Source organism: Boleophthalmus pectinirostris, unplaced genomic scaffold, assembly GCF_026225935.1.
Source record: "Boleophthalmus pectinirostris isolate CB_2022bp ecotype Guang Dong unplaced genomic scaffold, ASM2622593v1 HiC_scaffold_5, whole genome shotgun sequence".
NCBI classification, from domain to species: Eukaryota; Metazoa; Chordata; class Actinopteri; order Gobiiformes; family Gobiidae; genus Boleophthalmus; species Boleophthalmus pectinirostris.
This window is the reverse complement of record NW_026571404.1, coordinates 22241493-22368624: the sequence shown is the minus strand read 5'-3', so window position 1 is coordinate 22368624 and position 127132 is coordinate 22241493. Positions and strand designations below refer to the sequence as shown.

At 39.0% G+C, this 127132-nt stretch overlaps 8 protein-coding genes across 15 annotated transcripts; 3 read left to right on the top strand and 5 right to left on the bottom strand.

Annotated features, from left to right (window-relative positions):
• Nucleotides 1-1361: 1361 nt before the first annotated feature.
• On the bottom strand, nt 1362-10158 carry LOC110156804 (actin related protein 2). Its single transcript, XM_020921032.2, has 9 exons — nt 9999-10158; nt 8957-9067; nt 7625-7840; nt 7456-7528; nt 6701-6837; nt 6470-6619; nt 4352-4497; nt 4081-4213; nt 1362-3027 (listed from the first exon to the last, which is right to left on the bottom strand). Exons 1-9 carry the CDS (start codon nt 10044-10046, stop codon nt 2857-2859), a joined length of 1185 nt encoding a protein of 394 aa, XP_020776691.1. The 5' UTR covers nt 10047-10158; the 3' UTR covers nt 1362-2856.
• abch1 (ATP-binding cassette, sub-family H, member 1) lies at nt 10115-35630 on the top strand. 2 transcript variants are annotated; one of them, XM_055162860.1, is made up of 20 exons: nt 10115-10219; nt 22820-22962; nt 24425-24584; nt 25557-25711; nt 26523-26630; nt 26894-26987; nt 28015-28089; nt 28174-28345; nt 28478-28574; nt 28655-28823; nt 29096-29196; nt 30695-30765; nt 30886-30935; nt 31058-31114; nt 31244-31314; nt 31412-31500; nt 31751-31854; nt 32903-33062; nt 33941-34045; nt 34758-35630. In XM_055162860.1, exons 2-20 carry the CDS (start codon nt 22829-22831, stop codon nt 34862-34864), a joined length of 2079 nt encoding a protein of 692 aa, XP_055018835.1. In that variant the 5' UTR covers nt 10115-10219; nt 22820-22828; the 3' UTR covers nt 34865-35630. The 2 variants fall into 2 exon arrangements, with proteins under 2 accessions (XP_055018835.1, XP_020776926.1); XM_020921267.2 differs by lacking the exon at nt 10115-10219 and adding an exon at nt 22167-22302.
• aftphb (aftiphilin b) lies at nt 10774-15329 on the bottom strand. Its single transcript, XM_055162861.1, has 8 exons — nt 15174-15329; nt 14627-15108; nt 12782-14086; nt 12532-12695; nt 12292-12418; nt 12148-12204; nt 11901-12014; nt 10774-11818 (listed from the first exon to the last, which is right to left on the bottom strand). Exons 3-7 carry the CDS (start codon nt 14075-14077, stop codon nt 11925-11927), a joined length of 1734 nt encoding a protein of 577 aa, XP_055018836.1. The 5' UTR covers nt 14078-14086; nt 14627-15108; nt 15174-15329; the 3' UTR covers nt 10774-11818; nt 11901-11924.
• Nucleotides 15668-20530, bottom strand: LOC110157247 (galectin-related protein). 2 transcript variants are annotated; one of them, XM_055162863.1, is made up of 5 exons: nt 20294-20530; nt 19734-19823; nt 19557-19645; nt 18469-18655; nt 15668-17588 (listed from the first exon to the last, which is right to left on the bottom strand). In XM_055162863.1, the coding sequence occupies exons 1-5, from the start codon at nt 20324-20326 to the stop codon at nt 17445-17447; spliced, it is 543 nt and encodes a 180-aa protein (XP_055018838.1). In that variant the 5' UTR covers nt 20327-20530; the 3' UTR covers nt 15668-17444. The 2 variants fall into 2 exon arrangements, with proteins under 2 accessions (XP_055018838.1, XP_020777186.1); XM_020921527.2 differs by having other exon boundaries at nt 19734-19814; nt 20294-20528.
• A 3569-nt stretch (nt 35631-39199) lies between the features above and the next one.
• On the top strand, nt 39200-56934 carry peli1b (pellino E3 ubiquitin protein ligase 1b). 3 transcript variants are annotated; one of them, XM_020921087.2, is made up of 7 exons: nt 39200-39534; nt 49882-50103; nt 52286-52415; nt 52877-52978; nt 53057-53254; nt 53339-53527; nt 54623-56934. In XM_020921087.2, the coding sequence occupies exons 2-7, from the start codon at nt 50024-50026 to the stop codon at nt 55199-55201; spliced, it is 1278 nt and encodes a 425-aa protein (XP_020776746.1). In that variant the 5' UTR covers nt 39200-39534; nt 49882-50023; the 3' UTR covers nt 55202-56934. The 3 variants fall into 3 exon arrangements, with proteins under 3 accessions (XP_020776746.1, XP_055018858.1, XP_020776747.1); XM_055162883.1 differs by lacking the exon at nt 39200-39534 and adding an exon at nt 40083-40110; XM_020921088.2 differs by lacking the exon at nt 39200-39534 and adding an exon at nt 42249-42301.
• A 638-nt stretch (nt 56935-57572) lies between these two features.
• On the bottom strand, nt 57573-70158 carry ugp2b (UDP-glucose pyrophosphorylase 2b). Of its 2 annotated transcripts, none has more exons than XM_020921014.2 (10): nt 69869-70158; nt 68197-68324; nt 67301-67408; nt 64758-64943; nt 62888-63021; nt 61511-61808; nt 60953-61150; nt 59531-59773; nt 59088-59192; nt 57573-58908 (listed from the first exon to the last, which is right to left on the bottom strand). In XM_020921014.2, the coding sequence occupies exons 2-10, from the start codon at nt 68293-68295 to the stop codon at nt 58801-58803; spliced, it is 1479 nt and encodes a 492-aa protein (XP_020776673.1). In that variant the 5' UTR covers nt 68296-68324; nt 69869-70158; the 3' UTR covers nt 57573-58800. The 2 variants fall into 2 exon arrangements, with proteins under 2 accessions (XP_020776673.1, XP_020776672.1); XM_020921013.2 differs by lacking the exon at nt 69869-70158 and adding an exon at nt 69145-69844.
• A 390-nt stretch (nt 70159-70548) lies between these two features.
• mdh1ab (malate dehydrogenase 1Ab, NAD (soluble)) lies at nt 70549-75517 on the bottom strand. Its single transcript, XM_020921253.2, has 9 exons — nt 75403-75517; nt 74895-74993; nt 74428-74524; nt 73941-74116; nt 73689-73811; nt 71467-71643; nt 71249-71362; nt 71071-71160; nt 70549-71000 (listed from the first exon to the last, which is right to left on the bottom strand). The coding sequence occupies exons 1-9, from the start codon at nt 75403-75405 to the stop codon at nt 70878-70880; spliced, it is 1002 nt and encodes a 333-aa protein (XP_020776912.1). The 5' UTR covers nt 75406-75517; the 3' UTR covers nt 70549-70877.
• Nucleotides 75441-124166, top strand: wdpcp (WD repeat containing planar cell polarity effector). 3 transcript variants are annotated; one of them, XM_055162355.1, is made up of 20 exons: nt 75441-75577; nt 75982-76032; nt 78025-78154; nt 88808-88879; nt 91065-91109; nt 92714-92764; nt 93565-93635; nt 94347-94406; nt 94708-94822; nt 97587-97723; nt 99476-99667; nt 104255-104855; nt 106246-106434; nt 106672-106795; nt 107777-107840; nt 113394-113487; nt 119246-119354; nt 121881-121969; nt 123389-123420; nt 123791-124166. In XM_055162355.1, the coding sequence occupies exons 4-20, from the start codon at nt 88819-88821 to the stop codon at nt 123839-123841; spliced, it is 2085 nt and encodes a 694-aa protein (XP_055018330.1). In that variant the 5' UTR covers nt 75441-75577; nt 75982-76032; nt 78025-78154; nt 88808-88818; the 3' UTR covers nt 123842-124166. The 3 variants fall into 3 exon arrangements, with proteins under 3 accessions (XP_055018330.1, XP_055018329.1, XP_055018331.1); XM_055162354.1 differs by lacking the exon at nt 75441-75577 and adding an exon at nt 75650-75896; XM_055162356.1 differs by lacking the exons at nt 75441-75577; nt 75982-76032; nt 78025-78154; ... (4 more) ...; nt 94347-94406; nt 94708-94822 and adding an exon at nt 95215-97518 and having other exon boundaries at nt 97567-97723.
• Nucleotides 124167-127132: the final 2966 nt, after the last annotated feature.

Sequence of the window (127132 nt, the reverse complement as noted above, 5' to 3'; positions counted from 1 at the left end):
GAGTGGCCAGGTCTATGAGAAAAACAGTGAAAATGTGTGTCTTACTTTCCACCTCCAATAAAGAGAGAAAACAGAAATCTTGAGTCCGTGTACATCCATTAGTTTTTATTTATGATTCAAAAAGCTTTCCCTCACTATAGTGGGTCGCAGTATCACCCGTGGCATGTGGGTTTTGTCTAGTAAGCCTGCTTATTAGAATTCTCAGCATAAAAATAATAAAGTCCAATCTGATATTTGTTCTAAAGACAGCAATTAATTTTATTTTAATCATCTCTGGATAAATGTTTCCAAGTTGGTACCCTGTGTAGAATTGTGTGGAGTTTAAGAAACACTGTCCTAGTAAAACTCCAGTCTTAAGTCTGAATCCTGCTTTCCCCTCTGCCTCTCCACAGCAGGAACATGTGATAGCCATCGAAGACGTGGGGCTGTTTCGCTCAGGATGTCTCTGGAAAAGCATGTGGGCGATAATGATGGAGCACAACAGAGGAGGGGGTAGAGAAGAAAAAAGGTCCCCGAGGGCTTTTGGGGGCCTGCAAAGCAGCTCCACAGCTTTAAACAGCATCACAGTCCACATGTGCAAACATTTAAGATATCTGCTCTGGTAATGGGGTCAGTCTGGCCCTCTTTGGGTGCACACAGCTCTGCCACTCAATTCTTTCAGCAGTTTACTAAGCTTGTCTTTACCCTGATCAGTGCTTTTGTCTTCTACTTCAACCATTTAAAAATATTTACACAAAAAACACGATTGTTCAGCAGAATTGAAATCTCTGAACATGAGCAAGCCCATTTGTTTTAAAATGTACTTGTACTTTTCAAATTTGTTGGACACTTGAGATCAGAACTTTACAAAAAAAACTACTCTCACCCAGTGGAAAAAAATATACAGCTGAAGTCTTCTTTGTGGACATGTTAGTGATACAGGTAAAGAAAAAAAATTAATGTCTTGTGTCCATAGAAGAACATCTAGTTATGTTCAATTCAATTCTACACAGGATGCATTTGACTTAGGTGTGTGATGCTGATGCAGAGTACACTTCAAATACTGTCAGAGGCAACAGTTCAGGGTCACGGGAAGTGTCCAGGATTAAAATGGAACAGGTCCGGAAGAGTTTGGGTGCGATCTTTATTTGAGGCTCGGAAACAGAGCCTCTTCCTCTGGTGGCGCCAGGGCTCTGCCACCGTTCCATTTCCACTTCCTCCTTCTGTGTCCCAGTGTTGAATCCTTTTGTGTTTAGTTGAACAAAAGTGCTGCCAAATTTATCAGTTGACAAATCTTTGTTCTTTAGAAAAACACTTGAGGTATTTCTTTTCTTGAAAAAACAAATACTGGAAAAGATAAATAAAAATCATACAACACTGAATTCCTTATAAATCACTTTTCTTTATTTAAATCAGCGTTGTGTTAGGCAGTTATGCTATGAACAACACAAGAAAATAAAAAAATGACAAAATAGAAAGACATATAGACATAGAGTGATCCAGTTAACAATAACTGCACTTGGCACTGGATAGACAATCAATGGAAAGAGGAAAAAATATATATTTGTTTTACTCAAAATAGAAGTGCCTCCAGTCTGCATGATGCGAACTGTTGGTGAATTTAAGACTGGGAAACATACTTAAGAGACAGAATAAAACAGTATTGATACACAAGAATACTGTTTTGTGGCATTACTTGTTCAAATTTAATAGTTTAAACTCTTTAAACAGTTATCTGCCTCCATGCTTTGGTAGATCTGAAGATATTAGATAGGTAACTACAGAGGTGCCATATAGCGTGACATAAGAGGCAAATGCTTGCACCCATTTTCAGTATTCAACCCAGAGGAGGCAGAAGCAAAGCAAAGGAACAAAGTGGAAAAAAAAGCACATCCCTAAACCTGAAGTACCGTCGCACAGCTGTTGTCAAGTTCAGGGCTTTACTTTGTGCATATGTCCCTTATCGAAATTAACAATTCTTCATTAAAAAACCTGGAGGAACTCGTTACATAAATGTACTCCATTTACAATGGTAATAGTGCACAGCAACAAAAAGTCATGGAAAAAAATTCTATTGAAAGATATAAACTCATACACCCAAAAGAAAGCAAATAAGAGGAACCCCTCCCACAAGAAAATTCATGATATCATTTATAAAAACCGACATAAAAATGTGATCAGCACACTTAAACAGACGCTGAGTGCGGCCCGTGGCTGTTTCATGTGGACCCTGATTGTGATCTTATAACATTTCCTTAGAACTCTTCATTAATTAATCCACTCCACAAATTTATTTTTATTTAAAGATTTAAACTTAACTTTCTTATAATGCAGTGGTTGAGGCATCTGCAGTTTACCACCAAAATGTTTTTTTGTTTTTTTTTACTAAACAAATAATGGTTGTCTGCTTGTGTAAGTGGTAAGCAAACAAGCAGAGTGAACATCCAACTTAACTTCCTGGTTTTAACCATCACCACTACAACACACATAAATAATTCCGACTCCAAATTACATCAGCAGGGCAACCTTAGCCCTTCTAAACCTACTAAAAAGAAAGTAAGAGGCTTGTGTGTGATCGGCAAACATGGAGGATACTTTTCAGGGCTTGAGAGGGAAGCGTGAGCCAACCCCTGACCAGGACAGTGGGGGGACAGGAAAGAGGCGAGATGCAGGGAGGTGAAGGCCGTGTTCCCACCAGTTAGGGGGACACTCTGCGCCCAACATGGGGGGGAAGGTAGATATATACTCTCCAATGGTTGTAATGTGAAATGTGGTGTGTGTGTGTGTGTGTGTGTGTGTGTGTGTGTCTGTGTGTGTGCGGGTTTGTGGGTGGGTGTATTGTAGGTGTGTGGCTGTATGGTCTGTCCATCCAATGCTTTATCTGACGGTGACTCCAAGTTTCTCCAGCACACGCACTCCCTTCTCCTGATACTCTTCTCGGGTGAGCCAGAAGTTGTCCTTGTCCTTCATGATGTCAGCCAGCACAGCTCCCCCCAGGAACACCATGTGCTTTCGCCTCGGAGGGTCCTCAATTCGGATCTTGAATTTCTACAAAAAGCAACAGGACACAATCAAAAATCTGACAGTGAGGGGCAACCAATGGTGGCTCAATCATTCGTGTCTGATTTTCTGTTACACATTCACCTTTGAGGATGTTTTCAGTCTTTCATTTATGATAACATGATCGTATAAACACTTGCATCGATAATTGACAAAACTCACAAAGACAAATTACAACACTTAATTCAGATTGCTGCAGAACACATCTAAACATCCCTGTATTGTTTTTAACAGTTGTGCTCCAGTACTAACCAATTTGATTTAACATAGTAAGATTACTATAGTAACTTAATAAGTACAATTATAAAAGAAGACAAATATAATAAGATAAAAGAAAAAGAGCTGGCTTCTAACTCCACCTGGTGGTGGTTAGTGGACACTGCTTCATCAGGAACACTAGTGACAACAATAGCTTAAAGCAAGGGATTCTCAACCATTTCAGTGCAATGTAACCTGGGCCCACTTACACAATGTACTGTATAACATTATTTATGCAGCCCTGTTTTAGGCCTACACTTAAAATCACGGATTTAAATAAACCATTGGCAAGACTTTACTGCTCATTCCAATGTTACAACTTGATTGCTGATAGTTTTCAGTTTGTCAGCCAAAACCCTGATACAAGTTTTGGTTAGATATCACTCACAGTAAAGCTCCCCCGAATCGGTAACTCCACTTAAGCCACTTTAAAAGGTACTTAAACATTACCTATTTGCGATACAAGGCAAATGCAACAATTCTAATGCTGACCTAAACTAAATTAGAAAAACAATGCACATGATGGCTCAATTTTTATATGTCGTCAGAGAATTATCCAATCAAAAAGCAGAATGAGCCTCATACGAGTATCTCAATTGGTTTGCTAATTCCCATGACGACAGCCAAATGGAAATGCAACTTTCAGGTCTCACTACTAAAACCCTTGCACCTATAGCCAGTCATTAATCAGGGAATAACAAGGATACTGTCGCTCCTTAACCATAACTGAATTCAATTTTACTAAAGCTCTTAATTCCACAAAGTTAGAGACTAGTTTCTTACTGAAAGCTTGTCTACATCTCCTTTGAGCACACGCTCCAGGTAAAGCTGCTTGAGCTCCCTCTCGAGTCGTGAGGGCAGGCCAGGGTACATGGTGGATCCTCCCGACAACACAATATGTTTATAAAACTCAGACCTAAAACAAAAAAACAAAAAAACACTTAGAATAGGCAAAGTTTACACACAGAATGCAATGTCCTAAAAACTGTACACTTTTATTTTGACCTACATAAATATATATTCTAGTTTTTTTTTTGTTTAAAGTAATGCTGACCTAGTGTCTATGTCGGCAGCTTGGATGGTGTTAAAGAGGAGCTCGGCCACACCGACACCCTCCACATTGATGAGGTGAGGCTGGAACAGTGCCTCAGGAGCCTCGAAGCGCTCTCCTCCCACTTTGATCACACGGCCATCTGGCAGCTGGAGATGAGTGGGAAGAATACATGAAAAGGAGAGGGAGAAAAGTATTAGCACAGATTTAGTTGAGACCATATAAACACAAAGACCCTAAGGGTATAAATACAGAAAGAAGATACTGCTCATGTGCTATGAACAAGACACCCTATTCTTCTCATCAGCTTAAAGGTCATACTTAAATCTATGTCCGTTTGGTACACTAATAAATTTAATTTGGTGAAATAAAACTCATGCAATCAGACTTAAATTCAAAAGTGCATGCTAATATATGTGTGAGTTTTTCTATGAAGGGCTTCATTGAGAGGGCAGAGGGAGGAAGCAAGGCCCAGCCACCGCCGCAAAGTGGCTACACAGGAAATGATGTCACACAGTTCAGCACCACTCTGACATTGGCCTCCTTGTTTAAACGCACACACGTGTTCACATATCTACACACACAAAAGTTGGGTTTCCAAGCTGCTTTGTGGGGACATTACATTGCATTGCATTAATTTCCTAAAGACAAATCTAACCTTAACCATAATTATTACTAGCCTAACCATAAACGTAAACCTTAACTTTAAACCACATAGTTGATCAGATATTGAACGATCTATCTCATGGGGATCTGATTTTTGGGCTCCACAAAGCGACAGTGTATACCTATAACTTCACTCCCCACAATGTGATGAATACCTGCCCATCTAAACACACTCGTCACAGTCCGTACAGAGACACAACATGTGCCCACTGAGGCGTGTACAACACAGACTCCAGCCTCTGCATTTAGACTTGTGGTTCTTGCAGCATGGAAAACGTCTTTGGAAAGACACCCAAGTCTGGTGGAGCAGCACTATCCACCATATGTTTGAGTCCTTTCAAAACATTAGTCAGCAGCACTGCCCTGTCCTCAAGGAGTAGCTACCAGTGGCCATGTGGTCGTCAACATGAAACCAAAATAATATTATGCTTCAGTATGTGGACTCAAATTAATACATCCGAAAGTTCCTATAGCTATAGTTCGAAAAGAACAACTTTTTGCCAGTTTTGAAAGAAGAAATACTAAAACTACATTTGCAACTAAACATTTTCTTAAACTGTAGGCCAAAATCTACATATTTATATCCTACTGTACAAAGTAGAGACAAAACAAAATGTGAATATGCATCCTCATCAGTCACAAAAGTAAGTTGTGAATAAAATATGTATGTACCAAACACTATCAACTCTGCTCTATGGACTCAATTTCTAATTGACTTTACATTGGAAAATTGTCACCCCTCTCTCTGTAACTGTGGCAGTAAGCCTTGTCATTTTGGTCCTGAAATGTTCATTTTAACCCGCTCTACATGAACCTGGTGTTTTTATTTTACTATTTTGTAAATAAATAAATTCCTATTCGTAAGATGGACCTGGCTCCAAATTTTCTCCTATGACTGCTAGCCCTGTGAGCTTCATTTGACTGGAGCCAAACTCTACAGGTGACGTCACCCTTAAGGCCGAATTATAGTTCTGCGTCGACTTGATGCACACTGCTGCTGTCGCCTTGTTGCCGTCGTTTTTGATTTATGGTTCTGCGTCAAGATCTATACGCCGCAAAGATAGGAGGCTGGGATTGCGTTCATATATACAAAACAAAGCGGTGAAGCAGAGTACCAGAAATGTATGGATGTAGAGTGGACCAATCACAGGCCTTATTGTCTGTATCGCTTTCCCTTGCCGTCTGTGGCATTTTGATACATAATTAGAAAATTTTGGAGTTGCACATTTGTCGCAGACACGCAGACGCTCTGTGGAAGGGGTCACGGCAACACAGACAATTTTACGCACAACCATAAATTGGACTTTAGACCACTTCTTTATACAGTCTATGGTATGTACTGTAATGGAATAAATTGTAGACCACATATTTACACCTATTAAAATGACAAGTTTATAAGAGCACACTATAATTGACCACTCATGAAACTTAAAAGATAAACTGAAGTATAATTACCGTGTATGACTCTACTAGGACAGTGGTCTCCAGCGCAAGCTTCTGCTCCTGTTCGATGTTGTAACCAACATAGCACAGCCTTTCCTTCATCATTCGCACTGTCTCAAAGTCTGCAGAGTGGTTAAAGGCATACCCTCTCAGCAACAACAACTGGAAACCCAAGGTAAAACAGATTTAGGTGTGCAGAGAAGATTCGTAAATAAATTATGAGTTAAATGGCTGTGTAGGAACCTTGATGAGGTAGCGAGTAATGTCTCTGCCTGCAATGTCCAAACGTCTTGTTAAGTGTGGCAGACTGAAGCCCTCATACACTGGACAGATATGTGTCACTCCATCCCCTGAGTCCACAACCACTCCAGTGAGTAGCCCTGGAACAAAAGATGGGATAGCTTTAGGCCTGTAATTACTATATTGATGGGGGGGTTGAATAAATAATTTCAGATGCAAACTAAATACTAAAGTGTTTCATTCTGCGCTTTATTGCAGCTCATGTTTATGTTTTCTGTAACACATTGGCAATTTAGGATACCTTTTGTGGTTTAAATCTGCTCTTGGTTATTGTGCCAGTGGAATGAGTTAGCTACAATATTATTGTTTATCAGCTATATTTACATCAGATAGCATATCAAAATGGGATCAGTAACATAAGTCACCACAAGGGGTCATTGCACTTGGTGAAATACATCAGCTTGATCAAACATTGTAGTGGGAGTAGCAGCCATTTGTTCAGGTCTGTTTTTGTTTATCTTATTAACAATCATATTTGTCAGTTTTTACCCAGGGTCAGAAAATACATAAATGTTGAAGTATGATGAGATATGATTATTGTTGTGGCCATGTTTATTATTCATTATTGTGGTAACACCATATCAACTTGTTTGTAGGCATTCCCTAATGTGCACTTATCCAGTGCCCACACATAAACATAACATTTATTTATTATTTTTTATTATTTAACTTTTCTTTTATCAAACAAGATCTCATACCTTGAGCATACAATGTCAACACAGCTTGAATAGCAATGTAGACTCCCGCAAACTGGTAGGTCTCAAACATTACCTAAAAATAAAAGGTTGAATGGATCAAGATTTAGTATGCTAGTTAACAAAGGATAAACCTAAATCTAGTCTAGTACTAGTGTGGAATGAATCATACCTCAATGATCTTCTCCCTGTTCTTGGTAGGATTCATAGGAGGCTCAGTGAGAAGGATTTTGCAGTTGCGTGAGTCAATGTTGAGCTTCTCTGGGCCAAATGTGTAGTCCCACAAGTGTTTCATGTCATCCCAGTTTCTAACAATACCATTTTCCATGGGGTAGTTGACTTCCAGCATGGAACGAAGTTCGCTAGCTTCATCTCCAACCATAAGGTCCTAAATAAAAGTTCAGGAAAAGCAGTTAAAATGTATCTTTGCATTAGCAGCTTAGCAGCAAAACGATCAAGTCTAACTACACACACATAGAGGATGTTAGATATATTGGTTGTAAAAAATAAGTTTCGGATTCTCACATTATACCCATATTATACCTTCACTAAGAAACCATTTTCCTGCATGCACATTAAGGCTCGTTTCCATGCATACTCCTTAAGGCACACCAAATTTCCTCTAGCTTTGGTAACCACTCGTTTTAGTACCATTCAAACTGGCTGCATGCAAGCAGCATGAAAATATAAACAACTCTGGGTTAGCGTTTTGTGTTAGCCACACAGTCAAGCATCTCATGTTCCATTTGGAAACATCAAAAGCCCACCAAAGACAGCCATTTTATGAGCTCATCCTGTGTGCTTTGGCATTAACAAAGTACCAGCTCTATGTACTGCCTCCATATGGTCTCAATAAAAAGTTAAAAGAAAAGCACATGTGCTTCCGTCTCTCAACTGTCTGTCAAGCATCCACAGAATGGGTCAAACTGTTACAAAAGCTTTTTATTCCAAGTATTACAATGTAAAGTAATAAAAGCTCATAGAAAATGGCATCTATTAAAATAATCAAATTTTTTCAGCAGCTTTCAGTTAGAGCGCTGAAGCTGCTAGGCTATTACTGTGTTCTTTGTTACCTTCAACTACTAGAAATAACTGTAGGTCCAATAATAAAAAATAAAAACCACAATCCCAAAATATAAAATAAAAATTAAATACAGCATTTTTAAGATAAACTTAAAGTCATGACAGCTTCCTGCAGCAGGCAAGGACAGGAGGCACACACCAACCTGAACTTACCATCTTCTGAGAATTCTACTTCAGCAGGGGGAGTAACAAAAACATAAAAGGAAAAGGGAAGCAGACATTGAAAAAATATATAAACATAAGGGAAACTAGACAGGAAAGGTGCTGAAAGGGTATATGCTAAAACAATTAATGAGCAAGTTATATATTTTAGTTTTTGTACATTTGTAATAGACACCATTTTAAACTGCAGTTTCTCTATCAGAGATGACCATTTTTTGTGTTCCAAAAGACAATGTTCTTATTCAGGACAGGGTCATACCTTAATCTCAATATTTCCAACTTTGGCGGTGGAGCGGATGATGGGCCTTCCAACAAGCGCAGGGAAGATGTGCTCAGGGAAGTTTGAGCCTGCATAGCCACACTTAACAAACTGGAAAAAAGAGTGAAGATGATGATGTACAGGTGGTCTTGAAACAGGACTCTGAGGTGATATCTTGAGCTGCGGTGCACCCTGTCACTTCCTTTCAACTGCTTATTCACACAGAGGCTGCTTTCACCTCAAATCTCTACTTAGCTCCGTGCTGAGCTAACATCCTCCTTAACTGCTGAGCAAGACAGGTTTCGTCTAAGAAAATGAATTATTCATTAAAAATACAGCCAATATGATTAAATAATACAAAGGTAACGCACAGGCTACTTCATCAGCAGCAGCAGGCGCTTAATACCAACAGCGAAGGCTGGGCCCTAAATTTGTTGAGCAATAAGAAGTCATATAAATTATCTTTGATCATAAGTAAAAGCAATCAATTCACTGCTACGGTATTTAAAAAACTGAAGCAAAACATTGCGTAATTGGGTTTGCAGGCCTGGTGGCATCATTAGCCATTAGCGCAAACTCTATCCAGAGACTTATCAAACCTAATTACGAGGACTGCAAAAAAGCACAAGAATAAAAAGTGACCAGTATGTCAGCTGGCCTCAAGCTGCCCATCCCGGTAACAGCCAGCTGATAAACCCGAGTAAAAAAAAGGGCCAACCAGCTGCTAACTATTTTAGCATGACAACCAGGGCTTTAGTAAGATTGACCGATTTTCGAGTCTAAAATTAAAACATGCGGAATAATAAAACAAATACGTATAGTTAATTGTATTTTAGATAAAAACGCGCTTACAAAGCTGTTGTTTGCAGTTTGACGGCACGGTTGGATGAATGAAAATGTAGCTAACCTGCTAACCAGCTACACACCCAGTTGACGCTAGCACAGAAGCCCTACTTCCTGTTTCAGCAAATCGTTCATAAAAACGGTCCCGGATAAACAGCAATCACAAAGACGAAGGTTATAAGAAAATCGGCAGACGTACCCCGGTTCCATTGTCACAAACCACCACTTTCCTTCCCTGGCTGTCCATTGTGTAAAAGCCCAGTTACCGCTGAACCTCCCTCAACTTTCTTCAACAAGCCGGAAGGAAGACACGGCAGCCCGGCTGAGAGGAAGGGAAGGGTGCGCATCCGGTACTCGGCAGTCCGCCGCTCTCTGCCCACCATCATAAGCGAAATAAAAAGACAGATACATAGAGATTTGGTAGGTTTACCATTTTAAATGTTATACCCTTTTAGTTGTATTATAATTTTTGGTTAATATGTATGTTTTCCTTACGCTTGTAGGCCCATAACACGAAAATGTATAGGCATAATATGAACTGAGGAAAAAGGCAAAATGAAGAACTTCATTAATTTAGTTAGGATATTCTACAGCTGAAATATGATTCGGATATGTTGGTTCGTAAAAAGAAGCTCAAATGCCTCATCTGGTTAAGAGCATTATAAATAATAATAATAATAATAATAATAATAATAATTATTATTATTATTATTATTATTATTATTATTATTATTATTATTAAAAATAAATACATACATGCAAAAAGAGGTGGTGGACAGCTCTGGTGACATTTACCATAATTATTATGTATTAATAATGTTTAATAATTGTATTAATGTATGAATGATAACTAATCATTTCTACCCACATCATTATTAATACATAATAATGATGGGGGTAGAAATTATTATCACTATTATTTAGAAAGCACAAAACAGAAGTGTAATAATCAAGAACCAACAGAAACAAATAGCTATAATAGAAATCATCAAATTTATTTTATATTCACAAGTATTTTACAGCAGTACATTAGACAGTCTTAACAAAATAATAGGTCCGAAGATAGAAATAGGAAAAACTCTTACAGCAATGAAGGCACAACTAAAATAAAAAATATGTTGTCATATTTACTATCTTTATCTCAACTGAGTTATTCTTTGTATTTTTCCCCATAAATAAGTATTAATGGGCTAATTATTTTCATTTTATTTCAATGCACTTTATTGGTTGTTCAATGGTTGAGTACAGGTGTATGTGTAAATGGGTGTTCTTCTGCTGCTGCCCTCTGCAGTATACTATTGCCCATTACAATTTTTGCATCTTGAGTAAAGACTACATATTCAGGGCCTCAGTTATTTTTAATAACATATTCTCTATTGTACATGTTTACATGCTACAAATGAATACACATTTATAAATGTTGGCATGCCAAACAGTGCTACCATTAATGCTGTACTCAGATGGTCTTACTCTTAACATTAATCTAATTTCAAATCAAACCAAATCTCTACATGGAATCATTAAAAACGTGCACAATAGTTTTTGGTTGGTTGGTTAGATTGCAATAAATCATTATGAAAATAAATATATGTAAAGGCCATTTAAAACTATTGTTGCTGATTTGTCCATTAAGTAAAAGTGACGTTTCAGGGCACAGTTGTATATAAATTTGTGAAATTAGCTGTATTATTAGCAGCAAACTCACATGAATGTAACAGACAGTTAGTATGGCATAGTGACATAAAGCACCTGTACCTATTTTTTATTGAAAATGAGGTAGCTCTTTTTTTCTTTACAATTAAGAGCTAGTGAATTCACAGCGTATTATATGAGCCATATGATTTGCTGTAGCAACCTCAGAAGGGAAAAACCGTAAAACAGGATGACCAAGATTAATATAAGCTGCCAAACAACAGACTCTTTGAGTATCCAAAAGAGTGGGGCATAGAAATGGGACGTACCATCCTGAGAACTGCTAAGGCTTTGACTGCTCCAGTTCAGCACAGGGCACAGGTAATCCTGGAAAAAGAGATATTGTATTGTTTTTTTTGTAGTAGTTAGTGACTAATTTGCCTGTAGCTTTTTATTTGTTTAGTAGTACCTTTAATAAACCCAGTGAGCTGTCTTAGGTACTCATAGGTTTATGTGTTGTCACTTTAGTTTGTCCTGAAAAATGTACAGGTGACAATGAGTCCTTGATAGGCTCCAGTTGTCCCTATTGAAGAAAAATTTAGTTAAAATTAAATCAAATAACTTCAGTCAAAACAATGTACACATGTGTTTGTTTTGTTTTTCTTTTCGAAGTATATATTTGCCTACACACTAAACTTGATCATGTCATTGTATACCCGGTGGGATGCTAATGCAGGTACAGCCACTGGCTGCTTCTTTAAGCCAATGACCACCTAAAAGAGAGATTTGCTAAGAAGTTGTAAAATGTACAGTAATCAACTTGGTAAAAGGTGCACTTCTTGATGAACATTAAAACTTACAATATTCCTTGAGTCCACACCAAGGCATTGTAGTAAACCCATACTGGTATGGGAACCACCCCACTGAAACTGCAGGCCAGCAGCTGAGTGAATGTCCTGAGATGACCATCTTAAGCCAGGAGGGATGCTATGAGGGTCAGACAATATTATGTCACTCAACATAGTGTAGTAACTCTTTTGAAATAAATAACTCTGATAAAAATATAAACAAACTAAACATGAATCAATCTACAGTTTTACCAGAGTGAGTCAAACTGTTTTGATTCCTGTTCTTCATGGTCACTTTCATCTTTGAAGAAAAGCAGTGTTTCTAGTCCATAAACTGGATCCTCCACTTCTTCAGCTGAGACCAACTGTGGGAAACTGGCCAGCAACAGCTGTTGAACTTGACAATGGAGCACAACCTGCCCCCAAACAAACAATCAGCAAATAGCATGTTTGAATCTAGCACATAACTACATTTGTAGTGAGAAGATTTTTTTTAAGGTACCTCACAGCTAGTTATATCATACTGCTGTCCAAAGGCCTCCTGTCGGTCTTGAAATAGCTCACACTGTCTGTCCTCTTGTGAGGGTGCTGAGCAAAAGTCAGCAAAGCTGTCACTGGGCGGAAGACCTTGTAGATTTTGTACATCTCCGTCAGCTAATTGGACAGGTTCTTGGCTCGTGTGGGACTCTAAACTGACACCTCTGGACACTTGTTCTTCTTCAGAATGTTCTTCATATTCTGAGAGTGCAGAGGTAGCAGAGGATTCCTGAGCTGCAAAGTGATCGTCATAAAAAAGACCGGTATCAACATCAGAATTGGATGTGTTGTACCAAATGAAATCATTGTTGCAAAAGGATCGAGAAAGCCTATAGTTCCTCAGTTCCTCTTCATCATCAGTTGGATATTCATCAGGGTCTGTGTCATCTGGTGAAGCAAGAGAAGATACATTTGGCTCAAAATCCTCAGATGGTTCATCCTGTGATGAGCCTTCATCAAATGATACATTGTCCACAAAGTCATACAAGCCTGCTGTCTGAGAAAGTGTTGAAACACTCTTTTCTTTCTTTCCTCTTTCCTCTACTTCTTTTGAAGTTCGTAAAAAATTTAGATTGAAACTATGCTTTCTCTCTTTGTGACTTTCACAAGACTTGTCAGCAGATTTATCTCCAAAATGGCCCCATTCCACCTGAAGATGTGGTTTACTGTTATTGTCCTGAGATGATTTATTTCTTTTCTCACAGTGGTTGACAATGGTGCAAATGTTGCCTGTTGATGTGAAAGCACAAGATTTGGGTTCAGAATCTAAAATTACATTCTCGTCCGGGGTGACATAGTTGTGTCTCAGCGCAGACATCCCCTCTCTTCCATCCCAAAACTCTGCACCAGCCAGACCACAACACCAGGCTTGTGCTGCTTGTTCGCCAAATACAGAAAAGTCTGCAAAGTCTGTTTCATTTGTGAGAAAGCAAGCTTTCAGAACTGAGCTCTTGTCCCCATCATAAGGGTACTTTTCAGATAGTTCATCTACACATGCTGCCTGGTCATCAATGGATTTAAGACTCATAGTAGATGTGGGTTGAGACTGCTCAACTGGCTGATTTAACCTGGAAATAGATTGGCAGGGATCTGAGTGTAAAGATAGAGAGTTGGATGCAGATTCCCATGGGGAGCAATTAAAGCCATCAGCACCACCAGGAAAGTTACTAAACTCCCCAAATTCTTCCTCTTCTGCCGGCGCTTCTTCATCCTGGTTGCACACTTGCGGCAGGGATGAAGACAGCTGTGGCATGGCGTCCATTGGCTTCCCCTTGCCAAAAATAACAAAAATGAATGGTTTATTACATATGAATAGAAGAACTACTGATCAGAATTCTATTAGTAGGCAAGTGCCTATACCGACATTGTAGGTCCTCACAGCTTAGAACTACTTGATTAAGATTAGGCCATTGGGTAATCCTCTTATCGCAAATGCATACGCAGTTAATAAAACAGTACTGAAACAGATCTGACCAAGCACTATACAGACCTATTTGTTTTAGTCAGCTGTCAGTCACATCATGGATGCAGCCAATGAGAATAAAATAGAGATTTTGAAACTATACTCACTCCATTCAAATATATTCTTAATACTAATGTTATTACAATTAGAACACTTTAATTAAGCCCACGATTTTATCGATAAAACAATATTATAGCTAATTTACAGTGGGCTAGCAAGGGTGTGTATACCGTTCAAAATGCAGCAGATTACCTAGCACCTACCAAAGAAAGACTATGGCACGTTGGTGTATAAGATTACCTAATAGCTATTACACGTTTATTATTGCATTTAATCAACAATATTCACCCTGATTGTCGTTACAGCTCTTCAGCAGTAGCGTTCCCCATCATTATTCCGAGTGGTGCTGCTCACGGTGCTGCCATAGTCTATGTGCTGCTGGTGCCGAGCGAACGATAGGATTCAAACACAGAGCTCCCACTTCGTCTCAAATATTCTGACCGGAAATCAGTCAAAGCTAATGGAGCGTCCAGTGAAACCGCGTGGTGCTTCCTCCAAATATAAACGATCTTTAATGTTGTCGGTCATCTTTTTGGGTCAGGCCCGGTCTATGATCAGGTCCGGTCCATGGTCAGGTCATGGATCTATTAGAGTCTTCTGGGTCAGTCACCATGATCAGGCAGAGCAACACCACCATCTACTGGGAGCAAAGGAGAATCTGTATGTACATAATTACGTCTACGTATCTTACATATCTTAGTAACTTTTGTGATGCGGATTGTGCTGAAGGTTCATCACCTGTTCTTCTCATGGAAATGTTCTTCCTTTGCCTGAAATGTTCCACAATATGGCATTAATGTATCTAGCCGTCGCATTGGGAGTTTTTATTACTCACCAATATTTTAGAAAAACATGCCTCTTGCCTCTCCTCTGTCAGGTCTTGTGGCGTCAGCTGCTTCATCAGAACAATTTTAAAGCCATATGATGGTAAAGCAATAACATCCCCATGGAGATGAGTAGGTGGCGGACCATGTACCATAAAAGTCATATTGTGCACCTTTAAATATATTAAAAAAAAAAAAAAAAGTTATTAGTTATTTTTTCAGATGTTGTTTTAACATTTTAATTAATTTCATTCATGCATCCATTCATTTAATCTAGAATGTTATAGCCAATAACAAGACAAAGAGCAAGATCAAGATGAAAAGATTTGCTTGTGTGGATACTTCCATTTTTAATTTTTTCGTTTTTACAAAAGCAGAATGAAAATGTTTTTGGTGATATGTTAAACTGGAAAGTGTGAATCTACATCTTACTTGTTCATGTCTTTACAAATTATATGATCAGAATCTGAAAATGTAACATTAAGCAGGCCTGTCATTATGCTGCTTATAATAGGCTGAATGAAATTTAATTTAAAAATAATTAAGCCTAATTGTTAGTATGAATAAATAAAACAAAATACAATATACAACACTTGTAACACCTTTGAGACTGGACTCACCAGATCATAGCACATTGTAGAATATGACATGACAAAGAGTATGTTACCTTCCTTACAAAACAAAATACACAGAATTTTGTAGGGTCAAAAACAACCACAGCAAATTAACTCATTAGTTCATTTAAAAAGTGTAATTAAGTTTCAATTATCAGAGTGCAAAATGGTTTAACTTCTTTAACTGATCAAAAACAGACTCTACTGTTCACCGTAGGCAACATCCATTTACAAAGGAGCAACATTCATTTAAGAATAAAAAACAAAACTAGGATAACATTAGAACATTTCAGTTTGTGCTATATAACAGAAATTGAGAGTCACTGGTAAATTAATCACACAGACCATAAAAGTTTCACATGCAGTTTTGTTAATACTGGAGTTATGATGACCACTTGTAATTCCATACCCATTTAAACCATTACTGTTGTAAAATCAAGTACGCATTTTGCAAAATAAAAAATATATCTGTCATAAAACACATATTTTCAAAGAAAATAATGTACTAGCTATATATTGTGTAATACATGAGATTTCCACCCGTACCTTTGATGCTACCTTACACTACTAGAGACCAAGAGGAAAACAGAAATAAATCAAATTTGTTCAATATTAGTCTATCCTAATAAAAGGTAGGATGGAATGATAATGAAGCACCTTAAGAAGTCTATATTTAATTTTGCATACTTGGCCTCGGTCACAGACATGTATTCAAGAATGCTCCCTTATAGCGTCTATGAAGGAATGTCTTGTACAAGCCTTAATGCAGACAGGATGCTGCAATGGAAATGATCCAAAATACAAAGACCTACTGTGCAGGGTCCTACAAGTGAGAACAGTCACTAATCCAAATAAGTGACACTATGTAACCTCACCACAAATGATTTCCCCTATTGTTACAAACATGAACAATGTACATTCAGATTCCTGCTCCCAACACAGTTAAAGTCACTTCTTACTGAAAAAGGTAGTTATAGCTTGATTAGATGAAGTTTACATGACCACTAAAGAGACTCACCCACTACTAGTGTAAACAATGACATGTGAGCTAGAATCAGCAAAAGGGACTCAAGAGCTACATGTTTTAAAAAGACATGGAGTGTGGAATGCCAGTTATAATCCTCATTTTGGGAAAATTAGGTCGAGCCAGGACTGCAGCATGTTGCCATGACAACTGGAACAAACCCAAAAGACGGCATAGCCTTTAGGAGAACACTGCTGTACGTCGTCAGAAATAAAGAACAAACGGTGCTTAAAAACTGTATTAGGGAATACTGTCAAAATAAAATTCAACTACTAGTCAAACCCTGTTCAGACTGCAAATATCGTCTTTATAAATACAACTAAGTTTCAGGGGAAATGTGTCAAACTAAAAGTCATCCCTCAAGTTCATTCTTTAGGATCCCTATGTAGTTTTACCACAAACTTTTTTAATTATGAAGAAGACCAAGATATCTGTCATCTAACAAAAAATGGCAACATAAAGAAAGACCCCGAATGTCACGATTACTTCCAAAGCCTTATATAGAACATTTCTTAATTAATAATCCCTAAAGTTGGTTCTTTGCTGCAGTGTTAACAGTTGCCATTGGTGATGGTGATACTGATGACTGGCTTATATGTGTTTACAGGTGATAAAGTCTTTGCGTTGCACAGATCTAAGCGAGGTTAGCCGAGCTTGGTGATCTGTAGATCTCCATCTATCCGTACTGTATCAATAGAAGACAAAGACTTTACTTTGTGATAAAAGTCAAATAGCTGGTGTCCATCCACAAATATCCGGAACCGCTGGTGCTCACAGTGGATCTCAATCTAGAAAAACAGATAAAGTTAAATGTAATGAGCCAAAGAGTGCATTTTAATCCTTAAAGGATATTATTCACTTGCTCTAATTCTAATACAAACATCTAAAAACAGTAAAACGCAATTCTAAATAATGTCCCTAAAAAAAAAGAAATAACTATAGCAGTAAAGTATTGATGATGATCAAAGCATGAGGCTCAGCACTTGCACAGTTGCACTAATATAGTATAATTAGAATAAGTTAACATACTGCCAACATGTTCTCTACTTATCTAAATGAATCACTTGTGATGAAAATTGCACAACAAATTTCCACCAGATTCCATTATGTATATTTTTAGAAACAATGTGTAAATATGCACAAATTACTGGAGCAGAAACTTGTGCTAGACTTGTCCTGCGGTCCTATGACCATTACTCATCGTGCATATGTGCAGCTGCCATTCTCATCCCCCAAACCTACACCACAGTTACACTGATTACAGCTGATACCATCTTTCATGTAGCACAAAAGTATCATAAATAATGAAGGTAGTGTAGATGGACATGTGCTTTTATTCAGTTATCATATTGTGTATGTACAGTTTGTTAACTCTGATTCAGTATAGCACCAAACCATGAGGCTAAATAATAGCAGATCTTAAATTAAGATAAAGGATTATACTTAAGTCAAAACCTTTAACAAATATCAGAAGCAAATAATATAATTTAGAGCTAATTTAGGGATGAGACACAATAAATGAAGATTTTAGTATTGTATAAATAGGACAAAGGCATATTTATGTCACATTGAGCTTCCAAAAAGAAGGAGATGATAATATAAAGTTAGATGAAATGGGTAGATGAAAGAGCAACATCCAGACATTACAGAAATGCATATATACATTACCCTAAAAGGTTGGTCTGGTATGAATGGAAAATAATCAGTAGAGGCTTCCTCCTCAGTCCATTTGCCAGACACTCGGGCATTGCGTAGGAACCTGCGCTCACTAAATCGGGCGGTGAGTTTTAGGGCGACGTCACATGGAGGGTCCTCTTTCTCAGAGTCACGTCCACAGGTTAGGCTCACATCGAAACTTTAGATGAAGGCAACATAAGGGATGTCAGCTATACAAAGCTATGAGCCAGAGCTAATCCAAAATAAATCTGTACAACAACTCAACCTTACGTAATAGATAACCCTATGTCATGTCAATCACTATTTCATATTTGCACTGTTTCACCTTACCCATCTCTTGTATTTAGCCAAGATATATTTTGTACTACTATATTTCTATTTTTCCTGTTTTGTACATTTGTATAATTATGCCAAATGTGGCACCAGTCTCTTTTGCTACTTTTAAAAATTGTCAACCCATCCATTTTCTTATTATTACCATTTAGATTTGTGTGCTTTTTTATTATATGCTACTGTTTCAAAAAAATTTCCTTTGGCCTTTTTTCCTATGTCAAACTCATAATTCTGGTTCTGCTGTGTAAGAGCAAATAACAGCATGGCAATGGCTCATAATCCCTTAACAATAGTCCTGGCCCTAATCCCAGGAGCACGGCATCTTGAGAGAACCAAACTGTTATAAATCATTATCAACCTACAACATCTAAAACTTTTAACAAAAGATGATTGTGTATTTTTGAACTGTGCTATATTTCTCATCATGATCAAGACATTCACATGACCACATGACCTGCTCTGAGCACGCTGATGTCACTCCGAAGTTTTGCCAAGTATGACACAAGTTTCCATGTAGGGTAAAGACACACCCAAAACAACTATACACAAATGAGTCCTTGCTCCCTCTTTCTTCCCCAGTCTCTACCAAGGGGCCAGGAAACGCCCAGCCTATGCATACTTAAGAAGTCACCATTTTCCACAGCTGCTCCTGCGCTGTGTCTTAAAGATATCTCTAAAATCATGCATTAATGTGCTGGACAGATCACGTTTAAATATCTGATAACGTTAAGGTTAGATCATCTCACCTGTTTGGCTCCAAGTCCACAATTCCCATCACTATGATCTTCTTCCCTGGGCGCATTCCACCTCGTATGCGTCCACTGAATGGTACAGACTAACAGGCACACAAAACAACACGTTACTTTCCTTGTAGGTCTACTTTAGTTGGCCGACAAGGAATAAAATATTATTGTGTTGCTTACAAGACGCGCTATATCCTCCTTGTCGGGAGAGATGATACCAGGGTTCTCCAGAGAGTCATTGAGGTGGTCATTCTCCACATTCTGCAAAACCAGTAGCAAAAGTATATATGTATAGTGCAATAAATTACAAATAAGCATAGGCAGAAGACATAGTTGTTTGGGATTAGAGGAGCAATAGTTAGGCCTAAGGCTAATACAAACACATAGAAACCCGTCAGCAACAACGGGGCGGCTGTACATTTACACATGTTGAAAATATAGACGTTTAGTGGTACCAACATTGCATGAATGTGGTGCAACATCAATGCGCAACATCAAAGGTGGGCCTGGATGAACAGGTAGGCTACATCATTGTGCAGACAAAATTACACACAAACGTATTGGGTTTCCTGCTTCCTTCAATGATGAAAGAGGAGTAGCCTTGCCCTGACCGCACGCATCGTTCACAATCGCGCTGGATAACGGTGCGTTTGGATCAAATTTGTGGGCAACTGCTCAGTTTGAAAAACCGACATAAGGAGTGTCCATCCAGTTTGGTATGAAGAACCAAATATACTTACTATCCCGTCGTTCTCCGCTGCCTGCACCGCCATCTTGAACAGAATCTCATAGGATGCTTAATATGCGAGCCTGAACAGAGTGGTGTGTCAGCGTCGTGGCACTCGCTCCGGAGAAAGCTGCACTACCGGCCTTTTCCTGCTCTAGGCTCTGCTCGCGTAGCGGATATTCACGTCTGACCGGTGCAGACAGGCCTCACGGCTGCTCCATGTGCTACAGAGAAAATGGGTGGATATCTGCTGACGTACATGCGTTATCATAATTACAGCTAAAAGCCTAATCCCCTTCTGTTAAAATGGCTAATCAGACAGGTTTTCTTAAACCCTCTACCCAAGACGCGCATCTGACTGAATAAATATATGTATTAGCAATGGATGTGCCTACATTTAGACCCTAGTTCAATTCCCAAGTAATTTACTCATGAATATTCCCAATAATTGTAACAATGATGTGCCCGCTATACTATGATGATTTTTTTAATTATTTTTTTCCCCAGAAAGATATGATGTTGACTCCACTGACTCAACACGCTTTGGTGTAGGCTTACATTTTAAGTACTACTCTATTCTATTCCCCTCTCATAGAAAATGGGATAGCAGTTAGGCATATGTTATTGTGCCACCGTGTGGGCATTTGTCAGTACCACACAGCTCCTGCACCATTTTTATTGACCAAAAGGGAGCAGTATTTAACCGCCTACTGAACTATACGAACCACCACTTTGCAGTGCTGTAAAATGATTCTGCCAGTCTCTTACTGGTTGGCACCCTCATGGTAAATTTTACCTCATCACTGTATTACGGTAGCCTAGCAGATATTAAACAAAAACCTAATTTTGGTAGGAAGATGGACATGGACCAATTCAGATGAGAGCTAACAAAATGTTGCGCTCTCCGATTGCACTAAGAGCGTTAATGACTTTACAGTCGACTTTCTGAAGTGAATTGCCCCTCTCCCCCTCCCATCCTGAACGCACGCACACTGCGCGTCGCCGCTCCATCCTCTGTGCGCTGCTGCTGCCATGGCCGCAGAGAGAGCCGCTCGAGAGGATGTAACGAGGCGAGTTGCAGACTCTACCGAGATGGAGGAACGCGTAAGAGCATTTTGCATTCTTTCTTTTTGCAATAGGCTATCTCAGTCATAAGCAACTGTTCAATCGTGTGTTTATTTGACATCAGCCGTTTCCTGCATCCCCACGTAGTTGCCACAAGATGGACATAAACTCTGCGGAAAACAGTGCTTCCGCAGATACCTGCCGGTTCATTTACATAGAGGGCAGGACGGGAATATGGCAGTGATTTATAGCAGTTTAGTCCTCCGCAGCTCTTATCGGAGTAAGGGGAGTCAAAGTGTGGCAGTACACAGCCAATGACAGCAGCTGATCTCAGTGGTGGATTGGTTTTCAGCCACTGCATGCACTGTAAATTTGTCACAGGGAATGCATATTGGTTTGTGACACTCTTATTGACCCGGCCCTGAGCACGGTAGTTTTCTTTTGCACCTACTTGTGAAAGTGTATCCTAGTTATTACAGTAAAATGTAGGCTTTTTTCTTATTTGCCAAGTTGATAGGGCTATGGATGGAGAGTGCAACACTGTAAGAATTTAAGTAATTACTGAGTACAAGTTGCTATGCTGGTCTGCTGTGGCATAATGGGTTTGCCTGTAGCAATATTGCCTTCCAAGTATTTCTACAAATATGTTCATCACAGGTTGACAAATTCTTGCCTAATTTGTTTTCTAAAATACTTTCACATCAGATTTGTCGGTTACTGTTATTCATAATTCAGCAAAAAGTCTAGTACATATGGTACTCACCCCCTTGATCTAAGATACCAAGGAATCCTATGAGAAACACAAATTGTCTCCGCCCACTTTTTCTCTGATGCCCAACCTGTTTTACCACTTTGCATTCATGTGGTTCAGTTGTTTTAGTCAGCTGATGCACTTCAGTAGTTGTCTTCGGTGGATGGACACACTGATCTACTTGTTGGACTAACACTTTTAGATAGGTGAGATTGATTTTCTGTTTATGATTGCTCAAAACACTTCTTTTCTTACCATTTATTTAACATTGCTTCACATTAGCTATACCATGTCTTGGATATAGAGGTTAAAGTGGCAAAGGTAAAACCAAGCAAATGCAAGAGATTACACTTGGCAATCTCTCTAATCTGTCCAGTGGAAAATGAGACTCTGGATTATAAGAGCTGGTCAGAGAACTGTGAAAGAGTGCTGTTATTACAGATTACAGCCTAAGGATTGTTTTAACATCAGATTCTTTAAACAAGAAAGCAGGATTGAGTGCGTATAGAGCAGTAAAAACAATATCAATATGCATGGTAGGTTTGATTGAAAATCTTAAAACCATTATCTATGACTCATGTAGACAATTATTATCATTAATTACACTGGTCAGTATCATGTCACCTTCTTTATCTTATTTCTGAAACATGTATTGTGTTGTTTTTTTCCAACATTGTTTTCAATAAATGAATTATGATTTGATCTTCTAAACTCCATCTGAAGGGGGAGGCCATGACGGTTGATGTGGAGGCTCCATTGCCTGTTGGTCATGAAGAAGCTGCAATCCGTTGCAGAGATGTGTGCCGATCCTATGGCAAACTCAAGGTCCTCAGCAATCTCAACCTGACTGTGCCACAAGGACAGATGTAAGTACAGTTTTATAAGAGGAGCATAGCTTAGCAGGCAAAGAATAACAGACTCTTTATCTTATCTGGCATCACCTCACGGTGATCCTAGTGAAAGGCCTATTTATTATTGGTCTTCCCTCTTTTAATCACTGGGCCTTGAGAAATTTCATTTTGTTGTGTGTTTCTCTCGCATGGTTGAATGACAAATAAAGAATCTTGAACTTTTCTCATATCACAAATGACTTTATTTATCTTAGTCGCATCAGATTCACACAGGTTTTGCCAAGCACCATTATGTCTTGCTTTTATTTCACGTATGTACCCTGTGACCGACCGGCCAAATCTCCTCACCAGGATTTTTCTTCAAATCAGATTTACATTCTTGACCTCGCCTAGAGACACAAAGAAGTTACTACTACTTAGGACTTTGTTATAACTGACTTTCATCAACTGTGTATTAATATGCATTATTATAATGGCTTAAATTTGTATTTATGGCATAACTACATTAAAAACTAAGGCTAGCTGACAATGACAAAAAAAATTACATTATTTTCCTCAAATTGAGGTTTAACAAATTTTTATTTGACTGTATTCTAGTGTTGTTAAAATCAAAGCAATTTTTGTTTCCTCAGCATAAACAAAATAATTAATATTTTTCTAAAGTCTGAACTAAAATTAGATTAATTACACAGACCTGTTGGAATCACACATAACACAATCAGCCTGTGTAGGACTTGTTCCAAAAGGTTAATTTCAGGTTACAGCTCAAAAACATTAGCAGTCATCTGTGACTCTAATTCATGTGAGCTCGCTTAAAATATATAATATATACACATTTATGTGTATATATTCATGTATATATGTATATATATGTGTGTGTGTGTGTGTGTGTGTATATATATATATATATATATATATATATATATATATATATATATATATATATTATTTATTTATTTATTTAGTATTATTATTATTATTATTATCTTTGTCATCATGATGGGCACCTGAGAAATAGAAGAGAAAACTCTGAGAAAAAACGAGTTAGAAATGGGATAATCTAAAACATGAAAACAATAACAAACTGTCTTCATGGCATTCACAATACTGTATGTCTGCAATGTCATTGATTTAAGCTCTAGTAGTGCTCATCAAAATGCAGTCTATTGTACCCTGCATCCCTCTATAGCACAATAACTCACACAGTTCATATAGTAATAATAGACTGAACATAGTGACATTATTCCTCTCAGTACGTACCGACACTTCTAATTGGGCATTTATTAACTCATTATTGTTGCTTTGTGCATTCTTTGTTCCAGAGATAACAAACTGCATTCACATACACATACCATGTTTTCAAAAGGCATATAGTTTTGTTACGGTTCTTTGGTTTCCTCGGTTACAGTCTGTACTCATGAGTCTCTCATTTGTTTCAGAGCAACACATTTTAATATTATGGCTCCATCTTTTGCAGATATGGTTTGTTAGGCCCCAGTGGATGTGGAAAGACTACACTGCTGAAATGCATTGTGGGTACTCTAAAAATATCACGAGGTCAAATCATTGTGTTGGGGAAGCCACCTGCGTTTCCTGGTCATGAAGTACCGGGTAGAATGGTTGGATACATGCCACAGGTAAATCAATAAAAGAAGAACACCACATAAAACTATTTGCATACAAATATTGGCCTAATTATCCCTAGGCGTGTAAAGTTAATTTGCAAATTTTCAGAAGCACAGCTATGGTAGCCCAAGTCGCCTTTTCATTAATGATTTATATCCTGAAGGATATTTTTCTAATATTTGTGCGTTAACAGATGATAAATATAGTTGTAAAAGACCACTATAAATTGAAACGCATATCTCCAGTATAAACGCATCAAGAGTACTGTTCTGACTGATGAGAGTCTCAAATTAATAAATCAGATTCATATACATTTTTTGTCAGGTTGCTATATAGATTATACAGTAAGATACAATGTAGAATAAGTATGGCCTGACTGAAAACCACTGAACAGAAGCTGTACCGTAGCATTCATATAACTGAATAAAAATACAATCTTAATTACATTGCACACAAAGCCATTTTAGCTGTGTCTGTTCCTGTACAGTGTATTTACATGTGAAATGTTTGTTCTTGCCTGGTCTATTTGAAGCCTCTACAGTACAGGCAGTGACCTGTGTCTTGTCTGAGTGTTTCTCATTACTGTCAGTGAATATCAAATGGAGCTGCTCAGATTCAGTTGAGGTCGTGTGGTGTGTAACTCTGACCGTCTCTGTAGGAAGTGATCTGTAACACTTCTTGAGTTCGCAGGCCTCATGTACCTGTTGTTGCAAAGCTTTTAAAGCAGACAACCTTTTGACTTTTGGAGCACATGCACGAAAGGCATGTCCCAGTTATTTGCCTGAAACTGTGTGAACTGAAACTTCAAACTACAGTTTTGCCAAATACCTAGAATACACTAACCTTCCCGCATCACAACATACTGTTTTGTTCTCGTGAGTGTTTTGTTCTTAATGATATCAGCCAAGATATTAGCATGTCTATTGCTGTCCCAAGAATTCTAGGAAAACTTCAAGCTTCTCACAGTATGCTTTGTCTTATAGGACCTGGCATTGTACAATGAGTTCACCATCAGTGACACTTTGACATTTTTTGGTCGCCTACACGGTCTGACCCGAAAAGAAACACAGGCCCGCATGAACTTTCTTATTGACTTTCTCGATCTACCTCAGAAGAACTGCCTTGTTCGAAATCTCAGGTAAAGTATGCTGACGTTATCTGCAACATTATCATGGGCAATTTGAGAGAGAGCTGCTTTAGATAAAAGTCAAGTTGGGCAGACAGAAGGCTTTAAATATCCATGATGGCCTACATGATTACCATCTCTAATCTGATGCCTTACAGTGTACCAGTGTCCCTTGATGACAGTAACAGGGCCTTAAACTGCAGATGATACAGGCTTGCACTGTGTTCAGAGGTCTGATTTTTGGACTTTGATACAAATTCTAATACCTTCCTCATAAAGCATATACAATAAAATAATATATCTATTAATCTGGTTCTGACTTCATTTGGATCAGTGTTTCTGTAATTATTTAGTATTATCTTCCACAAAGTACTTTTAAAGTGATAGTAATTTCATAAGTGCATTTAGTATGGAGAGACACGATTTAATTTAGCATTAAATGAATCATTAAAATTATTAACAAAATTACTTAAAATTGCTTAAAATAAAATTACTTAAAATATGACAAATATTTCTGGAATGGTTAAACAGCCAGTGACACCAGCTTTGACGCAGTGTTGTACTTTAAATTAACATATTGATTATTATCAAATAATAGTAATTATAGTACATGACTATACTGTATAGTATAAGTACCTATTAGCAGTTCTTATATGTTGTTTGTTGTGGAGTTGTTTGTTGTTGTCAGGCAGGTTTATCTCGTCTCCTAAGTTATGAAACTCAGAGAAACGTGGGAGATTCACCTTTGTGACCATTGGTTTTCAGTTATTTACTATTTCATTCTTGTGTGTTTTGTTTTGTTCTTGTTTGTCTGTTGTTGCAGTGGAGGTCAGAGACGCAGAGTTTCTCTGGGAGCTGCTTTGCTTCAAAACCCTGAGCTGCTCATACTGGATGAACCCACAGTTGGAGTGGACCCAGTGCTAAGGACCAAGTACATGTCACTATTATAGTAACAAGCACTGTGTTTTTTGTGGACGCCCTATAAATCAACTTAATGTTAATCTTGAAGCTCTTAAAATAACTCTGCAGAGCACTTGTATCAAACAAGGCAAATATGGCAGTATTACCCCTCCCATGTGGTTTCCCAGACGGCTGGCAGAGAGCAGCCGTGGAAAAGCTTTTTCAGAGATTTTCAGGAAATTAGTGCCACTAATTCAGTTTTATGTAATCTGGTTTCTTTTACAACCTTTTTAGGATTTGGCAGCATCTGGTGGAAATCGTGAAGACAGCGAAGGTCTCTGTCATTATCACCACTCACTACATCGAGGAGGCCAGACAAGCCAATGTGGTGAGAGAATGCATGGTGACACAGTTAAACAAACACAGGGTCATAAAGACGGTGTAATCAGTGCAATCATGTACTGCATCTCTAGGTCTTTTATGTCCTGCCTACAAAAACAAAGACTCCATTGAGGTTTGCTGTGGGTATAAACAAAACTGTCTCAAATACAGCATATTGTCAGTCAGATTCCTCTTTTCTAAAAAGTAGATTTAAAAGCAATACTAGCAACAATATATGAAAATACTATGCTGTGGTGACTTTAATACTTTGTATTTAATTCTGTTATTACCAACAATGTATTTGTCTGTATAACAGATTTAGCATTTTTCTTCCATTAGTACTACTGGTGTTTGCCTCAATAAAATCCTGTGGGGATTTACCATTAATCTTGTTCAAGATTTTCAGTAGTAAGCTTACACACTGGGTAAAATCAGCAGGACAGATGTAGCTTTTTTCTGCCCTAAAAATAATAGCCCAATCCTCAGTTTTGGTAGTATTTGTGATTTAACATCTGCTTTAAAACAATATAACATATTGGACTATTATCTTCATATAAAGTAAACACTGTGCGTTTGAAATCATATATTTTGTTTTCAGTATTTTTGAGTCTAGTGGTCATATAGGAGTCTTGTTTAAACTTGTTGAAACATGTTCATATGTAAACTTGTTTATGAGGCCAACGGTGTATGTCTTACATGTTGCTCTGACAGTTCTTTAGGAAGAACAAAAATAGTCCTATTCTAGAACAAAAATAGTCCTACTCTAGTCTGTGGTTGCATCACACTCCTTAAACCTGTCTGGTTGCTCACAAGTGCACTGAAACTAGCTCTCACAAAGAATAAAGGGCATCTGTTGGTTTATTGCTGTCTTCGTGATTGTTAGAGATTGACATAACTATGTCAAGAAAAAAGCCACTAAAGGTGCACTTGTGAGAGGCCTCAGTTTACTGCTAATTTACTGCTTAGGAAACTGGACCACTTCTGTTTGTGGCCTATTTTTGCACAATGGATGTAACTAGCCATTTGTTTTGTAGGTTGGTCTGATGAGAAATGGCCATCTGCTGGCTGAAGGTCCTCCAGATCAAGTCATGAAACTACATGGTACAGCAGTAAGTATACAACCTCATCCATGTGGCGTACGTCCAGCATATTCACACTAAACATTGGAATACACATTTTTATTTTGTTCACAGACTTTGGAGTGTACTTTTTTGAAGCTTTGTCAGTCATCAGACCAGACAGCCACTAAGGAAAGCCCCAGCCCACTGGACAGAATGCTGGAGAAGAGCCAGTCATTTGAGAGCAATGAGAGTCGGCCTATTCTTGGTATGAACCCACCTACAGAGGACATTCCCAAGTTTACAGGTAATTCTTTATCACATATGTGACATGTTATCAAACTGAATTCAACCTGGGTTTTTTTTTGTTTGTTTTTTGTTTGTTTTTTTTAAATAATTTCTGCTTTTTTCAACCTACTGGATGATTTGGATGCCACAGCGGACTGGAAGGTGCGAGCCAGACATGTGTTACCGAAATGTAGAAACATTGCAGCCCTGACTATCAAGACATTGGTGCGATTTAAGAGGACCCCAGGGTAGGCCACATTAAGAGATTAAATTAAATCAAATTAAATGAATTTTAATGTGCATACTCTAACCAGTGTTTTGTTTTTAGGTCCCTATGTTTCCAGTTCCTGCTGCCTGTCATTCAGATCACTCTGATTTGTCTTTGTATTGGAGGAGATCCTCAGGGCATCCAGGTTGCAGTGGTCAATAACGAAACATCTCCCTCCTCATATAGCCACTCTCTGCTCTCTGCCATAGACAACTACAGTATCCATCAGGTAAGATTGTTTTGATGGGTGTAGTCATCTTTTTTTTTTCTTTTAATTGATAAACAGTTCTGCTACCTGTTAGATTTTTTTTATTATTCCATTAATACAACAATTGCCCTGCTTTTTCTCCTTGTGCTTTCCTGCAAACTGCTAAAAGGATGTCCCAAATTGCTATTATAAATATGTTTGCTGTAAGATAGTTGTTACAGTGTTACAAACATAGAGATCATCTAATGCCTCTAATAGTTGGGATTGTTTTAACCTCTTGAAACTCTTCACAGGTGCACCTATCACATTCAGAAGCTTTTGAAGGAATTTATAATGGAGAATACTGGGGAGTCATTGGATTTGGCAAGAATTTCACCAGCTATCTGACAAAAAGGTGAGTTTCTTTTTACTAAATTTTATTTAGGGGCTATATAGTGTCATCAGTTTAACTTTTAAAGCCAGTAAATTTATACTTTTCTATGGACAATGAAGTTCCCTAAAATTATTCATCCTTTTGTTTTCGTAATCTCACAAATATTCATATACCAGTGTACACTGACACTGGAAGCAAGGTTAGTGTTTGGTGTTTTCTCCAAGGAAACAACAGCAAATGTATTCATCATGACAAATACAGAGCTTCTGTTTGCCAACACTTATATGCTGTTTCTTTGTTGACAGCCTGCTATTTCTGTTGCCGTATTTTATGACAAACTAACAATAACTGTATGCATCATGTATGTGTCAAAAATATAGTTTGTCATTATTTAATGTGGACATCAAAGCAGCTAGCTTTTTCCAGACAATACACTGACACACTAAACAGATTCCACAACATGATGGAACACATTAAAATTCTTTGAGCAGAAAAGATCATTTATCCTAAAGATATTTTACATTACTAACTCTAGACTCTTTAAACTTTATTGCGTAAATGATTTGTAGCCTATTTTTTTTATACTTTTACTTTTAATACTGAACTGTAAAATACATGTATATGCATTAGTACCAATACATTGATATAGCATTTAGCACTGAAACAGATATGTATGTAATAATGTATTGTATGGCTTTTCACACGTTTCAATTGAACCCTTACTCTGTCTACACTCTGTTTTTTGGTGCTGCACAAGCTAAATAAAATTTTCACCACAGTATTCAATAATAGCTAATTATAGATTACTCAGAAATTAACTCCAATTACTTTCGTATTCAACTGAACTCCACCAAGTTGAAAAAGAAATCACGGGACTGTTAGTCAGCTGTTATATAGGGTAAGAGTCATTGTGTTGTTGTAGGTGTGATGTGCACTCTGAGACTTCTGGATAGACAGGCTGGTCCTTCCTGTCCTGAACTTACCTTGACAACAGTAGGATTCGTGTGAGCCAATCAAATGCTGATATTGTCATGTGCTTCTCATGTGACAAGTGAACAAACTGGAGGTGTCTGCTTTGTCAAAAATGCCTGAATGCTAATGAACTGCTATCATGACACCTGATGGAAGCAGAAAGAATTGGTGGGCTTAAAATGTTGTCAAAAGAAAATTTGATGTTGACGAGGTATTTTTAATGGGTAATGGGTGGTGTTTGCTCCTGAAGGTTTTTTCTCCTTGTCTGTTCTTTAAAAGTGGTCCAAGAAAAAAATAACCTGCATAACTGTGATCATTTGGGAGTGTCTACAGATGCATTGCACTCTGTCCATCAATGTTTTTGTTATCATTTGTTATTGCATTCCTTTATTCATGCTGACGCAAGTTGGTTAGTTGCTGCGTATGTATTTGTTATTATTGATAGGGGTTATACAACAATTAGTGATATATTTAACTTTCTTTTCTTTTGTATCTAGTCTGCTCTGGGCATATTTTGTAACAGTACTATGTCTTTGTTTTTTTACAGAGCCTTGCAGCGGCATGTGTCCAGAGACGTGGTTGATGGGGGTTCTGTACATGTCTGGCTGGACCACACAAGTAATACATAATCATTTATTTGTCCCATGTTGTAATGTAGTTGTACTTTACTTGTACTATATTGCTTCAGTTGCCTGAAAGCAATTGATAACTTCATTGTTCTTTTTTGTGTTCCATCAGATCGTCAAATAGCCCTTATGCTGCAAAAGAAACTACATGATGCTTTTCAGGTAAATCCAAATAGCTGTTGTCATTATCAAAGCTCAGTAGAAGTTATGTTTCATCACATAACAAATATAATTTGGAATTTACCTTGTTGGATAAATGAACTTGTATCTGTACCTGTTTTCAGACTTTTACTGAAAGCAAGCTAGGAAGTATGTCTTATCAGGTTGCCTTGCCTGTGAAGGTAAGTCAAACAGATAACTTCTGCATTCACCTGTGATTGTCTGGAAATCATTAAAACTACCTGGCTATGTCAAAGATCAATGTATGGTTCCCTTGTGAAAATGAGCTACATATTTGTTTGTTTTTTCAGTTTGAAGAGCCGATCTATGGTAGCCAAAGTACAGATTTCACCACTTATGTGACTCCTGGTGCTGTTCTCAGGTCTGCAATTTATTTCAAAGCACTACAATGATATAAAAATTGATCGCCAGCTTGTTCTGCAGTATAATATTAAATTGCAATGTCTCCTCTTTTAAAGTATCACTTTCTATCTCGCTGTTGGTCTGACTGCTCTGTCCTTTGTCCTGGAGAGAAAGGAAGGCCTATTGGACAGATGCTGGGTAGCAGGTGGGTTTATCCAAGATTATGAACTTTTGCATTTAACACTTGGTTTTGGCATTTTTGGAGAATATTGTTTTTTGTTACTTCATTTATAGTCAATAATACTGATCAATGTGTGTAAGCTCTAGAGTGTACTATCTGAAAGAGCCAGTAGGGGTCACCATTAGGCAGAACATAATCCCATGTGTTTATCATGTCTTTGGTGTTGGTAGTGTATATTTTATGTAAGTTTGTTAATACTTTTCTTGTGAAACAGGTGTGAGTTCTCTGGAGACTATGCTGGCTCACCTTTGCTCTCAACTCTTTGTCATCAGTATCCAAATCTTCATGCTGCTCATCTTCGTGATGCATGTGTTCAAGGTTTGGCTTTCCACACCAATACAATAATATTAATAATACCATTTAAGTCAAAATATGTTGAAAACAATTAAACAGTGTAACATATTTTATCCTCAGAATGCATGTACCCAGAAATAGAAACTAATAAAGATATCAGATTTTAAATGCACAAAAATGTATCATCACACAGGAGTGTTTTGTTTACAGACATATTTAATTCATTCATCATTCTATGTAAGATGTGCCTGTTTTTCCATCATTTGTTTTACATAAATTTCTTTTGTCAAAAAATTACATCAATTTCCAATCAAGTGCCATGTGCATAGGTACTAGATTTATATTTATTCATTTGAACATGCCAAAATTCCATGTTTGTATGTGAAAACCAAGCAAAATGTGAAAATTGTTGTCTTTATTGATTTTTTTATGGATACAATATTCAACCAAAGACAGAACGGGCTCACGTAGCAACAATGAAGGCTTTATAGAGATAGTGCTTCTAAAACCCCAGGACAGGTTCACTGGTTTATAGAGGTGAACCGTCAGTCACTGTGTGTGCTCTTGTATGTGTGTTAATTAAATTCAACGAGACCTCCACTCTATAAATCAGTTCCTGTGTTGTGTTCTCTTATCACTGTAGGATTGCCACGACAACAGCCCCTGATGGCTGTGGTAACGGCTGGTCATGTGACCCTCTGAACAGGTCTATTTCTGCACGTTGTCAGGGGAGACAGATAGTGTCTAAGAAGAGGGTCGTGTGCACTCTGATACAGTCTTGCCCCATAAAAATGGAAAGAGTAGTCAGTTTAATCTCATGTGTTTGTATTATTCTTCCTGTGTTAGTTAAAATCCCTCCTGTTTACATGAATACATTTTTTTATTGTTTTTTCACCCAGAACTTCAGTATAAAAAAATATTAATATGCTGGTACATAACTGTTAAACAATACACTAACAAACTGCACATTTGTGGAAGTGTATTAGATTTTAGTATAATATTATATTTTTATTCTTTATTTACATTTTTTCTGTAATAAACACGACCATTAATTGTATTTGCTTGTTTGTAGATGCCGAATGAAGGCTCTTTGGTGCTCATCATCATATTGATCGTGCTCCAAGGAGTGACTGGGATCTCCTTTGGTCTTGTAATCTCATCTGCCATTGATGATGAGCAGAGTGCTAACCAGGCTGCACTGGGCATCTTCTACCCAAACCTCATGATCAGTGGTAAGCATCAGAGCTTGCATGCATGAATGGGCATGTTCATAGATTCCTTTTTGCTGATAATAGTATTAGTGCATTTTATCTTTGGAATGTGGGTCACACTAAATGCCAACTTTTATTTAGTGTAATTAACATTTCAGTATTTTACTGTTTTAGTCTTATTGATCCACAAGGGAAAATTATTTGGACACAAAAGATCACACATCACAATAAATAATAATAAGTATAAATGGTAATAATAAATTCTAAGTAAGTGGCACAAATAGCAAGAGACTGGCTTCAAATAAGGCATAATTATAGAAATTTATATGTACAAATACAAATAAAATACAGAAATATAGTAATACAAAATATATCTCGGCTATATACAAGTGGCCGTAAGGATAAACAGTGCAAAGATGAAATAATGATTGGTAGAACAGAAGGTTATATATTACATAATGATAACTTGTACAGTTTTATGGAGTATGGTATGAATGTAGTAGTGTGTAATTGATAATCTTTCTTCTCTCACAATTACAAAAGCTGTTTTGTCTTTTAATACATAATATCTACATTATAATTACTGATATTGAATATGTGCTGTATTAGATAAATGTGTTTCCCAGTTGCCAATGTGATTATTACATTATCCACTTCTCCCAGCCATTTCGCTGTTGTAGCCATAGAGTGCATTAGTGTACAAAAATACATGATGCCCCTCCTTCGTCTCTTTCCAGCTTTAGACAGTGAGACATAATCAGTTGCACAATGTTTACCAAGCTTTAGTTAAATTATTTCATTACCTTGACCTAAAACTAAGCTATTGTTTTGTAAGTATACTTGTATTTGTAGCTTAATATGGATATCCTAAATTAGTTCTATACTTTCTGTCCTTGCAGGTGTTATTTGGCCTGTTGAGTGCATTCCTTACCCTCTTCGCTACCTCAGCATGGCCCTGCCTCAAACGTTTGCTGCTGAGTCCCTTCGTTGTATCATGTACAGAGGTAACTTATACTCATAATTTACACAATACAACACAATACAAACACAGTTATCATAATATAATATCCCCACAACTCACTAGTTATTTTGATAGAGGCACATTTCAGTGCCCACATATGCAGCTACTGTCCAGTGTTCGGTTTGTGCCCTAAATGTTTAATCAGCTCTCAATCCTGTGTAATTCATCCACCTGGAGTAGACGGTGTAGTGGTTTCCCTTGCTGTCCCTGCTTTGCCCATATCTGTGTTGACCTCGTCTGTGTGGACAATGCCATGTGACAGCAGCTCGTGCTACCTCCATGTTACATGATATAGGCCCTGAACAGGAAGTGAGAGGAGATGTTCCTCTTACCGAACCTCAAGGAATGCTGATACATTAGACAAACAGAAAGAACTGCTTTGCTCAATAGATTAATGGTTTAATTATAATCGAAACAATATACTGAGGATAAAGCATGCTAAGAGAATAGAATACGACCAAAAAGGGGATTCAAGGTGTGTCTGGGTCAAGATGTTGAGAGTCACCAGGATCTAATAATTATTGCCATACTGACCCATTGTGGCAAACTAACCCGTTTTGACTTAATTTAATAATCATGAATCTTCAAAACATGTTTGGTTCGATTACTATCCATTGGCCACCTATGACTCATCAAGTTGTTTTGCCAGCAAATTGAAAGCTGTAGATTTTCTGATGATATATTTCTATTTCCAGGTTGGGGTCTGAACCAGATGTTGGTGTGGCGTGGGTTCGCAGTCACTCTTGGTTGGAACACTTTCTTTCTCATTCTGGCCACTGTCATTCTGAAGCTAAGGACATGAGTGTCTCCTCTTGGTGAATGTTACTCATTCTGGGGGACAGGTGAGGCCCGTGCTAACAAACTGCTGGGCTATGGGGCTGTGAACAAGCTGATACACAGAGAAGAAGAAACACACTGTTGATAGCTTCATTCTACATGCCTATAGCCAGTGCACTACATGTTTGAAGTCCTGCTCACCTGAATGCAGAAACAGAACAAATACTGTAATGTTGTATTTGGATATAAAAAGGTGTATATTTGCTCTCATACTGTGCACATTACCATCTTACATGTCTAAGAACAGGTCATGCACAAAACTCAGGTTGTAATATTTTTTCTTTTCTTCTAGGCTTTAGTCTTTATGATAACAAAAAATAGAAGTAACCCATATGTTGCTAAAAGTGGGAGGACACGTTGAAGCCCCCTTTTGAATGACTAGCTCACTATTTCATCTGACTCTTGTATCCTGCGTTGTCTGTGCATGACAGGAAGTGGAAGATGTGTCACATCTTCTTAACATTAAAAGGTGCTCAGCTGTGAATTGGTTGACTTTTGAAGTTTAGTGCCTGCATTTACTGTAGAAACCAAATGCTGATACCAAGATGAATGGCTTTATTGCACACACACAAATGTCTGGTTCAAATTTGTAAAAAGGGAAAAAAAAAACATTTATAATTCTGATTAATGAAGATTCGTCTTAGTATTTTGTCAGTTTTAAAATATTTGTACTTGCGTTTTAATTATGCTTTTAATTGTATGTAGTTTATTAATCTCTCATATGTTTGTGCCAACACTATTAGTAAAGAAAGAAAAGTCTACTTCTTGCTACAGTGTATAAACTTTTGCATTCACTGTATGTTTTCATCACAATCACAATGCTGGCCATAAAGGATGAAAATGTACATGAGCACACTATGCTATGTGTTAATCTCAATGTATTTATGCACTGTTAAATAGATTTCTCTCGTCAATGTCTGCTGACCAGGCTCAATGTTTCTGTTTGAAAAGAACCTTAGAAGGACATGGCTGCCAGTGTTCAGTTATCCAAGTGCTTTTGAAAGTGTAAAATATATAGCTACATTAAACCAGCACAATTTATAGAATATTTAAATACACAAATGTTTGCTGTGAATTTTAAATTTTATTAGGAAGCTTATTTAGCAGAAATTTATATTTGTGCTGGGTTAATATGTCTTGAACTGAGAATTTTAAACATGAATTCCTTGTTATGTAGATTTTTCTGCCTACTGAACATCAGTACATTTTGTTTACAAATGCCTTAAAAAATCATATTATGACATGCTTGGGCTAAATATTAGATGTTTCTATCCCCAATGGTTTATTTTAGAAAGAGATATTATTTAAATCATTGCCTTATTCCACTAAAAAGATTATTTGAATTGTTTACAGTGTTTACACAGCCTATTCATTCTTTGTAAAGTTGGATAGTATAAAGTACCATTCTCAGTCATCTACCTCCTGTGTTTCTCCCTAAAGGGCATGTAACCAGTGGACACTTTAATGTTATGACACATTCTTGGATTTTGAAACAATAAAGTTTGTTGAGAAATATGCCCTGTGTCTGTCTGGTGCTGCCTTTCACAGTGAAGTATATAGAGTTATTCCCGTGGTTACCAACAGCCTGAGGGCTCTTTGAAACAGATTTGTTTAATGACTTCCTTGCATCACTGTGTTTTATGTTACCATGACAATGCGGAGGCAGCTGCCTTTGATTCATATCATTCCGTTCTCTACCAGACTTTTTTTCACTTAACCTTAAAACTGCTCTATCCAATCCTACTATCATTAACGAAGTAATTATAAAACTAAACCTACTACCGCAAAATACTTATGTCAGTGTGTCCCAAACTGTGGGTGCATCGGCTTCTATTAGTAGTGTCTGTTGCAAATTAAGGTTGGACTCACATTTGTCCTCGTTTGAATCCATTTTAGAGATAAATGTTGACTTGGTTTGGTCCTGGTCTATTGTACTCTATAATACTGGTTTAAAGTAAGGATACCAGGAAATGTTTTGTCCTGGGTTGGGCATATTGTATTGTCTATTTAGGTGATTATATCATTTTCTTTTATTTTTTAAACCAATATTTCCAAAAAGTAAAGGGTCTAAAAACAAATTTTCAGATCTTGTGCTAGGAACGTGTTAAAGATTATCCAGATCAATGCATTTTCTGATACCAGCCAGCACCCATCCAGACAGCAAGGTCCAACATTCAAAACAGAATAAGACAAGACTACACTCAGTCGTGTGCAGGCAAATAAGTTATGGATTTGCCTTCTGCTTTATATAGGCTATTAATATTTGCACATCCAATAGTTCAAAACATCTGAGACCTAATACACATTATATTAAATATGATCAACCAAATGAATCTGTCTCAGAATAACGCTATATGGCGATAATAAAGTTTGTATTCCTCATTATTTACACAAACTTTATTGATCCTCAAGGGGAATTATTTGGACACAAGAGCTCACACATCACAATAAATATAATAACAAAGAGCAAAAAATATAAATAGTAATAATAAATTCAAAACAAGTAGCAAATATAGCAAGATCACCACTGCTTGTATTACTATGTATTTTGTGTTGCTGGGAGATTCTTTAAAGCAGAGCGAGGGAGTTGGACTTTTCAACAAAGAATCTGGTCATGTGTGGGTCAGCTAATTTTATATAATGAGGACAAACAAGACCAAACAATGGTGAGATTTGATGTGTCAGTTTGAAGAAAACACACCCTCCATGTAATTCATCTGGTCCGGTCGGCCCGTGTGCCTGGTTTGTGATATGCTAAACATTCTGTAAACATTATTCTGCGCATGGTTACTGTCACCATGGCAGCATGACAACACAGCTCGGCTCGGCCCTCACACACGGGACAGTAGAGTTATTTAATATTTGGCTACACATGAGCACAGCATGTTTCTATCACATAATCCTGTCACACACTGCTTCACGCAGCCGTCTTGACTTCTGCACACTCCAGCTGTTGCTATGTTTGGGCCTTATCAGACAACAACAACAACACACAAGAACAGTCTCTCTGAGAACACACTGCCCTTAATACAATGTCATATATTTGACCATTGCGGCTGCAGGACTAGGACTATTGCAGTGATCCAACTCATTTAGCTTTATTTAACTCAACAGTATATCAATTAACTGCAAATATGGTTGACTCTGCACACTATATTTTGAGGATCTTTTTGCAGTTGCAAAAGCACAGTTGAAGTACAATGCAATTTTCAGTGTTTGATTTATACACTTTGATTATAATGCAATAATAAGCATAATATTATGATTATAGACCAAAGTTTATCTGATTAGTTGCATAGAGACATTTATTTGCATGTACAGTTTGTCAAGAGATTTAAAAAGCACATAGTGCCTGGTGGTAAAGTCCAACCACAGGGTCCAAGTGTTCGCCTCACTGCTCAATTTTTCATAATTTCCTGACGCTTCACATGGAACTGCAGCCCATTGGCTCTTGGAAAGAGAAGCACATGTCAAAACATCCATCAAGAAGGAACTGGCCAGAGCAGCATTTCACCCGAAGAATCAAAGGAAGGTGTGTCTGCAACTTCCAGCACTGGAAACGTCCAGGAGTGGGGTTGGTGCTGTAACCATAGCAATGTAAACAGCAGGGTTAAACACAGATTAAAATGAGTGCAGGATTATGTAAGTTATATGCGGTAGTGTGCAAATGGCCCTCAAGATGTCTCAGGATCTTATTGCAAAATGGTCTAGAACATCCATGCATCTGGTGTTGAGTGAGCTTACAGAGACGTAGGCTGCTGAAAAATGCATAAACATATGGATTACATTTTTGGCCTATTTGAGAAGTTTGTGTGACTATGCAAAAACAAAACTGTAGACCTATTCCCTGCCAGACATGGATCCACCAGTACAAATTTGAATAAAAGTAGGATAGCAGAATAAAAATAATTCATGCCAAAACAACGCAAATCACATAAAACTTAAGGTTTCCCAAGTTGCATAGCCTCCGGAGCCATGATTAATGATAACTGAAACCATAGCTCTGCAGATTAATTTGGCCTGCTCTGTAAATAAAATTTTATTACTAAGACAAAAATAGTTCTGTTAATGGTGCGTCTTCTTCAGCTATGATTTGCAACCAGCACTGATTCCATCATCTTATTATAAAAGGCTGTAAAACACTGTAGAGCCTACAGTGCAGAGCTCACTTATTTGGTGAACTACATGTCCCATAATGCTTTTCGAAAGCATCAGCGTGTTCTTTTTTTTTTCAATTTGGCTCCGCCCTCCAGCGTACGCTCAGCGAACTCAGCTCAGTGTTTACGTTGAGATGCTCACAACAAAGGACAGCGCACCACGGACACTGTCATTTTAAATCAAGCACTGGATATTTTCTGAAAGGGGACAATTTACAACTTACAATAACAAGGACACAAAGCCAAATATCTCAACCTTCATCTGGTCTCTCTATTTGCGTGGCACGCCTTTGTTTTCTTTTATGGTCAGACAGCTTGCAGCGGATAAATTCAAGACAAAAATCTGTTTTTGTACCGGTTAATTGTTAGCTAGCTTGCTAGCCTCAGCAAGTTCGGCGAAAGCCATCTGCTGGGGACAACACTAGACAGTGATCACAACAGACACACTGGGAATAAGGATCCCGCCAGTCTGTTCGCGGTAAGTACACGCAAATACACGTTTCTTTAATAAATAATAATGTAATTACCGCGAGGAGAGAATAACGTTTAATGTAGTGACCAGTGCCAGTGGTTTCTGCTCATCACCTGCTTTGTCTTATGGGCAATCGCTTTGTTAACTTGTTATAACGAATACACCACTGGAGCACTGAGCACAGCAGTTATTGTCAGTGTTAATGAACATTGTAGTTTGAACACCCAACTTACTGTGTAACGTTACAATAAAGCACATATTCATAAGTGTAACATATTAGTAGCCTACATGCATTTTTATTTATAAGCCAAACTGTAAGTCCTCTTCAGAACAGAATGTGTGTGACATGATTGTCACTAGTGTAAACTATAAAATATTATCAGGCATGCTGAGTCGTCCCTGGGGGGCTGTGTGAGAAAGTGAAGGGTCATTGTCTTAAAAGGATTAGGACAAATGAATATTATTTGTTAATGGCATCTCTGTGTTCTCCCATTATTCATCTTATCTGTCATCTGATGCTAGCTCGCCGTACACTCACGGCAGACTTCTCTCTCAGGCCGCCTTACTGCTCAGGCAAGTTTGGTAAGTGATGATGTGAAAGGGTCAGAGGCTGATCTAAAATCAAATTTTGATGTTTCATCTTATGTTCCCATAGAATAGTAGTCCTACTCTTTATAAACATGCATTGCTCTTATCTGCTTAAAATGTGTGTGCACAGCCGCACACTTAACATTTTTTGAGTTAATAATGATCATTTAGAAAGCTAATGTTTACCAGTACCAGTAATAGTTACGCATACCATTTTAAAATTCTTTAGGTTTAAAATCAAATGAAGAACATGAATTTTCACCAAAAACACATTTTTAAGCTTTGTGCAGCACATGAGCACAGTGTGTTGCCTGTTGTGGGCCCTGGTCTGGTCTCAGTTTCAGGGGGAAACCGGAGCCGAGGGTGTCAGACAGAGTGCAGAAGCAGCTCTGATGACTTCATGGAGGCCCATAAGTGCTGCTTGTGTCCTTAGCAACCCAGAGACCAAGGAACACATGGCCTGCATGCGTTCTCTGCTCATCAGGGACAATAACTTGTTTACATATTGTTTCGTGGTGTATGCTTTCCTTGCTATCAGTCGGCACACATTTTTAAACTCATATCCTAACAGCTTCAAGCTTGTTTGTAAAGATGGCCTTTTTTTTTTGTCTTGTTGTAATTTTGTATATTATTACTATGGTTAATATTTTAAGCCTCTTGTACTTGGTACACACTTTTAAAAAATCTATATTACTATTTTATTACTGTTATTTTAAGAGAATTTTGTGTACTATTGAGCTACTGACCGAGGAACAAGGAACCTAATTAACTAATTAATTAACCTAACTAATATCACAGTGTTTTTAGTTCTTACGATTATATTGAGACCTGAAGATAAAGATTATTGATTAACGAACCATCGCTAATGCTGTGGGAATGTCTGCTATCAAAATGAATATTGTTCTAAAGGAATTTATAATGGCTATATCTAGGCCTGTCACGATAATTACTATATTGATTTAAATATATGAAAAGCTGGAACAATAATTTTTGTAGCTCAATATATTTCATGTGTAAATTTTCTTTGCAATAGTGGGAAGATTTTAGCTATTTTGTAGAGGGTGGAATAAATAACTTCTATGGCAAATTATTGGTACTTTCTGTTATTTATTTGTTGCAGCAGGGCTTTTAATGATCCTTTATTGAAAAATGTTTTGCTGGGATTATCCTGTTTTGTGTCAGCGGCATAAAGTATTGTCAGTATCAGCGCTTATCATCATATTTCTCTATAGCAATATATCGTGCTTCAAAATTTTTTATCACGACAGGTCTAGCTATATCTATTTAATACATAAGCTGTGTCCACAATACAGACAATATAGACCAAGCCTTCTCTCTGCTTGTGTGTCTAAGTCTGGTTGTTTTAGACCAGTGTAATGTGGGCACAGCTGATCTGCCCTGCACACTGCCTGGTCCTCTGCTCGCTGTACCGCAGCTGAACAGGCTCAAGTTTGAGGAGATTACGTCTGTGATGGAAAGTGGGTCAGACAGTGGGCACGTTTTTACAACACTGTTTCTCTGAGGTATGGAGAGAACAGAGAACAGGCCTATAAAACCTCCAGCTTTTTTCCAACATCGCTCTCAAGGAGGCAACGTTTTGTATAATGTTGTTGGTCTGAAAATATGATCAGATTTTCCGTTTTGCATTTTTGATGGTCTATATCCGTTTGATTACAGTGAGTAAAAATGTTGAAGCCAGGAAAATGAAGATAAAACTCCATTATCTATTTAAATCAATTTCTCATATTGTTTGGCCTAAATTATAACTTTTCATATATTTTTCCTCAGGATCTGCCAATAATAGATCCAAAAGGAAATAAACATAGTGTGGCCATTGAGCTGGGGAAGTTACATCAGTGAATTGGCAAGTTATTACTGTAATGGCTGGCCAGACCAAATCATGAATAGGAGCCTTAGTGCTAGGTCCTGGAAGGAAAACACTTGATAATATTGGCTCTTTTGAGTTTGAGTTACAACATCTTTATTGAAAGAACTTCAGTTTAGATGAATCATCAAAAGCAGACAGAACATCTGAGGCGTCTTGTTTTACATTGATACTATCTCTGTGGTTTCCTGACATTTTATTCACATTCCTTCACACACTTTCTCCTTTTAACAGTCTTGAGTAAATCGTACAGTGGTTGCTCATAGGGTCGTAGATGAAACTGCAATTGAACTTTGAATGGTAAGTTTAGCAATTCATATTCTGTCTTTTCTGTCTGAAATGTTAATGCATTGGATCTGGATGTTTAAAATATACCAAACTTGTCAGAAGAATGGCACATATATATATTTTTAGGAAATTGTTTAGCATTGCTTTCTCAAGGCTCCTTTGATGGTGATTTGTGCCTGATTGTCTTTTCCTCTTTTATTCCCCAACCGTTTGGTGATTCCTCTGTGAAACTGGCCAGCGCACATCCTTACACAAACAGTCTACTGTGTATCTGTGTCTCTATGGTCAGAATGACAAAAACAGGACATAAAAAAAGTCATTTCCACTAAACATTCCTTGCTGTTAGTCTGTTAGCTTCTCTCATGTGGCCTCAGAAGCTAATCATTACAAGATCAGTAACACAGCAAATGGAAACGAAAGACGCCTCTGTTCAACTGCCCCAGGACATGCTGAAGCTTATTTGTTAAAATATTGTGGTGAAATGTTTCTAAATTTGCATACATGTTTTATATTTCCCTAATGTATATCTATGGCCAGTAATAGTAACAGAACTATCATGATAAATACATGAAGAAGACTAATATTTTATATACAGTTTGCACTAACATCAAGATGAACAAATTTGTTGTTTTAATGTTTGTGTTTTAGCTTTAAGGTTATCTTCCACATTAGCAGGGACTTCAATGCATGTGCATTTTGGGTGTGTGAGTCCACTGTAGGTCTGCTGTGGTCTGATGCTCTGGTCTGTGTTGGTGTCTCTGAATCATTGATGAGGATGTAACTGGAGCTGTGTTCGTCCTGTTTCTGGTCTTATCAGTGTCTCTCTGAGTGAGGCCTGTGACACAGCTTTGAATCTGCCTCTTCACTTTTCCATAATCTTATTTATTCCAAAGAACTCAGACTGGACATGCAGAACACTATGGACATGTGACTGAAGCAAAGGAAACAAATATGCTGTATCATAATTATTTTAATTTGCTGTGTTTGTTTGTTTGACTCGCCCTTCTGCCAGGGCCTCTGGGGACCTGGAGCAGCGCACTAATGCAGTGCAGTACCAGATATTAAAGCAGGATCAAGAGTGATGGGGACTAGCATTTTGTTTAGGGTTGATAGGGGAAAATATGGGGTCCAGACCATAGGTAACCCGTCCAGACTCGAGGAGAACATGCAACTCTGCATAAAAGTCCCACATATAGACAGGCATCCCAACCAATGAGCCATCATGACCCATCTGGTAGAGAGGATATTACATTTCTCAAAATCATGTCTTTGTACCTTGTAAATGTGGAATGTCTATAGACACCAGAGCTGCCTTCAAAGGTGTTTGTTTGTAGTGTTGCTGCGCTCTCAGGTGAATCATGAGTGAAGTTGGTGGTGAGAGCGAGGGTCTGTGTGATGGCCTCACATCTGCTGTCAACAGTGCTCTTCAGGTTTACATTCCTCATCGTGTTTCTAATGCCCCGCTCCGCTGGCTGACCTGCTCCACATATTTCAGACCTTACTGTTTATAGCTGACAAGTGTGAGTATTGTTGTGGCAACTCTTCCGCAGGGCAAGTGTCTGGCTGTGGGCCAGATGGATTATTGTAATCACCCTTGTTACCAGCCGCCCCTGTTTCTGCCACAGCCAGGCTTTGGCCAGAGCATACTTACATGTGAGCTTTTATTTCAGCACAGAAGCTTTAGACATGCTAATGCTGCTAGCTTGTGTGGACTGCAGATAGCTCAGTCACCATCACAGTATGGATATCCTCCAACTGTATTTGTCAAAACATAATTCCATTAAAATGGTTCAAATCAATTAACAGGATTACATTTGTGGGTTAAGCCAACATCTGAAGGAACACAAACAAACAGCTCTACTGGACTGGAACTCCAGAATACTTTTCCAAAGAATATGAGAGAACACTTGCAAGCAGACTGTAGATCGTTGTCTCCTCTGTTTGACCACACATGTGTCTGTGTTACATGTTAGCAGAGGCGCGGTGCACACGGCCCGTCCAGAGAGCACAGCGCAGCACAAGCGTACGCCTGTGAGTGGGCAGGGAATTGGGACTTCCTGTGTATCGACATACACTGACACACTGTAAATCTCACTAGAGTCTGCTGCACTGACCAGTCTTTTGTTTATGTGTGAACCTATCCACAGGTCAAAGTCAAAACCTAAGGCAGGAAAAAGTGAATTCATGATTGGACACTAATACAAAAGGTCTGCCCATCCTTGGACTTCGCTTTGTCTTATTGACTTGGATTTTATCATTTCCCCTTTCACTAAACCTCTCGAAAAATGTTGCCAAGAGGTCAGCTTTTGTTTGGTGTCAATTCTTTTCACCCATATCAATGCTCAATTAAAACCTTCAATGTTCCCTTTTGTTTGATAATGATTTCCACTGTAGAAGTGTATTGATTTATGCATAGCATTTGATGTGGGGGCAATAGAAGGATTAAAGATCATCTCTTAGACTCTTTATATCATAAAGAATGATCTGTTGTGTTTTATGAATCTTTTTCTTGGCACACACTGTTACCGTTACTCCAACCCCCAAGTGCATCCATAAATGAGCTCACTCCAGCCTATGTGAATACATTACTAGTCTCCATGTGAATTGGAACAGCCAGATGTGTGCATGCCTCCCACACTCTCCAACGGAAGAACTTGACCATAATTTGCAGGGTTAACACGTGTCTAGCCTTTTTATTGAGTGCAGTTAAGATATAAGCGTGTTTTAAATGAGCTCCACTGGTAAAGCTGAGGTTTAGGGTCAGGCCTGACCTCCTCTGCTTTCCATAAAACTTCCCCATGATCTGAAGCATTATGCCTGTGTTTAGTCATATTTGGAAAAGCACAATAAAGGCACAGCAGCAGCCTGTCGTGTGAATGCTGTGTCTCTGTCCTTGTGGCTGAGGCTAAATGACTGCTTTATGAATAATTTATGTTTTTGTTTTTGTCCTAAATCATCGATAACAAATGGTCTATTAACAGTGACCTATTGTAGTCTACCACATGGTTTACTGAGGAACTTCTGATCCTTATTTTGCCACTGGAATTTTTTTTTTCTTTTGAGTGGTCATGTGGAATTGTGATTTACAACCTTTTTACAGATTGTTTTATCATGATTCAGTGCTTCATGGGATCCATTTTGCCCCACCCATTCCTCCTATCGGTTAACTTCCATCATGTCCTGAGTAAACGGCCAATCACACTGAAGTGTGATCTCTCAGAAGAAGCAGATACTTCTAGTTCTCTAAAGCCATATGTTTACAACAAGTATTACGGCTGTGCAGTATTGGAAAATATTGTAATATGCGAAATCACCATTTAGTACTATGATATCAATGTTATTACGTGATATTTTAATATACTTTCTAACTCAATAATTTGAAGGGTGAAATTTTGCAATATAGATTATTGTCTTGACCAATATTGTGATCTTGATACTTTTGTCCTAATTAGGATCATGAAATAAAAACAAAATAAGTAAATAAAAAATGTGATCTTGCGTTGAAATGTGAATCAGCATAAATGGGCTAGTTTTGGTGTGAGCCGTCTGCATCTCTCTGCAGCAGCTGCTGTTTGTCACTGAGCTAAATGCTTGATGTATTGATGTGCTGGAGTCTGCCCCCACACACAGCTCCTGTTACCACTGAAGATTGATCACTTATTAGCATCACTTTGACAGGTGCATTTGTTAATTTATTGGCCTAAATCACAACCCATTTGAATAGATGGTGTTCTAGATATAAACATAAAGACCATTCCAATAATACAATTAATGTAAATTTGACATCTCTGCAAAGTAACTAGCTTGTCACAGTGAGATATTTTGTAGTTAACAAAGAAAGGTTTGTTGGGGATGTTTTAGCTAAAACCTTTTGCTAGGTCAGCTGAGTGAGCTTGTCTGGCTACTGCTTAACAAGATTTAGATTAATTCTTTTGTTGTGCATTTCAGATTGAGAATTTAGGACCACCATGGTTTCCAAATAGTAGAAGTTACATTTATTTTGTATTATTTTGCAAGTTTAGCAAGTTTAGTTTACTCTTTATTTTAATTGATTCTGTTCATCACTGTTCATAATCATAATGGTGGCTGGCTCTCCAGTGTTCTACTTGAGAATAAAGAAAATTGTATATCTTATTTTGGGCAAAGTTCAAGATATAATAAATACCTAAGAAATTGTGTCTTAAAGGTTTCCTTCCAATGAACATGGCAAACATGAAAGGTTTATTTGTACTAGAAAACACACACTCATGTCCTGTTATCTGCCGCGAGGTGTCTCATGACCTTTGAGATAAAAGACTCTGACTGAGATCACAGCAACCACAAGAAGAACCAGAGCCAAGCCTCATCCTCCATCTCAATCAGTGTCATTACAACTTTACTTTTTATATTCCTGCTCTTAATCTGAATTTTTGTCCTGTTGAAACACCTTTTAAAGCTGCTAATGTAATTCTGCACAGTCTTTCACAATCAAATCAAAATCACAATTTGAGTTGGTGCAATTATTAAATTGCAAAGGCTGCAATTTAGGTAATAAAAGTAATATAGTGACAAAGTTTCCTGTATTGTATTTTTATACATGTTGTAACTATAATTAATAATTAATCTATAATTAATTAATAATAGACTTCTAACATGTTCTGAAATGCATGTGATTCTTCAGTTCATCAGTTCATATTTGAGTCTTCTCTCAAAGGTTTACAATGAGCAGTTTGGACAGAATCCAATTTTTAAACATATATTATGTGCAAATCCAATTGCATTTGCAATACACAATACACAATACAATTTTTTTTTGTTTGAAGCCCAATTTTAGTTCCATATTCTGAAGTAAAACCACTACAATTATTCTTTTATGTTGTAAAAATAATCCATAAAGCTCCTTTTCTAGTCTTTCTGTGTGGGAAATTGGGTTTGAAGTCCCACGGGACAACTTCAGCATGGTAGTACAGAGTCTGGTTTGTGTGGAGTATTGTTAGTGAAGCTATTGTAACTGACACATGAGCCACAGGTTGAAGTCTTCATGCCTGCAGCAGCCACTCTCAGCTGTGCACACCTCTACCTGCATGTTGTTGTTTTTTTACACATATAGGCATATACAGTTTAACATGGGAGTCTTGTGTTGACCGTGGTAGACTTGTTGACGTCTTCTGACCCATTTTGTTCACTAGTGCCTGAAGTAAAACCATTGCTATAGATAGCTATTACTCAGACTTTGACCCCATTGATGAAAAAAACATTCAGGTCATCTTTTGTTGATCATTATAGTAATGTAAACAAGACATATGTTTGAAAAAGAGATGTTGAGCTCTGCAAAACAGTGTATTTTTACATTGGTTTATTGGCATTTAGCTACCATAATATTAGGCCTACAAAACAGTAGGCATGTTTAGCTCAAAAAGTAACAGGATTTACAGGCCTTGCATATGTGCTGAAGGGCCAATATAATGCTATTATATGTTTAATTTTGTTTCATTCACACATGCTTAACACACACAAATCCTGCATATTTAGGCAGAAGCAGAAAACTCTGTTCCACGTTGTGATGTCATGTGGTAATACAGGAAGTGCTCTACTGAGTTTTTAAACAACACTTAGAACTTCACTAGAATCACTTATCTGATTTCAGCCCTGGAATTTCCCATCTCCAGTAAAAGGTAGTTATTAACCACTACAGGACTCCAATTTGTTTGTTAGATTATTTTACAAGAGTAGCATTTAATGTTAGGAGGTAATATGTGCTAAACCCTCTCTGTGACAATATGCTATTTTGTTGATGAAGCCTTCTCTGTTGCAGCTTTAGGCTCAAACATTTGCGCTTTTCCAAATGCACATTCCAAATGGTCAACCTCAACCTTTCTGAATGAGTGACATTCACAGTGATGCGCAAACCGTAAGAGGTTCTTGACATTATTATGCACAGGTTTCAGCTTAGGCTTTAAATTGATAGAAGAATGTCAATTTTTCTGACATATGGTAAAGCTGACCATCCTTTTCTCCCCAGTCTGACAGCCTGATTTGTTCTTGTGATCCGGTGCTTCCTGTGTTTGCATGTATATAATTTCACGCACATTCGCCGCTCGTCTGTTGTTCTACTGTGGTCGGGGAAAACAGCAGGTGTGGTGTTCGGTCCGTGCCTTCTCGCCGTAAACCTTTCTCAGAGCTCCGTCCTCTTTTGAGCGTGGCGTCTATTGTGTTTCAATCTTGTGTATTTCAGGAGCTTAGCAACAGTTGGCACAAGTCCACCTTGAACTGTGTGTCGTAGGCCGAGAGCTTAGTCAGGATCAGTCACACACACCTGCGGGAGTGCTGTACTTGTGGGGCATTTATGAGGCTATCGGGAGTTCAAGTGATTGTCCATGCAACAAGTTGCATTGACTTTATTATAATTATAAGCAATGTTATTTTTACATATAATCTCAGACAAGATAAGAACATGTTGAAAGCTGTGCGTGTGTGTCTGTTAGCAATTAGTTTTATTGAGCTTCTGGCAGCTTGTCCCAAAACAAACATCTATTAATTATACACTACTTCAATGAACTGTGTGAAAAGCAGGGTGGTGTATGTCCGATCACCTTTACTTAGAACGGGCAGTGATATAACCTAGGAATTGAAAATTTAATTTTAATCTGAAGAGCTTATTTGTAAAAACAGTGCTGCTGGAGGCTTGAAATTGACTTTAATTGATCCGAGCTTCAATGTTTGCAGCCAAATATGTTTTACTGCAGAAAGTATTATTAAATCCACCCATTTATCTGTATAAGATAGTAACAAAATGGGAAGAAGAAAAAAACTAAATAAAAACAAAAAGTTATTAACTTGAATTAAAGCTACTTCAGTAAATGTTTATGTGTTTCCTTATGGCTCTATTATTAGCTTCAAAGGGCATTTTATTCATGGCCAAAATATAATTAACCAATAAAACATATCCACATGACTAGAGTACTGGCCTACTGTCTTTTAACCTGTGAGGTGTACTGTGTTCTAACATAAATACATTTATCTAACTATCTCCTCTGTTACACATTAACACTCCTGCCTCACATCACATGAGTGCAGAGTTTACTGCTCACACCACTCCACTGAAGTTGTGGTGCGATGCTAAATATAAACCTATGTGTTAATTAATGCTATAAAACAGAACACAAGATGGTTTATACCTATAAATGTGGAAAGAGCTGTGATGTGTGCACTCACTTTAAATGCAGGATACACTCTGATGTGCCGCCCTGGAAACCCTTAGTATTATTCACTCTCAGTTTTATTCAGATTTAAATTAATGTAAACTTACAGTTAAGTTGTTTAATTATTGAAAATAAAACGGTAGTGTTGCCTCATCAAAATAATTTAAAATGACCTTGCATATTAGCAGTGGAGCATGTTGATTGAAGTTTAATACATTGCAAAAATCTGAATATCTAGCAGACCTTGCCTAACTACTACTACTAAAAAGATATTTTGTGTACTTGTACTTTAAAGTCTATTCTGGTTACATTTCAGTTGGCCGCAACTGTATCTGAAGCCTATAATTTCCACTTAGTGTAACTGTGTGGAGTGACTAATCTGGTGGTAATCCTGTCTTTGTCACTTTACAGGGCAGGACCAGTATGAGGCATGAGCTGAGGCTGAGCTGACCCTCCCCCTCTTCCTCTCCCCCTCTGCCCCCTGTGCCCTTCGTGCCCCCTCCCTGAGGCAGCTCCTGCTCTTCCTGTTCCGTCCCTCTAGAGGCTCGTCCCGATGTACTCCCCAGAGGACACCATCTCCACCACCGCCTCCACCAAAGTGCCAGTCAAGTACGGGGAGCTCCTTGTGCTTGGGTAAGAGGCTCATTTGATGATTAGCTCTGGAAGTTCATTACTGTTGGGCACCATTTGGACAATTACACACAATTAACACACCACAACAAGTAACTGAGTGATTGATTCATTAGATTCTAAGTCAAACCAAGTTAAAACATTTTTTATAGTTGAAACAGAACGCAGACTGATTTTAATGTGTGTTGTCACAGTCTTGGCAGTATATTTAGGGAAGGTGACTTTCTTGATGCAGTAGAACTTTTTTAAAATTTTGGGGTAGGTTGGATTTGGGGTGCTGTAGTTTTATAACACCCCCTCCCCTCATGTCATAAGTGTGTGGAAGTCATAGAAGTCGTACACACCCCCGGCTCTCACATGATGCTCAAGTACTTCCTTTAACTGTCTATCTCCTGTGCAGTCCCCAAAGGCCTATTCCACTCCCTGCCCCGCCCCTCTCCAGCGAGGAATGCACCAGTCGGAAAGACACACACACACACATTCACATGGGTTTTCAAGCTTATTTACATTGACTTACTGGAAACTGATAACATAATCATATTCGCTAGCCTTTACCTAAATCCTAAGCGGAACCTATTTTAAGCCATACCTGAACCTTAAACCATGTTATATACACACACACATTAGATTGACACTTTTCAGTTCCTCTGGTGCTTCAAAATCTGACTCACAGTTTGTTTTGATGTGCTGTTCCACAGCTGCACTGTGGGACATGAGCGTGGAAATTTTGCTCAGTGGAAAAATGCCATGAACAGCTCCATAGTTTTATAGGGGAGACCCCAGCTGCTGTTCTCAGCTTTTACATCAGGATAGTAGCTATTCCTGTGATGCCCAAATCTTGTAAGTCAGAGGAAATATTAAAGTGTGTTAAAGAGTGCATATTGAATATAACTTTTCTAGTGCTTACTGCAGGTATTTCGACATTTGGCCTCTTGTACTTCAGGAAGGAAAGGGCTTTGACTTGTGTTGTGTGAAGCCCTCAATTATTATCAGTTACAGGCAGGACATTTCTGTCAACAAACAGTACTTTGTTTTGTTATCTTCAAATTAGTGCATCATGTGCAAAACTACACTGTTTGTTTCTGATATAACAGTAACTTTTGGACTCAAGCGTTCTCTCGCCCCCCTGATGCTCACATACTACAGTGAGTCATATTGCAGCAATTATCCACACAACCTGTCTTTATACGTTTTATAGTCTTACCATTAGTTGGTCAGCCACTGACGTATGCCCAACATTATTTTACTACTGTTTGCAGGGAGCACACTGCTTGTTGCCTAACTGAGTGCTATTAAAGTTGTGTCTCAGCCTGCCTTGACCAGGTTTTTCCCCACTCGGGTCAGCAACCATTTACACAACACACACTAGATATACTTGGATACATGTATACACTTGCACACACTCATGGGACCCTGACTTTGTGCTGCCAGCAATACTTTGATTTGTTTCCAATGCCTCGCTCTGCCCTCTCTCCGAATAAGGCCTAAACTTCTCTATGGTGACGCTCTTGCCATGGTTACTGGTCCCAAACGTTGACGCAGCCCTGCTTGCTCACCATGGTTACTCGTAAACCCTCCGAGCACTCGTCTGATCCCCACAGATCTGCTCTCTCACCAAGCAAACACAAACATTTAGCTGCCGGCTGGACGGCCTTGCAGCTTACACTGTCTTGCAGTTTGAAAGAGCATATGATGGTACAGATAGAGTTGTATTTCAAAAGACATTTAATACAAGTCTAGTTCAAGTTTTAGCCTGGGTTAGCTCAGTGATAAGGAATTACAAGCTTTGATTCTAAAAGCTTTATTGTTCATCATTTCTGTTCATAGAGACCATTAATCTTAGCTTCCTTGTGTTGGCACTGGGTTATTCAGTGACACCCTCAGAGACAAAGTGTTATAGTGCGACTGTGGTTCACGTCACAGAGCTTCCTTCTGTGTGAGGAAAGGCCTATTTATCCCCACGTCTCCATCGCCCTAAATGCCACTTTGTGCATGTTTATTTTCTCTGGGCTTATGTTTGGGCCCCTGTGTTGTTTATGACGACGTGCTTTTGTAAAACACATTTGAGAAAAGTATCGTGGGAGCATTGTGTGGGTCCCACACATAACGCTCAGGGCCTGTTCCACAGTGACCTTCTTTCTTGTACAGTTGCTTATAACACTAGTGTTTTTGTCTGTCTTTGCAGGTACAATGGGTCACTGCCGAACGGGGACCGCGGCAGACGCAAGAGTCGTTTTGCACTATGTAAAAGACCCAAAGCAAATGGAGTGAAGCCCAGCACAGTCCACGTCGCCTGCTCCCCACAAGCAGCCAAGGTGACCCACACGGCTACCCGCACACTCCAATAGGAACTAGAAAAGAGCTTGTGTTTCTAAGAAGCTTTGCGTAGAATTATTATATTGCAGCCACTGTTTCTAGTTTGTGATACAATAGATATGTCACACTGTCTTTGTTAAGTAAGGAATAGGAAAAAGAAAGTGGCTGTTATTTTTAACAACACTGGTGTTTAATGGATTATCTGGAAATATTCACTTGTACCCATAAATCAAGCTTTAGCTACTTAAATTGAAATAGTCTGGAAGAGTGATTGTCCCTCACTCACTGTCCTGTGGGTGGTCCTAACTGACCTAAAAGATGTTAAAAGTGAAGAACTACAGGAACTAACTCCACCCTTCCTTTGTCTGTTGTTTTTTGTAAGTCATTCAACAGATGTCAAATTTTCCTGAGTTTTTGACTATTTAATCCCCAACAATATTAACCTTTTCTTATTCCGCAGGCCATAAGCAACAAAGACCAGCACAGCATTTCCTACACCCTGTCCCGAGCCCAGACGGTGGTGGTGGAGTACACACATGACAGCAATACAGACATGTTCCAGGTGACAAACACTTCCTTGAGTAGTGCATAGATTATGTGTTTTATGTTTAACTCATTACTTTATGTCATGTTGTTTCAGATTGGACGATCCACAGAGAGCCCCATAGACTTTGTGGTGACGGACACTATCGCGGGCAGTCAGAGTAACGCAGACACTCAGTCAGTCCAAAGCACCATCTCCAGATTTGCCTGTCGTATCATGTGCCAGCGCACACCGCCTTACAACGCCCGCATCTACGCCGCGGGCTTCGACTCCTCCAAGAACATCTTCCTCGGGGTTAGTTATTACTTGATGATTAGTTCAGAAATATTTCAGCATATGTCTCAGATGAAACTGTTATCCCCTACTTCTTGTTTTTAGGAGAAAGCTGCTAAGTGGAAGACACCAGACGGTCAAATGGATGGACTGACCACAAACGGTGTGTTAGTCATGCACCCTCGTAATGGCTTCAGTCAGGACTCTAAGCCTGGCGTCTGGAGAGAGATCTCTGTCTGTGGAAATGTGTTCACACTGAGAGAGACGCGCTCAGCACAGCAGAGAGGAAAGATGGTGAGACTAGTATTTCACTTTTCTCTTTTATTCTTATTTCTATTTGCTTAGGCTGACAGTGGCACAATACAAATACCCAGAGTTTAAACCTCACCTTTTCTTCTGTTCCTGGGCAAGACATCTCCACATTGCTTTATCCCATTGCAGTGTGTGCCAAATTATTTACTTTCATTATTATGCACTTGGTTGTTCCTGATATATCGAGTCTCCAGGAAGCTTATACACCAAAACATAAACCACAACATTAATTCTTGAGATAAAACTCCTCAAGGGTTAATACAATGGTGTATCTGTAGTGTGACCAAGGTCTTTGTCATTCAGGTTGAAACACTGCTCCATCAAAGCCAGCAGAGGGCGCTCACACCTTAAGTACTCTGGACAGCTGGTTCTGTGTCAGAGGACTGAGACTGTTTCTTTCCCACTGAATAAATCCATGCTGTTATCACTAGTCCCACCTGCTCCTCTGTCTCCTCAGCACTGCTCTCAGTCACTGCACATTATGCTATCAAGAGGAGCCATGTGTGGATTATGTGGCACTATTAAAACCTATTCATATTTTACAGTTGATTGACAATTTAGATACTTAGCAGAGGAGGAAAGCCTGGTATAATTATGTATGGTCAATTGAGCTTCATGGGACTATTCAGTTTTATTGACTGCACAGTGGCAGTTGCAGATAATGCAAGGCTTAATAGGCCTTCACTCATGAGATTATTTTGAGTTAGTACCAGTTTTCACAGTAAACACACTTTCTGCTTGAAAATGAATGATGTCTGTAAGCCTGTAATGATTTTAGTGGGTGTTAAGGTCAAGAATTTGCAACCAAATTAAAACAATTCTTGTTGGAAAAACTTTAGTCAAAAAGTTTCTGTAGTTTGTTCTGCTGCATTGTGCTGTGTGTTACAACGTCTGACTGACCTATATAGTAGCCATGTTAAATTTTGGGCTTAATTTTACGATTGCCACAGGGCACTTCCTTATAGTTATGTATGGCAAAAGTTTGGGCCATGTCATGTATAAAATTCTGTGTTACACTGCCACCTAGTGTGGTTTAATTTAAGCTACTACCTAGAACCCTGTATTTGTGTCCTTTAGGTGGAGACTGAGAGCCAGGAGCTGGTGGATGGTTCCCTTATTGACTTGTGTGGTGCAACGCTGTTGTGGAGAACAGCTGAAGGACTGGCACGCACTCCCACACTCAAACACTTGGAGGCGCTACGACAAGAGATCAATGCAGCACGTCCACAATGTCCTGTGGGCTTCAACACTCTTGCCTTTCCCTCCATGCGACGCAAGGACACTCCTGATGAGAAGCAGCCCTGGGTCTATCTGCAGTGCGGCCATGTGCATGGCTATCACAGCTGGGGCGGCCATCTTGAGGAGCGGGACGGGCGAGAGGGCCGCCTCCGAGAGTGCCCCATGTGCCGGGCCAAGGGTCCTTATGTCCCGCTTTGGTTGGGCTGTGAGGCAGGCTTCTACGTGGATGCTGCTCCGCCCACTCACGCCTTTAACCCTTGCGGCCATGTTTGCTCTGAGAAGACAGCGTCCTTCTGGAGCCAGATCCCTCTGCCCCACGGCACGCACACTTTCCATGCAGCCTGCCCGTTCTGTGCGCAGCAGCTGAGCGGGGAACAGGGCTACGTTAGACTCATCTTCCAGGGACCTCTGGACTAATGGCTGTGTGGGAGGAGCATGCGGCAGTGACCGCTTTAACACTAACTGTGTGATTAAAGGCTTTTTCTGCAGTAACAGAAAATGACATTTTGTCTCTCATTTTTAAGTGACCTTTGTATTGCTTTTTCACACATGACAAGAAAAGATGTCTATATTTTCATGAAACCAGACACAGAAACCAAACCAAGAACACTGCTGCGTAAAATGATGTTTCATTTAACAGTATTCATCTGTACATCTGTAGGGCAAACATACAGTGTTTATGTTCCTGTTGCAATATTTCCCTGTGTACCTGTGTCAGAGCTGATGTTTATTTATGATCCAGAGAACAGCCTTTATCCCTCAGACCTTGAGGATTTGAAAGTAGATGGTGTGTGTTTGGTCTGAGGATCATGTTTCTATGTTTGTCTGTCCCGTATCCACTGATCTGAGACCTGTGTCGTATTTATTCCCTGTCCTATCTCGGGTGTGACTTTGTATTGTGTGTAACCTCTTCAGTTTGACTTTCCTCTCATTAGGAAGCAAGCATCATTGGCCTTTTCACATTCAAAGCAATACATTTGGGAATCTCCCCAAAGCATTATGGGAAAATAAGGCATCTGTGTAAGCAGCCAGCCCTTTAAAGAAGAAACTTTGTGTGGATAAGTGAATGTTATAACAGATCAGCCACAACAATGCAGATAAGTAGCAAGACTATTATAAACATCAAGATCACACTGATATGGAGGCAGATCCTTGCTTTTTTCAGTTGAAAATTGTGGCTTGCAAACCTAAATAAACCCTAATCAAGCCAAGCCAGATCTGATAGTGCCCTTCCCCAGTAATAACAGCAGCATTCAGACACTAGCTGTTTTTGATCATATTTGCACTAATACTATATTAGAAGACTCCAATGGCCATAAAATAGTAGACACACTTACTTTGAACATGGAAACATGTTTTCAGTCTATATGCAAATTTGTCTCAAATGAAACAAGCTGCTCATCACAAAATACAAAATGTCAGGACTGCTGCGTTCACAGCCTCAATTCAGTCAGTCTGCCCCAGGGCAGCTGTGGCTACAGATGTAGCCTATCAGTGTGGAGTGAATGTATATGGACCATCAAGTCACACTTTGGGAGTGCAAAACAATTTTAACAATAAAAATTATTTTAGACATAATAGTAATTTGATTATTTGGCAGAAACGAGAACACCAACACCTTTTAAAAGTTGTAGCAGTCTTGATATTTTGCATGCTTGTTAACAAGATCAGGTGCATAGAACTGAGACACGCACTGTAGAAGCCTTCCCTCCAAAACAGCCTTTACCTCCTAGTAGGTCACATGTTCACAGCCAGCTGGAGTGTGCATTTTAGGCTACATACATCAATGAAGATCGTTTGAATGTTTGTCTGTCCACACAGTTTTCACCAAGGTCTTCCTTTTACTCGGACTGCAACACACAGCTCACCTCAGGGAGAAACGTAACGCCCATCTGAATAATCACATACAGATATAACTAAGGTCTAATGAGGATACCTCCACAAAGGTCAGTGCTTTTGTTTGTTTTGTGGAGAAGGCACATGATAAAGGGCTTCTTCACTGTACTGTTCTGTCCATGTCTGTCTCTATCTGTCCTGCCATAGTCCACCTGCTCCTGCACTGTCCCTCCTCTTCTTGTGCTTACAGGCAAAAGAATGTTTGAAGCATACACTTTTGTAACAACTTTAAATAATAAAGTGTAAAAAGTGAATTAATTGGAGTCATGGTTTCATTTATTTTACATTGAATTTACACTGCATTGTTTCTGATTTTAGTAGGTTCAGTATTGCCAACAGCTAAGGTCCAGGCTCTTCTTCAGTCTGAAAGTCAATAATGTGCAATTTTTCAGATCTACCTAAACATTGACAATGGCTTCATGTCAGATCAAATACTGTCTAACAAATAAGAATTAACATAGCAACTGTTAATTAAAAAAACATTTGACACAATGTTGTTGTGGTCATAAAAAAATCTAAATTCAGTTGATCTAAACTTTAAACTTAATCGGACTCTCTCTAAAAACTCTTAAGTACCTAAACCCCAGCACCTACAGCTAATCATGAATCAGTGCTAGTGCAGCCTGTGCAGCTCAGTGAATGAATTAAGTTCTGAGCTTTCACATGAGGCATGACCTGTCCATATACTGAGAATGAGAACATGTATTTAAGGCCTAGCAATCCAGTTTCAGTTGTGATTGTAGCTTTTTTAAAAGAAGCATGTGCAAACCACATATGCCCCATTTAAAGTCCAGAAACTAAAGATTGCTGGTTTAAATCTGGGTTCTTACATTAGCATTAAAATACAATTGCAATACAACATTATATTGACACAGATGACAAAACACAAGTGTTCATATTGCACTTTATTCAACTCAGAGGGTCCAGAGCTGGGCTGAGACATTACACTCAACACTTATTGCTTTCAGACTTTCGCTCCACATATCTCTAGCACACATTGCTTTTACCATGCTCTGCATCAGTACGGTCAAGTGTCTCAAATCAACACTGCATAAAATATTGCACCTTCTTGTGTTGTCCCTAAATGAACTAACGCAGAGTGATACTGACATGGAGGCATTAGACAACATGAAGGTCATGGTGAACTCTGACTATGATAAAACATGAAAGGAATGCACAGCAGGGATTCTCTTAAACTGACACAACCAAATACAGTAAAGAAGGCCTTCACTTTTTGGAGAAATTTTACATTGACCGATAACATATCTTTGATAAGGACACAATACAAGGGGACAGGTGACAGGCCATAGAGGCTAACAGGCATTAAACAAATGGACTTCATTTTTACCATCTATGGCACAAGCAGTAATATTTGAAAATCTTAAAATTTTCCAAAAATCTTCAGTTCAAGTACCAATTTTAGTGAATTGTGATTTTCATTAAGGCGTATTCTTGTTAAATGCCCATTTAGAAGGTGCATTTGTTTCGGTCCTTTATAATAACAAATACAGACATGACAAAACAATGTGAATACAACCTTGGACATTCACAATTCTTCAGATTTGACAAACTTCATTGTCTTGTTGTGACAATACATAGCAAAATATTCAGTTGTACATTACTGAGCCATAGTATATAAACATATGCTGCCATGACTTCTTTGGAATAATACTGTTAAACAAAACAGTACACTGATTTCTGTTGTGGCTCAGGGATGTTGTATGCAATCAGTGTTAACATTAGACAGTTCATTGTTTCATGGAAGGTCACATTAGCGGTACTGTGTAAACAGTCAAATAAAAGTACCTAAAGTGAAAAACAAAACAAAACCATGTTCTACTTTCAAGCATCAACATGTTTATCAGATGAAGTAGGTACAGTTAATTGTAACATTTTTGACAGATGTAATTGCTAAAGGACATTTTGTAATTTATACTATTTCTTACTTTTAACTTGATCCTGCAGGTGGCAGTAAATTTAGCAAAACAAAGCACTGCTTGTGCTGCTACATCCTATTTGCATTCATTTTATGACAAACAGGGATTTCACATGTACAATGAGTAATAAAGCCAGCTTGGTCACATGTTACAGGTGCATTGTGGGATGGGTTCTAAAGGAACTCAGTGATCCAGAATCCGCAGATTTCCAGAAACAATTTTGTTCTCCAGCATAGAACCTGCAGGAATGTCAATTCGATCTCCATGATTGGCTATAATGATGACAGTTCCCTGGAAGGAGGATGAGGGTTTTGGTTAACTTTGACACAAAGACAAAAAAATAAATATAGAAGTGCTATTTCCCATCACAAAGAAGCTGCTAATATAGCCAACAATATTGTACAGCTTTCAACATGTAAAGAAATTTTCTTTTTATATACAAAATATACAAGTCTTGTATTAAGACTTACCTTCAAAGAAACATTTTTACCAAATGTGACATCTCCAGACACTGTGAGGTGGTCGAGTTCCAGCATGTCTGGGATGCTCTCAAAACGCATCAAGTATTCCTGAACCTGAAAACACCAGATAACCAAGACATGAAATCACTGGTTACTGTGTAAATCAAGAAACATTAAAGCCCCGCTGTGTAATATTTCAATAAATAACACTAAAATAAAAAGGATAAAGTCATTACAAGAGTTTTGTATTTCATTAAAAAATCCCGTCAAAACATGTTGGTCTTTATGGAGATGTTATTGGTTTGCCTTGAATGTTTCAAAGCATGACTTTAACTTAATGAAGACAAACAGGTTGATTGCCAACCACTAGAAATGTAACATAATGGGGCTTTAACATAAACACTACATGTTCAAAACAGCATATACTGTATCATTGCCTATGTGGAGCGTACCTTAGTGAAGGAGCTGCCTAGCTTGACGTGTGGTGTAGTGGGGAACTCTCTCTTAGGGCTCATGGTCAGAGAGCCAGCGTCCAGGCTATAGAGGTTGGACATGACCAGCAGCAGATCAGAAGTGGTCTTCACAGGGAGGAAGCGGCTGCGTGGCACGTTAATGCCGAGGGCATTGTCAAAACATTTGATGGCTGCACCCACAGCGGTTTCCAACTGAATCACGTTCTGACCACCATCCAGAGTCTGTCAGAAGAGACGTTTGAGTCACTGTAGTAAAGTGTTTCTTTTGGTTCATGTGCATACATGCAGTATGTAATATTAATTCTGTGAGTATGTTGGAGATTTGAACGTTTGATTGTTTTCTATAAATCTAATTCATTCTATTGTTCATCCACTGAGCTAGGGATTTAGTTGGGTGAAGCAACATGTAATTGTGACCCAATTTTCGAATAAAAGTTACTTTATTTTTACTTTATTACATAAATATAAGTACTGTTTATTGAATGTGTAATCATTAGGCAAAAGTGAAGAACTGTTGAAAATTACAAAAATAGAGAAAATAAATTCTAAAATCAGCCTGAAAAAAAGAAATGTTACAAGTTACAAAGATACAGAGGTGAACCTTATGTAGTAACATATTGCACAATTTATTGTCTGTAATCCTGATGTTCCTGGTTTCAAAGTACAATAAAGGGAAAAACACAAGCTACGTATACAGGCAAAATGTCTTGACATTACTCATTATTAGTATTTTAAATCTCCATCACATACCTTTTAATTTAAAAAAATCTTTTTATTGTAGTGAAAAATTTGGCAAAACGTGTGTACTTAAAGACTTGCATCTCCATAAAACTAATTCTTACTTGGCTAGAGGAGTGTCTTCAGCTTGTTTCTATAGAAATGCTATTCTTGAAAAATATATGAATGTCTGAAGGATCCTTTTAACTTTCTATTTCCATGAAAACATTCAGGTGTCAGGTCATCACCAGAAAGTCATATCAGATAATGAAAATTAGCGCCTAGAGCTTTTTACGCCTGTAAAAATAAATAAATCACAATGAAAGCAATGTGGTAGTGGTTTCATTACAATTTGGCCTGTCACTCCAAGAATATAGCAGACTCACCATAAGGGATTATCTAAGAAATAGGGAGTTTCTTGATTTCTATCCGGATGACATGTTACAGAATATTATTTTATAGTACTATAAACAATATGGGTCAGTGAGTTGAAAGACTCTAGATCTAATTAGTTCTACAAGTAAAACTGGTAGTAGTGGCAATTTATTTTTAACTCAGTGGATGTTGAGCATTATTGTCATAGAGCAAGTCACAAGAATGTTATCGATGCACTTCCTCCATAGAGGTAATTAAGTCTTAAACATGTTGCAATGTTAACGGTTACTGTAGCTCATTAACACTCACCTTAGGGTTCACGATAATCTCCATGTCCATTGCATTTTGCTCCTGCAGCCTCTTGATAGCTGGCAGAGAAATCCACAAATTGTTGGTATTGAAGATTTTAAACTTTGTGACAGATTTAAACTCATCCACATGTGCTTTAGGGACCTGGGCAATCTCTAGCAAGCGCAGTTTACGGTCATATTCAATCAATGTACCACCCTGTATGTATAAAACAAGGAACAATACGAAATCAAGTAAACAACAGTATTTTAATTACTTAACAATGCACTTTTTGTAACTTTTCTGGGATACGCCACCTGCTTGTTTCCATGGAGATATTATTATGTTGCCAGGAATTTTCTACAGTATGCCATTAAACTTATCTAAGAATTTGTGTTTTTCAAGTGAATTTTGGCCATATAAACACTTGTAACTAAATAAATGCAAGAAAGATCAGTTTAATGCCATACTGTTGAAAATTCCATGCAAAGCAATAACAACTCCATGGAGAAAAGCAGGTGCTGAAGCTTACCTACAAAAGTTACACAGTGCACCTTTAAAAAGTAGAGTGTTTTGTACCTTAACATCAGCACGCGTTTTGTCCGTCACCTCCATTACAAACTCACAGCGTTTTCCATTGGGCTGAGTGACTAAGTGGTGAAGGATGTGCAGATCCACGGTGGCTCCCAGGTTGTCTATGTTGGACACAAAGATGTACTCCTTCCCTTCTGCAATGAGTTGGTCGAGAAGACCTGAGTTGTAGAAACTGGCATAGATGTCGCCATGGCCCGGGGGGTACCAGCCCTCTGCACTGGACCCACTCATGCTCATGTTAGTGGCGACAGGAAGGAGTGATTCTTTGTTAATACGAGGATACCTGCAAGGAAAAAACAAAGTTTTTTTTTTTACACATTTATAAACTGTATAGTGAAAAAAAACACAATAGGAAAAAAATTATATAAAAATATAACTTGAAATCAACAGATCAAAAACATATTTATCTTATTGATTTGCAAATTGCAATCAGTTTAGGTTATATAGAATATGATTTATATGGAATTAATCGTTTATGACTTCAAACATCACATATTTTTATACATTTTTTATTGTCTACCCACATATGACAGGTGGATGGTACAGGGAATGGTTGGGTAACAGATGCATAAACCTAAAAATGTTGCAATGTGCAATTTGAGATAAAATCTGTACAAGTGTGTACAGACATTCATTTTTAAATGGCTTATTCCTTAAAATTGAGAACTTCCTTTAGTAATCCTTGAACTGTTGCTTTCAAAATCATGTTACTTACTGCAACTATTTCCTCATCTGTACATTTAGGACAAAGTAAGGATTCTATCAAAATTTTACAAATACCTTGCATAGTGAGCCCTCTCTAACACGTGCATGTTTCATACATACCACAAGTGGCCCACAATACCAAAAAACAAAATACTTCAAAATCATGAAATAAAGTTGAAACTAAATTTTAACTAAGCCCTTATAAACAGTAACAGTATCGGAATTTCCATACACACGTGACATGATACTGTGTGACAGATGCACTAAAGGAAGTGGCTAACAAGGTCAGCTCTGCTGTGGTCCATCGACTGGTGTCTGGCATCGTACCCAAACGTGCATTTTCTGTCAAAAAAGCCTCTTTACTAATCCCTACAGCTTTACTAATAGAGCAGTTGGCTTAGGTCATGTTGACCTTTATATGTCTATTAGACATCATTACAGTTATTTGCAGTTTTTCCCATTCATAATGCTGATGAATATTGCATGCCAACACAAATATCTGACATGCGGGTATTGGTACATTCAGAACCAATCAATTCCTTTTTCAAAGGGTTTTTAACACAGAGTAAAGACAATATTATACTCATGTACCACTATTGTACATATAAATAACTGTCTTACTCCAACATTAGAAGGTTACATATGTGAAGTATTTACCTGCTTTGGTTGAAGGTGTGTATCTTGACCTGGGTGTGAGTGTACTTCTGCAGGATTTTCTTTGTGTCTTCATCAGTATTGAAGGAGTTCATGAGCACCAGTGGCACATCTGTTTTGTAGGTTTTATTTAGGTGCTAAAACACAAGGAATAATTTGTCAGTTTGTCATTTTCACAGTAATTATTCAAATGGTAAACACACTGTTGATGCAGCTTCTGCATGTAATATGTGCTATTGAATATTTTTTCTGTTACGCTCACTCCATGGTGAACACTTCCTGAGCCAAGTCTTATTTAGTTGACGATGTTTGGCATCCATTTTCTAAAAACTCTACCCAAGTCCAAAGGTAATATGATTAGACCTGAGCAGAAAATGGAGAGCAGTGGCTCGGACACAGGGTGCAATGTGGTGCTGCTGCTGGAAAGAGAGAGGCTCCCATGGGGCTGTTATGAAATGCACAGTAATTCACTCATGCTATGCTTCCATGACTTTGCAAGCTCCGTTCAAGGTGGACTTTACAAAGTTCAATAAAAACAGCTTGTACTTCAACCAAAAGGTAACAAATACCCTTTCAAACAACTTCAGAAATAACACTATAATATTTAAAATGTAAAAACATTTTAATGTTTTAAATAATTTATGTTAGCTGATTGTTATAAAGACAGTTAAATAAATAATAATACATTTGTATTCAATAATAAGTTGAATGCATTTATACTTGGCTAGTTGCTGAAGATCCCAAACCTCCACCTAAACACTTTTGCCATTTACAAATATTTTCTGAGTCCACATTTTGTAACCACCGGTTCCTCTTCTGCAACATACTGGCACCACTGTTTTTCATGAGAGCCTACAGAGGTCCACATTGTAACAGATCCTCTATGACTAACACTTTCATTGGAAGACCTTCACCTCCTGTTTAAAAATGCATGGATTTCCAAAGCACTGAAGACACATGCAGTAATGACAGCTCATGTACACAAAAGGATAACTGACTGTTACTTTCAAAAGGTATACATAATACATGACAGCTCAATTAGGTCAATTTTCCACACAGCAACAGGCAGGGGGGTCCTCATTAAATAAGAGCATTGTGAATTGTATTTGTGTAAGTGTGGGGTATGTTTTTTCATTAAAACATTGTCATTGTTTACAGTTAATTAGAGGCAAATTTTGCACTGGTGGATTTTATGTTTTTAAAGGATTGGTAGCTCAACTTTTGCTTTTAGAACATTGCATTTCCTGTGCCCAGGCTATACAGATAAGTAACACAAACCTATTTCAGTTACCAAATATTTAGTGTCTGTTATACACGCCTGCACTTTCATATTGACTGTCGAATGGCTTTACAATAGAAACACAGCTACCAGAGATAAAAAGCCAATGTATATTGTTACAGTCCCATGTTTTACATGTGACCTTGTCCTTATCACCTGTGCTTTTTGCTTGAGATGCAGGGGCAGGAAGTGTCCAGGAGTCAGAAGGGCCCAGTGAGTTCCTTGGAAGTTTAAACCCGGCTTCAGCCTTCACTCTCTGATCCTCCTCCATCCTTGCACTACAATACAGCCACCTTGCTTCCCTCCATATGCACTTCAGCATTGATATTTCATCATAACCATTATCAAACTGATTGTCTTTGGCATTATACATGCACCCACAGCACACAACCTGACCACAGTAATATATTGATTATTATTGATATACTGATAATGCCAAAACGCAAACTAGGGCTTAAACGTTGACTTGTCCCCTTATTTTTTTTATGGTCTATCAAGCTGGACCATAACAGTATAATGGATAGAAGACAATTGTTTTTGCATTTCATGTGACATGTTCTTCAGGATATTCCAAGAGATTAAAAATAATTGTACCTCTATCTGCTGCACGGTGAGATCCAGAAATGTGTTTTCATTGCGGACGCTGATCAGGCTCTTGGGCCCTTTACATCCCATACTGGTACCCAAACCTCCATTCAGCTTGACCACCACCAGTTTGTTCAGACTGTCAGCCACATTGTCAGGAAGTCCACGAGCTGCAATCTTATCATAAGGTTGGATCTGTAAATGAATGAGAATAAGAAATAACACAAATATATAGTGCATATTGACAACAATATATTGACAATATATTGACAACAGGCCAAACAAAGAACATTTCATCATAGTCAGGAAAAAAGTAGTAGTGTCAATAATTAAATGGCAGGATAGCAATAGGTTAACAGTTACACTGGTTAGAGTAGGGCTTGGTTTGTCAAAAGATAAACTTAAGAACATAAGATAAAGAGTAAAGATGCAAGTCAAGTGACCATGTCATCCAAATTCAGATATAAAATAAGTAATCTGAATAAATGGGTAGCCCCATAATGACTCATTCTCTGTTGAATCACTTGACTTCTCTTAAGTGCTGTTGCAATGTGTAAAGTGTTTAGGAGGAGGTGTGTGTTTATGAGGAAATTAAAGATTAATTTGTCTCTCTTCCTGAAGACTGAAACCAGATGGTATTCAGAGCAGAGCAGCAACAACAACCAATGCAAACATATGGTCTACCCTGAAGTCCTCTGTCACCTCCTCTGACCGGAGTGGAGGATGGGTTAGAGTTACACCCATACCACAGCATCACAAAAGAACATCTTATATTACTGACAGGAAATCTATCTACCTCCAACTAAGTAGGACAACAATATATTAGAAAAACTTGTTGAATATTATTTGAGTATTATAGATACTCTTGAGTCAAGCACAAATGTAGTTCAACAATTCTTGCTAAAAAATGCAATACAAGAACACGACAAAACAAACCGGCTTGAACTCAGAAGAAAATGTAGGACTGAATTTGAACATGAATATAATAGCAATGATATGTATCAAATACATTTGATTCGAACACAGTGTGATTATTGGAGATATCTAGAACTGTAGACTGTATGCGTTGTATGCTGTTACACTTCATCCAAATCACACTCCAGTCAGAGAGTGAAGACGGACACTTGAACAAATTTAGGGAGTTTTAATGTCTTTTCTTGTATCTTTTTATCTGATCTATCCTTTCCTCTGTCCTATCCTTTCATTTGGTAATCTATAGGAACATTTAAATAATATTACTAACTGAAATAACCTTCAGAGAGTAGTAATAACTAGCACATAAAACAGCTTACATCAGCAATTACACAAAATATGTCATTGTAATCAAGTTAATTAGCATCAGAGCATTACGTAATAATTAAAGAAACAATTATATAATAAATATTTACAAGCCAACCTCTGTCATAGAAGCAAACTTAAGATAGGTTAAAGGTAATGATTTGAAGCTACAGCAGTTAGGCCAGAAGTAACAGCATTACCATGGTACCCACAAGGACCCCTGAGGTGCCTACAAATGCCTGAACTAAATAAACCGTTACTGAACTAGCAGTTATACTGGGGAATTTACAACAGTGATGCTCTAGATTTAAAGGGAGGCCCATTATTTTGGATAATGATTACTGTATTTCCCAATATTGTAATACCAATAAATAAACGTAAAAGTGTGCAAGCATAATAAAGATGGGACATGAGCCACGTTTACCAATATTATCACTTCACCAATACAGCAAAAGCACCAAAACCATTAAAAAAAGGTATTTGGAGGATAGTGAACTTGTAATCACTGCATGTTACCTTGACTCATAAGGCAAAATATGCAATAGACAACCCAACCAGCAAAACCTGAAGCTCTATAATGATAGTAGTATAATGAAAATACTGAAAACACCACACCCTTACCCTAACTATAAAGAATACCTAAGAAGATAAATTTAAGGTGCCACATTAAATGTGAAATTCATCATAGCCTACTGAAGTCAAGACTGTTATGGCAGCCCTGTGGTGGATGAAAATTATTATTATTAAGATTGAGAGTGTGCAATCACTTATCATAGTCATTTCCAGGTTAAATCAAATTTTAAAAATAACACTGGACTTGAGCTCATTGTATTGTAGAGAGAGACAGCAAACCAGTCAAAGAGCTTTTTGTGGTATCAAAATATATAGCTTTACATAGATAAGAGGAATTTCAGTTTCACACCCAGCTCTACAACAAACCTAAAGGAAATATAAGACTTGTAAATGGAGCAAAGGCATCTAACATTACTGATGAAATACATAGATGAGTTTAACCTTAGTCATTTAGGCACTGCACAAAAATGGAGCTCAACAGTGAACGCCCACCCCTCGGTTCATTCATTTTTCCCATAGATTTAAAAAAAAAAATTAAACATTTGAAAGCTTCCTCATCAGCAAGCTTTGTGTTAACTAATGACTGCAAGACCTATAATTTTATTTAAAATCGGTTTCTGAAACATCTTGCTAAACTCTTAATACTTGAATTTTTCGAACAGTCTACGGGAAATATGAATGATAATAACAAAATATCTTACAGAATCTTCTGGAGGCCTTTGTATTTTGGGCCACTCCACCGACGGTCCCTTGACTTGTAGGAATCGGTGGAAAAGTTTCTCAAATCCTTGAAAGTCCTTTGTAGCTACCTGGAAAGAGATTAAAAAAATATATAAAAATAGTGTGTTTTAGTAACCTGAGAGTCAAATATTTTATACATTTTACATGAAATCTTAATACTAGTAGATACAGTAATCACTTTGACACCGTTTATGTCAAGTTTCATAGTGTGTACTGTTCTCTTATTTTTCTGTAGTACATAAACATTTGATATGTTGAGGGTTGAATAATTTACATCGTTTTATGACTACTGACAAACTACTTAAGGTATTACATGTATTATTGTAACAAACAGACTCCTCTTGACCTCCATTTTACACATCCACTTTTGTAAATAAGATAAAAAAAACAAACAAACAGCATAATAGTTTCAATTTTATAGGTTATAGAGATATTTTGTGTAGCAATATATTGCAACGCAACCTAGTCTGTGATGTACTATATGCAGTATCCTTAAGTAGATAAGTAGCACACAACCACACATGATTACACTATGTGAAAATAGTGTTTACTTAAGGTATGACTTTATTTGTACACTCCTGTAACACTAATTATACAGCAAACCATATTGGCACATAGTTCACAGTAAAACTCTAGGACAAATGGCTGTATAAGTTTACTACAAATTTCCACACATGACACCATTGCAACATACATTTCCGGTAATGACTGATCATGTAGGTGGAACTCAACTGGCAATGTGCTCCAGTATGTGTCATTCCAGTGTTTTCTAAGGCATTTTGTGGGACCACCCTCTTAAACATTACCAGATGCTCCCAAAGACAAACATGAAGAGTCACAGAAAGTTTGTTCGTACTTCTTTCTCCTGCCCTTTGGAAGTGTCCAGCAGTTTTCCCAGCTCGGTGTGCATGGAGCTCTCCAGCTGCTGCCGCATCATTTCCTGGAACTGTGCCATGCCGTTATCAGGTGCCCCCTTACTTAGACCTGGAAACACAAGCAGGTTTAAAATACTGCATAGCAAAACATAATGAACAATTTGCAATAGACGCATCATTTTGCATTGTGTTCGGGGTGGGAGAACCTCTGAAGTTTGTTTTAAATCTATTGATATTTGTGTGCACATTTGGATAAATGATTAATTATCTATGGTCCTTAAGGTCTTATTTTAGACCATAACTAGCCTTTATTTAGCTCTGAAATATAGTTCAGGTTTATATCTGGTGGTTCTCTGACAGTAATATTATCTTGGTAGTACTTGGTGTTAAAAGAACGACTGGCTTTTGTCATATCACCTTCAATACAGCGTGGAGATTATCTATTCCAGAAGCCCAAAGACAATCCACAGTTTTAAAGTAACGTGTATGCGGCTGACAGGGCAAAAACTTGAAAGTCAAGGACGTACTGACTTAAATCATGTCAAAGCCATTAGCTAAAATGTGATTCCATTGTTGTTTGTGATTCCTGTGTGACTGTCTGAGAGCAAAGCATGACAATCAACCTGCGGATCTTTAATCATATGACTGGCATGGCAGTTGCCTGCTATTCAAAGCATTCATAGAAGAAAATATTAAAATTATTAAAATAACAAGTTATTCAAATTCACAAGCAGCGTGTTTGTACCTCAAATCAATGATATAGAAAAGCAAATGTGTCCAGCTATATCATGGTCACAAAAATGCCTATTTGTATCTACAAAACAAACCATAAACGGTAGTCTAATTGAGACAAAGTTTAAAAAGTGAAAGTCTAAAAAATGTAGGCAATTTAGGTTGTAGTCCGTTCAAAAAAATTAGATGACACTTACCTTGAACATAAAGTGCCATTTTTCACCTTATAGAAGTTTATGAAAACATCTGACTCACAAAAAAAACAAAAACACCAACAATAATTAAAGTCCTAAAATGTTTCCTTTGGAGCAGAAAGTACGCCTCTTTCGAAACACACTCATTGATGATACGTCCTGTCTAGGTCCTCGGCTAATAGATTACAGTGGATGTGAAAGTGACAAGTGTAGACTATAAGTGCGGACATAGTAAAACAAGATCTACTAATGCTTCATTCTCATTTGCCAGCCTGGTCACTGTAAACTACGTCACAAAACTAGACACTCAACCTATGAACACTGAGGCCCACCGTTTCAAGGATAGCACTTTATTGCCACGCAGTCGGTGTGTCAAAGCAGTTTCAGTCTGTGGAATGCACTGTGGACATTTATTAACACTGACATCACAAACCTGCGCAGATCAGAAAAATTCCACGCGGAAATGAATGAAACTTAGATGGACGAGAGAGATAGACGGGCAGTGCCATTGAAAAGTGCCAGCATCTTTTACGTACTGCGTATTTTGTATCATCGTGTAGCTATGAAGGTGATCCGAAATGCTTTCCCTAGAATTGGCGTTTAGGGTGAATGTAGCTGATCAAAAAACAAGACGATGCATGCTAACGCAACACAGTGCTCAACCTGAGCGCATTGGGCACAGCACAATCCTAAAACAAAACATAAGCACGTTAAAATCACGACTTACTGCGTTACAGAGGAAAAGAAAAAGTGTAGCTGAGCCGATAGTTGTCCAGCGGGCGTAATGACCACAGCAGCCCCACAGATAAAACAGAGGGACACGCTAAACGAGCTTGATGTTCACATTGAATGGCAAAGGTAAATACTTAATGTATCTAGTATGTATATTTTTGCCACACAAAAACTAACAATCGTAAAAACTGAATAAACTCTGTAATTTTCCAAAAATAAACTAGAGTACAGCTGAAGCCAGTGTTGCTCGAAGCACACCAGCCAATCACCGAAGAGATGTTTGTGACGCAACTCTAACCAACCAATAGAATCTGACTACGTTGATTAGGCGTCCGACATTTCCTGGCTTGCGAATTCCCAAATTACGAAATATGTAGCGCAAATTACCCCATCTATTGTTGAAGTTATTCCCATTGTTGCTATACATATATGTACGTAAGTATCATGGTAAATATCAACCATCAACATTCGTGCTATAAGTGCGAAAGCTTTTCATAAAGCGTAGTCAGTGAGCCATTACCGCCAGATAGTGGTAAAAATCGGAACTGTCCGAATGAAAAGAGAGGAAGGTTGTTCTGGCCAGCCAAAAAGTACCTCATTGTGCTTTTTGAATACATGTAGACATTGTTTATCAGGTTTACCAGTCAAAAGCTTCTCATGAAATTTCAGCATATGTGCAACAGTGCAAACATTTATTTATTTTGTCTCATCTTACGCTTTTTATTCAAAATTTAAATGTAACAGTGTTTGGAAAGGTATTTTTTTTTTTTACAATGGTTATAACAGAAGATAGATTTGGAACTGGTGACCTTTTCATGTTTGGGATTAAATCAAATCTAAACTATAACTAAAATATGTGTATCCAGGTTAATCCTGAATTACCACCAGTAATGCTCACAGTGGTGTACACATAAAATGTTTCAAAGGTATTGGAGTGTATGTCACAGTCGTGCGTCTGGTGCTTTATTGTCTAAGTGATTGTCAGGTGGACTTGCACACTGCAGTCATACGCCCAGAAACTCCACAGCGGTATCCCTTTCTTCTATCAGTTCTTTTGCCGTTGCCTCCATCTTTGCACGAGAAAAGTCATTGATGGCCAGGCCATCAACAATGTTCCAAAGCTTGTCCTATTTTTTGGAACAATATGTTACTTAGTTATTTAAATATAGCATATTCCCAATTGTAATTTAATCTTACCTTAATATGGACAGGGAATGAGTAGACAAGATCATCTGGAACACCATACGGATTTCCAGTAGAGTAAACACCCATTGATGTAAACTCCCCCTGAAATAAGAAAGTGGTATTTATTTCATGAACTAAAACAATGTACAATATTCTGCCACATGCACTTTGAAACTGTTAAAAGAGTTACCTGAGGAGTCCCTGACCACAGCTCCCTCATGTGGTCACAGATGGCCTTTGCTGCAGACATGGCACTGGACAGCTTCCGGGCCTTGATGACAGCAGCACCTCTCTGCTGCACAGTCTGCAATATGGTATAACAAAATTCTATTGTAAATATGCATTATTTAAGAAAGTGTTGTTTTTCTTTAACTTGTTAAATTCAGACTATTAGTTCAATTAACTGACAGCGATAAAATCTCCTTTGAGCCAAGCATCATCCTTCACTGCTTCAAAACATGGCAGCTCTTTCCCAGACACATTGACAACACAGTGGTGCACATCAGGGTATTGGGTAGAAGAATGGTTTCCCCAGATGATCACATTCTTCACCTGAGTGGCTGGAACTCCACACCTCATTGCCACCTATGTACATATAGACAGGATATAATGAAAAACTGATTGTAGCAAAATAGTTGTTTTGCACAGTATACCAGTATTTGTATGATACCTCAAACATGACATTAGCATGCTTTAGTTGCATTTTATAACATTTCATATGATCGTCAGAATATCATCATCTGGATCAGCTGGCAAGGTCTAAATGATAAAACACAATTTAAGGTGGGGCACCAGTGGCAAAAAATGCTATTGTGTCTTGTGACAAGACACTTTACCCACATTGCCTAGTAAGAAAGTGGTCTGTGCGTGTGAGTTGGTGGTAGTCAGAGAGACTGATGGTGTAAATCAGCAGCTTTACTTCTGTTAATTTTCCCCAGGGCAGGTGTATGTGCTTACATTTGTCTCATTAATATTTACAAATATACAGATGGTGATCTACAAATAGTTAGTGATTTGTATATGTGCTTTGATATCCACAAATGCAAATTTAGTATTTGTAACTTGTATTTTGGTATTTACAAATATGTGTATTTGTAAATATATCTTTTTCATTTGCAAAAAAATATTTCATTTGTAAAACTGAAAATTCTGTTTGTAAAATGTGATTCGCATTTTTGAGTCACCAGTTACACGAATCCACCGATTTCCGGTATAACGTAATTTTGAGACGCTCATTGAGAAATCCACAGACTCAGACAGATCCACAAATACAGCCACGTACTTCACCAACGGGGGGCAGCAGCTGGCACACGAAACATTTGACACTGCTGAAATGGAAGCATCTCTTGTTAACGTTTAGGGCTAATGTTTACATTATCAAACGCCTCAACAGCCAAGGACTAAACCAGAACTGAATCAGGACTAAACCAGAACCGAGTGTCTAAATGATCTGGAGTTTTGCCCACGGAGACCGTCGGGTGACCGCGAGCGAAAGGACCGGCTCAGAGCTCCGGGCCCCGCGGAGCTAAACACAGACATCACCCGAACGCGCTTTACGGACACCGTGCTCCGCGGCTCGGGGTCCTCCCTCTCTCTCTCCCTCTCTCAAGTCAAAGATTAGGCTTGGTTTAGACCTGTTTAAGTCCTGGTTCAGTTCTGGTTCAATTCAGACGTTAAGTTAACAAGAGACGCTTCCATTTCAGCAGCGTCAAATGTTTCGTGTGCCAGCTGCTGCCCCCTGTTGGTCAAGTACGTAGTTGTATTTGAGGATCTGTCTGAGTTTGTGGATTTCTCAAAATGAGCGTCTCAAAATTACGTCAAACCGGAAATTGGCGGATTCTGGTGAGCCACAAATGCGAATCACATTTTACAAACAGAATTTTCAGTTTTACAAATGCAATTTTTTTTTGCAAATGAAAAAAGATATATTTGTAAATACCAAAATACAAGTTACAAATATTAAATTTGCATTTGTGGATATCAAAACACATGCACACCATCTGTGTATTTGTAAATATTAATGAGACAAATGTAATCCCATTCAGGTGTGGATAGTTGACCACCACAGAGTCGGGGTTAATGAAAGGCACTAAATAAATCCAATGATTAATTAAATAATAAAAAATAATAATTAAAAGCCTTACTGCATAACATTTCAGCAAAAAAAAAAAAAAGGGCACACCACCTGCTTGTCTCTATGGAGATGTTATTGCTTTATATATGGCATAAAAAATGCCAACCACCATGATGAATGTTCTTAAGTAATTTTCTATCACCATACTAAGTCAGTGTCAGGTCTGTGGAGAGACAAGTCATCTGAAATGCAGCATGTTGGAGCTATAATAATTTGTCTCATCTTGGTTTATTTTTGCACTCCTGTCGATGGCCTTATATACCAACAAGAAGATGCAGTGTTTGTGAAGGTTGCCTGGGTCAAGGCATAATTCCCATGCTCCATAAATCTAAGACTTTACGGCTATTGTTGTCAGTTATCAGTCTTTTATATTTAGGCATAAATTAAGATTTCCAGTATTGTCTAAACATAAATCTGTAGGAAAGACTGAATTAGGTAAGATGTCATCATACAATTTTAAATAAAAAAGTGATGGGTAGATTAAATGCACACATACCTGAGAGCGAGCCCTGTTGTGGTCCAAACGGGTGAGACAGGAGAAGTTCTGTTTAGGGATTGAGGGTGCAGACTTGGCTGCAATGAGACAGTTTGTGTTGGCAGGATTTCCCACAACCAATACCTGCGAATTGAGATCCAATATATATCTTAAAAACACTGAACACATATTGGCTGCAGCTGAATTGTTCTGTTAATTAATTAATATAACTTAATTTCAAACTATTCTAAATTGATTACTATCATTTTTCACCTTTACTGTCTTCTTGGCATACTTATCCAGTGCAGCTCCTTGGCTCTTGAAAATTGCCACATTAGCCTTGAGCAAGTCTTTCCTTTCCATGCCCTCTCTTCTCGGCATGGAGCCCACCAAGATGGCTACATCCAAGTCCTTAAAGGCCACCTCTTCTTTATCAGTTGCAACAATTTCTTTCAGAAAAAAAAACAAACATTACTTTTTTTAAACTTTAAGACAATAGATTTCAAACGACTTGTCATATGCGACACAAACATAAAAAAGCAGGTAGCTGTGTTGCATTGTGGGGCTCACTTTTTGATACTTTTTTTTTTTTTTGAGTCAATACTGGGGCCTCCCACTTTCTGGTTCTAACAAAGCAAAGGATATCCCAACAGTCACAAAGGTATAGGATTATAATGGTTAAACCAAAATACATAGTTTCAATCACTTAGTTTTATCACTGAGTGAATGCACAAATCAGTCAAGATAACAAAACCCTTACCTTTCAGAAGAGGAAGAGCGCAGTCCTGCAACTCCATGACAACTCCTTCAAGAACTGGCATCATGGGTGTTATGTCCAGAAGGAGTAAAGCAATTGGCTGTAAAATGTATCCTTAATAAGTTTTAGTAATCATGACCCTCAATCCAATTATTGATTTTGCAGAAATAAATCATAAATCAGCAAAGACAAGCAGTTTAACAATGGAAAATTTAATAGTGATATCTGAACCAACCAGGCCAACTGCTCTGACTGCCAAGAAGATCAAGTAATTTTAACCTTGGCACAGTTCACAACATGGCATGACTTCAAGGACATACACTGTAAGGCTTGATTTAATTAACCTAAATGCAAACACTGAAAAGTCAAATTTAAGGGTATAGTCCTTGACTTGAAGACAAGCATTTTACGTAGTTGTACAGTGGATATAACTGCACAAAAGTTGTGTAAGACATTAGTCATTCTTTTACCTGATCTTTGCCAAACACATCTCCCTTGGCGATGCTGAACAACAAGGAATATGCAATTTGACCAGCAGCGCCAGTTATCAAGACTCTAATGGGTTCAGCCTGTAACACACAGTGTTAAAATAAATACATAAAGAAAAGAACGACAACTGTGGTTGCCCTTTCAAAGGGTCTATTCTAGTCAATGGGATGTGCTACAGAAGAGGCAGAATAAAAATAGACCCCATGCCAGTGAGTAGCTAACGTTGGATTACATAAGACAATTTAAGTCTTGACAGAAGCAATAATTTAATTTAAACTATAAATCCGAATAAAGGGTTACTGAAATGTGTGAAAGTTTGTCAATTTCAGCTGATTGAACAGTTTCTGGTAGTGACCGTTTTCTGTACAGATATTTAGCACATGTAACAGGTTGTCAGCATATTACTATTGTACTGACATAAAACTACGCTTTAGCTACTCTAACTCACAAAGCAATTTGTAACACCATGCAATATATAGCTTTAATTACCATGTTCAATATGCACCCGTCTTAGCCCTTCAGCCCTTCTGTCATCCGAAACGTCGAAGCAGAACTGCTGCTGCTTTGACTGAACTCGCCCTCCTTGCTTTACTCATGGATCTAGTTTTATGGCTTTACTGTGTTGCGACACTTCTCCGTGATTGACGGCAGTTGGTGGATTTGGGTAATTGTAGTTCCTATATTTTTTCATAAAGCAGAGATAAATGTTTACACGTATTTACTTGATCTTGATTGTACTAAGGGCATCACATAGCATAAACCTAAAAGGCGCGTGTTTACAAGAGCTTTACCTATTGATTTCTATGTACTTTACTAGCCCACGGTGTCAGGAGCATAGAGTAATAAGGCTGTTAGCAATTAGCATTGTAGCATTAGTTGCTAGGCGACAACCAGCAAACTAGCTAACGCTCCATGCTACTTCCATGGGTACTGTCGTTGCCATTGTAGTGTTAAGTTTCATGGGTGTTTGTTCAAATACTATGGTATGGCTATCATATTTTTTATAAGTATTTAAGATATTCTTTTTTAGTAATCCGTTCTCTCCACTTCTATCCATTTATGTTGCAGAAATTGCCTCAGTTTAAACGCCGAATGATGTCTGTCATACTAGAAATGAAGGTAAGCATACCCATTTCACTCTGACAGGAGCACAACAACCCCAAACACTGTTGGCAAATATCTATGCTACACCTGGATTTATTGCGCAAACTATTCTCAGTGCATTGGTTTGAGCCATGTAATGAGCCTTTTATTAGGTAATATATAATTTTTTTTACTATTCTCACTTTACACCAAGCTCTTGCCAAAGCCATGAAGTCATAACCAACTATCAAAAAGTGAAGAGTTACAAAGTGATACAGGTTACCACTATTATAAAAAGTTATGTCAGTACTCTAAAAGTTATCTTAAAATTCTAAAAAAGTTAATAACTTAGTACTTGGGACTGATTAATTTCTTTGATGTTTTGTACTGCATGTTTTTGAGGAAGACAATCCTCAAACAACAAAACTGTTGTGGTGTGGGTGCTCCCGGTGCTGTGTCTCTGATCTCCGCCTTATTATATGTTTTTCAGTATGGCATTGGAGTCTTGATAAAGGCAAAGAATCCAAGTATTTTACCTAGAAAGTATATTACTGTACAATCTCATAATGCATCAAAATATGATGTGGTGTCACCTCCAGAGTTATGTAGTGTGATGTATTGCAGACATTCAAAATAATAACAATAGTTCCAAGAAGAGATCAATGGTATCCATGTTTTTAACAGCAAGCATTCCACCTCATCTATATTGTTTATTGTTTCATACAGTAGTTGTTGTATAATATATACAACAAAATAACCTGCATTGACCTTGACATTGTTTGTCCGTCCCCATCACGGGTGATATGAGGAGATTAGCTGTAGTTAGTTGTTAGAAAGGAAATCCCTTTGAAAACAAAACAAAACAAAAAAAAAACAGCACCAGCACCTGATAATATCTGGAGCCCCTCTGCCATGGTGGCTGGAGTTATTCTATGTGTGCTGTAAAAACAGTTCACTCTGTGACCCTATCCACCCAGAGTTCAACTGACACAGAGCTGGTGTGGCCAGTCAATATACAAATATTATTTTTCATGTAAAGTATTAGAATATACAGACAAACAAACAAACAAAAAATAGAATTCAAGTTGCATATGTCAGTAATATATTTTCCAACATTGTGCTCTCTGAAGAACACTTGTATTATTGGTTCTGGGCAACATCATATCAAATTATTACATTTAACTAAATTAATATCAGATGAAGGAACACTGAATTAACAGAAAATTATTAATAATATTGATAATAAAGAATCAGCATGTTTTGAATAATTTTACAATACTTTCACATTTGTATATTTAAATCTCATACGATACTCAACCATATACCTTTAAAGGTATATGGTTGAGCCTGTGGCCATACCAGCTTGTCAAAGCCTGATCCTGTCAGATCTCAGAAGCTAAGCAAGGGTGGGCCTGGTTAGGACTTCGATGGGAGGCCACTGGGAAAATCAGGTGCCAAAGTGGGGCGCCAGTCACAAAAACTGCTGTTGTGTCTTTTGGCAATTTCTAACATTGTCTAGTATGAAAATGGTGTGTGCGTGAGTGATGGTTGGAGGGACCAATGGCACAGATTGGCAGCCTTATTTCCGTCAGTATGCCTCAGGTCAGCTGTGGCTACTATAATAGCTTACCACCACCGAGTGTAGAGTGAATTAATAATGCTCTGTACAGCATCTGTGAGTGTCCAGAAAAGCACTATATAAAACTGATGCGTTATTATTTTTATTAAAGACAGCATATTTCTATTGGACTGTTAAAATATCTTATGTATTGAGTACTGTTATCAGGATCAGGAAGAGGGGTAAAATATTACCTTTGGCAATATGTCACTTCCTCCTTATTCAAATTTGGTGATGTATGAGTTGAGCTGAGAGGCAGATGTTGAAGTCCAGTTTTATGATTGTGGCACTGACCTTTCTCTTGTCCTCTGTCCGCTCGACCTCTTCCATTTCATGCTCTCATTCTATTCCACCCACTCCTCCTTCCTGTTTCTCTTTTTCGTGGTCTTCTTCTCCACTTGTCCCTGTAGACTGCACCTGAGTGACCCTGTTACACGGACAACAGCAGGAGCGATAGCCCTACGCAGCCGCCAGTATCTCCATCTTATCTCCACCACTAGACTAAATAGTGCTTGCTGTATGCTTGCTGTTCACTACCAGGTAAGATATTAGCCCACAGCCTCAGATCTATACACAGATGCACATGGACACAAATGCACTGCTTCATGACATGGTAAATAATAGAACCTATATAGGGCTGGGCAATGTGATTTTTATATCAAGTTTAATGTGCAGTTTCAAGTACATTTTATTGTTCCCTTAGCAAAATTTGTCCTTCAGATTTTTTAATATGATTCAGATTTTTTTTAAACAAATACAAATGGCTTTCACTATCAATATTCATTTTCTGAATATAAACACTAAAAAAACTGTAATGTAAATGTAAAAGTCTTAGCTTCAAACCATGTTTTTTTTTTTTTTTTTTTTTTTTGGACAGGATTGACTCTAGACCTCTGGATTAAAAATGACCCAAGCCTATTGTTGACAATTTACAAATGACTGAATCTCTATCTCTATTAAATCTGTATTAATTGCACACCCCTAGAGTCTCATGTTCCCTTTTAATCTACCAGCCAGTTTAGTCCCTTTTTGATCTAATGTTTTATTATTTTGTTCTTTTGCTTTTATGGTAATAACAAAGTCATCCACTAGGTGTCAGTATAAGACTTTCATTGCCATAAAACACTCGTATGGAAAGGTATGTGTATATATATATATATATATATATATATATATATATATATATATATATATATATATATATATATATATATATATATATATATATATATATATATATATAATATATATATTATATATCATATATACATCATATATATCATATGTACATATAGCTAAATATGCTGGCAAACAGAGTTCTCAAATCTTAACACCAAATATAACATACTGTTGACTTCCAACAAACAACAGCAATGTAGGTGCACTGGTATGAATATTTGTTTTGTTTTTTTTCATATACTTTGGGTCAGCTAATATTATGCACATTATGGGATTTTTAGTCAAGATGATTACGATTTGCCCGAATTCTAACTAGGAATGTATCGCACCAGCTTTTTCAGTTACAATACGAATATAGATACTTTACTTTACTGTCGATACCGGTATTAACCAATACCAGTGTAGGGGCTGAAAAAATGGCTTAACTTAGAAACTTACAAATAACTTATAAACACAGTTAACTTACTGCACAAGAGATTCAACTGTGTGATGCAACTGTTATTTATTCTTCAAGTAACTACAGAACACCAGTGTATGAATGCAAGTTCAGGCCATATGAGATGTTTTAAGACATAAAGCCTGTTAATAGTCTTATTACATCAAATTAAAGGGCCAACCAGGGTATCTGCTTAACCAATATCACAGAACCAATACCCGATCGAGCTCATTCTTCAGTATTGGCCAGTACCAGTGCCAGTATCGTATAAGTGCATTCCTTATATTAAACAACTCTTCAGTTAAATCTCATATCTCGATTTATTCTATACCCCTTCCTCCAATGTATTTATGTAAGTAATTTGTTTGTGAACAGGAACTGATGAATTCGACTTCATATTAAGACACAATATGTTTGAGTGTTTGATTGGCTGATTGATGAACTATGGAACTGTGTCTCTGTTTCCTCCCCTAACATGTCATCTCTCAGCAAGATCTTTATCTCAAACACTAATATGAGAAGTCATGACTTGTTTCGGAAATGGGAGACTGTGCTAATCTAAACAATTTTTATTTCATATTCTCCGCTTTAGCCTCAAGGTGGCACCAAAATACCACATGTACTACCACATGAACTTCTGTTATGCATTTGTCATACTCAAGAAGCCTGTTCTGTGTTTTCTGTGAACAAACAATCACCAAAATTATCTCAGCACTTACTTTCAGCCTCCAAAACTCTCGTACCGGTTGACAGTAAGGGACCACATGTTTCTATCATTTTGGCTTTTGTTTTTTTTTGTATTTTTGGTCTTTAAAACAGTCCCTTCCTGTCCCACTGCTCCCAACCCGTTTCCACCACCTTTTCATCAACCTGAAAACCCAAATCCCTCCAACTGGACCACTAGTGCTACCTTGCTGTGGATGTTGGCGGTCACAGCCCTCTGCACAGCCATAATGGGCCGTAGCTCAAATGGGGCCACGTCACCGTCAGCATTCCTGGTCCTTCCAAGAGGCCGGTCGCCTGCAGGTTACCAGCCACGCTGCTTGTCCCTGTTTGTCCGCTCTCACTAAAAGGAAAGAATGTTTTCCCCCACAACACGGCTGTGTGGGGATTAAGACCCATTTTGAGTGGCCCCGGGTCGTGCAGCAGATGTTAGCCAGGATAGTGCTTGTTGCCGTGCCGACGGTGAGCCTACGGGATTGGCCTGCCCAGACGACGTTAAGCTTGTGTACATGTATAGAAGGGTATTTGAAAGGGTTATGAGGGTCCGAAACACATTAAAGAGAAAAGTGGTGGGAAATTTGGCACAGTGGTCAAACTGATTGTCTCAGGAGACAGTCAGAATCTGCAAACACAAACCTGTAAGAGCCATGCCTATTGCCCCTGTAGGCTGCTGAGATCTGGTCTGTTCAGACCTAAAGGTGTGATGCAATCTAAAAAACAACATGACATGTTGTATTTGAAAACAATATGGACACAATGTAGAGTGTTATTCTAGTATTACAGGAATTTTTTCCTAATTGGTCCTGAACCTTGCTTTCTTGTGTTATTAAATTTTGCTTAATGGGTGATGACTACACTGAGAAATGACAGATGAGTGAATATTAACTTTGTGTAAACTCATGAGATTTTGTGTGTGTTTCATGTATAAGCTGAGCCTGTCAATCAGACAGGTCTGACTGCAGGCTGAATGTGTTTAACATGGGGCCCAATGCAGGGCAGGACTGTCACATTACGAGCAGAGGACGAGCAGGGCCAGACAAGACATGACCCTGCACTCTACTATTGTAATGGCTGTAGAAGGTTTCTGTTGTCTGTGGGTGCTGTTGAGTTGGTCTTTTTGCATTGCCCAGGATGTGTCATTCGGAGTAAGTGGAAAAGGAAACTTCTTGAGGGCAAAACCCATGTGAAACAGAGAAATAATCAGTGTGTCATTGTGAGTGAGTCCTAGTTCACAGTGCAGGGGTTGTCGTGACATGCAGGACATATTTTTTTAAACCATGCACTTTCACAGACAGAATAATTGGAGACATTATCCAATTATCAGAAAAATGCAGCAGTTCCTGTGTCCAAATGGCTTTATAAATGCCCAGAACCACTACTAGCATTTGTAATATGTGCATGAGTAACACGTATATAAAAACCAGATCACCTTTCCCTGTTTGTTTCAGCAACAAAGTTAGTTTGAAAGTGTGGAGGCAGAGCAGCTTGAGTTGACCATGAAGAGCCTTTGACCCTGGTGATGAACTGTGATAGACATGTGCCAGGCAGGGAACAAGAGCTGAAGGGACATGATAGGAAGGATTCTCCTTTCTTCCTCTGGAGAGGAGGCGACTGCAGCAGGAGCGCCTGGGAGATATGACACCACTGAGGTCAGACTCCAGATTACAATCCCCTTGGTCCGAGTGGCACAGACGTCCAGTGGCTGTGTGCCATGTCAAACTGTCAGAGAGTGGCCCGCCGAGACGTGTCACGGGTGTCACGGCCTGAGCCCAGAGGTGACGGACAGCGCGTGTGTGCGTGTATGACAGCCACAGAAGACCACTGAGGAGACGAGAGGACGCACATCTGACCTCTGCTCTGCCAGCTCCATCTCGCTCTGTGCCTCTGACAACAACTTCACCACAACCTCCTTTTGACAGCTGTGAGTGTGTGTATGTGCTAGTGTGGAAAGTTAGCTCAACTTAGCTGAAGTTAGTGCTATGATAGAGATGCAACTTGATGTTATATTATTATTTACACTTTTAAATCCGCCTGATCTACAACAGTGTGAGGTTTGCTTTTTAATACAAATCTAATGGTTCAGTGTGTTCCTCCTTTATATCATGTTACTGCCTATGCGTTGTGCAGGTCATGTGTGCTGCTGGTCACAAGGTGAGGGACATTCAACATATGAAACGCTTAAGAGACAAAACTGTGAAAATACAAACAAAGCCGCAGTGGGTTTGACACATGTCACAGAGGACAGACACCGGAGAGGCCCACAGTCCCCATGAACCGCTTTGAAGTCTGCCAGCAATTGTGCTGCTAGTTTAGGAGTATTGCCTTTCCTGCCCTTGGGCATAGCTGCAGGGCAGATGCACTTTGCTTTTGGTAAAACACTGTCAAGGATTAGACCTATTAGCTGAACAGGAATACAGCACAGCAGAGGTGGCTTTAGCTCTCTGTTAGGGGGGATTGCTTAGAGTCTCACTGATGGATTGCTGTAACATTTAGTGGGCACAGTTTGGCCTGTGTAAAGCTGTTTTCTGGCTGATTAAGACCTGATGAGCATAATCGTCCAAACCTCTCAAGTGTCCCTTCAGTCGCAGTCATTATGGTGCTGTTTGTGTTTCTGCTCCAGGCACTGGGCAAATACCTTTGCCGCAGCAGCGGCAGCAGGTTTCCCCCTCTTCCCTCTTCTTTCCTCCATTACCTCCTCTAATGACGTTTACACATGTGCTTAGGAGAGCTCTGCACATCTGTCTGTCACTCTGTCCTTCTTTTCACTTACCACAGGAGAAGAATATACAGTTTTATAGCCCAACTTTACCTAATGAAAAGCACAATGCAGTAAAGAACAAACCAACAACCTGGAGTTTAAGATGACTGAATCAACAATAATAAACACAGATGTATTTGTTTATTTGTCCATTCCATTTCATCATTCATTTTTATAATACATCAAATTGCTGGGTTTCAGATGACATCACAACATTCTGTAGGTCAGTAATATTTAATACAGATGGGGGGCAGTTAAAATTAATATGGCTGAAATGCAGTTTTTGTTGTAAAACACTGAATTCTTGGGCTTGTCACTAATAGGAATGATCATCTTAAACATTTGTGAATTTACCTTTTAAATATTTTATGGCAAAATACAATGTAATCAAAAGGGAAAACTCTCCCTTGCCCCCCACCTGGGAGTATGACATCATCACATTTTAGACTATGAAAACCACCAATTATATTACATTTAATCTACATTACATTAAATCTGATGTAATCTGTCCCTTTTCAAGAGGGCTTTTTAAAGACGAAGAAACATGTTTACATATAGTACCACAATTGAATAAAATAAATAATGGACATATTTGTTTATATTATAGAAAGGGGGAGTTCCAGTTTTTCAAAAGCAGCAGTAAAAGAATGTCACAAAATATTCAACAATACAACATTAAATATTCTAATAGGTCTCTTAAAACAAGTGAATTATATAATAAAACACTATAAATAAAATTTGTTCATTTGGTTCAGTTCAGATTTTTTGGAGGCTTCAGTCTGGTACAGATTTGGCACAGAAAAGATGAAAAATATCTTCAGATCACTGTAAAAGACACCAGGTTAATACCAGGCTTGGACAGGACTGCCTTAGCTGGAGGATTTTAGCTATAGTGGATGTTTTGGGTTCACTGGAGGAAACCGGAGTGCCTGTAAGAAACCCACCCAGATACGGAAAGAACATGCAAACTCTGCTCAGAAAGGCCCAGGAATGGACCTGGAACCTTATTGCTGTGAAGTGTGCTGTGCTAGTCACTCAGATGCATAGATTAGCATATTGGCATGGATTTAGCAATGCCAGATACTTGCTTTTTTGAATTGTACTTAAGTATGAGTTATAGGCAGATTATACATTGTGCAAGTGTTGAAAATATCTATTATTTTGGAAGATCCACACTTTGAAACTTGTAACAATTTTGAGTATATATCAGTTTTGTAAAGCCAATAGGGCTTTATTTACACTCCATAGTGGGTCTGACCTGAAGATGACTTTGAGTCAGGCCAAATGATTTCTACCTGGAAGTGCTCTCAGTATATCTTAGGTTTCACCACTTGTATTGATTTTGTGTGCATTCTTTGTATTTTTTTTAACTAGTCTTTTCTGGACACCTAAACTTTTCAACTCCTCACCTCTACATGCCCTTTGGAGTTTGAATAGTACTTTAAGTGATCTCCCTATTTCTTAAACTCACACACACACACACACACACAAACACACACACACGCATCAGTGCACACCACTGAGCACAAATACATATACTCTGACACGCATACGCACATCACTCCTCAATGAGACTTGCCCAGCAGCCATGTCACCCAAGCTTCATTTTACTACTGATTGACATGCCTGTAAAACGCCCGCCCCTCCACACACACACACACACACACACACACACACACACACACAGACGCACATACTGGAGCTGTCACCTCAGTCAGTCGTATTACCTTAACCTTATTTTGTTCTGCCTGTCCATCATTCCTATTCTTCCTCCCCCGACATAAGAATGGCTCCCTTGGTGACTGTGTTTGAGAACATGAATGAAAAGGTTTCCGCATGCTACCTGGCGCCACTTTGCCCACCCTCCACCAAACCCTCTTGTCTGGTAATGGGGCAGGTGAAAATACATACAGTACCTGTCTGTAACTGCATGTGTGTGCGCTTCGGGTTCTCTTCTACTTCCATTCTTCAGGTCAAGTTTATAATGCCTGCGGTCCTACACAAAAAGGTGGGAGACTTACAGATAAACTGACATTAAGCTGGGGAAGGAAGACTCTATAAGTTTACAGGGACAAGCGCATTAGTGTTGAAGTGCTCATTAGCAACGCTTAGAGGCTAAACTTGTGACATTAACAGGATTTTACACTTTACGTAGACTTATTATCACAACAATTACAAATGTTGCTTATCGCTGGCCTCCTAGCATAACTGCCTACAAACAATTTTTTTATTTTTTGAACATATTGAATCTGTCTCATTCTACTCTTCAGACCTTGTATGTGTCATTGAGCGTGTCCATAACCCATCAGAAAGATTTTTACAGCCAAAAAAACTCAAACCGCCTAAGTCATATTTCCTCTGCCATAAACCAAGAAAAAATATTTAAATTATGCTAGGAGATTTTACAGATTAATGAAAAGCAAAACAATTGTGTGTACTGAGAGTCATGAGACACTTTTCCATTCAAAACAACATATGTGATGGTAGTTACATACAAGATGTGTGTTTAACTAAATGCTTGGGTGTAGAGTGTGTGCTAGTTTATACTGGTTTCCCTCTCTCTCCTGATGCCTTATCTGCCGGCTCAGCCGCTTGTTCCCATGATAATTTTTTAGTCCTAGATTAACATCATTTTGCTGTTGTTCAACCTGGATGGATTTCTCTGATTTGTGATTCTTTGTTCTGGGGCATTTTTAATTTCATCTTTTGTCCTCTAATTTTCTTCCCCAGGACACTGTTGCACCGAGGATGATTCCCTCAAGGGCACAGATAAGATGCTGGAAGTGTGAACATGCAGCGTTTCATATGTATGTAAATGCAGATGTGTACATTTCCCCAGGTATCGCAAGGTTAACAGATAGTGTGCAAACTGTACGGCTTTTCCGAGCACAGGATGGTGTAAGGGTGCTGTGGGAGGACATATCAGCAGTTTGTGATTGGTATGTGCACAACGTCGAACTGAGTGCCTGAATATGTTTACTGAATACATGAATGTGTCTGTTCACGCAGCTTTGATTGAGACTTGGCAGCAGTGGAAGTGGAAATGACAATATTGGAAAAAAACATTCAAATACTCTCCTATACAGGTTTATGTTGTTGTAGGCATTGATTAACTCTGCTTGAGATGGGCAATAACTTGCTTACTGTTTGTTTGCCAGGTTAATTTTGCAACCAGCCATGACAAAAAGTAGAAGATGTGAAATAAATGAAAAATGGACTGACACTTGATGTGTGTGTGTGAAAGTTGGTGCGAGTGCATCAGGATGAGGAGGGCAGAAATGGCCTTGTGTCAGTCACCCTTTGGCAGCTCTTTAACCCTGTAATTTATCACATCACTCCTCTTGCTGTGATGGGACCACTGCTCCAGCTGACAGCAGCGCCTCTGGCAGCGTTTGTGTGGGAGAGACAGAGCCAGAGAAAGGAAGATGGCTGAAAACGACATACCTGGAATAAAAAGAGAATTCTTAAGACGTCAAACAAAAGCTTGTGAGGAGGATCCGGTTGCAGTGCAGCCCAGAGTGGAGTGGTTAACTGCTGCAAAGCCCTCATTATGTGTTTATATCAACATTGTTGTTGAGCAACAACATCATTAACAGTTGTGTTGTGACTTAATATTTTGTTTTGTTTTCTATTATTGTTTTGAATTAAGGCCAAAATATAGCTGGGCATGTTAGTTCAAGTTTGGGATGAACTGGTTTATGGAGACAACTAGTTCTTAAATAAGACTCCAGGTCTCAGTGGGACAACAGGTTTTAGTGTGCACTAAAACAGTAACACTAAAGGACTCCAGTAAAGCTGCTCTGTAAATACTGGAAAACACGTGAAAACTCCATTATGCTGTACAACTTTTTTTGTATTTGGCATTTTCAAGAGGTGCATGCACTGTGAGTCAATGTCAAAGATGTAAGCTTTTGTTTCTCTTTATTTTAGGAAACGTATCGTCTACATATATAGCTTGATCTATCTAACCCTGTAATTCGGTTTTATGTGAGAGTAAAATGGCAAGGGGAAATGATGGTGACAGAGAGATTTTAGGGCTCATCTGACCCTGGAGAGGAAATTAGTGGAGGAAATAACATTTCATATATTTTACCAGACTTTCATATACTTCCTTTCAAACTCATTTAATTGAACTTGAATGATCTGTCCTCAGTAAAACATCTTTAAAATGTATTTAAATAAGGGCAAATGATAGTTTATTATCCTTTCTTTAAAAAGATTTCTTTCTGCACATGTATATTTACCTGAAGATTCTGGTTCAGCCCACATTGTCCCTCAAAGGCACTTTGCGTGGCACACGCTCAGTGCTCACCCAGAGGGCACAGTGTAAAAGAGACACTGAGCAGACAAGGTCGTGCTTCCTGTGGACTGTGTTTGAAAAGGAGTCATATGTTTTTCCTCCTCTGCTTTGATGTTAAAGCAGACTCTTTACTAGTGCAAAGACAGGCTACAATAACCTAGACCCCCCTCTTCACCCGGGCCCTCTGTATGTCAGCTCCACACTCCCACAATGCGCTGCAGGAGGGAAGGTTACCCACAGCAACCTCAGCCAGGACGCAGTATGGCAGCTGGCCAGAAGCTGCACAGCTTTCAGCATATGTGGATCCCTGCATACATTTAGCTGTGTAGGTAGTTTATTGTGCTATGGAAAAGGGATATAGCAACAATACAATGTCAGTTTACACAAGACTGAGTCTTTTGGTCCAAAGCATAAGAGTAAAGAAACTGTTTGCACAAATTAGCAACACGTGATTTGTCAACATTGTGTTTAAAGTTGTGCAGTTGCCAAGATGAAAGAGCATGTGACTTTAGATGTTCTGTGGTATGTTCATGAAGCCTGAACAGAGAATTTTTCAGCAGACTTTGTGAGTAATTAAAGACCTCCAGAATTAAGCAAGTGCCAGTGCCTTTCCTTTAACTTGTTCTGTTTCTATACCCATGTAGGGGCTGGTGATAATGACAAAAAATAATGTCTCAATATTGTCACAATGACCATATTCAGACAATATTATGACAGGCTCTCCTGTCATTGTGTAAGATTCAAGTGTTACACAAAAAGTTAATGAACTGTAAAATTAACCCCAAAAATGTTACTTGGAAAAATGATTTATAGGCATAGTAACATATCACAAGTCCCATGGAACAGTCTTTAAAACTTTTAGGACTAATGATGAACTTAAGGCAGTTGAAATTAAGTTTTGCCGGCAAACTTGTTTATATATGACTAATCGCGCACTAATCCAATTCCTGACTGATAAAATAAAATGCACGCTGCGATTTGCTACAATTCTTTACAACCTCATTCTAGTTTTTAATTGTAAAGGTTGAGAGAGAGAAAGCTGAGACATGCTGCATAGTGATGTTTGGAATGCAGCCAGTTTTGTTGAAGCTGTCACCTGCTGAGTGTCTGTCCATCACTAGTGTCTGTGTTGTATGAATATAAGCTCACCTTCAACCAGTTCCCAAGTCAGTCTAAGGTCAAGGTGTGTAAGGTTGTCTGCCTGTCAAGAGTCGAGCACAATTAGGACGCCTGTGCTGTTTAAATTCAGTCACATATGTATACAAGTCAGCTGTTTTACTTCATTGACCAAAAACCTTTCTGTACATAACCTCCTGTACCTATTTCTTGCACCAATCATATAAAGGCTGTCTTGTAGCATCAGTTCTTATTTTAATATTAAAGTTTTTGATTTCGGAACTTTTACTATTTAGTAAAAAATTCAGGTATACATTATTGATTATTGGGGAAATTAAACAGCTCAAAAATACTGCTAAAAAAAGTGCAATTAAAAAACTGATTTGAACACAATGATTTTTAGTGATAGATGCCCATGAATCACTCTAGAACCTACCTGGATAACTGATGGATGACACAGATATAACACCACAAGTTGATATAAAAGGAAGTACTATTATTCTTTGATGTTCTGTTGTCTACATACAGTGTTTTTTTGTTTTTGTTTTTTTGAGTCCTATCAAAATTGAAAACCAGATCTTCATCAGTGGCTTGTTTGCTCAGCCTTGTCTCTGCTCCTGTCCTGATTAACTTTTTTTTTTTTTTGTCTCTTTCTTCCCCTTGTCCACTCTCGGGTTACAGGTCCTCGTCAGATGGCGTTCTGCTTGGCTGAGCTGCACTTGTGGTCCACCAAGAGCTCACTACAAGTCAATGGTAAAGGCCTTATCTGCTTGTCCAATCTCTCTGCTCCTCTCTCCGTCATTCTCTGCCTTTCTCCTTTTCCTCCAACTGTGTCCAACTCTGTCAGCGCTCACTTTGTTTTCTCACCTCCTCTCAAACGATCAGACCACACAAATGGCCGCATGTCTTCCTTCATTGTCCTCAGTTACTTGACAACTTCTTCCTTCTTTAACTTTCCTTGTGCTCTTTGGCTTCCCAATTGTTAAACCAACCCTCCGTCAAGAGAAAATCTTTTTTTTTCTTTCTTTTCCATTTTGTCTTGTCTTTCACAGTCTGCTGAGCTCCAGGTGTAGATAGTGTCTCTCTGTGGCTGTCTTTGTGTTTGTGTTTGGACGTGTACATGTGCTGTGCTGGGGATGGTGGTGACATATCCTATATTTGTTTGTTTTTTTGCCTGCCCCGTGTGTCTTGCACTATCTTGTAAAATGTGGAAGGATACATCAGAAGAAAAGGGCTTGATCACTGAGGTGTGTCATAGCCAATCAAACCATTTCTTTAGTGAAAAGTAACATTTAAAAAGGGGGAATAAAATACAGTGTTGAATGACTTTGAACTTATGGACTTCCATTACACGAATATTACTTTACAGTTTCCCCTTATAATTTTTTTTATAGTGTGAAAACTAGAGATGAAATAATTAATCACAATTATAGAGACAGCTGGATCAAAATGAATGAACTCATTTAGTCATTTAATGTCATTAATTGCATTGTATGCAAATTGTAAAACATGGCAGGTACTGAGCACAGAAGAAATAATAAAACAAAACACTAGAACAACATAAATGGTGTATTTTAAATGACCTTATCTGTCTGGAAAATTATCTGTCAGCATCACAAGAGTCACCAGTCACCATCATCAAGTCACAATAGCTTGTTGGTCAATTTTCATTACAGGGCCTATATTATGCACTCATTATAATGTTGTTCCCTCATCACAAACATTCCTGGAGTTGTTTTCTTTAATTCACACATGTTTAGCCCACAAACCTGCACATTTAGGTTGAGTTCTTTTCTCAGCCTGAAAATACTTTGTCATGACATGTGGTAATGCAGGAAGTGGCCCACTGTGTTTTTAAATTCCATACACCTTCACTAGAATCATTTGGATAATTTCTGCCTTGAAATTGCCCATCTCTACTGAACTAAGAGTAAAATGTAGTTGTTAATTTGAAAACTATCACTTCATGACATCACAAGGTGGAACAAAGCATTTTGAGTTTGGAGATGTTGACAAATTAATAATAAAAGATTATTCAAACATGTGTGACTGCAACAAATCACAACTTGGATATGTTTTTGAGGAGGTAACAACATACTAATGTGGCTTAAAGCCCACAGGAGTCAGATTTGTGTAATAAACAACCTTTAAACATCTCATATTTTGCCCTTTTACAGAATATGTGTCAATAAAAAATACGCAATTTAATCAATTAATGAAGTAATTGTTAGTAGCAGCCATTTTTTAAACCTACTAACCATTATCACATTTTGGATAAACTCATTTGCGTCCAGCATTATGGTTATATTGGGCATATAAAACTACAAGCCCGCATAAAGTCTCCTACTATATTAGCTTACATCATTCATTTGCAGAGCTGTATGTGCATATGTATTCAGGTGCTGTGTTTGCATGCTCTCCTGTTCTATTAGTGTGACCTGGCCTCGGGAGCAGCGGCAGCAGCCAACAGCAGTGCAGTGATAAAGAAACGATGTGTTGTGCAAATCTGGCTGCTTACGCTTTGGGCCTGCAGCAAAAACACTCCACTCAGCAACTTTGTGTGGTTGTGGACATACTCGCAGGGCTTCTCCTCCTGCCCACTTCTGTCTAGTTTTAAATATATATGTCTTATGTGTAAATCTGCCTCTCCCTCAGGTGGTGACAGGTTAAGGCACTCCTCTGTCTTTATTAAAACCCCTCCGCGCCCTCCATTCCAACTCGGACCCCCTTCCAATTCACCCTTCCCTCTCTCCCTCCCTTACTCTCCCTCCTTGGGTCTTATCTTAGCTCCGGCGCAGGCAGACGGGACAGGCCACTGGCTGATAGCGATTGTTTATCCCGCTGTGCGAAATTGCTGATCTGTCTTGTGCTTTTCCCTGACAGCGAGATGCTCATCGTTTTTTGCTCTGTCTTTCTCTCCCTCTCCTCTGCCCCACAGATACAGATATTGGCACCTATCAGTACTACGATAAAGGAGAGCCAGGTAAATAGTGTTTATATTGGATGTCTGTTTGTGGTAAAGATAACTGGTATTTGTCTTGTTTTTGCAGTGTATGTATATTTTCTTATAGGAGGAAGGGATTTTGGTAGCAACTATATTACTTACACATATTACTGCTGCTATACAGCTTCTTGTCCCCCACACTGGACATTGCCAATATACACTTAGACTGTTAATATGTGGGATTAGAACCTTAAACCTTTAAATACACATTCCACACATTGGTTATTATTAGTCCTGTCTGCCCGTCTATCTCTTCTGCCTGTATTCGTGTTGACCTGAGGTCCTGCTACACAGCGATAGGAAAACTAAACTGTTGACTTTTGCCTAGATCACATAGCACAAGGCCCCATGTAGTCCAGCCTCATATTGCCTCGGGCTGAAGGTTTCTCTTACCATCAGGAAACCTGCTCATAGTACTCCAGTCTGATCCACTGTGAAGAGATGGGCCTCTTTCGCTTGTTGGATCTATAGACCACTTTATTTGATCTTCACTGGCACAATCACAGACACTACATCATAGTCCATACAGAAAATTTGCTGTTTTAGTGTATTTCACACAGTATACTTTATAGTTAAAATGGTAGTGTTCCATCTACGAGAAAAAAATCTATTTATGCATATTCTTCTATAATCCTTTTTTTCCAAATCTTATTTTGTTGTACAGTGTTTCTGTACCTCCTCTCACTGCGCCTGTATTTCATCATGTGGTTCTCTCCCTCGCCTCTCATCTGAGAAGATACCTTCTCTTTCATTTCAATCTTCACAAGAGAGACGATGCTCTCGCTCCAAATCCTTTCATTTGGAGGATTACTAAAGTGTGGCTTGATATCAGAGTAGAGCAGGGAGGGGGAGCCACAGACAAGGGGAGCTGAATCACTATCCAAAAGTATCCTAATACTTCACACTGGAGCTTGGGTCAGGGCCACACCAGAGATTACAGTACACTCCACGTCTGACTTGTGTGGTTAGAATCATGCTATGACATGTAGCTTTAGAAAGTCTCTGTGTGTGTTTGTAGGGAGAGGCTTCATGACAGTATTACCATGTGTGTGTTTCTTTTGAATTTGTGCAGAGTTATGTCATATAGTTTTATTTGTATTTATTTTGAAAAAAAAATTGTAAGAAAAATTTTTTATTTTATTTTTTGTCTTGGATAGGTCCTAACTGTGCTGTAGCTATAGAAAGACAATTTTGTTATACAAGAGAAACTGCTTCAATTAAATAAGAAATAATTCTTTTTGTAACCACTAGAGGGAGACCCAAGCTCATCTGAGTGACTCTAGGGGTGCCCTGCAGCCAGGCCCCCTGGCTGAGGAGCAGGTGCCCATGTCTGGGCCTGTCTGGCCTCTTATCTGATTAATACTACTAATCCTGGAGCTGCTCCTGCCTGCCAGAGAGCCTAGCGCCACACTGGCCACTTTCTTGCCTCAGGCATCTGGGCCATGACGCTTGGTTTTAGGTTGCATTGTGCCAACACACGCTTTTGGAGTTGCTAGGATGTTTGAGCTCTAGATGAAATCACTGCCCACTTCCTCTTTTGTGCAAGTTACACACTCATTAAATGTCTGGCTTTTTTGTTGCAGCTGGCCCACTTGAGCATCACTATTACAATGAGAAACAGCATTTCTGTGAAGGTGAGTTAGCAGCTGATGGCCCTCTCCCAGATAATTGAGTAGATCTTATAAGAAGGTTGAAGTAGTGGCCGTCTCCCACTGAATGACCATCTTGTGTAAACGACTCTTCTCAGCAGTCAACTGTACCATCTCTCCCTCTCGTGCTTCTTTCCCTGATTGTCACCCAGTAGTGGAATACAAACAGCCTTATCAGGAGACGAACACTCACCCCCACAACCACACACATAGTCCATCGCTTATTTGCATGCATCTGTTTACCTCCCCTTCCCACTCATTCTTAATGGAGAACCCTTTTTAATAGTTTGTTTCAGTTGAGATCAAAAGGCAGGCAGGCAAATAAACAGATAGCAGTGTGATTGTGTAGTGAAAACAGCAGACCTCCTCCACATTTTCCTCTCCCACTGAAAGTATAAACCAAGAAGCAGATGCACAAATTCAATTAGCTCTTTTAAAAGCCTCTCCTTTCCTCCCGTGGTGTAATCACTAGAGATTCATGCAGTGACGGGTGGCTGTGAAATTAAAATGCATGTGAAAGATATGTGCTAACTGCAAGGTTGCATTTGGTAGATAACTTTGGTCCTAAACTCTTTGCTTTTAAATTTCCATTTGCAATTTTCAAAGTATGATTCTCAGTCACATGTTTCCTTGAAAGTCATGATCTTTATAATTCACAATAAATAAGAATGGTATGAAATTGTATGTGTTATTATTATTACTTTTTTAAACTTGTTTATAATATGTGAATAATTTCTTGATTTTCACAGTCCTAACCTTCTAAAAATGTTATTTGTTCTTTGTAGCTCGAGGTCTTGCATGGATCCCTAGAAATCACAGACCTGAGAAGCTTCGTGATTCGCTGAAAGAGTTGGAGGTACACGCCCCCTCTCTTAACCTCCCAGGGACCCCCTCCCTTCCACCTTCATCGTCTTTCCCTCTCGGGGGAGTTTGGGAGTTTTCCCTTTCCGAAACGGCCGATTGATTAACAAATAAGGGCATTCTCTCTCTATTCTCCCTCTCTCTCCACTCGCGATGTCATTTCTCGTTTGTTCTCTTTTCTCCCTGTGCTCTCTCATCACCTCTCTTTCGGCCTGGCTCTGTCATCGAGGGGGATATTTGAGGGGATCAGGGTCTACAGACTGCCCCTCATCCTTCCTCCCTTCCTCTCTTCCTCTTCTTCGCCTCAGAACTTGTGGAAGTACAGACCAAGCTTTGTTTTGCCAGGACCTGTCTGTTCCACGAGAATGCATGCACATAGACAACATTAGCCGTCCATGCACCTCCCTCCTGTCACCCATAACTATTGTCTGAAACTAGAAACACCCCGACTCACCTCCACACCCACACTCCTTCCCTCTCTCCTCCCATCCAATCACCCCAGCTGGGCCTGGAATGTGCCTAGAATGAGTGACCTTACGTACACACACACACACACACACTACACACTACACACCACTTGCATGTCCTTTAATCTCCTTTCTCTCCATAACATAATTATTTTGTAAAAGAATCAAATCTAACTCTGCATTTCTTACATGACAGTATATGTTTTACTCCCGCCACTCTTGTCACCTTGTCCATGCAGGAACTGTTGCTGACCAGCACCTGCATTCACACCAGATGGAGAAGCAAGCACTGTTGCCAGGTACACACCCCTCTAAAGCCGCTGATGCAGATAAACAGGGCCTTTTGGTGTCCAAAAGTGACTCACTATTCTATTTATATTTATTTTGAATATTTAGCCAAGAAAAAGTAATGATAATTGTTAATAATTATATACAGAGTATACCTCAGTATCCTATACAGATTTTACTCTGAGATGCAGAGGCTGTATTAGCACTAATAAATGAGTGGTTGCAGGTCTTAGAACTGAATTTTTTTGTACACTGTTCTTTGGTGATAGTGTGATCAATCAATGATAAAATATTACCACTTTATTTGTGCAGTTGATGCTGAGCAATGGGATTTTGATAACGCTATCACTGAATGGACCTCAGTTGGAACAAATATGTGTGGACCGCACATTAGTTGGACGACTTCCAGGCAACACTGTAACTGATGGTTTGTTAAAATTTCTTTCTATTTCAAAAGCATGAATTTACCTTATTCAGTATGTGCCCAGTCTTTATGGTCTTCTTCTACCAGTGAAACTAATGAACTCTGATGTATTACCACTATGACTGTTACAATACTACAATGTACTGCCTTCTTTTGTTGTTCTTCATAAAAGCCCTGAATGAAATTATGGTGCAAATATTTCAGAGGATGTACTAACACAGTAAGAAGATTTAGGAATAAAAAAATCTAATCATCGTTTTTATGTTTTTTTGTTTTTTTTTCTCACATGGCCTGGATACCCATGTCTGCCCACGGTCATCCACACAGACAGGACTCAACATTTACATTCAAGTATTTGAAAACCGCAAAATGGTCGACCACGCACTTTCTGTCACACTGTCAGCACAAACTACATGCTCAGTCTGACATCTCATGCATTTACAGACACTCACAGCTTTTTCTACTTTGTCACACAATCTCTTTCAATTGAGCACAAACATAACAGGTGCCACAGGTGAGCACTGCAACTTTGGCGGCTAATTGTGGGCAAATCCTTTTGTGCTGTGTGCGTCCAGGGGCCTTCCCTTAAGAGCATCCATCAGTGTTTTTCCTCCATTGTGCATTCCTCCAGGGACTACCACCTCCCCACACTTCCTTGCCTTTGCTCTGCAGCTCTGGCAAGAGTGAATAAGGGGCCGTGGACACCAGCCCAAATCTGCTAATTATTTCTTTCTCTCTGTATCAATTATTTGCCCATAACACCGCCCTATTCCCTTCTACTCAGGTCTCCAGACACCTGATAAAGCCCTGCAGTGTACTCTCCCTGTGCACACACTCATTTGTCCATTTGTTCTAACACATGTAATTACAACACACAATCTTTTTCAGGGTCAGATCCCGGCACTTACAGTAATGTGTGTCCACACATATGCACACAGTCACAAATACACAGGGTCACACACACTCAGCCAGGTACACACAGCACTCGTCTCCCGCTGTGCGCCATTCAAAGCCTCGGAGGCACTAATTATTAGAGTAATGGGTGTGAGAGGGTGGGTTCCGGGGATTTTGTGTGTGTCAGGGGTGTAAGTTAGAGGCTGTTCTAACATCTGTCACTTGTTAAATTAGCTCAGACAATTATAATAGCAAGTCACAAGCTATATCACACCATCAAACACATTTAAAACATCTAATTACCCTGTATAAAGTTACAATGTAATTGTGACTTATGTCAGACTGTGTGTGGCTTTGGGACTTTTGCTGAGTGAGTAGCCAATGCTGCTTTTATTTTTGGAATTCACAGTTTTAGTATAAACTTTGATTCACACGTGACCAAAGTTTAATGTTGGCGTCAACTAAATTTCACTTACACTGAACTGAATATATGCTGGCAAAGTATTTGTCTCAGACTACTAAAACTGGTATCAATGGTGGTTGTTTTGTCTTCTGAGACAATGCAGGCCTATGGCTTCACACTGCAGAATATAATAGATGCCATGCTTTCATCATACCAATTTTTAGATTACATGTACTTTACACCATCAAAGTATTACAAGCTTCCATCGGTTGATGACGAGACTAAGCTGAGCATATGCTCCACGATTAAGCATCCTTAAGTGATTTTTCGTAGCTGGTTTCATTTACCCACGTTTAAAATGTGCTTTGGTTAAGCCTATTGGCCTCTTATGTCAACATGCTGCTGAGGAGATGGCATTAAATGGATTTAGTAGAATGTGTATGAGAGAGGGACTGTGAGCGCCACTAGTTTGTTTCATGCGTGTGGTTTTGAATACATATATGTGACTGTGTTGCTAACAGTGCATGCATAAGACATGGTTCAGAGCTGACATTCATAGTAGCATACATGACATCTGTGCAGTTTCTCTTGCAGTAAGTACACATATACACACAATGGGCGTGTGTATGTGTCAGAGGGGTGCATTGAGGTTTTGGGCTGGGTCAGGAAGGTCTGGCCCTTAATACCAACCCTGCCACCTGCTTCAGTGTTGGGCCAGTCTGTTTTCATATCCACTCCTTCATTTGGGAATGAATAGGATTAAATGTAATCCTGTTTATAGACACCCATAGAGATCAATACTAAACTGCATTTAACTTGATTTGTCTGTAATCTACCACAAAGACGCTTACTATTGCATTAAACCTTGTATGGAAAAGCCAAGACTTTGTTAATAATTTTTTGTCATAGTTTGGGAACTGAAGCATTTTTTTCTTTTAATGCTCTATAATCCAACTTGGTATTTGGGACAGATTTTATTGAGTTAACCTGATTTTAAGATGCGAGTACAATAGTAGTTTGAATCAATTTGAAGTGTAATCATACTTGTACTAGCTGGTAGTTATAAATACTCACACACACCACCATAGCTAATTGCTGGTTAGATTTCTAAATCTCGGGGTGCAGCCTTTCTCGCTCAACTCAAAGCGAAATATCTGAGAGACATGTGTAATACCCCCCTTTCCATTTAATTGGCTTCATAAACAGATTAATTTTGAAGGAGAGGAGCTTAATTGCTAATCAGCGTCTCCATGCAGCTTGTGAAGAGTTGAACAGGATCAAGTGTTTTCTTCTTTCAGAAGACCTCAGAGCCTTCACTATGAGGGGAAAGTAAGAGATGGAGTATAGAAAAAAGATTGTAAAAGTGAAGGATGAACGGAGCGATGAGGGAGAAATGGAAAGCGTGAGTTATTTGCTTTAACTACTGCATCTTTGCTAATGTCATCAACAGCTGTGATTATGTTTTTGCAGCGGTCGTCACTGATAGGCTGATTCTGCTGTCCTTCCTGGAGAAAAGCCAGCTGTGTCTAGTGTACATCAACAAGAAGAACCTCACCTCATCAGACACTGTCCGAAAAGCAGAGAAACTTTCCCCCTCTGAAATCAAGGTAATCAGAAAGTCTACTAAACTAAACTAGAGTTGATTCCTTAATTGACAGAAGGATAATAAAGCAGTGTCCTTAAATTCCTTTTCCAAAGCAAGACGTCTCTGTGTCCTCAATGATCAGCTAGCTAAATGCTAACCTTGGCATTATCACATTACTGCCAGACCCTTTTGTTAAAGTGTGTGCGTGGTGTGGGTTTGTGTAAAAGCAATCGTTCCTGCCGTGAGTCTGTTTCCAGCACGGCTCTGATAAGACACACACTCTCCTTTTGCCTCACACGGACACACACACATATACACGCACACACACACACACATGCATTGAGCCACCACCCAGTGATACACGCCACACGCATGCACTGCACCTTACACATATGTCCGGACACACATGGTACTGCCCATCCCCCCGCACACTCACACCCAGATTGCCCTGGTCCACTGGGCTAAGCTGGAGAAGGGAAAGTGGGGGGTGTTGGGAGGCTAAACTAATCCGGCCCACAGAAAGTGGTTTTTGATTATTGCTGACCAGCAAACGCCAGCAGAAAAAACTAGAAGAGGCAAGAGATGGCAGTGAGGGATGGAAGGATGGAGGAGAGTAGCAGCGATAGAGTGTGTTATTAACCCGCTGATTTCAGATTCTTTGCCTTTTCATTTGTAATCTGTCACTGATCTCTCCGTTTGGCTTTGGGGGCAACGCTTTGTTCCCTTTATCATCATATATCCTTCCATCTTTTTATTCCTGTCTGTATTTTGGCTCCAAATCAAATCCCCCTTCCCCTCACTCCTCCACTAAAGTGTTAGTAGGGCAGACATGGATCAGTGAGCCTCAAATTTACTGTATTCATACAGTGCAGGTTGTCAATGTAATATTTTTGCATTGGCTTTAAAATCGATTTTAGTTCCAAGAGTCTGGTTTTTACAACTCACCTTTTAATTTCAAATGAGATGTTTTTTATATCTCAAGTACTACATTTAAAATTTATAATCTGTGTTTATACCACCGTGGCTAGTGGCTACAGTGTCATATTCTAAGTTCATTGTTCACATTTTTCTTTCGAATGACTTGATCTGTATTATATGACTTGATTATATTTTCTTGCATTTGGTCTTGTGAATATGTCTGCTGATAATACATGCATAGACCTCCAGATTTGGGAGTTTGTATTGACAATGACATACACAAGAAGACAAAATGTGAATAAGCGGGAGTGGACATAAGACCGGGTCACACTTGAAGACTTGCAAATTGACTTTGTTTAAAATGATTTCCATAGAGTGGCCTTTGTGAATGTGTGTGCTGCGTCTGTATGTATGTATTGCATGTACAGTTTCCCTTTATCTCTCCCTTTGTTGTTGTCTTATGTGCATGTTTGTGTGTACCCCCCTTCCCCACATCAACCCAAGTGCCACGAGAGCTCATTACTGTGTGTCTCTGTGTTGTGGCCTGTAGAGCGTGGCAGACCTTCCCAAAAAATATGCACATTGCTAAAACAAAAAGCCCCACAGTACAAAACACATACAAGGACATTAATAATAGAAGATCAAAAACAACCGTAGACAACAACATAGTGAAGTAGATTGGGGAAGGACGTTGAATTTGGGCAACAGATAGTTTCAGGGTGTGTGAAGTCTCAGTTGGGTCAATCAGTGAGTTTTTCAGTAAGTACTTTATATTGCCTTACTCATAAGAAATGGTTGTTTATTATTACCACTAGCACAGATCTTTGCTATCAGCTGTTTTTAATCTCATGTCCAGCTTTTCTGTGTGGAGCTGAGTGGCCAGGGGCGTAGGCTACACCGACGCGTCGCTCTCAATCACCAGCAGGATGTGGCCCTGTGTTGGTGGAGCCAGGAGGAGACTGAAGAGGAGCTGTGGCCATGGGGTCCCACAGAAGCACATACGAACAACCTGGTTCTGCTCAACTGTTCACCCACCGAGGGTCTCAAGGTGAGCAACAAAGCCTCAAAATATAACATAGATTTTTAGTGGTACAAAAAATCATAATAATTTTAAAATTCACTCCAAACAAGAGTGAATTACATAATTTTCTTACATTACCATTGTAACATCCTTCAAATATGTTACCACCTTTATAGAAAACTTCTGAATGACAAGTAAAGTTACAGTGGCATAAACAGTCTGCTAAAAAAAATCTTTAACTTAAAGGTACACTGTGTAACTTTCTAGTGAGAGTCCACTAATGTGAGATATTATTTTTTCGCCTAGAATGTTCCTCACTATGGCATTTAATGTGTTCATCTTGAATTTAATCAATTGCACGTGTATTTATTGCTGAGAATGATGCCTTGAAACGCATGCATTCTTACAGTGAGCAGGGTCACCGCTTCGCAGATCTGACCTGTAACTTAGCTTAGTGGCGTCACCTAATTTTTTCCACAGAGATAGATATGTTTAATGTCATATTGTTACAAGCACAGCAATAACTTCTCCATGAAAATAAGCAGGTGACAGACCCACCATCAGAACAGTTTTTTGGAGTTTTAGATTAACTTTTGACATATTTTTGCTTCTAAAACTCTCACAAAAAACATTTATAGTTAGTCCTTACCACTGTAATGTGACTTGAATAATCACAGTTCTCGATTAAACAAATAATCACAATATTCCAACTCTAAACAGAGCAATTATTCAACTCAAAGTGTGTGAATCTTGTGAACAAGTTCTCATAGATCAACCTTTAGCCATGAAGAGGAGCTGCACTGCTGATTGGGTTTTAGAGGTGGTATATCATTAATTTTAAATTAAGAAAGTGCAAAATAAGCACAGTCACAGTATAGCATGTAAAAAATATGAACACGATACGATTTTGATATTTGTCGATTTGTAATTAAAAAAACAGACTGTGTTAATAAGTTTCTATATTATTGACTATTTATGACAACTGATTTTATGTATTATTTTTATTAAGAGCTGCACAGATTTGGTAGCATTAGTATGTATATTGGTTTCAAAATGGTGGTAAATCTGTGCACTTGGTCCATTACTGAAAGTTAACCTATTAACATATCATTTAAAAACATTTTCATATCTTACCATTTCCTATTCAACATTCACAGACAAGCAGATATTCCACTGTTGATTCCCCTACACAAAAACAGGAGGTACAAGGAGCAAGTTCCATATTAGCCACTGCAAAATACTCACCACAGAAGCAGGAGAGAAAATGTTTTACGAATTGCATGCTAAGACAAGTAATTCTTCAGTTGCAAATAAGGGAGAGATGAAAAGTAGGGGGGGCTTTATGAATATTGAAATAATCAAAGCTTATGTTGTTTGCTGTTTTTCCACATCTCGCATGTTGGAACGCACTCAACATTTATCGCACTCCTTCACCGAGTTTATTCCTTCTTCTGGCCCTCTCCCTCCCACCGTTGTTTCACTCCTCCTTCCTTTCCTCCACGCTTCCAGAACATTAAAGTGTCTTTGCGGGTCTGCGCCATCGCGTGCTAATGAAAGCGTTTGTTGTCATTTTTCAGATGCGCGGTGTGAAATTAAGCGAGCAGTTTATGTAAGAGCCGTGAAGAGAATCAAACGCCAGGCACACATCGGGAGACGGCAGCTACTTCAATCACTTCAAGCTCATATATATGTTCCTTTTGTTCAGTTTGCTATCTGCCGCACTAAGCCAATTTTCTAGCCAGTCTCTCGGCATTTAAAAAAGTCTGATTTCATTCCCTATGTGGTCTTAATTCATACCCCCCTCTACTTCATGCTGATAAGTGGAGCCATGGCATGCAGGGGGTTGGAAGGTGCGAAGAAGAGAAAAACACATTTTTATGCAGCCTGTTAACATTTTTAATGATCTTTCTCCATGGTTCCCTCCTTTAACCCCACCTGCCTCATTACACACTTGCAAACACATTGATTATATGCGCCGACATTTGTGTAAAATTAAGTTGCAAATAATTTCCATTAATCAAAAATAGTTATTTTAACTACTATGACATAAACCAATGCATTTCACTTTGATTTGTTAAATTAGATGTTATTTACTGTTTACACATGGACGATTCTATGGTGTTATCTCTCACCAAACACTCGTATGCGTTCATTAGATCTACTTTCTAGTGACTGAGACATTATCATCTAAAGCAAAATTCTGCTCTTATGGCTTATAGCTTAAATGTCAAAAATTACAAATTTTTCCCTCACAATATATAGTGTTGTCACTTACAAATATACTAATACTGGAATAAAAAATACAATATTTTATATACTTTTTATTATGCATTGAGTGTTGGAATGTCTCAGTAATATTCCCATCACACCACAATTACTGTTTCTGCACAAGCACCAATTATGACAGTGGGAGAGCGTTATATTTCGAATAGTAATTTTGCTGCGACTTCTGCATTTTTTCACATCACTACAGCCACTAACCCTATTTCCCATACCTAAAAATGTCCCCCCACCACCCACTGTCCCTTCATCCCCCCACTCTCCTCTGAGTCCCTCAGTCTCTCCACCAGTCTCTCCCTGTCTTTCTCTGCTCCGTGAGCTGGAAAATTGGCTTCAAAAGGCCACTGCTGTGAACAAGGGCCAGCCACACAGTTGGGCCCGTCCGCTTTATCTTTTACGCCACGGAGGGGAAAAAAGGTGCCAGCGAGTGAGAGAGAAGAAGAATGGAAAAGAATAGTTTTGACCAGTCACTGAAACCAATAACCAGTAGAAAGCTACTTACTAGAGGCTTGTGTCTGACTGGGGCCTATTCCTACATTAACTTTATACTGCTTTTACTTGCACTCACCATGCAGGTTTGAGGTATTCCCACCTGCTAAACCACTTATTATCAACGTCCTAGTTTTCATACTTCCTGCAGACATATTTTCTCAAATTTGTCTTGTATTTAGGTCCCCGGGTGCTTTAGGGCTTAGCTGGAGAAATGTCACTGGACCCCAGCACTGTCCTGTCTCTATAATCTCATGATTAGCAATGTTTCCTTCAGGGGTTGTTTGCATCTATCCAAAAGTAAATGTACATAAAAACACAACATTGTGGCACTCAATGGCCTAGACTCCAAATGTAACTAGGTTTGACATTTCAAATGGTAAGAACTAGATTTAATGCTCCCTTTTAGATACTGTGCATTCAACACTGTACATGAATCTTTCTGAGAAACGGTATCAAAACACCCACACACAGTCAACTACTGACAGATAGGTATGACCAGTCTAACACTGGATAAAGCCTTAAAGTTATAGTTTATAGTGCATGCTGGACTGGTGTTTGCAGTAGTGTCTTGTGGTGCCTGTGTTTTCCTTTTAAGGGTCACGTATGGGAGGACAGAGCTGAATCAGCTGTGCCTCCTCCTAACGGTGCCATGGTGGCATGCTGGCACCGGGCAGCAGGCCTGAGCTGGGCAGGCGATGAAACAGCGCAGGGGATAAGATGAGGTGGAGGGTCAAACTCTGTACACCTCAAGTGTGCTTACTGTGACAGCATTCTGGACATGCTATGTTTGTGTACTATTTATTTGTGAGCTTAGTACATGTATGTGACAAATGGGAGAAATGTAGCCCTCCAGATATCTGTGCTCACCTTGTATAGCTCACACTTCACATGGGGTGCAGTCTGTCTAAAATAAACACACACAGCACCTACCCCCCAGGGAGCCACAGTAGCAGGTTGTGGGGGATTATAGAGGGGAAAAGCTTTTGGGGGACAGTCATCTGCTCCTCAACTGGTCTAGTCGATGGGCAGGAAAAGAACTTCATTCCTGCCTCTAAGTCCCCTTTTGGCCATGCCTGCCAAAATACTGGGCCGGGTAGCTTTGCGAAAGATGGATGGCAGGCAGGCAGCCGATCCCTCTTTCTGTCTACATGGCAAAAAGAAATGGGCTCATTTAGCCAAAGCTGCCATGGTCAGTGCAGGCCTCTGATAGAGGCTTTGGTAAGGTGAAATCCTCTCTAAAAGCGCTCTTACCGGCTGTGGAAGAGTTGGGCAGCTGATTTGTTTTGTATTGTCTTCCCACTGTGTTTGGTTCCATGTGGGTGTTTATCAACAGTACCACCAGTGGCATTGCCTCTCTCACTCCATGTCAACACTCACTTTGTGCCATCTCTCACTAACAGTCCTAGTGCACAAGTGAATAATCTGAATTCTTGCTCAAACAGTCATCACAATAGCTGATTTTACCTGAAATGTGTTCCATTGGGGGGCAGATTGGGCTCTATACTCAGCTTGTTTATCATATGGTTTTGGAAAATGGAAAACTCAGAGAGGAAAGGAAAAAGGGAAAAAAAAGGAAATATAGTCTGTACCAGATTTGGCTATTTTGGCTACTTCCGCCCTACAGTCTCTGTGCAGCAGTATACAGCAATATATGATTGACAACTTAGAGTAAAGTAGATTGTTTAGTTGTAATATGTGGTGGTAGAAAAAGTTTCTACCACCCACAGATAACTTCCTCTGAAACTTTTTCTACCATGGACCACTCCTGGCCCAGTGAGGGATTATGCTGACTTGTAATAAGTGGATGTTAAACTACATATTTGTTTGTGTTCCTTTCTCTAGGTTCTGAACTCCATCCACACTGAAGGCAACCCAATTGAATGCCACTTTAGTCTTCTCCAGCCTTATCAGCTCTTGACAGTAGAGCTTCCTCAAACATCCCAAACCTCAGAAGGGTCTCAGGCTGACTCCTGTGTTTATGAATGTGCTCGTGGACGACTTCACCGTCTTTCTGTCACCCATATCCCACTCCCATCCCAGCCCACCTGCTGCTCCACTCACCCCTCAGAGAGCATGCTTCTGCTGGGCTTGAAGGACTCCTCCCTGGTGCTGTACGACCAGCGGCGCCGAGTTTCTCTTCTTGCCTCTTGCCCTGTGCCCCCTGCCCTTTTGGCCTGGCATCCATCTGGTGCTATAGTGGTAGTTGGGGGAGGGCAGGATGAGGTGATGTGTTTCGATGTAGGCTTGGCTCATTTAGGCCTGACGTTGTTATCTGAAGAGATGACCTCAGCTGCCACTCTACAACTGGCCCAGCACCTGCGCTGCTCTGCCAGTCTGGCGGGACTGCACTGGGGGTCCGTGCTGGATGGAGGCCCAGAGGGGACAATGACCCTAATGTTGGCATTTCACACTGGACCTCTTGGTGTGCTGAGATTTAAATTTGGTAAGCTAAATGCTCACTAATATTTAGCGTAATCTAGATAGTATGGATACCTATTACTAGTTTACAGGCTTTAGTGGTGGGTGTTTAACCTGTTTTCCCTATAGACAAATGTATTTTCAGTTTTGACTTGTAGATGAAGCTGAATACATTTCCTTTTTGTCCTAGCAGCTTCCTTCTGAAGCAGTTTGAACTCTCCTATCTTTGTTTTGGTACCAAATGTAAATACATCAGTCCCAGACCCTCTTCCTGCAGAGGACTGAGTCAAGTTAATTTGTTGATGAGCGGCAAGGTTAGCAAGAGTCACACTCTCAGAGGTCATTCAATAATCACCCCAGGGCAAGAGCTCCCCAGGTGCTTTCTGGGATGCATTTTTCCGATAAATCATTTACAGTGGACGCACAGTCCCACGAGGGTTCTAGATAAAGTTTGCCAATCAATTTTTTCAAAGGCACTATCCACACATTTAACAGTCTGACCAAGTGACTGTATGTTTAATTGTGACTGAGTAAACAGTGATGTGTGACAGTGACCCACAGTGTGAATGCAGTTGTGAGTGGGAGGAGAGAGAAGGTAGAAGAATGTGCGCACTTAAGTGTGTGTTTGCCTGTGTGTGCAGGGAAGGGGGATGTCTTCCAACAATAGCTACCCCTCCTCTGATCGTCTGCCAAGGTTTTGATGAAGAAAGTCACTGCTCGTTGTTTTTCTGTGATAATTCTTTCTCCTGTGTGTGTATTCTTCTATTTCTGTCTCTCTGAATGCACACATACACTCTAACTTGTTTATTTGTTAGCTTGTGTTACTTTTGATACTGACTTGTTCGTAAAGCTTGCTAAATAACAGAATGGGAGAGTCGGGAGGCTGCAAGGAAGAAAGAGTTGGCTTGGCTCCAAGCTCTCTTTTTCCATAGGAGACAGGCCTCCCTGGTACACCCCACCCCCCAAGCCTCCTGCTGCAACAACTTATCTCATCTGGGCACACATTGGCCATGGCTGGGCCCGCAGTGGTGCAGGCTGGGAAATGCAAACTAGTAAACATGCTGAAAGACACATTATAAAGGACTGGTCATTATAAAAATAGTTGCAGATAGAAGTGATGTTGCTGTGATGTTTACTTAGATTCACCTCATGCACTCCCTTTGTGTGCCTGATGTCCCACACCTGCATATTAAACACAGATATATAAGCCACTCTTAGAGGATCTTTAGACGATTTAGAACCTTGCAAACTGCCAACTTGTGATTTTTCTGAAGCATTGTCTCACTATACATTAAATGTCCTGTGAAATTAATGTCAGCATTGCAACTGCTTCTATAACTGCAACATTACTTTGTATTATATAATATTTAACACAGTGTTCAATTCTTTTCTTTCAATTTTACCTGGCTTGATAGGGACTCTGTCTGGGGGCCACATGGGTCCCGAGGAGGTGCTACAGCAGAGACTGCACTGTGGTCAGGTGCAAGAGGCTCTGGGCATCCTGGAGGCCCTGGACTTTAACACTGCAGGAGACCAGTGTTTCAGAGGCCTCAGCTCCATCATCAACCACCTCCTCAGACTGCCTCTTAATATGGAGAGAGAAAGTGAGTTCAGTACAAACGCATTTACTTTTAGCTTTGGATAAATTAAACATGCAACCCTTACTACAGCAATTTTAATAGTAATAATAATAATAGTCATGCATGCATTTTATACAGTGCTTTTCGGACGCTCAAAGCCTATATTTATAATATTGTTTTTTTGAACAACAGATCTATTGACAAACATTGCCTATGAACATGACTTTCTCTGGTCAATTCTGAAGTTGTTTTTGTCTGTAGATCAGCTGGAAGCAGCCCTGGGTGTATTTTATGCTGCTCGTGCCCCTTTATGTGATACAGTGATTCTGGAGTACCGAGACCCTGTGAGCAAGTACGCCCGGCGCTTTTTTCATCACCTCCTCAGGTAACCTCCTCGCTTCCTTCAGCTGTGCACATACACTGTTTTCCCTAATTTCCTCCCTTGAGGGAAGCACTGCTTTGTGTTGTGCTTCTGTGGGAGGTCAGAGGTCAGATTTAGCTTTGGTGCGAGCCCTCCTGGAGTTTTGTACCTTTAATATGTAACATTCGCTTTCAAGTAGATTGTTTCTGAAGGTAAATCAAAACATATGCTGTGTATGTGACTTCAGATCATTGATTTGGCTCTACTTTCCACTCAAATAGACAGATTTAAGGACAATCTGTTTAAGGCATTACCAGGACCAATATTCAGTCAATACGGCTTACCACTGCTATTTTAATAAGCCTAAAAAAGCAGTGGCCTTTGAATTTAATTTCAGTACACACTCAGACACATAGAAATGCAGCTTTGAGTCATTCACAACACATGCACCTGTTTAGACTGTTGTTTCATTTTCCCTTCTGCCATGAGAGCCTTTTGAAATGGCTGTTTGACTGAAATAGACCCTGTTGTTCCCACACACTGCTGCTCACCGCTCTCCATCACGCAATTACCCACCATTCCTCCTTTTTGCAGTGTTTTTTCTTCCTCAGCCTTTGTAGCCGAGCTGCGGCGTTGTTTGGCATCCCTCCTCCTCTCCTCTCTTATCGCCTACCTGCATTCTTTTTCTCTCCATCGACATCAAATGAAGGAAGCCCCCTCCTTCTGCCCACTGCTTTTGCAAGCATTTGTTTGTTTCATGTTGGCTCCAAACTCAGAAAGTTGAGGCGTTTTGTTCAGGGACACACTGTTCACTTTTGCCAGCTTTAATTATGGATGCGAGGAAGAGGGCTTGCTATTCTCACTTCAATTATGGACTGTTCATTGGTTTGGGGTTCAGAAACAAGAGCAGAGAGGTGTGTTTATTTAGCTCTGTGGATCCTAGAAATGCACTATACAAAGATTACCTCTGATCTAAAACACATATGCTTTTTCCCTATTGTGCAGGCACCAGCGTTTTGAGAAGGCCTTCCTACTCGCTGTTGATTTGGAGGACAGAGACTTGTTTATGGTAAGTTGACAAATGGAACCAAACCAAAGAAGTCAGGCCATATTTTTATGATGCTTGAATTTTGTTGTGTAGGTAATCTTACATTTTTCATCAATCAATCCTATCAACACACCACATCTACTACACAACTCAGATAAGGCAAGGCCTTTCCACTTTAATGACCGTGCATCTAATTCTATGTGACATCTTAAAATTCCAGGATATATTTATATACTATTTTCCCAGGTTGGGCACACATTAAAATACAAAATACTTAAACAAAATAAAACAATGCAGTTATACACATTTAACACTCTCACTCATTTTCTCTCATGCAGTGTTGTGTGTTAAGTTCATTTTTTTCCTTTATATATATTTATTTGTTTTTGAAGCCTAATGTAGTGAAAAAATGCATAAGCTTAAGGAATTTTTTTTAATACGCAGATTGCATGTATAGATCAGTTAGAAAAGAACTAACATGCTACATTTGCCTGGAGTCTGCTGTGGAAAGTGTAGCACGTGTCACAAAGCAGGTGCGACCGCAGTCAGGGGCCCTATCTTTTCACTGCTTCTTTTGGCCTTAGCTTTAGCCTTTTCCTCTTCACTCATCTTCCCTCTAACCTGCTGCTCTCTCCTGCTCTCCAGCTGAAATGCTATTCTGTGTCTTTAACCCCCTTTTTTTCCGCGGGCCCCCTATTTTATTCAATGTTTCACCGACACCTAACACATTGATACAAACACGCAGACACTGGTTCCACTAAGTAGTGCTTCTGGGAAAGCAAACTGAATAGGTGGAGTCAAGCCTGTGGACCTTGAAGGAGTGCGGGGAGGCAGGGACCCATTCACACACACACTACTTTGACTTTGTGTGTGAATATATTATACTTATTCAAGCTGGCTCCATTCATGTAGGAGTCATGTTCTTTTTATCTAACTTATTATATTTCACATATTGAATCCAAAATCTTTGCGAATAATAATTGAAATTGTACAGAGTACTGTCACACTACCAGTATTGGGAAGTAAATGAATACATGTACTGAGAATACGCATTCTGAATACTAATTTGGAGTATTCTGGTACAGTTACTTTTTCATTTGGTGGTATTTAGAATATAGAATATTTTTTCTAAAATGAAAGGAATACATGGCAGTACTTAATCACTCAATCTGCTCTTGTGGTGCATGCAAGTGTAATTTTTCATTCTCTAATCAGTGATAAATAAACTGTGAAGCAAATATGAAGCTCTTTTAAATCCTATTTTGCGTGTTTACACCGTAATTTAAATGCAACTCGTTGTAAAAGTATTACACATACTGGCAAAAGAGAAATTCAATTTGTCAACTGGACAAAAGTTGTTTTTTTTTTTTGATTGAATATGTTTTGCAGCTCATTCAAGCTCCTTCTTCAGTGCTGAAGAAGCAGCTGCAATTCTACCTGGACAACTGAGGGATTTTACAAATATTCTGCATATTCAGAATACAGAACTCTGAATGGCCCATGTAACAGAATATATTACAGAATATATTTTAATTCAATATTCTGTACCTTAATACATTTTCAAAGTTTTCTTTCCATTACCAGTTAACCACATGCACAAAGGGTGTGACACATCTACAAGCTTAACTCCATTATTATGTCATTCCACATATTTTTACAGCACTGAAGCCCAGCCCCTTCAGTTATGAACTATGTGCACTGGTCCATTACATTGTCTAAACAAAAAGGACCTGAGGCAAAAGCCTAATATAATAATAAAACATAACCCTTTCTACTTACAGACTAATCTTCATTACTTTACTGTTAAATGTGCCGCATGTGACAGTCTGTATGAAGTGTGTGCACTCACTCACCAACTCAATATACCTGACTATCGTGATTTCACATTTTTTATAACCTTTGTTGGGTATAATTCCAAAAGTTATTCAAATAGATATTAAGCTACTGAACAGTGTCCCAGGCAAGAGGCATACTCCTGCAGAATAATGTAGAAATTAAGACATTTTTGAAGTTTAACTGCAATACCTTGGACTGGCTTGAGAAAGTGGAGTTTCATCAGTATGACTTTGTATGAGATTAAATATGGAATATAGAGAAATTAATTTATGTTTTTGGTTAAAACTTGTCTACCACCAAAATATAATGATTAACTCTTAATGCTAGTGTATTTGATTTAGTGAAACAATTATCCATTGCCTAAAAAATCTTGAATGTGCATTTTGCTGACCAAGTAACTTTTTAATCCAGATCTGTAACACTCTAAACCTTACAATGCTCACTTCAAACGAGCTATTTTTGCTTCAATGACCGCAGAGTGCACTGACCAAAAAAGCCAAAGGAAAAAGAAGACATTGACATTTCACCCTTTGCTCTCTGCCGTCCACTAATTAGGCTGTGTTGTTGCTTTAACCTGCTGCTTGGCTGATTGGGCCGGGGTGGAGGGGGTTAATGAGGGCAGCTCCCAGCCCTGTTAAAAACCATGTCAACTTCACTGTCTGCAAGAACTCAATAATGCACCATCGACCTGATCAAACGCACTCTAGCGCACGCATACAGACCCTTACCGATAACGTGCACACCTTCACCTCCGCCCAGCATGATACACCCCCAGCGCGAACCCCAGCCCCCCACCTCTCCCTTTACCCCATTGTTTCCATGCTAACAATAGAAGCCCTCCAAGCCCTTTACAAATAACAAACCTTTTGTTCAAGTGAAACACTTTAGTGTCAGGCTAAATTGAGGGGGAGGAGGAACTCGTGGCTGTGGGGGTGCGGTGGGGGGGTGGTCTCGTTGAAGGTAGGGGGTAAGTGAGTCGTTTGCATTTTTTTCTATAATTAAAGCTGTTCGGTGGCACCCTAATTAGTCTTTGATAATGAGTTGATAATGTAACCAATTAGGTCATTCGTCACTCATGACAATTTATTTTTCACCTCCCACTTTTTTTTTTTCACTTTATTCGTGTGTTTTGCTCTTGAGTAGCTTGTTAATTAAATCAAATAGTGTCATAGTGCAGTTCAGCATCTGCTCTTTTTACTGTTTCTTGTCAGATATAGCAATAATAAAGACTGCTGTGTCTAACACTTTCAGCCCATATCTTCTGTGCCAATCTGATGCCACAGGACATACAGACTGTAATAAGCTCATTGTTGTTGTTAACCTGTCTAATTAGTCTTATTATTATTATTAATCTGATAAAAGTATATAACAGATGTGCAGTATGTCCTGGGATTACACTGTACCACTGCTGATTAATGTAGATTTTTGCTATTGATTATTCAGCATTTTACTGTTGAGTATAGCAACGCATAGGTCAAATCATATCCCCTTTGTGTCCTAGAAATTGCAGCGTTACAATACATGTGATTACTGCTCATGTACACATTAAAGTGGCAGGTTTTCAATAATGTAAAAGGACAGCACTTTAAAAGCATTTGAAAGCCATGAATCAGATTGCTCAACATTTGATCTTGTCTGAGTGAATCTAGATCCTTAGCACAGAAAATCCATCTCATGTAGTTGATAATATGCTGTAAATGGCATTACATGATGTATAGACCTTAATCCTGTACGTTTGGCTCCATGCGTTGTTGAGCTCTATACTTCCTGTATTGAGATTATTTGACAGCCCAATATGCCGGACTGTGCACGCGCTGCATACACAGACCTGTCTATTGATGTGCGGCCACTTTGTACCCGTTAAACTAATCCCTCATTTATTGGAGGAAGCCCAAATATCAGTCAATATCAGGCTCTCAGTGTCCACCTCACCCCCTCCCTCCCTCAGAGTCCCACTGACGGCCTCTTTATAGGTGCAGTTAGCTGGCGTGCTGCAACCCCTAAAGCTCTTATATAAATAAGATTAGTGTCGCATTTGAGCGTCAGGGAATAAGAGGTGTAATATCTGATGGTTTTATATGCACTATTATTGTTATCCCTTCTTAGTCGGCCTGATACCCTCTCTCTCCCTCTCCTTACATTCGCTCGTTCGTTTATTCTTTGGCTGCCTCTCTCTCTCCTGATTCAGACAGTATTATGAGGAGCTAAGCTGTAATGTGGCAGCCTGCATCAGATGTTCATATTGTTTTCGCCTGTCTGTCATTTATTCTCGCTCATGAGAAAAGCTTTATACATTTACTGGTCTTTTATGAATACTTCCAACTACTGCTGTCACATTTTCATTTCATGTCACATTTTGCTACCTTTTAATGGAATTCTGCTCTATTTGTTATCAATTAGAAAGCCTCACTCATCTCTCATTGAGGGGCCATGTCCTTGTTCACTGGGGCTGAATTAGCCAGCTAAGTTCTTGGAGCCGATTTAGCTTCTTTTGAGGCCATTTTGTTGTGTGCCATTTTCACATTTCCTCCTAACTCTTCGCCACAGAGGCCAGGCTCCGCACTATAATTACCCAATCTGTTCCTATTCACACTCTTCAATTTCTGGCCCTCTTTCTCTCATTCGCTCCCACTCCCCCTTTTTGGAACCTCAATCTCTCACTGGTCCCCACCTCTTTTGGTAGGTAGCACCCCCTTTTGTGCCTCTGGGGGTACAAAAGCTGAGTTACAATATGGGGTATTAGGGCCGGGTGCAGGCCCAGCTGGGGGCTGGCTTTAGCCAGCTGAGGGTTATCCACGGCGAGCCCTGAGTCATGGCACTGATGTCCTGTGATGTCGCTGAGGCGGAAGACTTTGCTTAACGCGCTGTACCCTTTGATGGGCCCTCAGGCCCTGCATTCAGCCCTAGAGCCCCTTGTTGTGCTTAGGGATTGGAAAGCACCAGTTCAATCAATTTAGAGTGATCCCAAAACTAAGAAATATTTTTTACAACTTCCTAAAATCTTCTAATCTCCCACAATTTAGATTTGTATCACAAAAGTCATTTTTCAGTTGTAATAACATGATGTAAATTGTTGCCACTGGTTGTATTTAGAACCATATCTTATTATTATGGACTTTTAAGTTCTGTAAGTACAGTCTGTAAGTACAGTCTGTAAGTACAGTCTTGAGTTGACTTAAGGCTCTTAAGGCCCACATCAGAGCAGTTGACTGTGGTGAGGTTATTAATAAACACTAGTGTAGCCTTGAGCTTAAATGAAGGACCCTCAGACATCATTTAGAAATATTATCTCTGTTCACGGCTGTGTGAGACAGACAGAGATACAGAGCATACATACTGTTTCTAATATTGTCCCAGGCTTGTGTCATAATGTGCTTGGCTGGATACGTCTCTGCAGCAAGAGAATGCAAACGTTTTTAAAAGGTGACCAGTTTTCCGCCTCCTCTGCCGTTTTTGAAATGTGGCAGATAACATCCTCCCAGTTCAAAACGAGAGACGCGGCCGAGCGGGGGTGCCAGAGCAGGCTGATTTCAAAGTTTTTTTGAGGAAACGGCATTTCATCCAACCGGTGGTCTTTCTGATGTCAGCCTTCAAACGGCTCATTTTTTATTTCATCTGTTTCCTCCTTCTCCCTCTAAACACTGCCCCCCACTCCTCCAAAAAAACTATTGTCATTGGAGCCTAGATTCATTTTAGATTAACTTTCACATTCCTTTCTTTCTTCCATTACCTTCAAAGGACCTCCATTATGTCGCCAGCGATAAGGGTGAGGTGGTGCTTGCAGATGTGTCCAGGAGGAAAGCTAATGAAATCGAGGCCCGGGTCGACGCAGGTAAGAAAATCATGATTAACCACCAAAAAAAGTCTCGTTGTTCCCTCTTATATCTCAAATGTGTGCCGGACATTTGATAACCTTGCTAAATCCGGCAGTGACACCAACCGATCACATTTGACGCTGAACTTTAAATATCCTTTTTTGAAACTTTGAATTAATAAATGTGACCAGGAAGTCTGCATAGGGCTAGTTTTTTGTCATTACCAGGGGCTCTAGTGCTGCCCTTTGACAAACCCTCCTTAAAGTACATACCAGAGAGGATCAGGGCGAGTGTGTGTTTCTTGCACACACTATTACACACAAGTGCTCAGAGGGCAGACATGGGAGCATTTGAATTTGCCAGCGATTGAGATGAACATGTCTTTGAGTCCTTCATTGGTGTTTAAAACTGACCGCCGGGCTCTGTGCTTGCGCCAGGGTTTGCAAATGAAGCAAGAGAGAGGTATTTAACTCCACTGTATAAGGTCAAGCCCCCGAGGCAGCCCGCATGTTTGTGGCAGAATGTAAATAAGTGTTGGAGGAACTGCAAGGGCCCTCTCTATGCATGCAGGTGTTTTTAGGACTAATGGAACAGGCACGCTTCCCTCATAAGCCTCTTAATTATGTCCTTGATGATTTAGCCCCATCACCTGCAGCATGTCCTATCCTTGGACTGCAGCAGAGGAGCAGCGGCGGCGCGAAAACAGGAAGGAGGTGGGAAGATGGGACATAAGGAGGAATGACAGACAGAAGTGGAGGTTAAAACAATGAAAGGAAGCAAAGAAAGTAGGTAGATTGAAAGTTGAATCAAAGAAAATGATATAAAAAAGTAAGAAAGGATTGGAAACTTGCCTGAGGAGAGGGCAGACCTATGCTAATGCACAGCAGCACTGTTACTCAAACTAAACCAGAGATCTTTTTTGTTTCAATTCACAAAGCAATTAGCAATACTTAGGGGTGTCAAATTATTGCATTAATTGTGATTAATTAATTACAGTCATATTTATTGCGTTATGTTTTTTAATCGCGTTAATCTCATTTTTAATCTCTAACTTTACTGTTTCTGTATGCAAGTTGCTTTATTATAAAACCTGTTTTTATGTGTTGTTGGGACAACAACAACACACACACACAAAAAACAAAAAACTATTTTTTTTATTTCGGTAATTCCACTCATTGCCTGAAACCCACACAAAACGCGCGCAGTAAAAGCGATGTAAACGTCATGTTAAGGTTGGCGGCGTCAGTCGCACAATGGACGAGGTGGAAGAGCCAGTAGAACAGAGGCAGCAGTGCACAGGTAAAAACACATTCGTGTCTTGGAAATTATTCTCCCGACGTGAAATATAAAAGAAAATAACAAATATAAAATCGCCTACAACTTAAATGTCACTGGTGAAAACAACCTGCATAGACTGATGTCTGCACTACTGTCCTATAGTGACCTGCCACATGAGGGGACACGCACACAAACACACACAAACACAAACACACACCTTCATCATCGTCATTAACCTGAGAACGCGCGGACCACGTTTCCTTCCGTAGTTACTGCGCGGACACCGACGTGCTCCCGTGAGCCGTGTGTGGATCGTGTTTTCTCGCGTACGGTTCCTCCTGTGCGCCTCTAAACCAGGACTAATCCAGTCCAGGACTAAACCAGGACTAAACCAGGTCTAAACCAGGACTAATCCAGGACTAAACCAGAACTTAAACCAGGACTAAACCAGGACTAAACCAGAACTTAAACCAGGACTAAACCAGGACTAAACCAGAACTAAAATCAGAACTAAAATCAGAACTAAAATCAGAACTAAAATCAGAACTAAAACCAGAACTAAAACCAGGACTAAACCAGGACTAAACCAGAACTAAAATCAGAACTAAAACCAGAACTAAAACCAGAACTAAAACCAGGTTTAAACCAGGTCTAAAACAGGACTAAACCAGGACTAAACCAGAACTAACACCAGGACTAAAACCAGGATTAATCCATTCCAGGACTAAACTAGGACTAAAGTAGGACTAAAGCAGGTCTAAACCAGGACTAAAAGCAGGACTAAAACCAGTGATCTCATATATATTTCTCTATCAATAATATTTTTAATATGGTTAAGGAAAGACTGGACTTTTTATTGTCTTTAAGTAAACAAAAGATTTTCTCGTCTTTGCTACTTTACAGCAAACAGTTTCTTATTCATGGAGACTTGGGCTCAACAGCCAAATTGGAGAGATTTGTTAAACAATAAATGACTTCATAAAGTCACTTTTTTAAATCTATATCAGTCTTTTGATCTGCCACAATAATGTAATAATGAATTTAAATGAAAATACCTCAAATTGAAGGCTTTTCTCAGCAATTTTCAGGTGAGATTAAAATGAGATTAAAAAAATTGAGAGATTAATTAATTATGATCTGTAATTAATTAATCTCTCAATTTTTTTATCGCATGACAACACTAGCAATACTATGTGCAACATCTCAAAATAATAAATAAATAAATAATATCATATTTTGTGCACCAGCATTTAATGAAGAATTTTAAAATCCAATGTCATTATGAGGTTAACTGACTACTCAACTAAAATAATAATCTTTTCTGGTGGAGTATCTGGCACCTGCTTGTCACCATACAGATATTATAGCTTTGACTGGAATGTTCCACAGTATGGCATTAAAGTTCGTTATTTTACAGCATTTATTTAATTACAGGTGTTTCTAGTATAATAATTCTTCTTCCCTATTGTGAGCAGGGTTGCCGCTCTGCAAATTTGTATCTTGGCCCCTGTCACCACCTGTATCCACGAAGATACCGGTAGATAAATTTAATGCCATACTGTTGAACATTGCAGGCAAAGAATAGCATCACCTTTAGAGACCAGCAGAAAAGTTTCATAGTGTATCTTTAAGTAATATCCTCTGTGTGTTCTGATGTGAGCAGATTTGTGGTATATGCGGTGTGGACACATGGAACACTTTATCTCAGTGAAAAAGACAAGTCATGAATAATGAGTGGTTCCTGTCAGGCTCAGGCCTCCAGTGAACAGGTGTCTCACTTTACACATTATTGGACTGGCGTTAATGCATCTAGTTATACAAAAGGAAGCAGGTATCTAGGAAAAACCACTGATGTGTCAATAGACCAGTAACCCCTGGAGACATGCTTGCGTTGATGCGTTTTCTCTCACTGCTCTCTTGTGCTGGACGCCTTTTGGGTGGGAACTGTTTGGAGCGGTCTGTATCCTGCATGAACACAGTCGTCAAACTAGAGCTAGTCATGAGCAAGCAAACAAAACCAAATCCACACACAGTTAGAAGGCAAATAGGGCGCCACCTTCAGCGGTATCCTGGTGTCTTCTTCCTGAAACAATGGAGCAACTTCATGTCAGTGTCATGAGACAAGCAAACAAAAGGGAAAACGCAAATATATGTGACAAAGGTTCAATTGTACCTGCACTACTACAACAGGTGAGAAAAGAGAGGACTGCAACTGTCACTCTGAAACAACAGCCTATTACACTGAACATCCAAAATAATGTATTGCTTAAAAATGGTGTATCAAAGTATTTATGTAAAAAATCATCTAAAACCGCTACTGCTATTGCTGGTGCGACCTGCAACTACTACCACAGGTCCCATTATCAGTACTACTACTACAAAATGTGTCACTTATTAAATTAATTATCACTTAAAGATGTACTATAGAAGTTTTTGGTTGGGGGTCTGTCACCTGCTTGTTTCTATGGATATGTCGTTGCTCTCTCTGGAATGTTACACAGTATGACATGAAACAGCTCTACCTTACATTTATTAATGAATGAATGAATGAATGCTAGTAGTATGTCTGCGTGACATTTATTTTTATTTATTATAGAAAATAAATATTTACTTTTTGTATTATATCTATGTATTTACATTTTCTGCACATGTTCTATGCATTACTATCTGAAAAAACTTTCATTCATTCATACCTTACATTTATTAAATTACAGGTGGTTTTCTAGCTCAAATATTCTGACTGTGAGCAGGGTTTCCTCTCCACGGTCTGTTGTCTATGAAATATAAAAGTGAAATATTCCAGACAAAGCAATAAAATCTTCATGGAGAAAAGCATTTGATGGACCCTCCACCAGAAAAGTTACACAATGCACCTTTAACTGCACTAAAATAAGAAGTATTTAACCCCATTTAGAGAAATCTAAATGTATTGATCATGTATGTATGATAATCAAAATTATAGTATATATTTCTAGACTTCCTCTCTAAAGAAATCGTGTTCAACGTCCCAGTTAACACCCCTGTTGTGCGGAACCGAAATTTAGGGTCTTGTTTTTATCAGTCTGTTCATCGTCTATAGATAAAATTTGTCCCTACACACATTGCAGATCTTTTTATTGTAGGAGTAAAAAAAAACATTTTCAAAACTGCTACATGCAAAACATTGTGAGTCCCAATGCATACTATAGAGACGCTTTTACTGTAAATAGCATTAGCACAGTCAGAATCACAAGTTTTATTCAGACTAGATTTGTTCAGCATCATGTCGACACGAGCTGGTCTGTAAATCAGATTGGACAGCGACACAGTATCTGCTCATATTCATGCGCTTGTATTGTACAGCCTCACGAGGAGGGATCACACAATGGAACACACATTTGAGCTTTGCAATGCTTCCTTTTAGAACAGCTTCGGAAATCGCTTATAGCTGTCTGGCTGACACGTGTGTTGATTCGGATAGATACGGTATTGTGCAAAACAGAGTAGCGAACAAGTGCGCGGGAAGGCCTCTCTATCTCCATCCTTTGAGCTGCGCTTTCTGCCAAGAGAAGAAGCCAAGTTGGTTGCCGGTTCGTCTGTCTCCCCCTCACAAAGCCTGATGTGACTGCAGGGCCTTTCAGTTGGGCAAAGAGACAAGAGCTTTATCTTAAGATCCACTTCTCCACCTCCTCGCGCTCTCTCTTTTCTGGGTCCTTATGGAAAAAAGCCTGTTAGCTCCGGTGGGAGGGTGAAGAAAGGATGCGTTTGTTTCTGCACTCCCCTCCCTCCCTCGGTGATTCCACTCACACCATCTCCAATCATGTTCGACTTGTGTCTTGCTATAAAAACTTTTGGAAATGCCATTGTTAATGCTTCAAAGAGCAAAGGAGAAGCTTAAGCCCACATTCAGACTATAGTTCCACTGAGGCGTGCTGATATGAAAGGTGGATAAAGTTTACAGAGCTGCACATTAAATTTAGAATGTGTTTTTAAAGATTATTTGAACAAAATCTATTCAATATTCATCAATAACACTTACAGTAAAGAACGAAGAAAGAGTTTGTTTTTTTTAGGTGAATTCCTATAAAGCCTGGCATGACAGGGCAAACTGACTCCTGCTCCCCATCTGGAAGTATGACATCATCACTTCTACAATATCAAAGGTGCACTGTAAAGGTGCACTCATTTTTTTTTTTTCTCAGTGTAGTATAAACTTTACAATCTTGCATGTATTCAATTACAGCAATAGTGATTGCAATAAAATACTTTGTGGTTTCACCCGCTTGTCTCCATGGAGATTTATGCCATACTTTGGAACATTCCAGGCAAAACAATAACCACCTCCCAGAAGACTAGACCATATCAAAACTTCCACATGAAAACATCTTCAAATCTCACCAGATCTAGGATTTATAATGACAATATTTCTTATGTACAGTGGTAATTTGAAAAGCCAACTGAAGTTTCCATATATAGAGTGTAAATGTCTGCATTAATGTCTCTGGTGTTTGTTGACAGACTTTGTGAGTGGTGCTAACAGTGAGCCTGCTCCCAGCCTCGGGGACAGACAGACAGAGAGGAACCAGAATGCAACAGGACCCTCACAGCCGTCCGCTCCCACAGCGCGGTGAGTGTGTGTGCTCATCATGTTACACTACATGTATGTTAGCTTTTATGGCATGTTCTGTTTATTCAAGCCCATTATTGTCCAAGCACGGCAGACATCTCAACAGCACTGTTAATGCAATAGACTGGGTTCACGTGACACCCATGTTTTAAAATGAAGGTGGAGGTCAAAATATTTTTTTTTATCTGATTTATTATTAACACCTCAACACAGTCAATCCACATGAAAGAAACACTGTCATACAACACAAATGAACTAAGGAGAAATGCATTGCTTTTAAAAGAAATAGCCAAAGTTATTGTACCATCTGGCAGGGGAGACTGCCGAGGAAACTAGCCTTTTGGCTAATTCAGGTACATTTCTTGTATGTTTATTTAATGTACACTGTCCCACTGAAAAATAAAAAATAATAAATTGTTTTTTTGTCAGGAATTGTGCCCACAGACTTGCAATTGTAAACTTTTGGCTTTAAGTCATTTCAAATGACAAGAATCAAGCCTTTGTAATAACAATAATAATAATGCCACTTATATACCACCAGTACCACAAAAAACATATAAAGCTAATTTTACTACAGAATTCTGACCTGCCCTCTTAGTATTAATATACTGGTAGTAATTGTCTCATGAAGCCAACATGTTTTACAGTATAGTCACTTTTTAAAGTACAACAATTAACATCTATCTATTATTTAGGCACTATCATAATTGTGTTCATTCAGCAGCTGGTAGTTTGTTAATGTCATCATGATTTAATATCAGTTTAGCTCGCTTAAAAGTACACTGTGTAACATTTCTAATGGAGGGTCCACTGTCTGATATCTCCATGGAGATGTTATTGCTTTGTTTAGAATGTTCGCCGCTTCACTACAAGTCAGATCTGTGTAGAGTCACCCCTATTCATAGAGAGAATAACTGAATTTTTGAGCAATAGAAAAACATGAACAAATGCTAAATGGAAATATTTAAAGTCATACCATGGACATTCCAGGCAAAGCAATAACGTTTCCATGGAGACAAGTAGGTGGTAGACCTTCCACCAGAAAAGTTGCTCAGTGCACATTTAAGGTAAGAAAAAAATGCCAGCTCTGATATGATTTCACCTGATGGAAAAGCATGAAAGTTATGTGAAGCCAAGCTAAGTCCACCAGAGTACGACTCAGTAGGGACCAGTGGAAAGAACCAAATGAGTCTAACGGCAACTGTGAAGTGTCCCTCAAGTGTGACATCTCAAATCCACATCAGTACATGGTCTGACACTTAAAACTGAAGTTATTGAGCCCCATTATAACTGTTCCAGTCTACAGTACTCTCCTCGCTCTGGTGTGTGGACTTTTTACACATCTCACATAACACTGGGCGATTGTACTGCTTCTGTTTTGGGCCTAGATGAATGACATGCTGAAACACTGTGACTAAAACCATCCTCTCTTTTGTCTCTCACATACAACAGAAATATAGCCATCCGTGCATTATATTGGGATGAGTGGGGCAGCGGTGGAGGGGCTGGTCGTTGTCATAGCCACACTAACATATTGGAGTATTTATATAGGATTTGCGTGTATTAGACAAAAAGGCGCTCTTGTTCTTTTCATCCTCATAGGCTTTTCATGGGTGTTTGACTGTAACACTGATGACTCTCACCACTGCGCCCCCTCCATCCATCCCAAATCCCTTCCTATCAGCCAATTTAAACAAGCTGGGCCCTGTGAGTGAGGAGACACAGAGATGCTGCTAAGCTCTTTTTTAAAAACTGTAAAAAGGAATAAGAATGCTAGAGAAAAGAGTGGTAAAGAGGGTTAGGGCAATTTGGCAACCAACCGCCCAGCGCACTTCCCCAGGTCTTTCCCCGCATCAACAACATTGGCGAAGAAAGCAGATCCCCAAACAGTCCCACAGATAATGGCCATAGAGGGGAAAAAAGACAAAAGCCATTGCGTTTTTATTGCACAATTTCGCCCCTTTTTCTGTTAGAATACGCTTTATATCAGAGCCTCTTCGTAATCTGGTCTCTGATGAAGTTTCATTGTTTGTCATGTGAAGCCAGTGACAGCTTAACTGAGATGGAGTAGGGGAGGCATTATAGCGCAGGCGTTTTCCCGTTTGGCTCGGTGAGAAAAGAGCAGAGAAAACAGACGGAGGAGAGCACAATAGCAGTTTGGGGGCTCCTCGCTGCATTCCCACATTCCCAAATCCAACTCCAGCGCACGAAGGAGAGAGAGAGCTGGAAACTGGGCAGCATCCCAATAAACTGCTTCTGTGATTGCTGCTGGTCCTTCTCTGCAAAACTGTGACTATTTTCAGGTTTGACACACAACAGAGAAAAGCTGATTATTACTTTGAGAAACAGAAAATGAGATCAGATATTCTATGGCGCAGCATCTCCAATATCAAAACACAACAGCCTAAAATCTGGCAATGGCCCACTTTGTTGTAATGAACCCAAAGCTCAAAACTCAGTAAGATCTGGTCCATATTAGTTCAACACAAGTGCTAACCTTTTGCCTTTGCTGTTTTCTTTATGAAGTTACCGAAAAGTGAGTGAGAGAAGTCAAGTGCCTGAAAGCCTCCGAGTGACAGTGAGCAGCCATGCCTTCAGGACTCTCAGACTCACAGGTATGCCTGACCTGTCTGTGGGAAAATACTTCACTAAGATGACCTATGGCCCACAAACGTACTCACATTTTCAGAGTTTGAGTTGGATTCAACACTATATGTTATTACTTTACAAATATTTATCTGGATAGCCCCAAGATCTGTCTTTCTTAGTTTTTCTACTAAACTATCAGACGTTATCTGCCGCCCAACTGTCAAAGACTGAAGGCATCAACCCTATTAGAGTATTAGACACATCCAGAGTCAACTTGGGTCACCTGCAACAGTGTTTTCTCATAACACCAGTGGTTCTTTTTATACAACAATATCTCCTGCTGTGTTTAATAAAAAAAAACATGTCATGGAAAAACTGCCTACAGGTCTTTGTACAGGCCACTGCTTTGGTTTCTCTACATCTTCCATCACTCACAAATATGGAGTGTTTTGACCTGTTTTTTTAATCTAATAATTAAAAAATGTTCACTTTGTGTTTGGACACTTTTTTTTGCTGTTACATCAACTGTCTGTGTGTTTTTCTGTTGGTGGTGAACAGCGTCAGACTGGTCTGACTGGTCTGCTCAGGGTGACCGGTTGCCCCTCTGTAACTCCACTGTAACGTGGATCTGATGCTGTGGCTCCGTCTCATGTGCAGTTGATTTTGCATTCAGCACACAGACTCTTATTATTGACTGAGCCACACTTGGCACATCTTTGATCATACAGAAGGGCCATAGAGGAAATCCCATAGCCTATTTATCTACAGTGTAGTGTGATCTATGTCCAAGAAGACTCTACCTTATTAGTGACTTGCCATTTTATTAGTCTAAAATATACTGAAGTAAAACAACAGAGCCACACTGTGTTCATTACATGCATTTTTTTTTTACTCCACACTCCTTAACCCCCCAAAAACCTGAACATATGAAATATGACTTGCTGTCTACTATAAGGCAGTTATTGTTGTAAGCCGTGCTCTGATTCTCATATGACATTGTGTGTCCCTCTGCACATTTAGCCTGAGTGCTTTTGTCTTGCGCCTCATGACTCACTGGTCATTTAGGTAAACCACTTTAGGAAAACATGGCCTCTCCTTGGCTCTTACCTCCCATTCCTTCTGTGCCCTCCATTTTAATAATTTAATTTTTTCAGGTTGATTAGCATTGGTCTTTTCACTGTTCGCACTCTGTCATTTGATAATCCGGACTGTAGGCTATTGTAGGGAATTTGCATCCGCATTTTAAATGAGTGTAAAAGGCACGGCTGGGTTTTAATGTCAATCATAAACTTATTAAGGCAGAGCTCAGAGCCACAGATGCAGGTGAGTGATGCAGGGTTACATTTTTGAGGGAGCGATCTGCTTGTATGTGCCTCATCACACTGGACTCAGGCCCCAATAATGTGCTTTACTCAGTTTATTTTGTTTTGTGGTTTGATTTCCAGGTGTTGCAGAAGGTGACAAAGCCAGTGCAAGTGTGAGTTAATGAACCAATTCCCTTTCTAACTGAACATTACATTTGTTATAATGAGAAATGCTCTAATTTATTTTAGTAAATGTACAGTAATAATAATTGACAAAACATGCATTGTGGGTTTGTATTGACTTTATATTAGTCACCAGTTAATGTATGAGTTCTTATGACCTTATATTGTTCTTAAGTAAGTGATGAGTAAAGGTTATGTAATTTATCTCATCACATTATTTATTCTTTAAAATATTGATCATTACTCATAGTAATTTATCATTAACATTAGTAGACTTTGTAACATTACATACTTAAACATTTCTACATGAAATATCTATTTTTGAAATTGATTAAAAGTGTTTTTTTTTTTTTTTTTTAGGAAGAAGAAGACCCTGGGACCCTTCGAGTGGTGCATTTAGGAATGGTTTGACAATGCACAATTATAGTTATATATTTTTTAGAGTTGTAATGTATGTTTTTTGCAGATATAATATTGTGTTGGAGAGGTAATAGTGTTAAGAATACATATTTCACTCTTAGATGTCGCAGTATATTTTTTGGTTTTATGGTAGTAAAAGTATTTATGATAATACTTTACTGTTCCTATCAGCCAAAACCATGGCACATGTCTTAAAGTGTAAACTCAGGTGCAACTTAATGCAAACATTACCATTTTGCATTTATAAAACATGACTGTGTTTAAGCCTTACCATTAATAAGAAGGCAAAATAAAAGCTGCTATTATACTTCCATCAGCTCTGATATTCAATACATTTACTATGTGTGTGCTCCACTCGTGTGTGTGTGTGTGTTGGCCAAGATTACGGGCCACAGTTTTATTCATGAACAGGAGCCAACCCGCGACTTTAAAGCATTGCGCGGAGCCCCTTTCCTGAACAGCAGCCATGGCCGTGTCAGAGCTGTCGACGCGCCGCGCTCAGCCACTAATCTGACAGCGCCGCGCGAGCCCTAATCCCCCACTGTATCGTAATCTATTTACTTTGCATTCTAAGAGGATTTCCACCAAAAAATATACAAGAAGCGATGTTGGGAATGGACAGAAGATCAGCCAGGATGCTTTGCTTGCTTCCCTTTTTTGTTTTGTTAGCTTTAAAAAATCATTGTATGTTTTTTGGGGAGTCAATTCACGGCGAGAGAGATGGGTGAAAGGAATTACATTTGTGACTGATACTAATACTTCTCTTATGTAAACATCAAAATGCAGTGTTTCCTTTCGGATGATACAGTCACACTACAGAGGCTGCTGGTGATAAGTGGCATCTGTCTCTGCCTTTAGTGCATCTCTTGACACGTTCATAATTTACAGACCCAGGCAGTATTATCTTGCGATTGTTTGACTTGACAGCTCGAATAAAAGCTGCAAAATTGCTTAACATCCAAGCACAAGTTACTCCCATGTAAGCTATGGCCTACACAGAGTAGCCCCCGTTGACATGCAAACAGTGAAATCTGTTCTGTCATAACACTAAACAAAGTAGATGACTGCATGCTCTGCTCAGTTACCCTTTAAGCAATTATGTCAGCTTTGTAAATCAAATGTAGTTATGCCTCATTTAAAATGTGGCCAGCAGCTCATTGTGAAAACACTGCCTTTCGCTCAAATCTTGTATCTGTAGAGATGACTTGAAGAGATAGGCTTATTAGTGGTATTAACATACTGTGTGGAGCTGGAACGGCCTTGTTAACATTTGGAAATGAATCAAGCCTACAGCACTCACTTTTATCAAGGTTCACTGTTTTTTCTACTTCCTCAACAGCTCACAGTGTTTCTACCCAGACCTTATCACAGCTAATGATGCCTCTGATTGCACTGAAATGCTCCCCTCAGGCTCTTTGTGGTAAAGGTTTGTTTTACGCACACAATAACATAATAGACAAATATCCCAGCATGCCTCAGGGCAACAGGGAGAGTACAAATTAACCACAGATGAGAATTTGAATTAAATGAAGTGCAATAAAGTGATTGGTCTTACTGATTAAGAACACAACACCAAAAAACATTATTTGAAGATTTTTAGATGGATAGAAATGCCCATAATGATTTGCCTAAGATTTGCGTTATTTTCTTTCCTGTTATTTACATACATCGTTAAAAAGCCAGATGCTCTTCCTGAGACTACCCTGTTCATTTCATAGTTATATTTCACCTTAAAGCTTTATTGCTGCTAACTCCAGTAATTTCCTTTTCATTTCTCCGGTCAGGCAGTGCTTCTTACAGCATATTTTTAAGGTCAAAGGTTGTGCCATTTTAAGACAATAGTACATTGCCTCTACATTTGAGAACCACGCTGTTGTTTTCAGTCATTGCTTTTGGATTAGTATGTGGAGAGAAATTGACCACTTGCAAATAATGAGTCTCCTAAATAAACAAGGAAATAGTGAGTGAAGAGGTGATGCCTGAAGGCCAGTGAGTCTTGTGCTAAGCCTTCGCAGGGCTGGAGTGGAGCAGGCATGTTGGGACACAGGACAGGGTACATCCTTTCCACATGAGATAATATGGGCTCTTTTTAAATACCTCTTCTTTTCGTCCTGCTTTTGTCCCCCAAACACAACTGATACACAGTACGGAGGAGGGCTTGGCCATCCTTTCTCCAAGCAAGAATACCTCATACTTTTCGTCTATTGAAGATATGTCTTAATAAATTAAAGATAAATAACCACTGATGTTCCCTAAAACTATTAATAGACTAAAACAATAGAATAAAATTATTAATAATCTCAGGATTTGTATAGTCTAGCTGAGTTTCTGGTGACAACACAACATTTAATAAGCCAATATTATTTAATACAGATGGGGGCAGTTAAACTTAATATTGTTGAAATGCTGTTTTTTAATGTATTAGTGAGTTCTAGGGTTTAGTCGCTACTAGAAACTCTCAGGTTCAGCATTTGCATTTGTGACTTTACTTTCTGAATATTTCTAATGAAAATACTATGTGATCAATAGAAAAATCTGGGAGTTTGACATCATTTACATTCCAAAGTCCCATTTTGTGTTTTGTTTGACTGGGTGTTTGTGCCTGTTCTGAGCACATACATGTTCTTATGTTTTATGCTTTCTTTGGACATTTTGACTGAAAAAAAAAAGAAAAAGAAATTGTTCTTTCAACGTTTGTTATGGTCTTTTTTATTATGGTGTCCCTCAGCCTTCTTTCCACTCAGTTTGGTCACCTGTGCTTGTGCTTAAAGAGGATTCTGACAAAGCACTTTCTTCTGTGTACATGTGTACACTTATGTGTACATGAATACCCAGCGCCTCATGTCATATAGGTGACTGAGCTGCATTTTCCACTGACTATTGGCCACCTGGACTCAGCTGTGAAATGGGTAGTGCTGGTGTAGGTTTGAAGATGTACAAGGCGGTTTTCTATAAACCGAAGAATGGTGTAAGATGGATTAGGACTTTTACTCGTCACATGTGACTTAATATAAGGCCTGCAATGAGACTGTTAAAATGAACTGTCACATAACAAAGCAGAGAAACCAGAGAAGTGGCCTGACTACTCCCATGTCGTGTACAGTTGACCCAGTGCTAACCTGGTAAGTAGAATCCTGCTGTATCACCTCTCACTCTCTATGAACACACCAGGATGCCAAGTCTGGCCACAATCAGCAGCCAATGAGCAAAAAGCACTTGTTTTTTCAGCACATACATTAGACAGGGAGTAGCCCGAGCATGCAGGCTGGTATCAGAGATCTG

Bases quoted from the DNA above. Each gene is read 5' to 3' on its own strand.
- LOC110156804 (XM_020921032.2), bottom strand. From the start codon at position 10,046: ATGGACAGCCAGGGAAGGAAAGTGGTGGTTTGTGACAATGGAACCGGG. The intron at 7,841-8,956 runs GTATGACCCTGT...ACTTTTATTTAG, and splicing joins TTGGAAATATTGAGATTAAG to GACCTTATGGTTGGAGATGA. The intron at 6,620-6,700 runs GTTCCTACACAG...TTGGGTTTCCAG, and splicing joins TTACTCGCTACCTCATCAAG to TTGTTGTTGCTGAGAGGGTA.
- aftphb (XM_055162861.1), bottom strand. From the start codon at position 14,077: ATGGACGCCATGCCACAGCTGTCTTCATCCCTGCCGCAAGTGTGCAAC. The intron at 12,205-12,291 runs GTAAGTTTTAAT...TCTCTCTTTTAG, and splicing joins GTGTGGACTCAAGGAATATT to GTGGTCATTGGCTTAAAGAA. The intron at 12,015-12,147 runs GTATACAATGAC...TTTCTTCAATAG, and splicing joins CTGCATTAGCATCCCACCGG to GGACAACTGGAGCCTATCAA.
- LOC110157247 (XM_055162863.1), bottom strand. From the start codon at position 20,326: ATGGCGGTGCAGGCAGCGGAGAACGACGGGATA. The intron at 19,824-20,293 runs GTAAGTATATTT...CTTTTGCTACTG, and splicing joins CAGCGGAGAACGACGGGATA to GTTTTGCAGAATGTGGAGAA. The intron at 19,646-19,733 runs GTAAGCAACACA...TGTGCCTGTTAG, and splicing joins AGGAGGATATAGCGCGTCTT to TCTGTACCATTCAGTGGACG.
- abch1 (XM_055162860.1), top strand. From the start codon at position 22,829: ATGACGGTTGATGTGGAGGCTCCATTGCCTGTTGGTCATGAAGAAGCT. The intron at 25,712-26,522 runs GTAAAGTATGCT...CTGTTGTTGCAG, and splicing joins TGCCTTGTTCGAAATCTCAG to TGGAGGTCAGAGACGCAGAG. The intron at 34,046-34,757 runs GTAACTTATACT...TTCTATTTCCAG, and splicing joins TCGTTGTATCATGTACAGAG to GTTGGGGTCTGAACCAGATG.
- peli1b (XM_020921087.2), top strand. From the start codon at position 50,024: ATGTACTCCCCAGAGGACACCATCTCCACCACCGCCTCCACCAAAGTG. The intron at 53,255-53,338 runs GTTAGTTATTAC...TCTTGTTTTTAG, and splicing joins CCAAGAACATCTTCCTCGGG to GAGAAAGCTGCTAAGTGGAA. The intron at 53,528-54,622 runs GTGAGACTAGTA...TGTGTCCTTTAG, and splicing joins CACAGCAGAGAGGAAAGATG to GTGGAGACTGAGAGCCAGGA.
- ugp2b (XM_020921013.2), bottom strand. The intron at 67,409-68,196 runs GTACGAACAAAC...ATCTCTTTCCAG, and splicing joins CCAAAGGGCAGGAGAAAGAA to GTAGCTACAAAGGACTTTCA. The intron at 64,944-67,300 runs GTAAGATATTTT...ATTCATTTACAG, and splicing joins AAAGGCCTCCAGAAGATTCT to ATCCAACCTTATGATAAGAT.
- mdh1ab (XM_020921253.2), bottom strand. The intron at 74,525-74,894 runs GTAAAAGAATGA...TACATTTTACAG, and splicing joins ATGTGTTTGGCAAAGATCAG to CCAATTGCTTTACTCCTTCT. The intron at 71,001-71,070 runs GTAAGATTAAAT...TCCAAAAAATAG, and splicing joins CATTCCCTGTCCATATTAAG to GACAAGCTTTGGAACATTGT.
- wdpcp (XM_055162355.1), top strand. From the start codon at position 88,819: ATGGCGTTCTGCTTGGCTGAGCTGCACTTGTGGTCCACCAAGAGCTCA. The intron at 106,435-106,671 runs GTGAGTTCAGTA...TTTTGTCTGTAG, and splicing joins TCTTAATATGGAGAGAGAAA to ATCAGCTGGAAGCAGCCCTG. The intron at 119,355-121,880 runs GTGAGTGTGTGT...TTCTTTATGAAG, and splicing joins CCGTCCGCTCCCACAGCGCG to TTACCGAAAAGTGAGTGAGA.